Raw genomic sequence first — 142294 nt, 5'->3', positions numbered from 1 at the left:
ATTCATACGCGACTCTCTGAGGCCTCTGGAGAGCCGTAGAGGAGTTAAAGCACTCTATCGAGTCAGGGTTCATGGAGATGGCTGCACAGCAAACTTTGCTGATAGGAAACGCTCGTGCTTACCTTGAGGCCTGGGGGTCACGTTTACTTCGCACTTTAGCTAGGGCAAGCCGTGGGATGAGCTCCTAGCAAGGCACTGGCGACCACCTGGATTCGTAGGAGAAAACTCACTTTCTTCCCTGAGGCATTCCTGGCAGTGACTAGAAGACGGGTAACAGCACTATCTTTCAGTCAGCCTTGAGGCTGCCACTATGTACCTTTCAAATGGGGGAAAATACTGCCTTTTTCCAGGCTTCTCAATTATACACCGGATCACCCAGCACATATACATCTCTTCTCTGACAAGACAGAGGAGGCCCTTGGAACACAATTCAGCCTTCTGCGATGAACCTTTGGGATGCAGTGTATTCTGCGTGTGCTGAATGGCATAATCCTCTAAATGCCCTCAGGAGGCCTAGGTGACTTTGCATGTTCCAAATGCCTAGCAAGGCTCACGGTCAATCTCTACTTTATTTCGGGCTGGACCTAAAGTCTACTTTCTGCCTCACTTAGAGAGACGTCGAGCAGGAGACTCCAAAGTGGATTGGAGCCCCGGTGGTTTCTTTCAGGGCAGCTTAGGTGTCCTCAACGTGGCAGACCCGCATGGAAAGAAAGCCGGCCCAAGAACCGTGCTCCTGGGGCTGTTTCAAAGCTGTGGAACGCTAGCCATAGAGAACAGATTAGTTGCCGGCCCTTTCACCTGCATAGTGAGGGATGGTCCCAGAGCCGTGTATCCCTTGATTGTGCTCAGAAGGCTTCTGGTACACGGTGCACTTCCTTGGAAAGAAATGCCCCCGTGAGAGGCTTGAGCGCTGTGAGGCACACTAAAGCTAAAGCCGTCCATTGACTAAGCCTTCCTGGAAACTGGTGCACCCCTGCCTCGGGTAAAGGGAAAATGTGCACCTTACCTCGAGACTAGAGGTCACATTTAGTTGGCACTTTAGCTACAGTATGCTCTGGGCTGAGCTCCCAGGAAGGAAGGGCAAGCGTTTGGTTTCTTTGGCAAAAGCTCACTGCTCCTCAGAGGCATCTGTGGAGTGAACAGTGTCCTGGTGGTATGGTGTTTAGGCAGCTTGGAAGCTGCATCGAAGTTGCTTTCCAAAGGGGGAGAGTCGGGCTTCTCTCACATGCTCCAGTTTCCAACTTGACCCCACAGCGCCTTTACCAGTACTCACTGACTGTCTACTGGAGACTTTGGGCCACACGGGGCCTTTCTATGATCACACTTCGTTGCAGGCGGGGACTTTTGCATGCCGTGCATAGCATTACCTGCTTAATGACTTAGTCAGGGCTAGGTGACTTTGGATCGTCCAAAAGTCTCACAAGTTGACCGGTTTTTCTGTTCTTTCTGTCAGGCTGGACCTACAGTGGACCTTGCGTCACAATAGAGAGATGACAGGTAAGAGTTGCCAGGGGGCTCTGTAGGCTCAGGGATTCTTTCAGTGCAGTTCAGAGGGCCTCCACAGAGGGAGAGCCACGTTGAATGTAATACTGGCAAAAACGTTGTCCTGGGGCTGCTTTACAGTGGTAGAAATCAAGCTATGCAAGCGAGGATCAGTTCATTGCCCTTCCCTCTGCAAAGAAAGGGTTGACCCCAACAGCCTGTTCTGCGCTGTGTTGCTAGGAAAACAAAAGGGGACTCACGGCACCCACGCTCACCCTCAGAAGGGAATTCATACGCGACTCTCTGAGGCCTCTGGAGAGCCGTAGAGGAGTTAAAGCACTCTATCGAGTCAGGGTTCATGGAGATGGCTGCACAGCAAACTTTGCTGATAGGAAACGCTCGTGCTTACCTTGAGGCCTGGGGGTCACGTTTACTTCGCACTTTAGCTAGGGCAAGCCGTGGGATGAGCTCCTAGCAAGGCACTGGCGACCACCTGGATTCGTAGGAGAAAACTCACTTTCTTCCCTGAGGCATTCCTGGCAGTGACTAGAAGACGGGTAACAGCACTATCTTTCAGTCAGCCTTGAGGCTGCCACTATGTACCTTTCAAATGGGGGAAAATACAGCCTTTTTCCAGGCTTCTCAATTATACACTGGATCACCCAGCACATATACCTCTCTTCTCTGACAAGACAGAGGAGGCCCTTGGAACACAATTCGGCCTTCTGCGATGAACCTTTGGGATGCAGTGTATTCTGCGTGTGCTGAATGGCATAATCCTCTAAATGCCCTCAGGAGGCCTAGGTGTCTTTGCATGTTCCAAATGCCTAGCAAGGCTCACGGTCAATCTCTACTTTATTTCGGGCTGGACCTAAAGTCTACTTTCTGCCTCACTTAGAGAGACGTCGAGCAGGAGACTCCAAAGTGGATTGGAGCCCCGGTGGTTTCTTTCAGGGCAGCTTAGGTGTCCTCAACGTGGCAGACCCGCATGGAAAGAAAGCCGGCCCAAGAACCGTGCTCCTGGGGCTGTTTCAAAGCTGTGGAACGCTAGCCATAGAGAACAGATTAGTTGCCGGCCCTTTCACCTGCATAGTGAGGGATGGTCCCAGAGCCGTGTATCCCTTGATTGTGCTCAGAAGGCTTCTGGTACACGGTGCACTTCCTTGGAAAGAAATGCCCCCGTGAGAGGCTTGAGCGCTGTGAGGCACACTAAAGCTAAAGCCGTCCATTGACTAAGCCTTCCTGGAAACTGGTGCACCCCTGCCTCTGGTAAAGGGAAAATGTGCACCTTACCTCGAGACTAGAGGTCACATTTAGTTGGCACTTTAGCTACATTATGCTCTGGGCTGAGCTCCCAGGAAGGAAGCACAAGCGTTTGGTTTCTTTTGCAAAAGCTCACTGCTCCTCAGAGGCATCTGTGGAGTGAACAGTGTCCTGGTGGTGTGGTGTTCAGGCAGCTTGGAAGCTGCATCGAAGTTGCTTTCCAAAGGGGGAGAGTCGGGCTTCTCTCACATGCTCCAGTTTCCAACTTGACCCCACAGCGCCTTTACCAGCACTCACTGACTGTCTACTGGAGACTTTGGGCCACACGGGGCCTTTCTATGATCACACTTCGTTGCAGGCGGGGACTTTTGCATGCCGTGCATAGCATTACCTGCTTAATGACTTAGTCAGGGCTAGGTGACTTTGGATCGTCCAAAAGTCTCACAAGTTGACCGGTTTTTCTGTTCTTTCTGTCAGGCTGGACCTACAGTGGACCTTGCGTCACACTAGAGAGATGACAGGTAAGAGTTGCCACGGGGCTCTGTAGGCTCAGGGATTCTTTCAGTGCAGTTCAGAGGGCCTCCACAGAGGGAGAGCCACGTTGAATGTAATACTGGCAAAAACGTTGTCCTGGGGCTGCTTTACAGCGGTAGAAATCAAGCTATGCAAGCGAGGATCAGTTCATTGCCCTTCCCTCTGCAAAGAAAGGGTTGACCCCAACAGCCTGTTCTGCGCTGTGTTGCTCGGAAAACAAAAGGGGACTCACGGCACCCACGCTCACCCTCAGAAGGGAATTCATACGCGACTCTCTGAGGCCTCTGGAGAGCCGTAGAGGAGTTAAAGCACTCTATCGAGTCAGGGTTCATGGAGATGGCTGCACAGCAAACTTTGCTGATAGGAAACGCTCGTGCTTACCTTGAGGCCTGGGGGTCACGTTTACTTCGCACTTTAGCTAGGGCAAGCCGTGGGATGAGCTCCTAGCAAGGCACTGGCGACCACCTGGATTCGTAGGAGAAAACTCACTTTCTTCCTGAGGCATTCCTAGCAGTGACTAGAAGACGGGTAACAGCACTATCTTTCAGTCAGCCTTGAGGCTGCCACTATGTACCTTTCAAATGGGGGAAAATACAGCCTTTTTCCAGGTTTCTCAATTATACACTGGATCACCCAGCACATATACCTCTCTTCTCTGACAAGACAGAGGAGGCCCTTGGAACACAATTCGGCCTTCTGCGATGAACCTTTGGGATGCAGTGTATTCTGCGTGTGCTGAATGGCATAATCCTCTAAATGCCCTCAGGAGGCCTAGGTGACTTTGCATGTTCCAAATGCCTAGCAAGGCTCACGGTCAATCTCTACTTTATTTCGGGCTGGACCTAAAGTCTACTTTCTGCCTCACTTAGAGAGACGTCGAGCAGGAGACCCCAAAGTGGATTGGAGCCCCGGTGGTTTCTTTCAGGGCAGCTTAGGTGTCCTCAACGTGGCAGACCCGCATGGAAAGAAAGCCGGCCCAAGAACCGTGCTCCTGGGGCTGTTTCAAAGCTGTGGAACGCTAGCCATAGAGAACAGATTAGTTGCCGGCCCTTTCACCTGCATAGTGAGGGATGGTCCCAGAGCCGTGTATCCCTTGATTGTGCTCAGAAGGCTTCTGGTACTCGGTGCACTTCCTTGGAAAGAAATGCCCCTGTGAGAGGCTTGAGCGCTGTGAGGCACACTAAAGCTAAAGCCGTCCATTGACTAAGCCTTCCTGGAAACTGGTGCACCCCTGCCTCGGGTAAAGGGAAAATGTGCACCTTACCTCGAGACTAGAGGTCACATTTAGTTGGCACTTTAGCTACAGTATGCTCTGGGCTGAGCTCCCAGGAAGGAAGCACAAGCGTTTGGTTTCTTTGGCAAAAGCTCACTGCTCCTCAGAGGCATCTGTGGAGTGAACAGTGTCCTGGTGGTGTGGTGTTCAGGCAGCTTGGAAGCTGCATCGAAGTTGCTTTCCAAAGGGGGAGAGTCGGGCTTCTCTCACATGCTCCAGTTTCCAACTTGACCCCACAGCGCCTTTACCAGCACTCACTGACTGTCTACTGGAGACTTTGGGCCACACGGGGCCTTTCTATGATCACACTTCGTTGCAGGCGGGGACTTTTGCATGCCGTGCATAGCATTACCTGCTTAATGACTTAGTCAGGCCTAGGTGACTTTGGATCGTCCAAAAGTCTCACAAGTTGACCGGTTTTTCTGTTCTTTCTGTCAGGCTGGACCTACAGTGGACCTTGCGTCACAATAGAGAGATGACAGGTAAGAGTTGCCAGGGGGCTCTGTAGGCTCAGGGATTCTTTCAGTGCAGTTCAGATGGCCTCCACAGAGGGAGAGCCACGTTGAATGTAATACTGGCAAAAACGTTGTCCTGGGGCTGCTTTACAGCGGTAGAAATCAAGCTATGCAAGCGAGGATCAGTTCATTGCCCTTCCCTCTGCAAAGAAATGGTTGACCCCAACAGCCTGTTCTGCGCTGTGTTGCTCGGAAAACAAAAGGGGACTCACGGCACCCACGCTCACCCTCAGAAGGGAATTCATACGCGACTCTCTGAGGCCTCTGGAGAGCCGTAGAGGAGTTAAAGCACTCTATCGAGTCAGGGTTCATGGAGATGGCTGCACAGCAAACTTTGCTGATAGGCAACGCTCGTGCTTACCTTGAGGCCTGGGGGTCACGTTTACTTCGCACTTTAGCTAGGGCAAGCCGTGGGATGAGCTCCTAGCAAGGCACTGGCGACCACCTGGATTCGTAGGAGAAAACTCACTTTCTTCCCTGAGGCATTCTTGGCAGTGACTAGAAGACGGGTAACAGCACTATCTTTCAGTCAGCCTTGAGGCTGCCACTATGTACCTTTCAAATGCGGGAAAATACTGCCTTTTTCCAGGCTTCTCTATTATACACCGGATCACCCAGCACATATACATCTCTTCTCTGACAAGACAGAGGAGGCCCTTGGAACACAATTCAGCCTTCTGCGATGAACCTTTGGGATGCAGTGTATTCTGCGTGTGCTGAATGGCATAATCCTCTAAATGCCCTCAGGAGGCCTAGGTGACTTTGCATGTTCCAAATGCCTAGCAAGGCTCACGGTCAATCTCTACTTTATTTCGGGCTGGACCTAAAGTCTACTTTCTGCCTCACTTAGAGAGACGTCGAGCAGGAGACCCCAAAGTGGATTGGAGCCCCGGTGGTTTCTTTCAGGGCAGCTTAGGTGTCCTCAACGTGGCAGACCCGCATGGAAAGAAAGCCGGCCCAAGAACCGTGCTCCTGGGGCTGTTTCAAAGCTGTGGAACGCTAGCCATAGAGAACAGATTAGTTGCCGGCCCTTTCACCTGCATAGTGAGGGATGGTCCCAGAGCCGTGTATCCCTTGATTGTGCTCAGAAGGCTTCTGGTACACGGTGCACTTCCTTGGAAAGAAATGCCCCCGTGAGAGGCTTGAGCGCTGTGAGGCACACTAAAGCTAAAGCCGTCCATTGACTAAGCCTTCCTGGAAACTGGTGCACCCCTGCCTCGGGTAAAGGGAAAATGTGCACCTTACCTCGAGACTAGAGGTCACATTTAGTTGGCACTTTAGCTACAGTATGCTCTGGGCTGAGCTCCCAGGAAGGAAGGGCAAGCGTTTGGTTTCTTTGGCAAAAGCTCACTGCTCCTCAGAGGCATCTGTGGAGTGAACAGTGTCCTGGTGGTGTGGTGTTCAGGCAGCTTGGAAGCTGCATCGAAGTTGCTTTCCAAAGGGGGAGAGTCGGGCTTCTCTCACATGCTCCAGTTTCCAACTTGACCCCACAGCGCCTTTACCAGCACTCACTGACTGTCTACTGGAGACTTTGGGCCACACGGGGCCTTTCTATGATCACACTTCGTTGCAGGCGGGGACTTTTGCATGCCGTGCATAGCATTACCTGCTTAATGACTTAGTCAGGCCTAGGTGACTTTGGATCGTCCAAAATTCTCACAAGTTGACCAGTTTTTCTGTTCTTTCTGTCAGGCTGGACCTACAGTGGACCTTGCGTCACACTAGAGAGATGACAGGTAAGAGTTGCCAGGGGGCTCTGTAGGCTCAGGGATTCTTTCAGTGCAGTTCAGAGGGCCTCCACAGAGGGAGAGCCACGTTGAATGTAATACTGGCAAAAACGTTGTCCTGGGGCTGCTTTACAGCGGTAGAAATCAAGCTATGCAAGCGAGGATCAGTTCATTGCCCTTCCCTCTGCAAAGAAAGGGTTGACCCCAACAGCCTGTTCTGCGCTGTGTTGCTCGGAAAACAAAAGGGGACTCACGGCACCCACGCTCACCCTCAGAAGGGAATTCATACGCGTCTCTCTGAGGCCTCCGGAGAGCCGTAGAGGATTTAAAGCACTCTATCGAGTCAGGGTTCATGGAGATGGCTGCACAGCAAACTTTGCTGATAGGAAACGCTCGTGCTTACCTTGAGGCCAGGGGGTCACGTTTACTTCGCACTTTAGCTAGGGCAAGCCGTGGGATGAGCTCCTAGCAAGGCACTGGCGACCACCTGGATTCGTAGGAGAAAACTCACTTTCTTCCCTGAGGCATTCCTGGCAGTGACTAGAAGACGGGTAACAGCACTATCTTTCAGTCAGCCTTGAGGCTGCCACTATGTACCTTTCAAATGGGGGAAAATACTGCCTTTATCCAGGTTTCTCAATTATACACCGGATCACCCAGCACATATACCTCTCTTCTCTGACAAGACAGAGGAGGCCCTTGGAACACAATTCAGCCTTCTGCGATGAACCTTTGGGATGCAGTGTATTCTGCGTGTGCTGAATGGCATAATCCTCTAAATGCCCTCAGGAGGCCTAGGTGACTTTGCATGTTCCAAATGCCTAGCAAGGCTCACGGTCAATCTCTACTTTATTTCGGGCTGGACCTAAAGTCTACTTTCTGCCTCACTTAGAGAGACGTCGAGCAGGAGACTCCAAAGTGGATTGGAGCCCCGGTGGTTTCTTTCAGGGCAGCTTAGGTGTCCTCAACGTGGCAGACCCGCATGGAAAGAAAGCCGGCCCAAGAACCGTGCTCCTGGGGCTGTTTCAAAGCTGTGGAACGCTAGCCATAGAGAACAGATTAGTTGCCGGCCCTTTCACCTGCATAGTGAGGGATGGTCCCAGAGCCGTGTATCCCTTGATTGTGCTCAGAAGGCTTCTGGTACACGGTGCACTTCCTTGGAAAGAAATGCCCCCGTGAGAGGCTTGAGCGCTGTGAGGCACACTAAAGCTAAAGCCGTCCATTGACTAAGCCTTCCTGGAAACTGGTGCACCCCTGCCTCGGGTAAAGGGAAAATGTGCACCTTACCTCGAGACTAGAGGTCACATTTAGTTGGCACTTTAGCTACAGTATGCTCTGGGCTGAGCTCCCAGGAAGGAAGCACAAGCGTTTGGTTTCTTTGGCAAAAGCTCACTGCTCCTCAGAGGCATCTGTGGAGTGAACAGTGTCCTGGTGGTGTGGTGTTCAGGCAGCTTGGAAGCTGCATCGAAGTTGCTTTCCAAAGGGGGAGAGTCGGGCTTCTCTCACATGCTCCAGTTTCCAACTTGACCCCACAGCGCCTTTAGCAGCACTCACTGACTGTCTACTGGAGACTTTGGGCCACACGGGGCCTTTCTATGATCACACTTCGTTGCAGGCGGGGACTTTTGCATGCCGTGCATAGCATTACCTGCTTAATGACTTAGTCAGGCCTAGGTGACTTTGGATCGTCCAAAATTCTCACAAGTTGACCAGTTTTTCTGTTCTTTCTGTCAGGCTGGACCTACAGTGGACCTTGCGTCACACTAGAGAGATGACAGGTAAGAGTTGCCAGGGGGCTCTGTAGGCTCAGGGATTCTTTCAGTGCAGTTCAGAGGGCCTCCACAGAGGGAGAGCCACGTTGAATGTAATACTGGCAAAAACGTTGTCCTGGGGCTGCTTTACAGCGGTAGAAATCAAGCTATGCAAGCGAGGATCAGTTCATTGCCCTTCCCTCTGCAAAGAAAGGGTTGACCCCAACAGCCTGTTCTGCGCTGTGTTGCTCGGAAAACAAAAGGGGACTCACGGCACCCACGCTCACCCTCAGAAGGGAATTCATACGCGTCTCTCTGAGGCCTCCGGAGAGCCGTAGAGGAGTTAAAGCACTCTATCGAGTCAGGGTTCATGGAGATGGCTGCACAGCAAACTTTGCTGATAGGAGACGCTCGTGCTTACCTTGAGGCCAGGGGTTCACGTTTACTTCGCAGTTTAGCTAGGGCAAGCCGTGGGGTGAACTCCTAGCAAAGCACAGGCGACCACCTGGATTCATAGGAGAAAACTCACTTTCTTCCCTGAGGCATTCCTAGCAGTGACTAGAAGACGGGTAACAGCTCTATCTTTCAGTCAGCCTTGAGGCTGCCACTATGTACCTCTCAAATGGGGGAAAATACAGCCGTTTTCCAGGCTTCTCAATTACACACCGGATCACCCAGCACATATACCTCTCTTCTCTGACAAGCCAAAGGAGGCCCTTGGAACACAATTCGGCCTTCTGCGATGAACCTTTGGGATGCAGTGTATTCTGCGTGTGCTGAATTGCATAATCCTCTAAATGCCCTCAGGAGGCCTAGGTGTCTTTGCATGTTCCAAATGCCTAGCAAGTCTCACGGTCAATCTCTACTTTATTTCGGGCTGGACCTAAAGTCTACTTTCTGCCTCACTTAGAGAGACGTCGAGCAGGAGACCCCAAAGTGGATTGGAGCCCCGGTGGTTTCTTTCAGGGCAGCTTAGGTGTCCTCAACGTGGCAGACCCGCATGGAAAGAAAGCCGGCCCAAGAACCGTGCTCCTGGGGCTGTTTCAAAGCTGTGGAACGCTAGCCATAGAGAACAGATTAGTTGCCGGCCCTTTCACCTGCATAGTGAGGGATGGTCCCAGAGCCGTGTATCCCTTGATTGTGCTCAGAAGGCTTCTGGTACACGGTGCACTTCCTTGGAAAGAAATGCCCCCGTGAGAGGCTTGAGCGCTGTGAGGCACACTAAAGCTAAAGCCGTCCATTGACTAAGCCTTCCTGGAAACTGGTGCACCCCTGCCTCGGGTAAAGGGAAAATGTGCACCTTACCTCGAGACTAGAGGTCACATTTAGTTGGCACTTTAGCTACAGTATGCTCTGGGCTGAGCTCCCAGGAAGGAAGGGCAAGCGTTTGGTTTCTTTGGCAAAAGCTCACTGCTCCTCAGAGGCATCTGTGGAGTGAACAGTGTCCTGGTGGTGTGGTGTTCAGGCAGCTTGGAAGCTGCATCGAAGTTGCTTTCCAAAGGGGGAGAGTCGGGCTTCTCTCACATGCTCCAGTTTCCAACTTGACCCCACAGCGCCTTTACCAGCACTCACTGACTGTCTACTGGAGACTTTGGGCCACACGGGGCCTTTCTATGATCACACTTCGTTGCAGGCGGGGACTTTTGCATGCCGTGCATAGCATTACCTGCTTAATGACTTAGTCAGGCCTAGGTGACTTTGGATCGTCCAAAAGTCTCACAAGTTGACCGGTTTTTCTGTTCTTTCTGTCAGGCTGGACCTACAGTGGACCTTGCGTCACACTAGAGAGATGACAGGTAAGAGTTGCCACGGGGCTCTGTAGGCTCAGGGATTCTTTCAGTGCAGTTCAGAGGGCCTCCACAGAGGGAGAGCCACGTTGAATGTAATACTGGCAAAAACGTTGTCCTGGGGCTGCTTTACAGCGGTAGAAATCAAGCTATGCAAGCGAGGATCAGTTCATTGCCCTTCCCTCTGCAAAGAAAGGGTTGACCCCAACAGCCTGTTCTGCGCTGTGTTGCTCGGAAAACAAAAGGGGACTCACGGCACCCACGCTCACCCTCAGAAGGGAATTCATACGCGACTCTCTGAGGCCTCTGGAGAGCCGTAGAGGAGTTAAAGCACTCTATCGAGTCAGGGTTCATGGAGATGGCTTCACAGCAAACTTTGCTGATAGGAAACGCTCGTGCTTACCTTGAGGCCTGGGGGTCACGTTTACTTCGCACTTTAGCTAGGGCAAGCCGTGGGATGCGCTCCTAGCAAAGCACAGGCGACCCCCTGGATTCATAGGAGAAAACTCACTTTCTTCCCTGATGCATTCCTGGCAGTGACTAGAAGACAGGTAACAGCACTGTCTTTCAGTCAGCCTTGAGTCCGCCACTATCTACCTTTCAAATGGGGGAAAATACTGCCTTTTTCCAGGCTTCTCAATTATACACCGGATCACCCAGCACATATACCTCTCTTCTCTGACAAGACAGAGGAGGCCCTTGGAACACAATTCAGCCTTCTGCGATGAACCTTTGGGATGCAGTGTATTCTGCGTGTGCTGAATGGCATAATCCTCTAAATGCCCTCAGGAGGCCTAGGTGACTTTGCATGTTCCAAATGCCTAGCAAGGCTCACGGTCAATCTCTACTTTATTTCGGGCTGGACCTAAAGTCTACTTTCTGCCTCACTTAGAGAGACGTCGAGCAGGAGACTCCAAAGTGGATTGGAGCCCCGGTGGTTTCTTTCAGGGCAGCTTAGGTGTCCTCAACGTGGCAGACCCGCATGGAAAGAAAGCCGGCCCAAGAACCGTGCTCCTGGGGCTGTTTCAAAGCTGTGGAACGCTAGCCATAGAGAACAGATTAGTTGCCGGCCCTTTCACCTGCATAGTGAGGGATGGTCCCAGAGCCGTGTATCCCTTGATTGTGCTCAGAAGGCTTCTGGTACACGGTGCACTTCCTTGGAAAGAAATGCCCCCGTGAGAGGCTTGAGCGCTGTGAGGCACACAAAAGCTAAAGCCGTCCATTGACTAAGCCTTCCTGGAAACTGGTGCACCCCTGCCTCGGGTAAAGGGAAAATGTGCACCTTACCTCGAGACTAGAGGTCACATTTAGTTGGCACTTTAGCTACAGTATGCTCTGGGCTGAGCTCCCAGGAAGGAAGCGCAAGCGTTCGGTTTCTTTTGCAAAAGCACACTGCTCCTCAGAGGCATCTGTGGAGTGAACAGTGTCCTGGTGGTGTGGTGTTCAGGCAGCTTGGAAGCTGCATCGAAGTTGCTTTCCAAAGGGGGAGAGTCGGGCTTCTCCCACATGCTCCAGTTTCCAACTTGACCCCACAGCGCCTTTACCAGCACTCTCTGACTGTCTAATGGAGACTTTCGCCCACACGGGGCCTTTCTATGATCACACTTCGTTGCAGGCGGGGACTTTTGCATGCCGTGCATAGCCTTACCTGCTTAATGACTTAGTCAGGCCTAGGTGACTTTGGATCGTCCAAAAGTCTCACAAGTTGACCGGTTTTTCTGTTCTTTCTGGCAGGCTGGACCTACAGTGGACCTTGCGTCACAATAGAGAGATGACAGGTAAGAGTTGCCAGGGGGCTCTGTAGGCTCAGGGATTCTTTCAGTGCAGTTCAGAGGGCCTCCACAGAGGGAGAGCCACGTTGAATGTAATACTGGCAAAAACGTTGTCCTGGGGCTGCTTTACAGCGGTAGAAATCAAGCTATGCAAGCGAGGATCAGTTCATTGCCCTTCCCTCTGCAAAGAAATGGTTGACCCCAACAGCCTGTTCTGCGCTGTGTTGCTCGGAAAACAAAAGGGGACTCACGGCACCCACGCTCACCCTCAGAAGGGAATTCATACGCGACTCTCTGAGGCCTCTGGAGAGCCGTAGAGGAGTTAAAGCACTCTATCGAGTCAGGGTTCATGGAGATGGCTGCACAGCAAACTTTGCTGATAGGCAACGCTCGTGCTTACCTTGAGGCCTGGGGGTCACGTTTACTTCGCACTTTAGCTAGGGCAAGCCGTGGGATGAGCTCCTAGCAAGGCACTGGCGACCACCTGGATTCGTAGGAGAAAACTCACTTTCTTCCCTGAGGCATTCTTGGCAGTGACTAGAAGACGGGTAACAGCACTATCTTTCAGTCAGCCTTGAGGCTGCCACTATGTACCTTTCAAATGCGGGAAAATACTGCCTTTTTCCAGGCTTCTCTATTATACACCGGATCACCCAGCACATATACATCTCTTCTCTGACAAGACAGAGGAGGCCCTTGGAACACAATTCAGCCTTCTGCGATGAACCTTTGGGATGCAGTGTATTCTGCGTGTGCTGAATGGCATAATCCTCTAAATGCCCTCAGGAGGCCTAGGTGACTTTGCATGTTCCAAATGCCTAGCAAGGCTCACGGTCAATCTCTACTTTATTTCGGGCTGGACCTAAAGTCTACTTTCTGCCTCACTTAGAGAGACGTCGAGCAGGAGACCCCAAAGTGGATTGGAGCCCCGGTGGTTTCTTTCAGGGCAGCTTAGGTGTCCTCAACGTGGCAGACCCGCATGGAAAGAAAGCCGGCCCAAGAACCGTGCTCCTGGGGCTGTTTCAAAGCTGTGGAACGCTAGCCATAGAGAACAGATTAGTTGCCGGCCCTTTCACCTGCATAGTGAGGGATGGTCCCAGAGCCGTGTATCCCTTGATTGTGCTCAGAAGGCTTCTGGTACACGGTGCACTTCCTTGGAAAGAAATGCCCCCGTGAGAGGCTTGAGCGCTGTGAGGCACACTAAAGCTAAAGCCGTCCATTGACTAAGCCTTCCTGGAAACTGGTGCACCCCTGCCTCGGGTAAAGGGAAAATGTGCACCTTACCTCGAGACTAGAGGTCACATTTAGTTGGCACTTTAGCTACAGTATGCTCTGGGCTGAGCTCCCAGGAAGGAAGGGCAAGCGTTTGGTTTCTTTGGCAAAAGCTCACTGCTCCTCAGAGGCATCTGTGGAGTGAACAGTGTCCTGGTGGTGTGGTGTTCAGGCAGCTTGGAAGCTGCATCGAAGTTGCTTTCCAAAGGGGGAGAGTCGGGCTTCTCTCACATGCTCCAGTTTCCAACTTGACCCCACAGCGCCTTTACCAGCACTCACTGACTGTCTACTGGAGACTTTGGGCCACACGGGGCCTTTCTATGATCACACTTCGTTGCAGGCGGGGACTTTTGCATGCCGTGCATAGCATTACCTGCTTAATGACTTAGTCAGGCCTAGGTGACTTTGGATCGTCCAAAATTCTCACAAGTTGACCAGTTTTTCTGTTCTTTCTGTCAGGCTGGACCTACAGTGGACCTTGCGTCACACTAGAGAGATGACAGGTAAGAGTTGCCAGGGGGCTCTGTAGGCTCAGGGATTCTTTCAGTGCAGTTCAGAGGGCCTCCACAGAGGGAGAGCCACGTTGAATGTAATACTGGCAAAAACGTTGTCCTGGGGCTGCTTTACAGCGGTAGAAATCAAGCTATGCAAGCGAGGATCAGTTCATTGCCCTTCCCTCTGCAAAGAAAGGGTTGACCCCAACAGCCTGTTCTGCGCTGTGTTGCTCGGAAAACAAAAGGGGACTCACGGCACCCACGCTCACCCTCAGAAGGGAATTCATACGCGTCTCTCTGAGGCCTCCGGAGAGCCGTAGAGGATTTAAAGCACTCTATCGAGTCAGGGTTCATGGAGATGGCTGCACAGCAAACTTTGCTGATAGGAAACGCTCGTGCTTACCTTGAGGCCAGGGGGTCACGTTTACTTCGCACTTTAGCTAGGGCAAGCCGTGGGATGAGCTCCTAGCAAGGCACTGGCGACCACCTGGATTCGTAGGAGAAAACTCACTTTCTTCCCTGAGGCATTCCTGGCAGTGACTAGAAGACGGGTAACAGCACTATCTTTCAGTCAGCCTTGAGGCTGCCACTATGTACCTTTCAAATGGGGGAAAATACTGCCTTTTTCCAGGTTTCTCAATTATACACCGGATCACCCAGCACATATACCTCTCTTCTCTGACAAGACAGAGGAGGCCCTTGGAACACAATTCAGCCTTCTGCGATGAACCTTTGGGATGCAGTGTATTCTGCGTGTGCTGAATGGCATAATCCTCTAAATGCCCTCAGGAGGCCTAGGTGACTTTGCATGTTCCAAATGCCTAGCAAGGCTCACGGTCAATCTCTACTTTATTTCGGGCTGGACCTAAAGTCTACTTTCTGCCTCACTTAGAGAGACGTCGAGCAGGAGACTCCAAAGTGGATTGGAGCCCCGGTGGTTTCTTTCAGGGCAGCTTAGGTGTCCTCAACGTGGCAGACCCGCATGGAAAGAAAGCCGGCCCAAGAACCGTGCTCCTGGGGCTGTTTCAAAGCTGTGGAACGCTAGCCATAGAGAACAGATTAGTTGCCGGCCCTTTCACCTGCATAGTGAGGGATGGTCCCAGAGCCGTGTATCCCTTGATTGTGCTCAGAAGGCTTCTGGTACACGGTGCACTTCCTTGGAAAGAAATGCCCCCGTGAGAGGCTTGAGCGCTGTGAGGCACACTAAAGCTAAAGCCGTCCATTGACTAAGCCTTCCTGGAAACTGGTGCACCCCTGCCTCGGGTAAAGGGAAAATGTGCACCTTACCTCGAGACTAGAGGTCACATTTAGTTGGCACTTTAGCTACAGTATGCTCTGGGCTGAGCTCCCAGGAAGGAAGCACAAGCGTTTGGTTTCTTTGGCAAAAGCTCACTGCTCCTCAGAGGCATCTGTGGAGTGAACAGTGTCCTGGTGGTGTGGTGTTCAGGCAGCTTGGAAGCTGCATCGAAGTTGCTTTCCAAAGGGGGAGAGTCGGGCTTCTCTCACATGCTCCAGTTTCCAACTTGACCCCACAGCGCCTTTAGCAGCACTCACTGACTGTCTACTGGAGACTTTGGGCCACACGGGGCCTTTCTATGATCACACTTCGTTGCAGGCGGGGACTTTTGCATGCCGTGCATAGCATTACCTGCTTAATGACTTAGTCAGGCCTAGGTGACTTTGGATCGTCCAAAATTCTCACAAGTTGACCAGTTTTTCTGTTCTTTCTGTCAGGCTGGACCTACAGTGGACCTTGCGTCACACTAGAGAGATGACAGGTAAGAGTTGCCAGGGGGCTCTGTAGGCTCAGGGATTCTTTCAGTGCAGTTCAGAGGGCCTCCACAGAGGGAGAGCCACGTTGAATGTAATACTGGCAAAAACGTTGTCCTGGGGCTGCTTTACAGCGGTAGAAATCAAGCTATGCAAGCGAGGATCAGTTCATTGCCCTTCCCTCTGCAAAGAAAGGGTTGACCCCAACAGCCTGTTCTGCGCTGTGTTGCTCGGAAAACAAAAGGGGACTCACGGCACCCACGCTCACCCTCAGAAGGGAATTCATACGCGTCTCTCTGAGGCCTCCGGAGAGCCGTAGAGGAGTTAAAGCACTCTATCGAGTCAGGGTTCATGGAGATGGCTGCACAGCAAACTTTGCTGATAGGAGACGCTCGTGCTTACCTTGAGGCCAGGGGGTCACGTTTACTTCGCAGTTTAGCTAGGGCAAGCCGTGGGGTGAACTCCTAGCAAAGCACAGGCGACCACCTGGATTCATAGGAGAAAACTCACTTTCTTCCCTGAGGCATTCCTAGCAGTGACTAGAAGACGGGTAACAGCACTATCTTTCAGTCAGCCTTGAGGCTGCCACTATGTACCTCTCAAATGGGGGAAAATACAGCCGTTTTCCAGGCTTCTCAATTACACACCGGATCACCCAGCACATATACCTCTCTTCTCTGACAAGCCAAAGGAGGCCCTTGGAACACAATTCGGCCTTCTGCGATGAACCTTTGGGATGCAGTGTATTCTGCGTGTGCTGAATTGCATAATCCTCTAAATGCCCTCAGGAGGCCTAGGTGTCTTTGCATGTTCCAAATGCCTAGCAAGTCTCACGGTCAATCTCTACTTTATTTCGGGCTGGACCTAAAGTCTACTTTCTGCCTCACTTAGAGAGACGTCGAGCAGGAGACCCCAAAGTGGATTGGAGCCCCGGTGGTTTCTTTCAGGGCAGCTTAGGTGTCCTCAACGTGGCAGACCCGCATGGAAAGAAAGCCGGCCCAAGAACCGTGCTCCTGGGGCTGTTTCAAAGCTGTGGAACGCTAGCCATAGAGAACAGATTAGTTGCCGGCCCTTTCACCTGCATAGTGAGGGATGGTCCCAGAGCCGTGTATCCCTTGATTGTGCTCAGAAGGCTTCTGGTACACGGTGCACTTCCTTGGAAAGAAATGCCCCCGTGAGAGGCTTGAGCGCTGTGAGGCACACTAAAGCTAAAGCCGTCCATTGACTAAGCCTTCCTGGAAACTGGTGCACCCCTGCCTCTGGTAAAGGGAAAATGTGCACCTTACCTCGAGACTAGAGGTCCCATTTAGTTGGCTCTTTAGCTACAGTATGCTCTGGGCTGAGCTCCCAGGAAGGAAGGGCAAGCGTTTGGTTTCTTTGGCAAAAGCTCACTGCTCCTCAGAGGCATCTGTGGAGTGAACAGTGTCCTGGTGGTGTGGTGTTCAGGCAGCTTGGAAGCTGCATCGAAGTTGCTTTCCAAAGGGGGAGAGTCGGGCTTCTCTCACATGCTCCAGTTTCCAACTTGACCCCACAGCGCCTTTACCAGCACTCACTGACTGTCTACTGGAGACTTTGGGCCACACGGGGCCTTTCTATGATCACACTTCGTTGCAGGCGGGGACTTTTGCATGCCGTGCATAGCATTACCTGCTTAATGACTTAGTCAGGCCTAGGTGACTTTGGATCGTCCAAAAGTCTCACAAGTTGACCGGTTTTTCTGTTCTTTCTGTCAGGCTGGACCTACAGTGGACCTTGCGTCACACTAGAGAGATGACAGGTAAGAGTTGCCACGGGGCTCTGTAGGCTCAGGGATTCTTTCAGTGCAGTTCAGAGGGCCTCCACAGAGGGAGAGCCACGTTGAATGTAATACTGGCAAAAACGTTGTCCTGGGGCTGCTTTACAGCGGTAGAAATCAAGCTATGCAAGCGAGGATCAGTTCATTGCCCTTCCCTCTGCAAAGAAAGGGTTGACCCCAACAGCCTGTTCTGCGCTGTGTTGCTCGGAAAACAAAAGGGGACTCACGGCACCCACGCTCACCCTCAGAAGGGAATTCATACGCGACTCTCTGAGGCCTCTGGAGAGCCGTAGAGGAGTTAAAGCACTCTATCGAGTCAGGGTTCATGGAGATGGCTGCACAGCAAACTTTGCTGATAGGAAACGCTCGTGCTTACCTTGAGGCCTGGGGGTCACGTTTACTTCGCACTTTAGCTAGGGCAAGCGGTGGGGTGAACTCCTAGCAAAGCACAGGCGACCACCTGGATTCATAGGAGAAAACTCACTTTCTTCCCTGAGGCATTCCTAGCAGTGACTAGAAGACGGGTAACAGCACTATCTTTCAGTCAGCCTTGAGGCTGCCACTATGTACCTCTCAAATGGGGGAAAATACAGCCGTTTTCCAGGCTTCTCAATTACACACCGGATCACCAAGCACATATACCTCTCTTCTCTGACAAGCCAAAGGAGGCCCTTGGAACACAATTCGGCCTTCTGCGATGAACCTTTGGGTTGCAGTGTATTCTGCGTGTGCTGAATTGCATAATCCTCTAAATGCCCTCAGGAGGCCTAGGTGTCTTTGCATGTTCCAAATGCCTAGCAAGGCTCACGGTCAATCTCTACTTTATTTCGGGCTGGACCTAAAGTCTACTTTCTGCCTCACTTAGAGAGACGTCGAGCAGGAGACCCCAAAGTGGATTGGAGCCCCGGTGGTTTCTTTCAGGGCAGCTTAGGTGTCCTCAACGTGGCAGACCCGCATGGAAAGAAAGCCGGCCCAAGAACCGTGCTCCTGGGGCTGTTTCAAAGCTGTGGAACGCTAGCCATAGAGAACAGATTAGTTGCCGGCCCTTTCACCTGCATAGTGAGGGATGGTCCCAGAGCCGTGTATCCCTTGATTGTGCTCAGAAGGCTTCTGGTACACGGTGCACTTCCTTGGAAAGAAATGCCCCCGTGAGAGGCTTGAGCGCTGTGAGGCACACTAAAGCTAAAGCCGTCCATTGACTAAGCCTTCCTGGAAACTGGTGCACCCCTGCCTCTGGTAAAGGGAAAATGTGCACCTTACCTCGAGACTAGAGGTCACATTTAGTTGGCACTTTAGCTACAGTATGCTCTGGGCTGAGCTCCCAGGAAGGAAGCACAAGCGTTCGGTTTCTTTTGCAAAAGCTCACTGCTCTACAGAGGCATCTGTGGAGTGAACAGTGTCCTGGTGGTGTGGTGTTCAGGCAGCTTGGAAGCTGCATCGAAGTTGCTTTCCAAAGGGGGAGAGTCGGGCTTCAATCACATGCTCCAGTTTCCAACTTGACCCCACAGCGCCTTTACCAGCACTCACTGACTGTCTACTGGAGGCTTTGGGCCACACGGGGCCTTTCTATGATCACACTTCGTTGCAGGCGGGGACTTTTGCATGCCGTGCATAGCATTACCTGCTTAATGACTTAGTCAGGCCTAGGTGACTTTGGATCGTCCAAAAGTCTCACAAGTTGACCGGTTTTTCTGTTCTTTCTGTCAGGCTGGACCTACAGTGGACCTTGCGTCACAATAGAGAGATGACAGGTAAGAGTTGCCAGGGGGCTCTGTAGGCTCAGGGATTCTTTCAGTGCAGTTCAGAGGGCCTCCACAGAGGGAGAGCCACGTTGAATGTAATACTGGCAAAAACGTTGTCCTGGGGCTGCTTTACAGCGGTAGAAATCAAGCTATGCAAGCGAGGATCAGTTCATTGCCCTTCCCTCTGCAAAGAAAGGGTTGACCCCAACAGCCTGTTCTGCGCTGTGTTGCTCGGAAAACAAAAGGGGACTCACGGCACCCACGCTCACCCTCAGAAGGGAATTCATACGCGTCTCTCTGAGGCCTCCGGAGAGCCGTAGAGGATTTAAAGCACTCTATCGAGTCAGGGTTCATGGAGATGGCTGCACAGCAAACTTTGCTGATAGGAAACGCTCGTGCTTACCTTGAGGCCAGGGGGTCACGTTTACTTCGCACTTTAGCTAGGGCAAGCGGTGGGGTGAACTCCTAGCAAAGCACAGGCGACCACCTGGATTCATAGGAGAAAACTCACTTTCTTCCCTGAGGCATTCCTAGCAGTGACTAGAAGACGGGTAACAGCACTGTCTTTCAGTCAGCCTTGAGTCCGCCACTATCTACCTTTCAAATGGGGGAAAATACTGCCTTTTTCCAGGCTTCTCAATTATACACCGGATCACCCAGCACGTATACCTCTCTTCTCTGACAAGCCAAAGGAGGCCCTTGGAACACAATTCGGCCTTCTGCGAGGAAACTTTGGGATGCAGTGTGTTCTGCATGTGCTGAATGGCATAATCCTCTAAATGCCCTCAGGAGGCCTAGGTGACTTTGCATGTTCCAAATGCCTAGCAAGGCTCACGGTCAATCTCTACTTTATTTCGGGGTGGACCTAAAGTCTACTTTCTGCCTCACTTAGAGAGACGTCGAGCAGGAGACCCCAAAGTGGATTGGAGCCCCGGTGGTTTCTTTCAGGGCAGCTTAGGTGTCCTCAACGTGGCAGACCCGCATGGAAAGAAAGCCGGCCCAAGAACCGTGCTCCTGGGGCTGTTTCAAAGCTGTGGAACGCTAGCCATAGAGAACAGATTAGTTGCCGGCCCTTTCACCTGCATAGTGAGGGATGGTCCCAGAGCCGTGTATCCCTTGATTGTGCTCAGAAGGCTTCTGGTACACGGTGCACTTCCTTGGAAAGAAATGCCCCCGTGAGAGGCTTGAGCGCTGTGAGGCACACTAAAGCTAAAGCCGTCCATTGACTAAGCCTTCCTGGAAACTGGTGCACCCCTGCCTCTGGTAAAGGGAAAATGTGCACCTTACCTCGAGACTAGAGGTCACATTTAGTTGGCACTTTAGCTACAGTATGCTCTGGGCTGAGCTCCCAGGAAGGAAGGGCAAGCGTTCGGTTTCTTTGGCAAAAGCTCACTGCTCCTCAGAGGCATCTGTGGAGTGAACAGTGTCCTGGTGGTGTGGTGTTCAGGCAGCTTGGAAGCTGCATCGAAGTTGCTTTCCAAAGGGGGAGAGTCGGGCTTCTCTCACATGCTCCAGTTTCCAACTTGACCCCACAGCGCCTTTACCAGCACTCACTGACTGTCTACTGGAGACTTTGGGCCACACGGGGCCTTTCTATGATCACACTTCGTTGCAGGCGGGGACTTTTGCATGCCGTGCATAGCATTACCTGCTTAATGACTTAGTCAGGCCTAGGTGACTTTGGATCGTCCAAAAGTCTCACAAGTTGACCGGTTTTTCTGTTCTTTCTGTCAGGCTGGACCTACAGTGGACCTTGCGTCACAATAGAGAGATGACAGGTAAGAGTTGCCAGGGGGCTCTGTAGGCTCAGGGATTCTTTCAGTGCAGTTCAGAGGGCCTCCACAGAGGGAGAGCCACGTTGAATGTAATACTGGCAAAAACGTTGTCCTGGGGCTGCTTTACAGCGGTAGAAATCAAGCTATGCAAGCGAGGATCAGTTCATTGCCTTTCCCTCTGCAAAGAAATGGTTGACCCCAACAGCCTGTTCTGCGCTGTGTTGCTCGGAAAACAAAAGGGGACTCACGGCACCCACGCTCACCCTCAGAAGGGAATTCATACGCGACTCTCTGAGGCCTCTGGAGAGCCGTAGAGGAGTTAAAGCACTCTATCGAGTCAGGGTTCATGGAGATGGCTGCACAGCAAACTTTGCTGATAGGAAACGCTCGTGCTTACCTTGAGGCCTGGGGGTCACGTTTACTTCGCACTTTAGCTAGGGCAAGCCGTGGGATGAGCTCCTAGCAAGGCACTGGCGACCACCTGGATTCGTAGGAGAAAACTCACTTTCTTCCCTGAGGCATTCCTGGCAGTGACTTGAAGACGGGTAACAGCACTATCTTTCAGTCAGCCTTGAGGCTGCCACTATGTACCTTTCAAATGGGGGAAAATACTGCCTTTTTCCAGGCTTCTCAATTATACACCGGATCACCCAGCACATATACCTCTCTTCTCTGACAAGACAGAGGAGGCCCTTGGAACACAATTCAGCCTTCTGCGATGAACCTTTGGGATGCAGTGTATTCTGCGTGTGCTGAATGGCATAATCCTCTAAATGCCCTCAGGAGGCCTAGGTGACTTTGCATGTTCCAAATGCCTAGCAAGGCTCACGGTCAATCTCTACTTTATTTCGGGCTGGACCTAAAGTCTACTTTCTGCCTCACTTAGAGAGACGTCGAGCAGGAGACTCCAAAGTGGATTGGAGCCCCGCTGGTTTCTTTCAGGGCAGCTTAGGTGTCCTCAACGTGGCAGACCCGCATGGAAAGAAAGCCGGCCCAAGAACCGTGCTCCTGGGGCTGTTTCAAAGCTGTGGAACGCTAGCCATAGAGAACAGATTAGTTGCCGGCCCTTTCACCTGCATAGTGAGGGATGGTCCCAGAGCCGTGTATCCCTTGATTGTGCTCAGAAGGCTTCTGGTACACGGTGCACTTCCTTGGAAAGAAATGCCCCCGTGAGAGGCTTGAGCGCTGGGAGGCACACTAAAGCTAAAGCCGTCCATTGACTAAGCCTTCCTGGAAACTGGTGCACCCCTGCCTCGGGTAAAGGGAAAATGTGCACCTTACCTCGAGACTAGAGGTCACATTTAGTTGGCACTTTAGCTACAGTATGCTCTGGGCTGAGCTCCCAGGAAGGAAGCACAAGCGTTCGGTTTCTTTGGCAAAAGCTCACTGCTCCTCAGAGGCATCTGTGGAGTGAACAGTGTCCTGGTGGTGTGGTGTTCAGGCAGCTTGGAAGCTGCATCGAAGTTGCTTTCCAAAGGGGGAGAGTCGGGCTTCTCTCACATGCTCCAGTTTCCAACTTGACCCCACAGCGCCTTTAGCAGCACTCACTGACTGTCTACTGGAGACTTTGGGCCACACGGGGCCTTTCTATGATCACACTTCGTTGCAGGCGGGGACTTTTGCATGCCGTGCATAGCATTACCTGCTTAATGACTTAGTCAGGCCTAGGTGACTTTGGATCGTCCAAAATTCTCACAAGTTGACCAGTTTTTCTGTTCTTTCTGTCAGGCTGGACCTACAGTGGACCTTGCGTCACACTAGAGAGATGACAGGTAAGAGTTGCCAGGGGGCTCTGTAGGCTCAGGGATTCTTTCAGTGCAGTTCAGAGGGCCTCCACAGAGGGAGAGCCACGTTGAATGTAATACTGGCAAAAACGTTGTCCTGGGGCTGCTTTACAGCGGTAGAAATCAAGCTATGCAAGCGAGGATCAGTTCATTGCCCTTCCCTCTGCAAAGAAAGGGTTGACCCCAACAGCCTGTTCTGCGCTGTGTTGCTCGGAAAACAAAAGGGGACTCACGGCACCCACGCTCACCCTCAGAAGGGAATTCATACGCGTCTCTCTGAGGCCTCCGGAGAGCCGTAGAGGAGTTAAAGCACTCTATCGAGTCAGGGTTCATGGAGATGGCTGCACAGCAAACTTTGCTGATAGGAGACGCTCGTGCTTACCTTGAGGCCAGGGGGTCACGTTTACTTCGCAGTTTAGCTAGGGCAAGCCGTGGGGTGAACTCCTAGCAAAGCACAGGCGACCACCTGGATTCATAGGAGAAAACTCACTTTCTTCCCTGAGGCATTCCTAGCAGTGACTAGAAGACGGGTAACAGCACTATCTTTCAGTCAGCCTTGAGGCTGCCACTATGTACCTCTCAAATGGGGGAAAATACAGCCGTTTTCCAGGCTTCTCAATTACACACCGGATCACCCAGCACATATACCTCTCTTCTCTGACAAGCCAAAGGAGGCCCTTGGAACACAATTCGGCCTTCTGCGATGAACCTTTGGGATGCAGTGTATTCTGCGTGTGCTGAATTGCATAATCCTCTAAATGCCCTCAGGAGGCCTAGGTGTCTTTGCATGTTCCAAATGCCTAGCAAGTCTCACGGTCAATCTCTACTTTATTTCGGGCTGGACCTAAAGTCTACTTTCTGCCTCACTTAGAGAGACGTCGAGCAGGAGACCCCAAAGTGGATTGGAGCCCCGGTGGTTTCTTTCAGGGCAGCTTAGGTGTCCTCAACGTGGCAGACCCGCATGGAAAGAAAGCCGGCCCAAGAACCGTGCTCCTGGGGCTGTTTCAAAGCTGTGGAACGCTAGCCATAGAGAACAGATTAGTTGCCGGCCCTTTCACCTGCATAGTGAGGGATGGTCCCAGAGCCGTGTATCCCTTGATTGTGCTCAGAAGGCTTCTGGTACACGGTGCACTTCCTTGGAAAGAAATGCCCCCGTGAGAGGCTTGAGCGCTGTGAGGCACACTAAAGCTAAAGCCGTCCATTGACTAAGCCTTCCTGGAAACTGGTGCACCCCTGCCTCTGGTAAAGGGAAAATGTGCACCTTACCTCGAGACTAGAGGTCCCATTTAGTTGGCTCTTTAGCTACAGTATGCTCTGGGCTGAGCTCCCAGGAAGGAAGGGCAAGCGTTTGGTTTCTTTGGCAAAAGCTCACTGCTCCTCAGAGGCATCTGTGGAGTGAACAGTGTCCTGGTGGTGTGGTGTTCAGGCAGCTTGGAAGCTGCATCGAAGTTGCTTTCCAAAGGGGGAGAGTCGGGCTTCTCTCACATGCTCCAGTTTCCAACTTGACCCCACAGCGCCTTTACCAGCACTCACTGACTGTCTACTGGAGACTTTGGGCCACACGGGGCCTTTCTATGATCACACTTCGTTGCAGGCGGGGACTTTTGCATGCCGTGCATAGCATTACCTGCTTAATGACTTAGTCAGGCCTAGGTGACTTTGGATCGTCCAAAAGTCTCACAAGTTGACCGGTTTTTCTGTTCTTTCTGTCAGGCTGGACCTACAGTGGACCTTGCGTCACACTAGAGAGATGACAGGTAAGAGTTGCCACGGGGCTCTGTAGGCTCAGGGATTCTTTCAGTGCAGTTCAGAGGGCCTCCACAGAGGGAGAGCCACGTTGAATGTAATACTGGCAAAAACGTTGTCCTGGGGCTGCTTTACAGCGGTAGAAATCAAGCTATGCAAGCGAGGATCAGTTCATTGCCCTTCCCTCTGCAAAGAAAGGGTTGACCCCAACAGCCTGTTCTGCGCTGTGTTGCTCGGAAAACAAAAGGGGACTCACGGCACCCACGCTCACCCTCAGAAGGGAATTCATACGCGACTCTCTGAGGCCTCTGGAGAGCCGTAGAGGAGTTAAAGCACTCTATCGAGTCAGGGTTCATGGAGATGGCTGCACAGCAAACTTTGCTGATAGGAAACGCTCGTGCTTACCTTGAGGCCTGGGGGTCACGTTTACTTCGCACTTTAGCTAGGGCAAGCGGTGGGGTGAACTCCTAGCAAAGCACAGGCGACCACCTGGATTCATAGGAGAAAACTCACTTTCTTCCCTGAGGCATTCCTAGCAGTGACTAGAAGACGGGTAACAGCACTATCTTTCAGTCAGCCTTGAGGCTGCCACTATGTACCTCTCAAATGGGGGAAAATACAGCCGTTTTCCAGGCTTCTCAATTACACACCGGATCACCAAGCACATATACCTCTCTTCTCTGACAAGCCAAAGGAGGCCCTTGGAACACAATTCGGCCTTCTGCGATGAACCTTTGGGTTGCAGTGTATTCTGCGTGTGCTGAATTGCATAATCCTCTAAATGCCCTCAGGAGGCCTAGGTGTCTTTGCATGTTCCAAATGCCTAGCAAGGCTCACGGTCAATCTCTACTTTATTTCGGGCTGGACCTAAAGTCTACTTTCTGCCTCACTTAGAGAGACGTCGAGCAGGAGACCCCAAAGTGGATTGGAGCCCCGGTGGTTTCTTTCAGGGCAGCTTAGGTGTCCTCAACGTGGCAGACCCGCATGGAAAGAAAGCCGGCCCAAGAACCGTGCTCCTGGGGCTGTTTCAAAGCTGTGGAACGCTAGCCATAGAGAACAGATTAGTTGCCGGCCCTTTCACCTGCATAGTGAGGGATGGTCCCAGAGCCGTGTATCCCTTGATTGTGCTCAGAAGGCTTCTGGTACACGGTGCACTTCCTTGGAAAGAAATGCCCCCGTGAGAGGCTTGAGCGCTGTGAGGCACACTAAAGCTAAAGCCGTCCATTGACTAAGCCTTCCTGGAAACTGGTGCACCCCTGCCTCTGGTAAAGGGAAAATGTGCACCTTACCTCGAGACTAGAGGTCACATTTAGTTGGCACTTTAGCTACAGTATGCTCTGGGCTGAGCTCCCAGGAAGGAAGCACAAGCGTTCGGTTTCTTTTGCAAAAGCTCACTGCTCTACAGAGGCATCTGTGGAGTGAACAGTGTCCTGGTGGTGTGGTGTTCAGGCAGCTTGGAAGCTGCATCGAAGTTGCTTTCCAAAGGGGGAGAGTCGGGCTTCAATCACATGCTCCAGTTTCCAACTTGACCCCACAGCGCCTTTACCAGCACTCACTGACTGTCTACTGGAGGCTTTGGGCCACACGGGGCCTTTCTATGATCACACTTCGTTGCAGGCGGGGACTTTTGCATGCCGTGCATAGCATTACCTGCTTAATGACTTAGTCAGGCCTAGGTGACTTTGGATCGTCCAAAAGTCTCACAAGTTGACCGGTTTTTCTGTTCTTTCTGTCAGGCTGGACCTACAGTGGACCTTGCGTCACAATAGAGAGATGACAGGTAAGAGTTGCCAGGGGGCTCTGTAGGCTCAGGGATTCTTTCAGTGCAGTTCAGAGGGCCTCCACAGAGGGAGAGCCACGTTGAATGTAATACTGGCAAAAACGTTGTCCTGGGGCTGCTTTACAGCGGTAGAAATCAAGCTATGCAAGCGAGGATCAGTTCATTGCCCTTCCCTCTGCAAAGAAAGGGTTGACCCCAACAGCCTGTTCTGCGCTGTGTTGCTCGGAAAACAAAAGGGGACTCACGGCACCCACGCTCACCCTCAGAAGGGAATTCATACGCGTCTCTCTGAGGCCTCCGGAGAGCCGTAGAGGATTTAAAGCACTCTATCGAGTCAGGGTTCATGGAGATGGCTGCACAGCAAACTTTGCTGATAGGAAACGCTCGTGCTTACCTTGAGGCCAGGGGGTCACGTTTACTTCGCACTTTAGCTAGGGCAAGCGGTGGGGTGAACTCCTAGCAAAGCACAGGCGACCACCTGGATTCATAGGAGAAAACTCACTTTCTTCCCTGAGGCATTCCTAGCAGTGACTAGAAGACGGGTAACAGCACTATCTTTCAGTCAGCCTTGAGGCTGCCACTATGTACCTCTCAAATGGGGGAAAATACTGCCGTTTTCCAGGCTTCTCAATTACACACCGGATCACCCAGCACATATACCTCTCTTCTCTGACAAGCCAAAGGAGGCCCTTGGAACACAATTCGGCCTTCTGCGAGGAAACTTTGGGATGCAGTGTGTTCTGCATGTGCTGAATGGCATAATCCTCTAAATGCCCTCAGGAGGCCTAGGTGACTTTGCATGTTCCAAATGCCTAGCAAGGCTCACGGTCAATCTCTACTTTATTTCGGGGTGGACCTAAAGTCTACTTTCTGCCTCACTTAGAGAGACGTCGAGCAGGAGACCCCAAAGTGGATTGGAGCCCCGGTGGTTTCTTTCAGGGCAGCTTAGGTGTCCTCAACGTGGCAGACCCGCATGGAAAGAAAGCCGGCCCAAGAACCGTGCTCCTGGGGCTGTTTCAAAGCTGTGGAACGCTAGCCATAGAGAACAGATTAGTTGCCGGCCCTTTCACCTGCATAGTGAGGGATGGTCCCAGAGCCGTGTATCCCTTGATTGTGCTCAGAAGGCTTCTGGTACACGGTGCACTTCCTTGGAAAGAAATGCCCCCGTGAGAGGCTTGAGCGCTGTGAGGCACACTAAAGCTAAAGCCGTCCATTGACTAAGCCTTCCTGGAAACTGGTGCACCCCTGCCTCTGGTAAAGGGAAAATGTGCACCTTACCTCGAGACTAGAGGTCACATTTAGTTGGCACTTTAGCTACAGTATGCTCTGGGCTGAGCTCCCAGGAAGGAAGGGCAAGCGTTCGGTTTCTTTGGCAAAAGCTCACTGCTCCTCAGAGGCATCTGTGGAGTGAACAGTGTCCTGGTGGTGTGGTGTTCAGGCAGCTTGGAAGCTGCATCGAAGTTGCTTTCCAAAGGGGGAGAGTCGGGCTTCTCTCACATGCTCCAGTTTCCAACTTGACCCCACAGCGCCTTTACCAGCACTCACTGACTGTCTACTGGAGACTTTGGGCCACACGGGGCCTTTCTATGATCACACTTCGTTGCAGGCGGGGACTTTTGCATGCCGTGCATAGCATTACCTGCTTAATGACTTAGTCAGGCCTAGGTGACTTTGGATCGTCCAAAAGTCTCACAAGTTGACCGGTTTTTCTGTTCTTTCTGTCAGGCTGGACCTACAGTGGACCTTGCGTCACAATAGAGAGATGACAGGTAAGAGTTGCCAGGGGGCTCTGTAGGCTCAGGGATTCTTTCAGTGCAGTTCAGAGGGCCTCCACAGAGGGAGAGCCACGTTGAATGTAATACTGGCAAAAACGTTGTCCTGGGGCTGCTTTACAGCGGTAGAAATCAAGCTATGCAAGCGAGGATCAGTTCATTGCCTTTCCCTCTGCAAAGAAATGGTTGACCCCAACAGCCTGTTCTGCGCTGTGTTGCTCGGAAAACAAAAGGGGACTCACGGCACCCACGCTCACCCTCAGAAGGGAATTCATACGCGACTCTCTGAGGCCTCTGGAGAGCCGTAGAGGAGTTAAAGCACTCTATCGAGTCAGGGTTCATGGAGATGGCTGCACAGCAAACTTTGCTGATAGGAAACGCTCGTGCTTACCTTGAGGCCTGGGGGTCACGTTTACTTCGCACTTTAGCTAGGGCAAGCCGTGGGATGAGCTCCTAGCAAGGCACTGGCGACCACCTGGATTCGTAGGAGAAAACTCACTTTCTTCCCTGAGGCATTCCTGGCAGTGACTTGAAGACGGGTAACAGCACTATCTTTCAGTCAGCCTTGAGGCTGCCACTATGTACCTTTCAAATGGGGGAAAATACTGCCTTTTTCCAGGCTTCTCAATTATACACCGGATCACCCAGCACATATACCTCTCTTCTCTGACAAGACAGAGGAGGCCCTTGGAACACAATTCAGCCTTCTGCGATGAACCTTTGGGATGCAGTGTATTCTGCGTGTGCTGAATGGCATAATCCTCTAAATGCCCTCAGGAGGCCTAGGTGACTTTGCATGTTCCAAATGCCTAGCAAGGCTCACGGTCAATCTCTACTTTATTTCGGGCTGGACCTAAAGTCTACTTTCTGCCTCACTTAGAGAGACGTCGAGCAGGAGACTCCAAAGTGGATTGGAGCCCCGCTGGTTTCTTTCAGGGCAGCTTAGGTGTCCTCAACGTGGCAGACCCGCATGGAAAGAAAGCCGGCCCAAGAACCGTGCTCCTGGGGCTGTTTCAAAGCTGTGGAACGCTAGCCATAGAGAACAGATTAGTTGCCGGCCCTTTCACCTGCATAGTGAGGGATGGTCCCAGAGCCGTGTATCCCTTGATTGTGCTCAGAAGGCTTCTGGTACACGGTGCACTTCCTTGGAAAGAAATGCCCCCGTGAGAGGCTTGAGCGCTGGGAGGCACACTAAAGCTAAAGCCGTCCATTGACTAAGCCTTCCTGGAAACTGGTGCACCCCTGCCTCGGGTAAAGGGAAAATGTGCACCTTACCTCGAGACTAGAGGTCACATTTAGTTGGCACTTTAGCTACAGTATGCTCTGGGCTGAGCTCCCAGGAAGGAAGCGCAAGCGTTCGGTTTCTTTTGCAAAAGCTCACTGCTCCTCAGAGGCATCTGTGGAGTGAACAGTGTCCTGGTGGTGTGGTGTTCAGGCAGCTTGGAAGCTGCATCGAAGTTGCTTTCCAAAGGGGGAGAGTCGGGCTTCTCCCACATGCTCCAGTTTCCAACTTGACCCCACAGCGCCTTTACCAGCACTCTCTGACTGTCTAATGGAGACTTTGGGCCACACGGGGCCTTTCTATGATCACACTTCGTTGCAGGCGGGGACTTTTGCATGCCGTGCATAGCATTACCTGCTTAATGACTTAGTCAGGCCTAGGTGACTTTGGATCGTCCAAAAGTCTCACAAGTTGACCGGTTTTTCTGTTCTTTCTGTCAGGCTGGACCTACAGTGGACCTTGCGTCACAATAGAGAGATTACAGGTAAGAGTTGCCAGGGGGCACTGTAGGCTCAGGGATTCTTTCAGTTCAGTTCAGAGGGCCTCCACAGAGGGAGAGCCACGTTGAATGTAATACTGGCAAAAACGTTGTCCTGGGGCTGCTTTACAGCGGTAGAAATCAAGCTATGCAAGCGAGGATCAGTTCATTGCCCTTCCCTCTGCATAGAAAGGGTTGACCCCAACAGCCTGTTCTGCGCTGTGTTGCTCGGAAAACAAAAAGGGGACTCACGGCACCCACGCTCTCCCTCAGAAGGGAATTCATACGCGTCTCTCTGAGGCCTCCGGAGAGCCGTAGAGGATTTAAAGCACTCTATCGAGTCAGGGTTCATGGAGATGGCTGCACAGCAAACTTTGCTGATAGGAAACGTTCGTGCTTACCTTGAGGCCTGGGGGTCACGTTTACTTCGCAGTTTAGCTAGGGCAAGCGGTTGGGTGAACTCCTAGCAAAGCACAGGCGACCACCTGGATTCATAGGAGAAAACTCACTTTCTTCCCTGAGGCATTCCTAGCAGTGACTAGAAGACGGGTAACAGCACTATCTTTCAGTCAGCCTTGAGGCTGCCACTATGTACCTCTCAAATGGGGGAAAATACTGCCGTTTTCCAGGCTTCTCAATTACACACCGGATCACCCAGCACATATACCTCTCTTCTCTGACAAGCCAAAGGAGGCCCTTGGAACACAATTCGGCCTTCTGCGATGAACCTTTGGGATGCAGTGTATTCTGCGTGTGCTGAATGGCATAATCCTCTAAATGCCCTCAGGAGGCCTAGGTGACTTTGCATGTTCCAAATGCCTAGCAAGGCTCACGGTCAATCTCTACTTTATTTCGGGGTGGACCTAAAGTCTACTTTCTGCCTCGCTTAGAGAGACGTCGAGCAGGAGACCCCAAAGTGGATTGGAGCCCCGGTGGTTTCTTTCAGGGCAGCTTAGGTGTCCTCAACGTGGCAGACCCGCATGGAAAGAAAGCCGGCCCAAGAACCGTGCTCCTGGGGCTGTTTCAAAGCTGTGGAACGCTAGCCATAGAGAACAGATTAGTTGCCGGCCCTTTCACCTGCATAGTGAGGGATGGTCCCAGAGCCGTGTATCCCTTGATTGTGCTCAGAAGGCTTCTGGTACACGGTGCACTTCCTTGGAAAGAAATGCCCCCGTGAGAGGCTTGAGCGTTGTGAGGCACACTAAAGCTAAAGCCGTCCATTGACTAAGCCTTCCTGGAAACTGGTGCACCCCTGCCTCTGGTAAAGGGAAAATGTGCACCTTACCTCGAGACTAGAGGTCACATTTAGTTGGCACTTTAGCTACAGTATGCTCTGGGCTGAGCTCCCAGGAAGGAAGCACAAGCGTTCGGTTTCTTTTGCAAAAGCTCACTGCTCTACAGAGGCATCTGTGGAGTGAACAGTGTCCTGGTGGTGTGGTGTTCAGGCAGCTTGGAAGCTGCATCGAAGTTGCTTTCCAAAGGGGGAGAGTCGGGCTTCTCTCACATGCTCCAGTTTCCAACTTGACCCCACAGCGCCTTTACCAGCACTCACTGACTCTCTACTGGAGGCTTTGGGCCACACGGGGCCTTTCTATGATCACACTTCGTTGCAGGCGGGGACTTTTGCATGCCGTGCATAGCATTACCTGCTTAATGACTTAGTCAGGCCTAGGTGACTTTGGATCGTCCAAAAGTCTCACAAGTTGACCGGTTTTTCTGTTCTTTCTGTCAGGCTGGACCTACAGTGGACCTTGCGTCACAATAGAGAGATGACAGGTAAGAGTTGCCAGGGGGCTCCGTAGGCTCAGGGATTCTTTCAGTGCAGTTCAGAGGGCCTCCACAGAGGGAGAGCCACGTTGAATGTAATACTGGCAAAAACGTTGTCCTGGGGCTGCTTTACAGCGGTAGAAATCAAGCTATGCAAGCGAGGATCAGTTCATTGCCCTTCCCTCTGCAAAGAAAGGGTTGACCCCAACAGCCTGTTCTGCGCTGTGTTGCTCGGAAAACAAAAGGGGACTCACGGCACCCACGCTCACCCTCAGAAGGGAATTCATACGCGTCTCTCTGAGGCCTCCGGAGAGCCGTAGAGGATTTAAAGCACTCTATCGAGTCAGGGTTCATGGAGATGGCTGCACAGCAAACTTTGCTGATAGGAAACGCTCGTGCTTACCTTGAGGCCTGGGGGTCACGTTTACTTCGCACTTTAGCTAGGGCAAGCGGTGGGGTGAACTCCTAGCAAAGCACAGGCGACCACCTGGATTCATAGGAGAAAACTCACTTTCTTCCCTGAGGCATTCCTAGCAGTGACTAGAAGACGGGTAACAGCACTGTCTTTCAGTCAGCCTTGAGTCCGCCACTATCTACCTTTCAAATGGGGGAAAATACTGCCTTTTTCCAGGCTTCTCAATTATACACCGGATCACCCAGCACGTATACCTCTCTTCTCTGACAAGCCAAAGGAGGCCCTTGGAACACAATTCGGCCTTCTGCGAGGAAACTTTGGGATGCAGTGTGTTCTGCATGTGCTGAATGGCATAATCCTCTAAATGCCCTCAGGAGGCCTAGGTGACTTTGCATGTTCCAAATGCCTAGCAAGGCTCACGGTCAATCTCTACTTTATTTCGGGCTGGACCTAAAGTCTACTTTCTGCCTCACTTAGAGAGACGTCGAGCAGGAGACCCCAAAGTGGATTGGAGCCCCGGTGGTTTCTTTCAGGGCAGCTTAGGTGTCCTCAACGTGGCAGACCCGCATGGAAAGAAAGCCGGCCCAAGAACCGTGCTCCTGGGGCTGTTTCAAAGCTGTGGAACGCTAGCCATAGAGAACAGATTAGTTGCCGGCCCTTTCACCTGCATAGTGAGGGATGGTCCCAGAGCCGTGTATCCCTTGATTGTGCTCAGAAGGCTTCTGGTACACGGTGCACTTCCTTGGAAAGAAATGCCCCCGTGAGAGGCTTGAGCGCTGTGAGGCACACTAAAGCTAAAGCCGTCCATTGACTAAGCCTTCCTGGAAACTGGTGCACCCCTGCCTCTGGTAAAGGGAAAATGTGCACCTTACCTCGAGACTAGAGGTCACATTTAGTTGGCACTTTAGCTACAGTATGCTCTGGGCTGAGCTCCCAGGAAGGAAGGGCAAGCGTTCGGTTTCTTTGGCAAAAGCTCACTGCTCCTCAGAGGCATCTGTGGAGTGAACAGTGTCCTGGTGGTGTGGTGTTCAGGCAGCTTGGAAGCTGCATCGAAGTTGCTTTCCAAAGGGGGAGAGTCGGGCTTCTCTCACATGCTCCAGTTTCCAACTTGACCCCACAGCGCCTTTACCAGCACTCACTGACTGTCTACTGGAGACTTTGGGCCACACGGGGCCTTTCTATGATCACACTTCGTTGCAGGCGGGGACTTTTGCATGCCGTGCATAGCATTACCTGCTTAATGACTTAGTCAGGCCTAGGTGACTTTGGATCGTCCAAAAGTCTCACAAGTTGACCGGTTTTTCTGTTCTTTCTGTCAGGCTGGACCTACAGTGGACCTTGCGTCACAATAGAGAGATGACAGGTAAGAGTTGCCAGGGGGCTCTGTAGGCTCAGGGATTCTTTCAGTGCAGTTCAGAGGGCCTCCACAGAGGGAGAGCCACGTTGAATGTAATACTGGCAAAAACGTTGTCCTGGGGCTGCTTTACAGCGGTAGAAATCAAGCTATGCAAGCGAGGATCAGTTCATTGCCTTTCCCTCTGCAAAGAAATGGTTGACCCCAACAGCCTGTTCTGCGCTGTGTTGCTCGGAAAACAAAAGGGGACTCACGGCACCCACGCTCACCCTCAGAAGGGAATTCATACGCGACTCTCTGAGGCCTCTGGAGAGCCGTAGAGGAGTTAAAGCACTCTATCGAGTCAGGGTTCATGGAGATGGCTGCACAGCAAACTTTGCTGATAGGAAACGCTCGTGCTTACCTTGAGGCCTGGGGGTCACGTTTACTTCGCACTTTAGCTAGGGCAAGCCGTGGGATGAGCTCCTAGCAAGGCACTGGCGACCACCTGGATTCGTAGGAGAAAACTCACTTTCTTCCCTGAGGCATTCCTGGCAGTGACTTGAAGACGGGTAACAGCACTATCTTTCAGTCAGCCTTGAGGCTGCCACTATGTACCTTTCAAATGGGGGAAAATACTGCCTTTTTCCAGGCTTCTCAATTATACACCGGATCACCCAGCACATATACCTCTCTTCTCTGACAAGACAGAGGAGGCCCTTGGAACACAATTCAGCCTTCTGCGATGAACCTTTGGGATGCAGTGTATTCTGCGTGTGCTGAATGGCATAATCCTCTAAATGCCCTCAGGAGGCCTAGGTGACTTTGCATGTTCCAAATGCCTAGCAAGGCTCACGGTCAATCTCTACTTTATTTCGGGCTGGACCTAAAGTCTACTTTCTGCCTCACTTAGAGAGACGTCGAGCAGGAGACTCCAAAGTGGATTGGAGCCCCGCTGGTTTCTTTCAGGGCAGCTTAGGTGTCCTCAACGTGGCAGACCCGCATGGAAAGAAAGCCGGCCCAAGAACCGTGCTCCTGGGGCTGTTTCAAAGCTGTGGAACGCTAGCCATAGAGAACAGATTAGTTGCCGGCCCTTTCACCTGCATAGTGAGGGATGGTCCCAGAGCCGTGTATCCCTTGATTGTGCTCAGAAGGCTTCTGGTACACGGTGCACTTCCTTGGAAAGAAATGCCCCCGTGAGAGGCTTGAGCGCTGGGAGGCACACTAAAGCTAAAGCCGTCCATTGACTAAGCCTTCCTGGAAACTGGTGCACCCCTGCCTCGGGTAAAGGGAAAATGTGCACCTTACCTCGAGACTAGAGGTCACATTTAGTTGGCACTTTAGCTACAGTATGCTCTGGGCTGAGCTCCCAGGAAGGAAGCGCAAGCGTTCGGTTTCTTTTGCAAAAGCTCACTGCTCCTCAGAGGCATCTGTGGAGTGAACAGTGTCCTGGTGGTGTGGTGTTCAGGCAGCTTGGAAGCTGCATCGAAGTTGCTTTCCAAAGGGGGAGAGTCGGGCTTCTCCCACATGCTCCAGTTTCCAACTTGACCCCACAGCGCCTTTACCAGCACTCTCTGACTGTCTAATGGAGACTTTGGGCCACACGGGGCCTTTCTATGATCACACTTCGTTGCAGGCGGGGACTTTTGCATGCCGTGCATAGCATTACCTGCTTAATGACTTAGTCAGGCCTAGGTGACTTTGGATCGTCCAAAAGTCTCACAAGTTGACCGGTTTTTCTGTTCTTTCTGTCAGGCTGGACCTACAGTGGACCTTGCGTCACAATAGAGAGATTACAGGTAAGAGTTGCCAGGGGGCACTGTAGGCTCAGGGATTCTTTCAGTTCAGTTCAGAGGGCCTCCACAGAGGGAGAGCCACGTTGAATGTAATACTGGCAAAAACGTTGTCCTGGGGCTGCTTTACAGCGGTAGAAATCAAGCTATGCAAGCGAGGATCAGTTCATTGCCCTTCCCTCTGCATAGAAAGGGTTGACCCCAACAGCCTGTTCTGCGCTGTGTTGCTCGGAAAACAAAAAGGGGACTCACGGCACCCACGCTCTCCCTCAGAAGGGAATTCATACGCGTCTCTCTGAGGCCTCCGGAGAGCCGTAGAGGATTTAAAGCACTCTATCGAGTCAGGGTTCATGGAGATGGCTGCACAGCAAACTTTGCTGATAGGAAACGTTCGTGCTTACCTTGAGGCCTGGGGGTCACGTTTACTTCGCAGTTTAGCTAGGGCAAGCGGTTGGGTGAACTCCTAGCAAAGCACAGGCGACCACCTGGATTCATAGGAGAAAACTCACTTTCTTCCCTGAGGCATTCCTAGCAGTGACTAGAAGACGGGTAACAGCACTATCTTTCAGTCAGCCTTGAGGCTGCCACTATGTACCTCTCAAATGGGGGAAAATACTGCCGTTTTCCAGGCTTCTCAATTACACACCGGATCACCCAGCACATATACCTCTCTTCTCTGACAAGCCAAAGGAGGCCCTTGGAACACAATTCGGCCTTCTGCGATGAACCTTTGGGATGCAGTGTATTCTGCGTGTGCTGAATGGCATAATCCTCTAAATGCCCTCAGGAGGCCTAGGTGACTTTGCATGTTCCAAATGCCTAGCAAGGCTCACGGTCAATCTCTACTTTATTTCGGGGTGGACCTAAAGTCTACTTTCTGCCTCGCTTAGAGAGACGTCGAGCAGGAGACCCCAAAGTGGATTGGAGCCCCGGTGGTTTCTTTCAGGGCAGCTTAGGTGTCCTCAACGTGGCAGACCCGCATGGAAAGAAAGCCGGCCCAAGAACCGTGCTCCTGGGGCTGTTTCAAAGCTGTGGAACGCTAGCCATAGAGAACAGATTAGTTGCCGGCCCTTTCACCTGCATAGTGAGGGATGGTCCCAGAGCCGTGTATCCCTTGATTGTGCTCAGAAGGCTTCTGGTACACGGTGCACTTCCTTGGAAAGAAATGCCCCCGTGAGAGGCTTGAGCGTTGTGAGGCACACTAAAGCTAAAGCCGTCCATTGACTAAGCCTTCCTGGAAACTGGTGCACCCCTGCCTCTGGTAAAGGGAAAATGTGCACCTTACCTCGAGACTAGAGGTCACATTTAGTTGGCACTTTAGCTACAGTATGCTCTGGGCTGAGCTCCCAGGAAGGAAGCACAAGCGTTCGGTTTCTTTTGCAAAAGCTCACTGCTCTACAGAGGCATCTGTGGAGTGAACAGTGTCCTGGTGGTGTGGTGTTCAGGCAGCTTGGAAGCTGCATCGAAGTTGCTTTCCAAAGGGGGAGAGTCGGGCTTCTCTCACATGCTCCAGTTTCCAACTTGACCCCACAGCGCCTTTACCAGCACTCACTGACTCTCTACTGGAGGCTTTGGGCCACACGGGGCCTTTCTATGATCACACTTCGTTGCAGGCGGGGACTTTTGCATGCCGTGCATAGCATTACCTGCTTAATGACTTAGTCAGGCCTAGGTGACTTTGGATCGTCCAAAAGTCTCACAAGTTGACCGGTTTTTCTGTTCTTTCTGTCAGGCTGGACCTACAGTGGACCTTGCGTCACAATAGAGAGATGACAGGTAAGAGTTGCCAGGGGGCTCCGTAGGCTCAGGGATTCTTTCAGTGCAGTTCAGAGGGCCTCCACAGAGGGAGAGCCACGTTGAATGTAATACTGGCAAAAACGTTGTCCTGGGGCTGCTTTACAGCGGTAGAAATCAAGCTATGCAAGCGAGGATCAGTTCATTGCCCTTCCCTCTGCAAAGAAAGGGTTGACCCCAACAGCCTGTTCTGCGCTGTGTTGCTCGGAAAACAAAAGGGGACTCACGGCACCCACGCTCACCCTCAGAAGGGAATTCATACGCGTCTCTCTGAGGCCTCCGGAGAGCCGTAGAGGATTTAAAGCACTCTATCGAGTCAGGGTTCATGGAGATGGCTGCACAGCAAACTTTGCTGATAGGAAACGCTCGTGCTTACCTTGAGGCCTGGGGGTCACGTTTACTTCGCACTTTAGCTAGGGCAAGCGGTGGGGTGAACTCCTAGCAAAGCACAGGCGACCACCTGGATTCATAGGAGAAAACTCACTTTCTTCCCTGAGGCATTCCTAGCAGTGACTAGAAGACGGGTAACAGCACTGTCTTTCAGTCAGCCTTGAGTCCGCCACTATCTACCTTTCAAATGGGGGAAAATACTGCCTTTTTCCAGGCTTCTCAATTATACACCGGATCACCCAGCACGTATACCTCTCTTCTCTGACAAGCCAAAGGAGGCCCTTGGAACACAATTCGGCCTTCTGCGAGGAAACTTTGGGATGCAGTGTGTTCTGCATGTGCTGAATGGCATAATCCTCTAAATGCCCTCAGGAGGCCTAGGTGACTTTGCATGTTCCAAATGCCTAGCAAGGCTCACGGTCAATCTCTACTTTATTTCGGGCTGGACCTAAAGTCTACTTTCTGCCTCACTTAGAGAGACGTCGAGCAGGAGACCCCAAAGTGGATTGGAGCCCCGGTGGTTTCTTTCAGGGCAGCTTAGGTGTCCTCAACGTGGCAGACCCGCATGGAAAGAAAGCCGGCCCAAGAACCGTGCTCCTGGGGCTGTTTCAAAGCTGTGGAACGCTAGCCATAGAGAACAGATTAGTTGCCGGCCCTTTCACCTGCATAGTGAGGGATGGTCCCAGAGCCGTGTATCCCTTGATTGTGCTCAGAAGGCTTCTGGTACACGGTGCACTTCCTTGGAAAGAAATGCCCCCGTGAGAGGCTTGAGCGCTGTGAGGCACACTAAAGCTAAAGCCGTCCATTGACTAAGCCTTCCTGGAAACTGGTGCACCCCTGCCTCTGGTAAAGGGAAAATGTGCACCTTACCTCGAGACTAGAGGTCACATTTAGTTGGCACTTTAGCTACAGTATGCTCTGGGCTGAGCTCCCAGGAAGGAAGGGCAAGCGTTCGGTTTCTTTGGCAAAAGCTCACTGCTCCTCAGAGGCATCTGTGGAGTGAACAGTGTCCTGGTGGTGTGGTGTTCAGGCAGCTTGGAAGCTGCATCGAAGTTGCTTTCCAAAGGGGGAGAGTCGGGCTTCTCTCACATGCTCCAGTTTCCAACTTGACCCCACAGCGCCTTTACCAGCACTCACTGACTGTCTACTGGAGACTTTGGGCCACACGGGGCCTTTCTATGATCACACTTCGTTGCAGGCGGGGACTTTTGCATGCCGTGCATAGCATTACCTGCTTAATGACTTAGTCAGGCCTAGGTGACTTTGGATCGTCCAAAAGTCTCACAAGTTGACCGGTTTTTCTGTTCTTTCTGTCAGGCTGGACCTACAGTGGACCTTGCGTCACAATAGAGAGATGACAGGTAAGAGTTGCCAGGGGGCTCTGTAGGCTCAGGGATTCTTTCAGTGCAGTTCAGAGGGCCTCCACAGAGGGAGAGCCACGTTGAATGTAATACTGGCAAAAACGTTGTCCTGGGGCTGCTTTACAGCGGTAGAAATCAAGCTATGCAAGCGAGGATCAGTTCATTGCCTTTCCCTCTGCAAAGAAATGGTTGACCCCAACAGCCTGTTCTGCGCTGTGTTGCTCGGAAAACAAAAGGGGACTCACGGCACCCACGCTCACCCTCAGAAGGGAATTCATACGCGACTCTCTGAGGCCTCTGGAGAGCCGTAGAGGAGTTAAAGCACTCTATCGAGTCAGGGTTCATGGAGATGGCTGCACAGCAAACTTTGCTGATAGGAAACGCTCGTGCTTACCTTGAGGCCTGGGGGTCACGTTTACTTCGCACTTTAGCTAGGGCAAGCCGTGGGATGAGCTCCTAGCAAGGCACTGGCGACCACCTGGATTCGTAGGAGAAAACTCACTTTCTTCCCTGAGGCATTCCTGGCAGTGACTTGAAGACGGGTAACAGCACTATCTTTCAGTCAGCCTTGAGGCTGCCACTATGTACCTTTCAAATGGGGGAAAATACTGCCTTTTTCCAGGCTTCTCAATTATACACCGGATCACCCAGCACATATACCTCTCTTCTCTGACAAGACAGAGGAGGCCCTTGGAACACAATTCAGCCTTCTGCGATGAACCTTTGGGATGCAGTGTATTCTGCGTGTGCTGAATGGCATAATCCTCTAAATGCCCTCAGGAGGCCTAGGTGACTTTGCATGTTCCAAATGCCTAGCAAGGCTCACGGTCAATCTCTACTTTATTTCGGGCTGGACCTAAAGTCTACTTTCTGCCTCACTTAGAGAGACGTCGAGCAGGAGACTCCAAAGTGGATTGGAGCCCCGCTGGTTTCTTTCAGGGCAGCTTAGGTGTCCTCAACGTGGCAGACCCGCATGGAAAGAAAGCCGGCCCAAGAACCGTGCTCCTGGGGCTGTTTCAAAGCTGTGGAACGCTAGCCATAGAGAACAGATTAGTTGCCGGCCCTTTCACCTGCATAGTGAGGGATGGTCCCAGAGCCGTGTATCCCTTGATTGTGCTCAGAAGGCTTCTGGTACACGGTGCACTTCCTTGGAAAGAAATGCCCCCGTGAGAGGCTTGAGCGCTGGGAGGCACACTAAAGCTAAAGCCGTCCATTGACTAAGCCTTCCTGGAAACTGGTGCACCCCTGCCTCGGGTAAAGGGAAAATGTGCACCTTACCTCGAGACTAGAGGTCACATTTAGTTGGCACTTTAGCTACAGTATGCTCTGGGCTGAGCTCCCAGGAAGGAAGCGCAAGCGTTCGGTTTCTTTTGCAAAAGCTCACTGCTCCTCAGAGGCATCTGTGGAGTGAACAGTGTCCTGGTGGTGTGGTGTTCAGGCAGCTTGGAAGCTGCATCGAAGTTGCTTTCCAAAGGGGGAGAGTCGGGCTTCTCCCACATGCTCCAGTTTCCAACTTGACCCCACAGCGCCTTTACCAGCACTCTCTGACTGTCTAATGGAGACTTTGGGCCACACGGGGCCTTTCTATGATCACACTTCGTTGCAGGCGGGGACTTTTGCATGCCGTGCATAGCATTACCTGCTTAATGACTTAGTCAGGCCTAGGTGACTTTGGATCGTCCAAAAGTCTCACAAGTTGACCGGTTTTTCTGTTCTTTCTGTCAGGCTGGACCTACAGTGGACCTTGCGTCACAATAGAGAGATGACAGGTAAGAGTTGCCAGGGGGCACTGTAGGCTCAGGGATTCTTTCAGTTCAGTTCAGAGGGCCTCCACAGAGGGAGAGCCACGTTGAATGTAATACTGGCAAAAACGTTGTCCTGGGGCTGCTTTACAGCGGTAGAAATCAAGCTATGCAAGCGAGGATCAGTTCATTGCCCTTCCCTCTGCATAGAAAGGGTTGACCCCAACAGCCTGTTCTGCGCTGTGTTGCTCGGAAAACAAAAAGGGGACTCACGGCACCCACGCTCTCCCTCAGAAGGGAATTCATACGCGTCTCTCTGAGGCCTCCGGAGAGCCGTAGAGGATTTAAAGCACTCTATCGAGTCAGGGTTCATGGAGATGGCTGCACAGCAAACTTTGCTGATAGGAAACGTTCGTGCTTACCTTGAGGCCTGGGGGTCACGTTTACTTCGCAGTTTAGCTAGGGCAAGCGGTTGGGTGAACTCCTAGCAAAGCACAGGCGACCACCTGGATTCATAGGAGAAAACTCACTTTCTTCCCTGAGGCATTCCTAGCAGTGACTAGAAGACGGGTAACAGCACTATCTTTCAGTCAGCCTTGAGGCTGCCACTATGTACCTCTCAAATGGGGGAAAATACTGCCGTTTTCCAGGCTTCTCAATTACACACCGGATCACCCAGCACATATACCTCTCTTCTCTGACAAGCCAAAGGAGGCCCTTGGAACACAATTCGGCCTTCTGCGATGAACCTTTGGGATGCAGTGTATTCTGCGTGTGCTGAATGGCATAATCCTCTAAATGCCCTCAGGAGGCCTAGGTGACTTTGCATGTTCCAAATGCCTAGCAAGGCTCACGGTCAATCTCTACTTTATTTCGGGGTGGACCTAAAGTCTACTTTCTGCCTCGCTTAGAGAGACGTCGAGCAGGAGACCCCAAAGTGGATTGGAGCCCCGGTGGTTTCTTTCAGGGCAGCTTAGGTGTCCTCAACGTGGCAGACCCGCATGGAAAGAAAGCCGGCCCAAGAACCGTGCTCCTGGGGCTGTTTCAAAGCTGTGGAACGCTAGCCATAGAGAACAGATTAGTTGCCGGCCCTTTCACCTGCATAGTGAGGGATGGTCCCAGAGCCGTGTATCCCTTGATTGTGCTCAGAAGGCTTCTGGTACACGGTGCACTTCCTTGGAAAGAAATGCCCCCGTGAGAGGCTTGAGCGTTGTGAGGCACACTAAAGCTAAAGCCGTCCATTGACTAAGCCTTCCTGGAAACTGGTGCACCCCTGCCTCTGGTAAAGGGAAAATGTGCACCTTACCTCGAGACTAGAGGTCACATTTAGTTGGCACTTTAGCTACAGTATGCTCTGGGCTGAGCTCCCAGGAAGGAAGCACAAGCGTTCGGTTTCTTTTGCAAAAGCTCACTGCTCTACAGAGGCATCTGTGGAGTGAACAGTGTCCTGGTGGTGTGGTGTTCAGGCAGCTTGGAAGCTGCATCGAAGTTGCTTTCCAAAGGGGGAGAGTCGGGCTTCTCTCACATGCTCCAGTTTCCAACTTGACCCCACAGCGCCTTTACCAGCACTCACTGACTCTCTACTGGAGGCTTTGGGCCACACGGGGCCTTTCTATGATCACACTTCGTTGCAGGCGGGGACTTTTGCATGCCGTGCATAGCATTACCTGCTTAATGACTTAGTCAGGCCTAGGTGACTTTGGATCGTCCAAAAGTCTCACAAGTTGACCGGTTTTTCTGTTCTTTCTGTCAGGCTGGACCTACAGTGGACCTTGCGTCACAATAGAGAGATGACAGGTAAGAGTTGCCAGGGGGCTCCGTAGGCTCAGGGATTCTTTCAGTGCAGTTCAGAGGGCCTCCACAGAGGGAGAGCCACGTTGAATGTAATACTGGCAAAAACGTTGTCCTGGGGCTGCTTTACAGCGGTAGAAATCAAGCTATGCAAGCGAGGATCAGTTCATTGCCCTTCCCTCTGCAAAGAAAGGGTTGACCCCAACAGCCTGTTCTGCGCTGTGTTGCTCGGAAAACAAAAGGGGACTCACGGCACCCACGCTCACCCTCAGAAGGGAATTCATACGCGTCTCTCTGAGGCCTCCGGAGAGCCGTAGAGGATTTAAAGCACTCTATCGAGTCAGGGTTCATGGAGATGGCTGCACAGCAAACTTTGCTGATAGGAAACGCTCGTGCTTACCTTGAGGCCTGGGGGTCACGTTTACTTCGCACTTTAGCTAGGGCAAGCGGTGGGGTGAACTCCTAGCAAAGCACAGGCGACCACCTGGATTCATAGGAGAAAACTCACTTTCTTCCCTGAGGCATTCCTAGCAGTGACTAGAAGACGGGTAACAGCACTGTCTTTCAGTCAGCCTTGAGTCCGCCACTATCTACCTTTCAAATGGGGGAAAATACTGCCTTTTTCCAGGCTTCTCAATTATACACCGGATCACCCAGCACGTATACCTCTCTTCTCTGACAAGCCAAAGGAGGCCCTTGGAACACAATTCGGCCTTCTGCGAGGAAACTTTGGGATGCAGTGTGTTCTGCATGTGCTGAATGGCATAATCCTCTAAATGCCCTCAGGAGGCCTAGGTGACTTTGCATGTTCCAAATGCCTAGCAAGGCTCACGGTCAATCTCTACTTTATTTCGGGCTGGACCTAAAGTCTACTTTCTGCCTCACTTAGAGAGACGTCGAGCAGGAGACCCCAAAGTGGATTGGAGCCCCGGTGGTTTCTTTCAGGGCAGCTTAGGTGTCCTCAACGTGGCAGACCCGCATGGAAAGAAAGCCGGCCCAAGAACCGTGCTCCTGGGGCTGTTTCAAAGCTGTGGAACGCTAGCCATAGAGAACAGATTAGTTGCCGGCCCTTTCACCTGCATAGTGAGGGATGGTCCCAGAGCCGTGTATCCCTTGATTGTGCTCAGAAGGCTTCTGGTACACGGTGCACTTCCTTGGAAAGAAATGCCCCCGTGAGAGGCTTGAGCGCTGTGAGGCACACTAAAGCTAAAGCCGTCCATTGACTAAGCCTTCCTGGAAACTGGTGCACCCCTGCCTCGGGTAAAGGGAAAATGTGCACCTTACCTCGAGACTAGAGGTCACATTTAGTTGGCACTTTAGCTACAGTATGCTCTGGGCTGAGCTCCCAGGAAGGAAGGGCAAGCGTTTGGTTTCTTTGGCAAAAGCTCACTGCTCCTCAGAGGCATCTGTGGAGTGAACAGTGTCCTGGTGGTGTGGTGTTCAGGCAGCTTGGAAGCTGCATCGAAGTTGCTTTCCAAAGGGGGAGAGTCGGGCTTCTCTCACATGCTCCAGTTTCCAACTTGACCCCACAGCGCCTTTAGCAGCACTCACTGACTGTCTACTGGAGACTTTGGGCCACACGGGGCCTTTCTATGATCACACTTCGTTGCAGGCGGGGACTTTTGCATGCCGTGCATAGCATTACCTGCTTAATGACTTAGTCAGGCCTAGGTGACTTTGGATCGTCCAAAAGTCTCACAAGTTGACCGGTTTTTCTGTTCTTTCTGTCAGGCTGGACCTACAGTGGACCTTGCGTCACACTAGAGAGATGACAGGTAAGAGTTGCCAGGGGGCTCTGTAGGCTCAGGGATTCTTTCAGTGCAGTTCAAGGGCCTCCACAGAGGGAGAGCCACGTTGAATGTAATACTGGCAAAAACGTTGTCCTGGGGCTGCTTTACAGCGGTAGAAATCAAGCTATGCAAGCGAGGATCAGTTCATTGCCCTTCCCTCTGCAAAGAAAGGGTTGACCCCAACAGCCTGTTCTGCGCTGTGTTGCTCGGAAAACAAAAGGGGACTCACGGCACCCACGCTCACCCTCAGAAGGGAATTCATACGCGTCTCTCTGAGGCCTCCGGAGAGCCTAGAGGATTTAAAGCACTCTATCGAGTCAGGGTTCATGGAGATGGCTGCACAGCAAACTTTGCTGATAGGAGACGCTCGTGCTTACCTTGAGGCCAGGGGGTCACGTTTACTTCGCACTTTAGCTAGGGCAAGCCGTGGGGTGAACTCCTAGCAAAGCACAGGCGACCACATGGATTCATAGGAGAAAACTCACTTTCTTCCCTGAGGCATTCCTAGCAGTGACTAGAAGACGGGTAACAGCACTATCTTTCAGTCAGCCTTGAGGCTGACACTATGTACCTCTCAAATGGGGGAAAATACTGCCGTTTTCCAGGCTTCTCAATTACACACCGGATCACCCAGCACATATACCTCTCTTCTCTGACAAGCCAAAGGAGGCCCTTGGAACACAATTCGGCCTTCTGCGATGAACCTTTGGGATGCAGTGTATTCTGCGTGTGCTGAATTGCATAATCCTCTAAATGCCCTCAGGAGGCCTAGGTGTCTTTGCATGTTCCAAATGCCTAGCAAGGCTCACGGTCAATCTCTACTTTATTTCGGGGTGGACCTAAAGTCTACTTTCTGCCTCACTTAGAGAGACGTCGAGCAGGAGACCCCAAAGTGGATTGGAGCCCCGGTGGTTTCTTTCAGGGCAGCTTAGGTGTCCTCAACGTGGCAGACCCGCATGGAAAGAAAGCCGGCCCAAGAACCGTGCTCCTGGGGCTGTTTCAAAGCTGTGGAACGCTAGCCATAGAGAACAGATTAGTTGCCGGCCCTTTCACCTGCATAGTGAGGGATGGTCCCAGAGCCGTGTATCCCTTGATTGTGCTCAGAAGGCTTCTGGTACACGGTGCACTTCCTTGGAAAGAAATGCCCCCGTGAGAGGCTTGAGCGCTGTGAGGCACACTAAAGCTAAAGCCGTCCATTGACTAAGCCTTCCTGGAAACTGGTGCACCCCTGCCTCTGGTAAAGGGAAAATGTGCACCTTACCTCGAGACTAGAGGTCACATTTAGTTGGCACTTTAGCTACAGTATGCTCTGGGCTGAGCTCCCAGGAAGGAAGCACAAGCGTTTGGTTTCTTTGGCAAAAGCTCACTCCTCCTCAGAGGCATCTGTGGAGTGAACAGTGTCCTGGTGGTGTGGTGTTCAGGCAGCTTGGAAGCTGCATCGAAGTTGCTTTCCAAAGGGGGAGAGTCGGGCTTCTCTCACATGCTCCAGTTTCCAACTTGACCCCACAGCGCCTTTACCAGCACTCACTGACTGTCTACTGGAGACTTTGGGCCACACGGGGCCTTTCTATGATCACACTTCGTTGCAGGCGGGGACTTTTGCATGCCGTGCATAGCATTACCTGCTTAATGACTTAGTCAGGCCTAGGTGACTTTGGATCGTCCAAAAGTCTCACAAGTTGACCGGTTTTTCTGTTCTTTCTGTCAGGCTGGACCTACAGTGGACCTTGCGTCACACTAGAGAGATGACAGGTAAGAGTTGCCAGGGGGCTCTGTAGGCTCAGGGATTCTTTCAGTGCAGTTCAGAGGGCCTCCACAGAGGGAGAGCCACGTTGAATGTAATACTGGCAAAAACGTTGTCCTGGGGCTGCTTTACAGCGGTAGAAATCAAGCTATGCAAGCGAGGATCAGTTCATTGCCCTTCCCTCTGCAAAGAAAGGGTTGACCCCAACAGCCTGTTCTGCGCTGTGTTGCTCGGAAAACAAAAGGGGACTCACGGCACCCACGCTCACCCTCAGAAGGGAATTCATACGCGACTCTCTGAGGCCTCTGGAGAGCCGTAGAGGAGTTAAAGCACTCTATCGAGTCAGGGTTCATGGAGATGGCTGCACAGCAAACTTTGCTGATAGGAAACGCTCGTGCTTACCTTGAGGCCTGGGGGTCACGTTTACTTCGCACTTTAGCTAGGGCAAGCCGTGGGATGAGCTCCTAGCAAGGCACTGGCGACCACCTGGATTCGTAGGAGAAAACTCACTTTCTTCCCTGAGGCATTCCTGGCAGTGACTAGAAGACGGGTAACAGCACTATCTTTCAGTCAGCCTTGAGGCTGCCACTATGTACCTTTCAAATGGGGGAAAATACTGCCTTTTTCCAGGCTTCTCAATTATACACCGGATCACCCAGCACATATACATCTCTTCTCTGACAAGACAGAGGAGGCCCTTGGAACACAATTCAGTCTTCTGCGATGAACCTTTGGGATGCAGTGTATTCTGCGTGTGCTGAATGGCATAATCCTCTAAATGCCCTCAGGAGGCCTAGGTGACTTTGCATGTTCCAAATGCCTAGCAAGGCTCACGGTCAATCTCTACTTTATTTCGGGCTGGACCTAAAGTCTACATTCCGCCTCACTTAGAGAGACGTCGAGCAGGAGACTCCAAAGTGGATTGGAGCCCCGGTGGTTTCTTTCAGGGCAGCTTAGGTGTCCTCAACGTGGCAGACCCGCATGGAAAGAAAGCCGGCCCAAGAACCGTGCTCCTGGGGCTGTTTCAAAGCTGTGGAACGCTAGCCATAGAGAACAGATTAGTTGCCGGCCCTTTCACCTGCATAGTGAGGGATGGTCCCAGAGCCGTGTATCCCTTGATTGTGCTCAGAAGGCTTCTGGTACACGGTGCACTTCCTTGGAAAGAAATGCCCCCGTGAGAGGCTTGAGCGCTGTGAGGCACACTAAAGCTAAAGCCGTCCATTGACTAAGCCTTCTGGAAACTGGTGCACCCCTGCCTCTGGTAAAGGGAAAATGTGCACCTTACCTCGAGACTAGAGGTCACATTTAGTTGGCACTTTAGCTACAGTATGCTCTGGGCTGAGCTCCCAGGAAGGAAGCGCAAGCGTTCGGTTTCTTTTGCAAAAGCTCACTGCTCCTCAGAGGCATCTGTGGAGTGAACAGTGTCCTGGTGGTGTGGTGTTCAGGCAGCTTGGAAGCTGCATCGAAGTTGCTTTCCAAAGGGGGAGAGTCGGGCTTCTCCCACATGCTCCAGTTTCCAACTTGACCCCACAGCGCCTTTACCAGCACTCTCTGACTGTCTAATGGAGACTTTGGGCCACACGGGGCCTTTCTATGATCACACTTCGTTGCAGGCGGGGACTTTTGCATGCCGTGCATAGCATTACCTGCTTAATGACTTAGTCAGGCCTAGGTGACTTTGGATCGTCCAAAAGTCTCACAAGTTGACCGGTTTTTCTGTTCTTTCTGTCAGGCTGGACCTACAGTGGACCTTGCGTCACAATAGAGAGATTACAGGTAAGAGTTGCCAGGGGGCACTGTAGGCTCAGGGATTCTTTCAGTTCAGTTCAGAGGGCCTCCACAGAGGGAGAGCCACGTTGAATGTAATACTGGCAAAAACGTTGTCCTGGGGCTGCTTTACAGCGGTAGAAATCAAGCTATGCAAGCGAGGATCAGTTCATTGCCCTTCCCTCTGCATAGAAAGGGTTGACCCCAACAGCCTGTTCTGCGCTGTGTTGCTCGGAAAACAAAAAGGGGACTCACGGCACCCACGCTCTCCCTCAGAAGGGAATTCATACGCGTCTCTCTGAGGCCTCCGGAGAGCCGTAGAGGATTTAAAGCACTCTATCGAGTCAGGGTTCATGGAGATGGCTGCACAGCAAACTTTGCTGATAGGAAACGTTCGTGCTTACCTTGAGGCCTGGGGGTCACGTTTACTTCGCAGTTTAGCTAGGGCAAGCGGTTGGGTGAACTCCTAGCAAAGCACAGGCGACCACCTGGATTCATAGGAGAAAACTCACTTTCTTCCCTGAGGCATTCCTAGCAGTGACTAGAAGACGGGTAACAGCACTATCTTTCAGTCAGCCTTGAGGCTGCCACTATGTACCTCTCAAATGGGGGAAAATACTGCCGTTTTCCAGGCTTCTCAATTACACACCGGATCACCCAGCACATATACCTCTCTTCTCTGACAAGCCAAAGGAGGCCCTTGGAACACAATTCGGCCTTCTGCGATGAACCTTTGGGATGCAGTGTATTCTGCGTGTGCTGAATGGCATAATCCTCTAAATGCCCTCAGGAGGCCTAGGTGACTTTGCATGTTCCAAATGCCTAGCAAGGCTCACGGTCAATCTCTACTTTATTTCGGGGTGGACCTAAAGTCTACTTTCTGCCTCGCTTAGAGAGACGTCGAGCAGGAGACCCCAAAGTGGATTGGAGCCCCGGTGGTTTCTTTCAGGGCAGCTTAGGTGTCCTCAACGTGGCAGACCCGCATGGAAAGAAAGCCGGCCCAAGAACCGTGCTCCTGGGGCTGTTTCAAAGCTGTGGAACGCTAGCCATAGAGAACAGATTAGTTGCCGGCCCTTTCACCTGCATAGTGAGGGATGGTCCCAGAGCCGTGTATCCCTTGATTGTGCTCAGAAGGCTTCTGGTACACGGTGCACTTCCTTGGAAAGAAATGCCCCCGTGAGAGGCTTGAGCGTTGTGAGGCACACTAAAGCTAAAGCCGTCCATTGACTAAGCCTTCCTGGAAACTGGTGCACCCCTGCCTCTGGTAAAGGGAAAATGTGCACCTTACCTCGAGACTAGAGGTCACATTTAGTTGGCACTTTAGCTACAGTATGCTCTGGGCTGAGCTCCCAGGAAGGAAGCACAAGCGTTCGGTTTCTTTTGCAAAAGCTCACTGCTCTACAGAGGCATCTGTGGAGTGAACAGTGTCCTGGTGGTGTGGTGTTCAGGCAGCTTGGAAGCTGCATCGAAGTTGCTTTCCAAAGGGGGAGAGTCGGGCTTCTCTCACATGCTCCAGTTTCCAACTTGACCCCACAGCGCCTTTACCAGCACTCACTGACTCTCTACTGGAGGCTTTGGGCCACACGGGGCCTTTCTATGATCACACTTCGTTGCAGGCGGGGACTTTTGCATGCCGTGCATAGCATTACCTGCTTAATGACTTAGTCAGGCCTAGGTGACTTTGGATCGTCCAAAAGTCTCACAAGTTGACCGGTTTTTCTGTTCTTTCTGTCAGGCTGGACCTACAGTGGACCTTGCGTCACAATAGAGAGATGACAGGTAAGAGTTGCCAGGGGGCTCCGTAGGCTCAGGGATTCTTTCAGTGCAGTTCAGAGGGCCTCCACAGAGGGAGAGCCACGTTGAATGTAATACTGGCAAAAACGTTGTCCTGGGGCTGCTTTACAGCGGTAGAAATCAAGCTATGCAAGCGAGGATCAGTTCATTGCCCTTCCCTCTGCAAAGAAAGGGTTGACCCCAACAGCCTGTTCTGCGCTGTGTTGCTCGGAAAACAAAAGGGGACTCACGGCACCCACGCTCACCCTCAGAAGGGAATTCATACGCGTCTCTCTGAGGCCTCCGGAGAGCCGTAGAGGATTTAAAGCACTCTATCGAGTCAGGGTTCATGGAGATGGCTGCACAGCAAACTTTGCTGATAGGAAACGCTCGTGCTTACCTTGAGGCCTGGGGGTCACGTTTACTTCGCACTTTAGCTAGGGCAAGCGGTGGGGTGAACTCCTAGCAAAGCACAGGCGACCACCTGGATTCATAGGAGAAAACTCACTTTCTTCCCTGAGGCATTCCTAGCAGTGACTAGAAGACGGGTAACAGCACTGTCTTTCAGTCAGCCTTGAGTCCGCCACTATCTACCTTTCAAATGGGGGAAAATACTGCCTTTTTCCAGGCTTCTCAATTATACACCGGATCACCCAGCACGTATACCTCTCTTCTCTGACAAGCCAAAGGAGGCCCTTGGAACACAATTCGGCCTTCTGCGAGGAAACTTTGGGATGCAGTGTGTTCTGCATGTGCTGAATGGCATAATCCTCTAAATGCCCTCAGGAGGCCTAGGTGACTTTGCATGTTCCAAATGCCTAGCAAGGCTCACGGTCAATCTCTACTTTATTTCGGGGTGGACCTAAAGTCTACTTTCTGCCTCACTTAGAGAGACGTCGAGCAGGAGACCCCAAAGTGGATTGGAGCCCCGGTGGTTTCTTTCAGGGCAGCTTAGGTGTCCTCAACGTGGCAGACCCGCATGGAAAGAAAGCCGGCCCAAGAACCGTGCTCCTGGGGCTGTTTCAAAGCTGTGGAACGCTAGCCATAGAGAACAGATTAGTTGCCGGCCCTTTCACCTGCATAGTGAGGGATGGTCCCAGAGCCGTGTATCCCTTGATTGTGCTCAGAAGGCTTCTGGTACACGGTGCACTTCCTTGGAAAGAAATGCCCCCGTGAGAGGCTTGAGCGCTGTGAGGCACACTAAAGCTAAAGCCGTCCATTGACTAAGCCTTCCTGGAAACTGGTGCACCCCTGCCTCGGGTAAAGGGAAAATGTGCACCTTACCTCGAGACTAGAGGTCACATTTAGTTGGCACTTTAGCTACAGTATGCTCTGGGCTGAGCTCCCAGGAAGGAAGGGCAAGCGTTTGGTTTCTTTGGCAAAAGCTCACTGCTCCTCAGAGGCATCTGTGGAGTGAACAGTGTCCTGGTGGTGTGGTGTTCAGGCAGCTTGGAAGCTGCATCGAAGTTGCTTTCCAAAGGGGGAGAGTCGGGCTTCTCTCACATGCTCCAGTTTCCAACTTGACCCCACAGCGCCTTTAGCAGCACTCACTGACTGTCTACTGGAGACTTTGGGCCACACGGGGCCTTTCTATGATCACACTTCGTTGCAGGCGGGGACTTTTGCATGCCGTGCATAGCATTACCTGCTTAATGACTTAGTCAGGCCTAGGTGACTTTGGATCGTCCAAAAGTCTCACAAGTTGACCGGTTTTTCTGTTCTTTCTGTCAGGCTGGACCTACAGTGGACCTTGCGTCACACTAGAGAGATGACAGGTAAGAGTTGCCAGGGGGCTCTGTAGGCTCAGGGATTCTTTCAGTGCAGTTCAAGGGCCTCCACAGAGGGAGAGCCACGTTGAATGTAATACTGGCAAAAACGTTGTCCTGGGGCTGCTTTACAGCGGTAGAAATCAAGCTATGCAAGCGAGGATCAGTTCATTGCCCTTCCCTCTGCAAAGAAAGGGTTGACCCCAACAGCCTGTTCTGCGCTGTGTTGCTCGGAAAACAAAAGGGGACTCACGGCACCCACGCTCACCCTCAGAAGGGAATTCATACGCGTCTCTCTGAGGCCTCCGGAGAGCCTAGAGGATTTAAAGCACTCTATCGAGTCAGGGTTCATGGAGATGGCTGCACAGCAAACTTTGCTGATAGGAGACGCTCGTGCTTACCTTGAGGCCAGGGGGTCACGTTTACTTCGCACTTTAGCTAGGGCAAGCCGTGGGGTGAACTCCTAGCAAAGCACAGGCGACCACATGGATTCATAGGAGAAAACTCACTTTCTTCCCTGAGGCATTCCTAGCAGTGACTAGAAGACGGGTAACAGCACTATCTTTCAGTCAGCCTTGAGGCTGACACTATGTACCTCTCAAATGGGGGAAAATACTGCCGTTTTCCAGGCTTCTCAATTACACACCGGATCACCCAGCACATATACCTCTCTTCTCTGACAAGACAGAGGAGGCCCTTGGAACACAATTCGGCCTTCTGCGATGAACCTTTGGGATGCAGTGTATTCTGCGTGTGCTGAATGGCATAATCCTCTAAATGCCCTCAGGAGGCCTAGGTGTCTTTGCATGTTCCAAATGCCTAGCAAGGCTCACGGTCAATCTCTACTTTATTTCGGGCTGGACCTAAAGTCTACTTTCTGCCTCACTTAGAGAGACGTCGAGCAGGAGACCCCAAAGTGGATTGGAGCCCCGGTGGTTTCTTTCAGGGCAGCTTAGGTGTCCTCAACGTGGCAGACCCGCATGGAAAGAAAGCCGGCCCAAGAACCGTGCTCCTGGGGCTGTTTCAAAGCTGTGGAACGCTAGCCATAGAGAACAGATTAGTTGCCGGCCCTTTCACCTGCATAGTGAGGGATGGTCCCAGAGCCGTGTATCCCTTGATTGTGCTCAGAAGGCTTCTGGTACACGGTGCACTTCCTTGGAAAGAAATGCCCCCGTGAGAGGCTTGAGCGCTGTGAGGCACACTAAAGCTAAAGCCGTCCATTGACTAAGCCTTCCTGGAAACTGGTGCACCCCTGCCTCTGGTAAAGGGAAAATGTGCACCTTACCTCGAGACTAGAGGTCACATTTAGTTGGCACTTTAGCTACAGTATGCTCTGGGCTGAGCTCCCAGGAAGGAAGCACAAGCGTTTGGTTTCTTTGGCAAAAGCTCACTGCTCCTCAGAGGCATCTGTGGAGTGAACAGTGTCCTGGTGGTGTGGTGTTCAGGCAGCTTGGAAGCTGCATCGAAGTTGCTTTCCAAAGGGGGAGAGTCGGGCTTCTCTCACATGCTCCAGTTTCCAACTTGACCCCACAGCGCCTTTACCAGCACTCACTGACTGTCTACTGGAGACTTTGGGCCACACGGGGCCTTTCTATGATCACACTTCGTTGCAGGCGGGGACTTTTGCATGCCGTGCATAGCATTACCTGCTTAATGACTTAGTCAGGCCTAGGTGACTTTGGATCGTCCAAAAGTCTCACAAGTTGACCGGTTTTTCTGTTCTTTCTGTCAGGCTGGACCTACAGTGGACCTTGCGTCACACTAGAGAGATGACAGGTAAGAGTTGCCAGGGGGCTCTGTAGGCTCAGGGATTCTTTCAGTGCAGTTCAGAGGGCCTCCACAGAGGGAGAGCCACGTTGAATGTAATACTGGCAAAAACGTTGTCCTGGGGCTGCTTTACAGCGGTAGAAATCAAGCTATGCAAGCGAGGATCACTTCATTGCCCTTCCCTCTGCAAAGAAAGGGTTGACCCCAACAGCCTGTTCTGCGCTGTGTTGCTCGGAAAACAAAAGGGGACTCACGGCACCCACGCTCACCCTCAGAAGGGAATTCATACGCGACTCTCTGAGGCCTCTGGAGAGCCGTAGAGGAGTTAAAGCACTCTATCGAGTCAGGGTTCATGGAGATGGCTGCACAGCAAACTTTGCTGATAGGAAACGCTCGTGCTTACCTTGAGGCCTGGGGGTCACGTTTACTTCGCACTTTAGCTAGGGCAAGCCGTGGGATGAGCTCCTAGCAAGGCACTGGCGACCACCTGGATTCGTAGGAGAAAACTCACTTTCTTCCCTGAGGCATTCCTGGCAGTGACTAGAAGACGGGTAACAGCACTATCTTTCAGTCAGCCTTGAGGCTGCCACTATGTACCTTTCAAATGGGGGAAAATACTGCCTTTTTCCAGGCTTCTCAATTATACACCGGATCACCCAGCACATATACATCTCTTCTCTGACAAGACAGAGGAGGCCCTTGGAACACAATTCAGTCTTCTGCGATGAACCTTTGGGATGCAGTGTATTCTGCGTGTGCTGAATGGCATAATCCTCTAAATGCCCTCAGGAGGCCTAGGTGACTTTGCATGTTCCAAATGCCTAGCAAGGCTCACGGTCAATCTCTACTTTATTTCGGGCTGGACCTAAAGTCTACATTCCGCCTCACTTAGAGAGACGTCGAGCAGGAGACTCCAAAGTGGATTGGAGCCCCGGTGGTTTCTTTCAGGGCAGCTTAGGTGTCCTCAACGTGGCAGACCCGCATGGAAAGAAAGCCGGCCCAAGAACCGTGCTCCTGGGGCTGTTTCAAAGCTGTGGAACGCTAGCCATAGAGAACAGATTAGTTGCCGGCCCTTTCACCTGCATAGTGAGGGATGGTCCCAGAGCCGTGTATCCCTTGATTGTGCTCAGAAGGCTTCTGGTACACGGTGCACTTCCTTGGAAAGAAATGCCCCCGTGAGAGGCTTGAGCGCTGTGAGGCACACTAAAGCTAAAGCCGTCCATTGACTAAGCCTTCCTGGAAACTGGTGCACCCCTGCCTCGGGTAAAGGGAAAATGTGCACCTTACCTCGAGACTAGAGGTCACATTTAGTTGGCACTTTAGCTACAGTATGCTCTGGGCTGAGCTCCCAGGAAGGAAGCGCAAGCGTTCGGTTTCTTTTGCAAAAGCTCACTGCTCCTCAGAGGCATCTGTGGAGTGAACAGTGTCCTGGTGGTGTGGTGTTCAGGCAGCTTGGAAGCTGCATCGAAGTTGCTTTCCAAAGGGGGAGAGTCGGGCTTCTCCCACATGCTCCAGTTTCCAACTTGACCCCACAGCGCCTTTACCAGCACTCTCTGACTGTCTAATGGAGACTTTCGGCCACACGGGGCCTTTCTATGATCACACTTCGTTGCAGGCGGGGACTTTTGCATGCCGTGCATAGCATTACCTGCTTAATGACTTAGTCAGGCCTAGGTGACTTTGGATCGTCCAAAAGTCTCACAAGTTGACCGGTTTTTCTGTTCTTTCTGTCAGGCTGGACCTACAGTGGACCTTGCGTCACAATAGAGAGATTACAGGTAAGAGTTGCCAGGGGGCACTGTAGGCTCAGGGATTCTTTCAGTTCAGTTCAGAGGGCCTCCACAGAGGGAGAGCCACGTTGAATGTAATACTGGCAAAAACGTTGTCCTGGGGCTGCTTTACAGCGGTAGAAATCAAGCTATGCAAGCGAGGATCAGTTCATTGCCCTTCCCTCTGCATAGAAAGGGTTGACCCCAACAGCCTGTTCTGCGCTGTGTTGCTCGGAAAACAAAAAGGGGACTCACGGCACCCACGCTCTCCCTCAGAAGGGAATTCATACGCGTCTCTCTGAGGCCTCCGGAGAGCCGTAGAGGATTTAAAGCACTCTATCGAGTCAGGGTTCATGGAGATGGCTGCACAGCAAACTTTGCTGATAGGAAACGTTCGTGCTTACCTTGAGGCCTGGGGGTCACGTTTACTTCGCAGTTTAGCTAGGGCAAGCGGTTGGGTGAACTCCTAGCAAAGCACAGGCGACCACCTGGATTCATAGGAGAAAACTCACTTTCTTCCCTGAGGCATTCCTAGCAGTGACTAGAAGACGGGTAACAGCACTATCTTTCAGTCAGCCTTGAGGCTGCCACTATGTACCTCTCAAATGGGGGAAAATACTGCCGTTTTCCAGGCTTCTCAATTACACACCGGATCACCCAGCACATATACCTCTCTTCTCTGACAAGCCAAAGGAGGCCCTTGGAACACAATTCGGCCTTCTGCGATGAACCTTTGGGATGCAGTGTATTCTGCGTGTGCTGAATGGCATAATCCTCTAAATGCCCTCAGGAGGCCTAGGTGACTTTGCATGTTCCAAATGCCTAGCAAGGCTCACGGTCAATCTCTACTTTATTTCGGGCTGGACCTAAAGTCTACTTTCTGCCTCGCTTAGAGAGACGTCGAGCAGGAGACCCCAAAGTGGATTGGAGCCCCGGTGGTTTCTTTCAGGGCAGCTTAGGTGTCCTCAACGTGGCAGACCCGCATGGAAAGAAAGCCGGCCCAAGAACCGTGCTCCTGGGGCTGTTTCAAAGCTGTGGAACGCTAGCCATAGAGAACAGATTAGTTGCCGGCCCTTTCACCTGCATAGTGAGGGATGGTCCCAGAGCCGTGTATCCCTTGATTGTGCTCAGAAGGCTTCTGGTACACGGTGCACTTCCTTGGAAAGAAATGCCCCCGTGAGAGGCTTGAGCGTTGTGAGGCACACTAAAGCTAAAGCCGTCCATTGACTAAGCCTTCCTGGAAACTGGTGCACCCCTGCCTCTGGTAAAGGGAAAATGTGCACCTTACCTCGAGACTAGAGGTCACATTTAGTTGGCACTTTAGCTACAGTATGCTCTGGGCTGAGCTCCCAGGAAGGAAGCACAAGCGTTCGGTTTCTTTTGCAAAAGCTCACTGCTCTACAGAGGCATCTGTGGAGTGAACAGTGTCCTGGTGGTGTGGTGTTCAGGCAGCTTGGAAGCTGCATCGAAGTTGCTTTCCAAAGGGGGAGAGTCGGGCTTCTCTCACATGCTCCAGTTTCCAACTTGACCCCACAGCGCCTTTACCAGCACTCACTGACTCTCTACTGGAGGCTTTGGGCCACACGGGGCCTTTCTATGATCACACTTCGTTGCAGGCGGGGACTTTTGCATGCCGTGCATAGCATTACCTGCTTAATGACTTAGTCAGGCCTAGGTGACTTTGGATCGTCCAAAAGTCTCACAAGTTGACCGGTTTTTCTGTTCTTTCTGTCAGGCTGGACCTACAGTGGACCTTGCGTCACAATAGAGAGATGACAGGTAAGAGTTGCCAGGGGGCTCCGTAGGCTCAGGGATTCTTTCAGTGCAGTTCAGAGGGCCTCCACAGAGGGAGAGCCACGTTGAATGTAATACTGGCAAAAACGTTGTCCTGGGGCTGCTTTACAGCGGTAGAAATCAAGCTATGCAAGCGAGGATCAGTTCATTGCCCTTCCCTCTGCAAAGAAAGGGTTGACCCCAACAGCCTGTTCTGCGCTGTGTTGCTCGGAAAACAAAAGGGGACTCACGGCACCCACGCTCACCCTCAGAAGGGAATTCATACGCGTCTCTCTGAGGCCTCCGGAGAGCCGTAGAGGATTTAAAGCACTCTATCGAGTCAGGGTTCATGGAGATGGCTGCACAGCAAACTTTGCTGATAGGAAACGCTCGTGCTTACCTTGAGGCCTGGGGGTCACGTTTACTTCGCACTTTAGCTAGGGCAAGCGGTGGGGTGAACTCCTAGCAAAGCACAGGCGACCACCTGGATTCATAGGAGAAAACTCACTTTCTTCCCTGAGGCATTCCTAGCAGTGACTAGAAGACGGGTAACAGCACTGTCTTTCAGTCAGCCTTGAGTCCGCCACTATCTACCTTTCAAATGGGGGAAAATACTGCCTTTTTCCAGGCTTCTCAATTATACACCGGATCACCCAGCACGTATACCTCTCTTCTCTGACAAGCCAAAGGAGGCCCTTGGAACACAATTCGGCCTTCTGCGAGGAAACTTTGGGATGCAGTGTGTTCTGCATGTGCTGAATGGCATAATCCTCTAAATGCCCTCAGGAGGCCTAGGTGACTTTGCATGTTCCAAATGCCTAGCAAGGCTCACGGTCAATCTCTACTTTATTTCGGGGTGGACCTAAAGTCTACTTTCTGCCTCACTTAGAGAGACGTCGAGCAGGAGACCCCAAAGTGGATTGGAGCCCCGGTGGTTTCTTTCAGGGCAGCTTAGGTGTCCTCAACGTGGCAGACCCGCATGGAAAGAAAGCCGGCCCAAGAACCGTGCTCCTGGGGCTGTTTCAAAGCTGTGGAACGCTAGCCATAGAGAACAGATTAGTTGCCGGCCCTTTCACCTGCATAGTGAGGGATGGTCCCAGAGCCGTGTATCCCTTGATTGTGCTCAGAAGGCTTCTGGTACACGGTGCACTTCCTTGGAAAGAAATGCCCCCGTGAGAGGCTTGAGCGCTGTGAGGCACACTAAAGCTAAAGCCGTCCATTGACTAAGCCTTCCTGGAAACTGGTGCACCCCTGCCTCGGGTAAAGGGAAAATGTGCACCTTACCTCGAGACTAGAGGTCACATTTAGTTGGCACTTTAGCTACAGTATGCTCTGGGCTGAGCTCCCAGGAAGGAAGGGCAAGCGTTTGGTTTCTTTGGCAAAAGCTCACTGCTCCTCAGAGGCATCTGTGGAGTGAACAGTGTCCTGGTGGTGTGGTGTTCAGGCAGCTTGGAAGCTGCATCGAAGTTGCTTTCCAAAGGGGGAGAGTCGGGCTTCTCTCACATGCTCCAGTTTCCAACTTGACCCCACAGCGCCTTTAGCAGCACTCACTGACTGTCTACTGGAGACTTTGGGCCACACGGGGCCTTTCTATGATCACACTTCGTTGCAGGCGGGGACTTTTGCATGCCGTGCATAGCATTACCTGCTTAATGACTTAGTCAGGCCTAGGTGACTTTGGATCGTCCAAAAGTCTCACAAGTTGACCGGTTTTTCTGTTCTTTCTGTCAGGCTGGACCTACAGTGGACCTTGCGTCACACTAGAGAGATGACAGGTAAGAGTTGCCAGGGGGCTCTGTAGGCTCAGGGATTCTTTCAGTGCAGTTCAAGGGCCTCCACAGAGGGAGAGCCACGTTGAATGTAATACTGGCAAAAACGTTGTCCTGGGGCTGCTTTACAGCGGTAGAAATCAAGCTATGCAAGCGAGGATCAGTTCATTGCCCTTCCCTCTGCAAAGAAAGGGTTGACCCCAACAGCCTGTTCTGCGCTGTGTTGCTCGGAAAACAAAAGGGGACTCACGGCACCCACGCTCACCCTCAGAAGGGAATTCATACGCGTCTCTCTGAGGCCTCCGGAGAGCCTAGAGGATTTAAAGCACTCTATCGAGTCAGGGTTCATGGAGATGGCTGCACAGCAAACTTTGCTGATAGGAGACGCTCGTGCTTACCTTGAGGCCAGGGGGTCACGTTTACTTCGCAGTTTAGCTAGGGCAAGCCGTGGGGTGAACTCCTAGCAAAGCACAGGCGACCACATGGATTCATAGGAGAAAACTCACTTTCTTCCCTGAGGCATTCCTAGCAGTGACTAGAAGACGGGTAACAGCACTATCTTTCAGTCAGCCTTGAGGCTGACACTATGTACCTCTCAAATGGGGGAAAATACTGCCGTTTTCCAGGCTTCTCAATTACACACCGGATCACCCAGCACATATACCTCTCTTCTCTGACAAGCCAAAGGAGGCCCTTGGAACACAATTCGGCCTTCTGCGATGAACCTTTGGGATGCAGTGTATTCTGCGTGTGCTGAATTGCATAATCCTCTAAATGCCCTCAGGAGGCCTAGGTGTCTTTGCATGTTCCAAATGCCTAGCAAGGCTCACGGTCAATCTCTACTTTATTTCGGGCTGGACCTAAAGTCTACTTTCTGCCTCACTTAGAGAGACGTCGAGCAGGAGACCCCAAAGTGGATTGGAGCCCCGGTGGTTTCTTTCAGGGCAGCTTAGGTGTCCTCAACGTGGCAGACCCGCATGGAAAGAAAGCCGGCCCAAGAACCGTGCTCCTGGGGCTGTTTCAAAGCTGTGGAACGCTAGCCATAGAGAACAGATTAGTTGCCGGCCCTTTCACCTGCATAGTGAGGGATGGTCCCAGAGCCGTGTATCCCTTGATTGTGCTCAGAAGGCTTCTGGTACACGGTGCACTTCCTTGGAAAGAAATGCCCCCGTGAGAGGCTTGAGCGCTGTGAGGCACACTAAAGCTAAAGCCGTCCATTGACTAAGCCTTCCTGGAAACTGGTGCACCCCTGCCTCTGGTAAAGGGAAAATGTGCACCTTACCTCGAGACTAGAGGTCACATTTAGTTGGCACTTTAGCTACAGTATGCTCTGGGCTGAGCTCCCAGGAAGGAAGCACAAGCGTTTGGTTTCTTTGGCAAAAGCTCACTGCTCCTCAGAGGCATCTGTGGAGTGAACAGTGTCCTGGTGGTGTGGTGTTCAGGCAGCTTGGAAGCTGCATCGAAGTTGCTTTCCAAAGGGGGAGAGTCGGGCTTCTCTCACATGCTCCAGTTTCCAACTTGACCCCACAGCGCCTTTACCAGCACTCACTGACTGTCTACTGGAGACTTTGGGCCACACGGGGCCTTTCTATGATCACACTTCGTTGCAGGCGGGGACTTTTGCATGCCGTGCATAGCATTACCTGCTTAATGACTTAGTCAGGCCTAGGTGACTTTGGATCGTCCAAAAGTCTCACAAGTTGACCGGTTTTTCTGTTCTTTCTGTCAGGCTGGACCTACAGTGGACCTTGCGTCACACTAGAGAGATGACAGGTAAGAGTTGCCAGGGGGCTCTGTAGGCTCAGGGATTCTTTCAGTGCAGTTCAGAGGGCCTCCACAGAGGGAGAGCCACGTTGAATGTAATACTGGCAAAAACGTTGTCCTGGGGCTGCTTTACAGCGGTAGAAATCAAGCTATGCAAGCGAGGATCACTTCATTGCCCTTCCCTCTGCAAAGAAAGGGTTGACCCCAACAGCCTGTTCTGCGCTGTGTTGCTCGGAAAACAAAAGGGGACTCACGGCACCCACGCTCACCCTCAGAAGGGAATTCATACGCGACTCTCTGAGGCCTCTGGAGAGCCGTAGAGGAGTTAAAGCACTCTATCGAGTCAGGGTTCATGGAGATGGCTGCACAGCAAACTTTGCTGATAGGAAACGCTCGTGCTTACCTTGAGGCCTGGGGGTCACGTTTACTTCGCACTTTAGCTAGGGCAAGCCGTGGGATGAGCTCCTAGCAAGGCACTGGCGACCACCTGGATTCGTAGGAGAAAACTCACTTTCTTCCCTGAGGCATTCCTGGCAGTGACTAGAAGACGGGTAACAGCACTATCTTTCAGTCAGCCTTGAGGCTGCCACTATGTACCTTTCAAATGGGGGAAAATACTGCCTTTTTCCAGGCTTCTCAATTATACACCGGATCACCCAGCACATATACATCTCTTCTCTGACAAGACAGAGGAGGCCCTTGGAACACAATTCAGTCTTCTGCGATGAACCTTTGGGATGCAGTGTATTCTGCGTGTGCTGAATGGCATAATCCTCTAAATGCCCTCAGGAGGCCTAGGTGACTTTGCATGTTCCAAATGCCTAGCAAGGCTCACGGTCAATCTCTACTTTATTTCGGGCTGGACCTAAAGTCTACATTCCGCCTCACTTAGAGAGACGTCGAGCAGGAGACTCCAAAGTGGATTGGAGCCCCGGTGGTTTCTTTCAGGGCAGCTTAGGTGTCCTCAACGTGGCAGACCCGCATGGAAAGAAAGCCGGCCCAAGAACCGTGCTCCTGGGGCTGTTTCAAAGCTGTGGAACGCTAGCCATAGAGAACAGATTAGTTGCCGGCCCTTTCACCTGCATAGTGAGGGATGGTCCCAGAGCCGTGTATCCCTTGATTGTGCTCAGAAGGCTTCTGGTACACGGTGCACTTCCTTGGAAAGAAATGCCCCCGTGAGAGGCTTGAGCGCTGTGAGGCACACTAAAGCTAAAGCCGTCCATTGACTAAGCCTTCCTGGAAACTGGTGCACCCCTGCCTCGGGTAAAGGGAAAATGTGCACCTTACCTCGAGACTAGAGGTCACATTTAGTTGGCACTTTAGCTACAGTATGCTCTGGGCTGAGCTCCCAGGAAGGAAGCGCAAGCGTTCGGTTTCTTTTGCAAAAGCTCACTGCTCCTCAGAGGCATCTGTGGAGTGAACAGTGTCCTGGTGGTGTGGTGTTCAGGCAGCTTGGAAGCTGCATCGAAGTTGCTTTCCAAAGGGGGAGAGTCGGGCTTCTCCCACATGCTCCAGTTTCCAACTTGACCCCACAGCGCCTTTACCAGCACTCTCTGACTGTCTAATGGAGACTTTCGGCCACACGGGGCCTTTCTATGATCACACTTCGTTGCAGGCGGGGACTTTTGCATGCCGTGCATAGCATTACCTGCTTAATGACTTAGTCAGGCCTAGGTGACTTTGGATCGTCCAAAAGTCTCACAAGTTGACCGGTTTTTCTGTTCTTTCTGTCAGGCTGGACCTACAGTGGACCTTGCGTCACAATAGAGAGATTACAGGTAAGAGTTGCCAGGGGGCACTGTAGGCTCAGGGATTCTTTCAGTTCAGTTCAGAGGGCCTCCACAGAGGGAGAGCCACGTTGAATGTAATACTGGCAAAAACGTTGTCCTGGGGCTGCTTTACAGCGGTAGAAATCAAGCTATGCAAGCGAGGATCAGTTCATTGCCCTTCCCTCTGCATAGAAAGGGTTGACCCCAACAGCCTGTTCTGCGCTGTGTTGCTCGGAAAACAAAAAGGGGACTCACGGCACCCACGCTCTCCCTCAGAAGGGAATTCATACGCGTCACTCTGAGGCCTCCGGAGAGCCGTAGAGGATTTAAAGCACTCTATCGAGTCAGGGTTCATGGAGATGGCTGCACAGCAAACTTTGCTGATAGGAAACGTTCGTGCTTACCTTGAGGCCTGGGGGTCACGTTTACTTCGCAGTTTAGCTAGGGCAAGCGGTTGGGTGAACTCCTAGCAAAGCACAGGCGACCACCTGGATTCATAGGAGAAAACTCACTTTCTTCCCTGAGGCATTCCTAGCAGTGACTAGAAGACGGGTAACAGCACTATCTTTCAGTCAGCCTTGAGGCTGCCACTATGTACCTCTCAAATGGGGGAAAATACTGCCGTTTTCCAGGCTTCTCAATTACACACCGGATCACCCAGCACATATACCTCTCTTCTCTGACAAGCCAAAGGAGGCCCTTGGAACACAATTCGGCCTTCTGCGATGAACCTTTGGGATGCAGTGTATTCTGCGTGTGCTGAATGGCATAATCCTCTAAATGCCCTCAGGAGGCCTAGGTGACTTTGCATGTTCCAAATGCCTAGCAAGGCTCACGGTCAATCTCTACTTTATTTCGGGCTGGACCTAAAGTCTACTTTCTGCCTCGCTTAGAGAGACGTCGAGCAGGAGACCCCAAAGTGGATTGGAGCCCCGGTGGTTTCTTTCAGGGCAGCTTAGGTGTCCTCAACGTGGCAGACCCGCATGGAAAGAAAGCCGGCCCAAGAACCGTGCTCCTGGGGCTGTTTCAAAGCTGTGGAACGCTAGCCATAGAGAACAGATTAGTTGCCGGCCCTTTCACCTGCATAGTGAGGGATGGTCCCAGAGCCGTGTATCCCTTGATTGTGCTCAGAAGGCTTCTGGTACACGGTGCACTTCCTTGGAAAGAAATGCCCCCGTGAGAGGCTTGAGCGTTGTGAGGCACACTAAAGCTAAAGCCGTCCATTGACTAAGCCTTCCTGGAAACTGGTGCACCCCTGCCTCTGGTAAAGGGAAAATGTGCACCTTACCTCGAGACTAGAGGTCACATTTAGTTGGCACTTTAGCTACAGTATGCTCTGGGCTGAGCTCCCAGGAAGGAAGCACAAGCGTTCGGTTTCTTTTGCAAAAGCTCACTGCTCTACAGAGGCATCTGTGGAGTGAACAGTGTCCTGGTGGTGTGGTGTTCAGGCAGCTTGGAAGCTGCATCGAAGTTGCTTTCCAAAGGGGGAGAGTCGGGCTTCTCTCACATGCTCCAGTTTCCAACTTGACCCCACAGCGCCTTTACCAGCACTCACTGACTCTCTACTGGAGGCTTTGGGCCACACGGGGCCTTTCTATGATCACACTTCGTTGCAGGCGGGGACTTTTGCATGCCGTGCATAGCATTACCTGCTTAATGACTTAGTCAGGCCTAGGTGACTTTGGATCGTCCAAAAGTCTCACAAGTTGACCGGTTTTTCTGTTCTTTCTGTCAGGCTGGACCTACAGTGGACCTTGCGTCACAATAGAGAGATGACAGGTAAGAGTTGCCAGGGGGCTCCGTAGGCTCAGGGATTCTTTCAGTGCAGTTCAGAGGGCCTCCACAGAGGGAGAGCCACGTTGAATGTAATACTGGCAAAAACGTTGTCCTGGGGCTGCTTTACAGCGGTAGAAATCAAGCTATGCAAGCGAGGATCAGTTCATTGCCCTTCCCTCTGCAAAGAAAGGGTTGACCCCAACAGCCTGTTCTGCGCTGTGTTGCTCGGAAAACAAAAGGGGACTCACGGCACCCACGCTCACCCTCAGAAGGGAATTCATACGCGTCTCTCTGAGGCCTCCGGAGAGCCGTAGAGGATTTAAAGCACTCTATCGAGTCAGGGTTCATGGAGATGGCTGCACAGCAAACTTTGCTGATAGGAAACGCTCGTGCTTACCTTGAGGCCTGGGGGTCACGTTTACTTCGCACTTTAGCTAGGGCAAGCGGTGGGGTGAACTCCTAGCAAAGCACAGGCGACCACCTGGATTCATAGGAGAAAACTCACTTTCTTCCCTGAGGCATTCCTAGCAGTGACTAGAAGACGGGTAACAGCACTGTCTTTCAGTCAGCCTTGAGTCCGCCACTATCTACCTTTCAAATGGGGGAAAATACTGCCTTTTTCCAGGCTTCTCAATTATACACCGGATCACCCAGCACGTATACCTCTCTTCTCTGACAAGCCAAAGGAGGCCCTTGGAACACAATTCGGCCTTCTGCGAGGAAACTTTGGGATGCAGTGTGTTCTGCATGTGCTGAATGGCATAATCCTCTAAATGCCCTCAGGAGGCCTAGGTGACTTTGCATGTTCCAAATGCCTAGCAAGGCTCACGGTCAATCTCTACTTTATTTCGGGGTGGACCTAAAGTCTACTTTCTGCCTCACTTAGAGAGACGTCGAGCAGGAGACCCCAAAGTGGATTGGAGCCCCGGTGGTTTCTTTCAGGGCAGCTTAGGTGTCCTCAACGTGGCAGACCCGCATGGAAAGAAAGCCGGCCCAAGAACCGTGCTCCTGGGGCTGTTTCAAAGCTGTGGAACGCTAGCCATAGAGAACAGATTAGTTGCCGGCCCTTTCACCTGCATAGTGAGGGATGGTCCCAGAGCCGTGTATCCCTTGATTGTGCTCAGAAGGCTTCTGGTACACGGTGCACTTCCTTGGAAAGAAATGCCCCCGTGAGAGGCTTGAGCGCTGTGAGGCACACTAAAGCTAAAGCCGTCCATTGACTAAGCCTTCCTGGAAACTGGTGCACCCCTGCCTCGGGTAAAGGGAAAATGTGCACCTTACCTCGAGACTAGAGGTCACATTTAGTTGGCACTTTAGCTACAGTATGCTCTGGGCTGAGCTCCCAGGAAGGAAGGGCAAGCGTTTGGTTTCTTTGGCAAAAGCTCACTGCTCCTCAGAGGCATCTGTGGAGTGAACAGTGTCCTGGTGGTGTGGTGTTCAGGCAGCTTGGAAGCTGCATCGAAGTTGCTTTCCAAAGGGGGAGAGTCGGGCTTCTCTCACATGCTCCAGTTTCCAACTTGACCCCACAGCGCCTTTAGCAGCACTCACTGACTGTCTACTGGAGACTTTGGGCCACACGGGGCCTTTCTATGATCACACTTCGTTGCAGGCGGGGACTTTTGCATGCCGTGCATAGCATTACCTGCTTAATGACTTAGTCAGGCCTAGGTGACTTTGGATCGTCCAAAAGTCTCACAAGTTGACCGGTTTTTCTGTTCTTTCTGTCAGGCTGGACCTACAGTGGACCTTGCGTCACACTAGAGAGATGACAGGTAAGAGTTGCCAGGGGGCTCTGTAGGCTCAGGGATTCTTTCAGTGCAGTTCAAGGGCCTCCACAGAGGGAGAGCCACGTTGAATGTAATACTGGCAAAAACGTTGTCCTGGGGCTGCTTTACAGCGGTAGAAATCAAGCTATGCAAGCGAGGATCAGTTCATTGCCCTTCCCTCTGCAAAGAAAGGGTTGACCCCAACAGCCTGTTCTGCGCTGTGTTGCTCGGAAAACAAAAGGGGACTCACGGCACCCACGCTCACCCTCAGAAGGGAATTCATACACGTCTCTCTGAGGCCTCCGGAGAGCCTAGAGGATTTAAAGCACTCTATCGAGTCAGGGTTCATGGAGATGGCTGCACAGCAAACTTTGCTGATAGGAGACGCTCGTGCTTACCTTGAGGCCAGGGGGTCACGTTTACTTCGCAGTTTAGCTAGGGCAAGCCGTGGGGTGAACTCCTAGCAAAGCACAGGCGACCACATGGATTCATAGGAGAAAACTCACTTTCTTCCCTGAGGCATTCCTAGCAGTGACTAGAAGACGGGTAACAGCACTATCTTTCAGTCAGCCTTGAGGCTGACACTATGTACCTCTCAAATGGGGGAAAATACTGCCGTTTTCCAGGCTTCTCAATTACACACCGGATCACCCAGCACATATACCTCTCTTCTCTGACAAGCCAAAGGAGGCCCTTGGAACACAATTCGGCCTTCTGCGATGAACCTTTGGGATGCAGTGTATTCTGCGTGTGCTGAATTGCATAATCCTCTAAATGCCCTCAGGAGGCCTAGGTGTCTTTGCATGTTCCAAATGCCTAGCAAGGCTCACGGTCAATCTCTACTTTATTTCGGGCTGGACCTAAAGTCTACTTTCTGCCTCACTTAGAGAGACGTCGAGCAGGAGACTCCAAAGTGGATTGGAGCCCCGGTGGTTTCTTTCAGGGCAGCTTAGGTGTCCTCAACGTGGCAGACCCGCATGGAAAGAAAGCCGGCCCAAGAACCGTGCTCCTGGGGCTGTTTCAAAGCTGTGGAACGCTAGCCATAGAGAACAGATTAGTTGCCGGCCCTTTCACCTGCATAGTGAGGGATGGTCCCAGAGCCGTGTATCCCTTGATTGTGCTCAGAAGGCTTCTGGTACACGGTGCACTTCCTTGGAAAGAAATGCCCCCGTGAGAGGCTTGAGCGCTGTGAGGCACACTAAAGCTAAAGCCGTCCATTGACTAAGCCTTCCTGGAAACTGGTGCACCCCTGCCTCGGGTAAAGGGAAAATGTGCACCTTACCTCGAGACTAGAGGTCACATTTAGTTGGCACTTTAGCTACAGTATGCTCTGGGCTGAGCTCCCAGGAAGGAAGGGCAAGCGTTTGGTTTCTTTGGCAAAAGCTCACTGCTCCTCAGAGGCATCTGTGGAGTGAACAGTGTCCTGGTGGTGTGGTGTTCAGGCAGCTTGGAAGCTGCATCGAAGTTGCTTTCCAAAGGGGGAGAGTCGGGCTTCTCTCACATGCTCCAGTTTCCAACTTGACCCCACAGCGCCTTTAGCAGCACTCACTGACTGTCTACTGGAGACTTTGGGCCACACGGGGCCTTTCTATGATCACACTTCGTTGCAGGCGGGGACTTTTGCATGCCGTGCATAGCATTACCTGCTTAATGACTTAGTCAGGCCTAGGTGACTTTGGATCGTCCAAAAGTCTCACAAGTTGACCGGTTTTTCTGTTCTTTCTGTCAGGCTGGACCTACAGTGGACCTTGCGTCACACTAGACAGATGACAGGTAAGAGTTGCCAGGGGGCTCTGTAGGCTCAGGGATTCTTTCAGTGCAGTTCAAGGGCCTCCACAGAGGGAGAGCCACGTTGAATGTAATACTGGCAAAAACGTTGTCCTGGGGCTGCTTTACAGCGGTAGAAATCAAGCTATGCAAGCGAGGATCAGTTCATTGCCCTTCCCTCTGCAAAGAAAGGGTTGACCCCAACAGCCTGTTCTGCGCTGTGTTGCTCGGAAAACAAAAGGGGACTCACGGCACCCACGCTCACCCTCAGAAGGGAATTCATACGCGTCTCTCTGAGGCCTCCGGAGAGCCTAGAGGATTTAAAGCACTCTATCGAGTCAGGGTTCATGGAGATGGCTGCACAGCAAACTTTGCTGATAGGAGACGCTCGTGCTTACCTTGAGGCCAGGGGGTCACGTTTACTTCGCAGTTTAGCTAGGGCAAGCCGTGGGGTGAACTCCTAGCAAAGCACAGGCGACCACATGGATTCATAGGAGAAAACTCACTTTCTTCCCTGAGGCATTCCTAGCAGTGACTAGAAGACGGGTAACAGCACTATCTTTCAGTCAGCCTTGAGGCTGCCACTATGTACCTCTCAAATGGGGGAAAATACTGCCGTTTTCCAGGCTTCTCAATTACACACCGGATCACCCAGCACATATACCTCTCTTCTCTGACAAGCCAAAGGAGGCCCTTGGAACACAATTCGGCCTTCTGCGATGAACCTTTGGGATGCAGTGTATTCTGCGTGTGCTGAATTGCATAATCCTCTAAATGCCCTCAGGAGGCCTAGGTGTCTTTGCATGTTCCAAATGCCTAGCAAGGCTCACGGTCAATCTCTACTTTATTTCGGGGTGGACCTAAAGTCTACTTTCTGCCTCACTTAGAGAGACGTCGAGCAGGAGACCCCAAAGTGGATTGGAGCCCCGGTGGTTTCTTTCAGGGCAGCTTAGGTGTCCTCAACGTGGCAGACCCGCATGGAAAGAAAGCCGGCCCAAGAACCGTGCTCCTGGGGCTGTTTCAAAGCTGTGGAACGCTAGCCATAGAGAACAGATTAGTTGCCGGCCCTTTCACCTGCATAGTGAGGGATGGTCCCAGAGCCGTGTATCCCTTGATTGTGCTCAGAAGGCTTCTGGTACACGGTGCACTTCCTTGGAAAGAAATGCCCCCGTGAGAGGCTTGAGCGCTGTGAGGCACACTAAAGCTAAAGCCGTCCATTGACTAAGCCTTCCTGGAAACTGGTGCACCCCTGCCTCGGGTAAAGGGAAAATGTGCACCTTACCTCGAGACTAGAGGTCACATTTAGTTGGCACTTTAGCTACAGTATGCTCTGTGCTGAGCTCCCAGGAAGGAAGCACAAGCGTTTGGTTTCTTTTGCAAAAGCTCACTGCTCCTCAGAGGCATCTGTGGAGTGAACAGTGTCCTGGTGGTGTGGTGTTCAGGCAGCTTGGAAGCTGCATCGAAGTTGCTTTCCAAAGGGGGAGAGTCGGGCTTCTCTCACATGCTCCAGTTTCCAACTTGACCCCACAGCGCCTTTACCAGCACTCACTGACTGTCTACTGGAGACTTTGGGCCACACGGGGCCTTTCTATGATCACACTTCGTTGCAGGCGGGGACTTTTGCATGCCGTGCATAGCATTACCTGCTTAATGACTTAGTCAGGCCTAGGTGACTTTGGATCGTCCAAAAGTCTCACAAGTTGACCGGTTTTTCTGTTCTTTCTGTCAGGCTGGACCTACAGTGGACCTTGCGTCACACTAGAGAGATGACAGGTAAGAGTTGCCAGGGGGCTCTGTAGGCTCAGGGATTCTTTCAGTGCAGTTCAGAGGGCCTCCACAGAGGGAGAGCCACGTTGAATGTAATACTGGCAAAAACGTTGTCCTGGGGCTGCTTTACAGCGGTAGAAATCAAGCTATGCAAGCGAGGATCACTTCATTGCCCTTCCCTCTGCAAAGAAAGGGTTGACCCCAACAGCCTGTTCTGCGCTGTGTTGCTCGGAAAACAAAAGGGGACTCACGGCACCCACGCTCACCCTCAGAAGGGAATTCATACGCGACTCTCTGAGGCCTCTGGAGAGCCGTAGAGGAGTTAAAGCACTCTATCGAGTCAGGGTTCATGGAGATGGCTGCACAGCAAACTTTGCTGATAGGAAACGCTCGTGCTTACCTTGAGGCCTGGGGGTCACGTTTACTTCGCACTTTAGCTAGGGCAAGCCGTGGGATGAGCTCCTAGCAAGGCACTGGCGACCACCTGGATTCGTAGGAGAAAACTCACTTTCTTCCCTGAGGCATTCCTGGCAGTGACTAGAAGACGGGTAACAGCACTATCTTTCAGTCAGCCTTGAGGCTGCCACTATGTACCTTTCAAATGGGGGAAAATACTGCCTTTTTCCAGGCTTCTCAATTATACACCGGATCACCCAGCACATATACATCTCTTCTCTGACAAGACAGAGGAGGCCCTTGGAACACAATTCAGTCTTCTGCGATGAACCTTTGGGATGCAGTGTATTCTGCGTGTGCTGAATGGCATAATCCTCTAAATGCCCTCAGGAGGCCTAGGTGACTTTGCATGTTCCAAATGCCTAGCAAGGCTCACGGTCAATCTCTACTTTATTTCGGGCTGGACCTAAAGTCTACATTCCGCCTCACTTAGAGAGACGTCGAGCAGGAGACTCCAAAGTGGATTGGAGCCCCGGTGGTTTCTTTCAGGGCAGCTTAGGTGTCCTCAACGTGGCAGACCCGCATGGAAAGAAAGCCGGCCCAAGAACCGTGCTCCTGGGGCTGTTTCAAAGCTGTGGAACGCTAGCCATAGAGAACAGATTAGTTGCCGGCCCTTTCACCTGCATAGTGAGGGATGGTCCCAGAGCCGTGTATCCCTTGATTGTGCTCAGAAGGCTTCTGGTACACGGTGCACTTCCTTGGAAAGAAATGCCCCCGTGAGAGGCTTGAGCGCTGTGAGGCACACTAAAGCTAAAGCCGTCCATTGACTAAGCCTTCCTGGAAACTGGTGCACCCCTGCCTCGGGTAAAGGGAAAATGTGCACCTTACCTCGAGACTAGAGGTCACATTTAGTTGGCACTTTAGCTACAGTATGCTCTGGGCTGAGCTCCCAGGAAGGAAGCGCAAGCGTTCGGTTTCTTTTGCAAAAGCTCACTGCTCCTCAGAGGCATCTGTGGAGTGAACAGTGTCCTGGTGGTGTGGTGTTCAGGCAGCTTGGAAGCTGCATCGAAGTTGCTTTCCAAAGGGGGAGAGTCGGGCTTCTCCCACATGCTCCAGTTTCCAACTTGACCCCACAGCGCCTTTACCAGCACTCTCTGACTGTCTAATGGAGACTTTCGGCCACACGGGGCCTTTCTATGATCACACTTCGTTGCAGGCGGGGACTTTTGCATGCCGTGCATAGCATTACCTGCTTAATGACTTAGTCAGGCCTAGGTGACTTTGGATCGTCCAAAAGTCTCACAAGTTGACCGGTTTTTCTGTTCTTTCTGTCAGGCTGGACCTACAGTGGACCTTGCGTCACAATAGAGAGATTACAGGTAAGAGTTGCCAGGGGGCACTGTAGGCTCAGGGATTCTTTCAGTTCAGTTCAGAGGGCCTCCACAGAGGGAGAGCCACGTTGAATGTAATACTGGCAAAAACGTTGTCCTGGGGCTGCTTTACAGCGGTAGAAATCAAGCTATGCAAGCGAGGATCAGTTCATTGCCCTTCCCTCTGCATAGAAAGGGTTGACCCCAACAGCCTGTTCTGCGCTGTGTTGCTCGGAAAACAAAAAGGGGACTCACGGCACCCACGCTCTCCCTCAGAAGGGAATTCATACGCGTCTCTCTGAGGCCTCCGGAGAGCCGTAGAGGATTTAAAGCACTCTATCGAGTCAGGGTTCATGGAGATGGCTGCACAGCAAACTTTGCTGATAGGAAACGTTCGTGCTTACCTTGAGGCCTGGGGGTCACGTTTACTTCGCAGTTTAGCTAGGGCAAGCGGTTGGGTGAACTCCTAGCAAAGCACAGGCGACCACCTGGATTCATAGGAGAAAACTCACTTTCTTCCCTGAGGCATTCCTAGCAGTGACTAGAAGACGGGTAACAGCACTATCTTTCAGTCAGCCTTGAGGCTGCCACTATGTACCTCTCAAATGGGGGAAAATACTGCCGTTTTCCAGGCTTCTCAATTACACACCGGATCACCCAGCACATATACCTCTCTTCTCTGACAAGCCAAAGGAGGCCCTTGGAACACAATTCGGCCTTCTGCGATGAACCTTTGGGATGCAGTGTATTCTGCGTGTGCTGAATGGCATAATCCTCTAAATGCCCTCAGGAGGCCTAGGTGACTTTGCATGTTCCAAATGCCTAGCAAGGCTCACGGTCAATCTCTACTTTATTTCGGGCTGGACCTAAAGTCTACTTTCTGCCTCGCTTAGAGAGACGTCGAGCAGGAGACCCCAAAGTGGATTGGAGCCCCGGTGGTTTCTTTCAGGGCAGCTTAGGTGTCCTCAACGTGGCAGACCCGCATGGAAAGAAAGCCGGCCCAAGAACCGTGCTCCTGGGGCTGTTTCAAAGCTGTGGAACGCTAGCCATAGAGAACAGATTAGTTGCCGGCCCTTTCACCTGCATAGTGAGGGATGGTCCCAGAGCCGTGTATCCCTTGATTGTGCTCAGAAGGCTTCTGGTACACGGTGCACTTCCTTGGAAAGAAATGCCCCCGTGAGAGGCTTGAGCGTTGTGAGGCACACTAAAGCTAAAGCCGTCCATTGACTAAGCCTTCCTGGAAACTGGTGCACCCCTGCCTCTGGTAAAGGGAAAATGTGCACCTTACCTCGAGACTAGAGGTCACATTTAGTTGGCACTTTAGCTACAGTATGCTCTGGGCTGAGCTCCCAGGAAGGAAGCACAAGCGTTCGGTTTCTTTTGCAAAAGCTCACTGCTCTACAGAGGCATCTGTGGAGTGAACAGTGTCCTGGTGGTGTGGTGTTCAGGCAGCTTGGAAGCTGCATCGAAGTTGCTTTCCAAAGGGGGAGAGTCGGGCTTCTCTCACATGCTCCAGTTTCCAACTTGACCCCACAGCGCCTTTACCAGCACTCACTGACTCTCTACTGGAGGCTTTGGGCCACACGGGGCCTTTCTATGATCACACTTCGTTGCAGGCGGGGACTTTTGCATGCCGTGCATAGCATTACCTGCTTAATGACTTAGTCAGGCCTAGGTGACTTTGGATCGTCCAAAAGTCTCACAAGTTGACCGGTTTTTCTGTTCTTTCTGTCAGGCTGGACCTACAGTGGACCTTGCGTCACAATAGAGAGATGACAGGTAAGAGTTGCCAGGGGGCTCCGTAGGCTCAGGGATTCTTTCAGTGCAGTTCAGAGGGCCTCCACAGAGGGAGAGCCACGTTGAATGTAATACTGGCAAAAACGTTGTCCTGGGGCTGCTTTACAGCGGTAGAAATCAAGCTATGCAAGCGAGGATCAGTTCATTGCCCTTCCCTCTGCAAAGAAAGGGTTGACCCCAACAGCCTGTTCTGCGCTGTGTTGCTCGGAAAACAAAAGGGGACTCACGGCACCCACGCTCACCCTCAGAAGGGAATTCATACGCGTCTCTCTGAGGCCTCCGGAGAGCCGTAGAGGATTTAAAGCACTCTATCGAGTCAGGGTTCATGGAGATGGCTGCACAGCAAACTTTGCTGATAGGAAACGCTCGTGCTTACCTTGAGGCCTGGGGGTCACGTTTACTTCGCACTTTAGCTAGGGCAAGCGGTGGGGTGAACTCCTAGCAAAGCACAGGCGACCACCTGGATTCATAGGAGAAAACTCACTTTCTTCCCTGAGGCATTCCTAGCAGTGACTAGAAGACGGGTAACAGCACTGTCTTTCAGTCAGCCTTGAGTCCGCCACTATCTACCTTTCAAATGGGGGAAAATACTGCCTTTTTCCAGGCTTCTCAATTATACACCGGATCACCCAGCACGTATACCTCTCTTCTCTGACAAGCCAAAGGAGGCCCTTGGAACACAATTCGGCCTTCTGCGAGGAAACTTTGGGATGCAGTGTGTTCTGCATGTGCTGAATGGCATAATCCTCTAAATGCCCTCAGGAGGCCTAGGTGACTTTGCATGTTCCAAATGCCTAGCAAGGCTCACGGTCAATCTCTACTTTATTTCGGGGTGGACCTAAAGTCTACTTTCTGCCTCACTTAGAGAGACGTCGAGCAGGAGACCCCAAAGTGGATTGGAGCCCCGGTGGTTTCTTTCAGGGCAGCTTAGGTGTCCTCAACGTGGCAGACCCGCATGGAAAGAAAGCCGGCCCAAGAACCGTGCTCCTGGGGCTGTTTCAAAGCTGTGGAACGCTAGCCATAGAGAACAGATTAGTTGCCGGCCCTTTCACCTGCATAGTGAGGGATGGTCCCAGAGCCGTGTATCCCTTGATTGTGCTCAGAAGGCTTCTGGTACACGGTGCACTTCCTTGGAAAGAAATGCCCCCGTGAGAGGCTTGAGCGCTGTGAGGCACACTAAAGCTAAAGCCGTCCATTGACTAAGCCTTCCTGGAAACTGGTGCACCCCTGCCTCGGGTAAAGGGAAAATGTGCACCTTACCTCGAGACTAGAGGTCACATTTAGTTGGCACTTTAGCTACAGTATGCTCTGGGCTGAGCTCCCAGGAAGGAAGGGCAAGCGTTTGGTTTCTTTGGCAAAAGCTCACTGCTCCTCAGAGGCATCTGTGGAGTGAACAGTGTCCTGGTGGTGTGGTGTTCAGGCAGCTTGGAAGCTGCATCGAAGTTGCTTTCCAAAGGGGGAGAGTCGGGCTTCTCTCACATGCTCCAGTTTCCAACTTGACCCCACAGCGCCTTTAGCAGCACTCACTGACTGTCTACTGGAGACTTTGGGCCACACGGGGCCTTTCTATGATCACACTTCGTTGCAGGCGGGGACTTTTGCATGCCGTGCATAGCATTACCTGCTTAATGACTTAGTCAGGCCTAGGTGACTTTGGATCGTCCAAAAGTCTCACAAGTTGACCGGTTTTTCTGTTCTTTCTGTCAGGCTGGACCTACAGTGGACCTTGCGTCACACTAGAGAGATGACAGGTAAGAGTTGCCAGGGGGCTCTGTAGGCTCAGGGATTCTTTCAGTGCAGTTCAAGGGCCTCCACAGAGGGAGAGCCACGTTGAATGTAATACTGGCAAAAACGTTGTCCTGGGGCTGCTTTACAGCGGTAGAAATCAAGCTATGCAAGCGAGGATCAGTTCATTGCCCTTCCCTCTGCAAAGAAAGGGTTGACCCCAACAGCCTGTTCTGCGCTGTGTTGCTCGGAAAACAAAAGGGGACTCACGGCACCCACGCTCACCCTCAGAAGGGAATTCATACACGTCTCTCTGAGGCCTCCGGAGAGCCTAGAGGATTTAAAGCACTCTATCGAGTCAGGGTTCATGGAGATGGCTGCACAGCAAACTTTGCTGATAGGAGACGCTCGTGCTTACCTTGAGGCCAGGGGGTCACGTTTACTTCGCAGTTTAGCTAGGGCAAGCCGTGGGGTGAACTCCTAGCAAAGCACAGGCGACCACATGGATTCATAGGAGAAAACTCACTTTCTTCCCTGAGGCATTCCTAGCAGTGACTAGAAGACGGGTAACAGCACTATCTTTCAGTCAGCCTTGAGGCTGACACTATGTACCTCTCAAATGGGGGAAAATACTGCCGTTTTCCAGGCTTCTCAATTACACACCGGATCACCCAGCACATATACCTCTCTTCTCTGACAAGCCAAAGGAGGCCCTTGGAACACAATTCGGCCTTCTGCGATGAACCTTTGGGATGCAGTGTATTCTGCGTGTGCTGAATTGCATAATCCTCTAAATGCCCTCAGGAGGCCTAGGTGTCTTTGCATGTTCCAAATGCCTAGCAAGGCTCACGGTCAATCTCTACTTTATTTCGGGCTGGACCTAAAGTCTACTTTCTGCCTCACTTAGAGAGACGTCGAGCAGGAGACCCCAAAGTGGATTGGAGCCCCGGTGGTTTCTTTCAGGGCAGCTTAGGTGTCCTCAACGTGGCAGACCCGCATGGAAAGAAAGCCGGCCCAAGAACCGTGCTCCTGGGGCTGTTTCAAAGCTGTGGAACGCTAGCCATAGAGAACAGATTAGTTGCCGGCCCTTTCACCTGCATAGTGAGGGATGGTCCCAGAGCCGTGTATCCCTTGATTGTGCTCAGAAGGCTTCTGGTACACGGTGCACTTCCTTGGAAAGAAATGCCCCCGTGAGAGGCTTGAGCGCTGTGAGGCACACTAAAGCTAAAGCCGTCCATTGACTAAGCCTTCCTGGAAACTGGTGCACCCCTGCCTCTGGTAAAGGGAAAATGTGCACCTTACCTCGAGACTAGAGGTCACATTTAGTTGGCACTTTAGCTACAGTATGCTCTGGGCTGAGCTCCCAGGAAGGAAGCACAAGCGTTTGGTTTCTTTGGCAAAAGCTCACTGCTCCTCAGAGGCATCTGTGGAGTGAACAGTGTCCTGGTGGTGTGGTGTTCAGGCAGCTTGGAAGCTGCATCGAAGTTGCTTTCCAAAGGGGGAGAGTCGGGCTTCTCTCACATGCTCCAGTTTCCAACTTGACCCCACAGCGCCTTTACCAGCACTCACTGACTGTCTACTGGAGACTTTGGGCCACACGGGGCCTTTCTATGATCACACTTCGTTGCAGGCGGGGACTTTTGCATGCCGTGCATAGCATTACCTGCTTAATGACTTAGTCAGGCCTAGGTGACTTTGGATCGTCCAAAAGTCTCACAAGTTGACCGGTTTTTCTGTTCTTTCTGTCAGGCTGGACCTACAGTGGACCTTGCGTCACACTAGAGAGATGACAGGTAAGAGTTGCCAGGGGGCTCTGTAGGCTCAGGGATTCTTTCAGTGCAGTTCAGAGGGCCTCCACAGAGGGAGAGCCACGTTGAATGTAATACTGGCAAAAACGTTGTCCTGGGGCTGCTTTACAGCGGTAGAAATCAAGCTATGCAAGCGAGGATCACTTCATTGCCCTTCCCTCTGCAAAGAAAGGGTTGACCCCAACAGCCTGTTCTGCGCTGTGTTGCTCGGAAAACAAAAGGGGACTCACGGCACCCACGCTCACCCTCAGAAGGGAATTCATACGCGACTCTCTGAGGCCTCTGGAGAGCCGTAGAGGAGTTAAAGCACTCTATCGAGTCAGGGTTCATGGAGATGGCTGCACAGCAAACTTTGCTGATAGGAAACGCTCGTGCTTACCTTGAGGCCTGGGGGTCACGTTTACTTCGCACTTTAGCTAGGGCAAGCCGTGGGATGAGCTCCTAGCAAGGCACTGGCGACCACCTGGATTCGTAGGAGAAAACTCACTTTCTTCCCTGAGGCATTCCTGGCAGTGACTAGAAGACGGGTAACAGCACTATCTTTCAGTCAGCCTTGAGGCTGCCACTATGTACCTTTCAAATGGGGGAAAATACTGCCTTTTTCCAGGCTTCTCAATTATACACTGGATCACCCAGCACATATACATCTCTTCTCTGACAAGACAGAGGAGGCCCTTGGAACACAATTCGGCCTTCTGCGATGAACCTTTGGGATGCAGTGTATTCTGCGTGTGCTGAATGGCATAATCCTCTAAATGCCCTCAGGAGGCCTAGGTGACTTTGCATGTTCCAAATGCCTAGCAAGGCTCACGGTCAATCTCTACTTTATTTCGGGCTGGACCTAAAGTCTACTTTCTGCCTCACTTAGAGAGACGTCGAGCAGGAGACTCCAAAGTGGATTGGAGCCCCGGTGGTTTCTTTCAGGGCAGCTTAGGTGTCCTCAACGTGGCAGACCCGCATGGAAAGAAAGCCGGCCCAAGAACCGTGCTCCTGGGGCTGTTTCAAAGCTGTGGAACGCTAGCCATAGAGAACAGATTAGTTGCCGGCCCTTTCACCTGCATAGTGAGGGATGGTCCCAGAGCCGTGTATCCCTTGATTGTGCTCAGAAGGCTTCTGGTACACGGTGCACTTCCTTGGAAAGAAATGCCCCCGTGAGAGGCTTGAGCGCTGTGAGGCACACTAAAGCTAAAGCCGTCCATTGACTAAGCCTTCCTGGAAACTGGTGCACCCCTGCCTCGGGTAAAGGGAAAATGTGCACCTTACCTCGAGACTAGAGGTCACATTTAGTTGGCACTTTAGCTACAGTATGCTCTGGGCTGAGCTCCCAGGAAGGAAGCACAAGCGTTTGGTTTCTTTTGCAAAAGCTCACTGCTCCTCAGAGGCATCTGTGGAGTGAACAGTGTCCTGGTGGTGTGGTGTTCAGGCAGCTTGGAAGCTGCATCGAAGTTGCTTTCCAAAGGGGGAGAGTCGGGCTTCTCTCACATGCTCCAGTTTCCAACTTGACCCCACAGCGCCTTTACCAGCACTCACTGACTGTCTACTGGAGACTTTGGGCCACACGGGGCCTTTCTATGATCACACTTCGTTGCAGGCGGGGACTTTTGCATGCCGTGCATAGCATTACCTGCTTAATGACTTAGTCAGGGCTAGGTGACTTTGGATCGTCCAAAAGTCTCACAAGTTGACCGGTTTTTCTGTTCTTTCTGTCAGGCTGGACCTACAGTGGACCTTGCGTCACAATAGAGAGATGACAGGTAAGAGTTGCCAGGGGGCTCTGTAGGCTCAGGGATTCTTTCAGTGCAGTTCAGAGGGCCTCCACAGAGGGAGAGCCACGTTGAATGTAATACTGGCAAAAACGTTGTCCTGGGGCTGCTTTACAGCGGTAGAAATCAAGCTATGCAAGCGAGGATCAGTTCATTGCCCTTCCCTCTGCAAAGAAAGGGTTGACCCCAACAGCCTGTTCTGCGCTGTGTTGCTCGGAAAACAAAAGGGGACTCACGGCACCCACGCTCACCCTCAGAAGGGAATTCATACGCGACTCTCTGAGGCCTCTGGAGAGCCGTAGAGGAGTTAAAGCACTCTATCGAGTCAGGGTTCATGGAGATGGCTGCACAGCAAACTTTGCTGATAGGAAACGCTCGTGCTTACCTTGAGGCCTGGGGGTCACGTTTACTTCGCACTTTAGCTAGGGCAAGCCGTGGGATGAGCTCCTAGCAAGGCACTGGCGACCACCTGGATTCGTAGGAGAAAACTCACTTTCTTCCCTGAGGCATTCCTAGCAGTGACTAGAAGACGGGTAACAGCACTGTCTTTCAGTCAGCCTTGAGTCCGCCACTATCTACCTTTCAAATGGGGGAAAATACTGCCTTTTTCCAGGCTTCTCAATTATACACCGGATCACCCAGCACATATACCTCTCTTCTCTGACAAGCCAAAGGAGGCCCTTGGAACACAATTCGGCCTTCTGCGAGGAAACTTTGGGATGCAGTGTGTTCTGCATGTGCTGAATGGCATAATCCTCTAAATGCCCTCAGGAGGCCTAGGTGACTTTGCATGTTCCAAATGCCTAGCAAGGCTCACGGTCAATCTCTACTTTATTTCGGGGTGGACCTAAAGTCTACTTTCTGCCTCACTTAGAGAGACGTCGAGCAGGAGACCCCAAAGTGGATTGGAGCCCCGGTGGTTTCTTTCAGGGCAGCTTAGGTGTCCTCAACGTGGCAGACCCGCATGGAAAGAAAGCCGGCCCAAGAACCGTGCTCCTGGGGCTGTTTCAAAGCTGTGGAACGCTAGCCATAGAGAACAGATTAGTTGCCGGCCCTTTCACCTGCATAGTGAGGGATGGTCCCAGAGCCGTGTATCCCTTGATTGTGCTCAGAAGGCTTCTGGTACACGGTGCACTTCCTTGGAAAGAAATGCCCCCGTGAGAGGCTTGAGCGCTGTGAGGCACACTAAAGCTAAAGCCGTCCATTGACTAAGCCTTCCTGGAAACTGGTGCACCCCTGCCTCTGGTAAAGGGAAAATGTGCACCTTACCTCGAGACTAGAGGTCACATTTAGTTGGCACTTTAGCTACAGTATGCTCTGGGCTGAGCTCCCAGGAAGGAAGGGCAAGCGTTTGGTTTCTTTGGCAAAAGCTCACTGCTCCTCAGAGGCATCTGTGGAGTGAACAGTGTCCTGGTGGTGTGGTGTTCAGGCAGCTTGGAAGCTGCATCGAAGTTGCTTTCCAAAGGGGGAGAGTCGGGCTTCTCTCACATGCTCCAGTTTCCAACTTGACCCCACAGCGCCTTTAGCAGCACTCACTGACTGTCTACTGGAGACTTTGGGCCACACGGGGCCTTTCTATGATCACACTTCGTTGCAGGCGGGGACTTTTGCATGCCGTGCATAGCATTACCTGCTTAATGACTTAGTCAGGCCTAGGTGACTTTGGATCGTCCAAAAGTCTCACAAGTTGACCGGTTTTTCTGTTCTTTCTGTCAGGCTGGACCTACAGTGGACCTTGCGTCACACTAGAGAGATGACAGGTAAGAGTTGCCACGGGGCTCTGTAGGCTCAGGGATTCTTTCAGTGCAGTTCAGAGGGCCTCCACAGAGGGAGAGCCACGTTGAATGTAATACTGGCAAAAACGTTGTCCTGGGGCTGCTTTACAGCGGTAGAAATCAAGCTATGCAAGCGAGGATCAGTTCATTGCCCTTCCCTCTGCAAAGAAAGGGTTGACCCCAACAGCCTGTTCTGCGCTGTGTTGCTCGGAAAACAAAAGGGGACTCACGGCACCCACGCTCACCCTCAGAAGGGAATTCATACGCGACTCTCTGAGGCCTCTGGAGAGCCGTAGAGGAGTTAAAGCACTCTATCGAGTCAGGGTTCATGGAGATGGCTGCACAGCAAACTTTGCTGATAGGAAACGCTCGTGCTTACCTTGAGGCCTGGGGGTCACGTTTACTTCGCACTTTAGCTAGGGCAAGCCGTGGGATGCGCTCCTAGCAAAGCACAGGCGACCACCTGGATTCATAGGAGAAAACTCACTTTCTTCCCTGAGGCATTCCTAGCAGTGACTAGAAGACGGGTAACAGCACTGTCTTTCAGTCAGCCTTGAGTCCGCCACTATCTACCTTTCAAATGGGGGAAAATACAGCCTTTTTCAAGGCTTCTCAATTATACACCGGATCACCCAGCACATATACATCTCTTCTCTGACAAGCCAAAGGAGGCCCTTGGAACACAATTCGGCCTTCTGCGAGGAAACTTTGGGATGCAGTGTATTCTGCGTGTGCTGAATTGCATAATCCTCTAAATGCCCTCAGGAGGCCTAGGTGTCTTTGCATGTTCCAAATGCCTAGCAAGGCTCACGGTCAATCTCTACTTTATTTCGGGCTGGACCTAAAGTCTACTTTCTGCCTCACTTAGAGAGACGTCGAGCAGGAGACCCCAAAGTGGATTGGAGCCCCGGTGGTTTCTTTCAGGGCAGCTTAGGTGTCCTCAACGTGGCAGACCCGCATGGAAAGAAAGCCGGCCCAAGAACCGTGCTCCTGGGGCTGTTTCAAAGCTGTGGAACGCTAGCCATAGAGAACAGATTAGTTGCCGGCCCTTTCACCTGCATAGTGAGGGATGGTCCCAGAGCCGTGTATCCCTTGATTGTGCTCAGAAGGCTTCTGGTACACGGTGCACTTCCTTGGAAAGAAATGCCCCCGTGAGAGGCTTGAGCGCTGTGAGGCACACTAAAGCTAAAGCCGTCCATTGACTAAGCCTTCCTGGAAACTGGTGCACCCCTGCCTCTGGTAAAGGGAAAATGTGCACCTTACCTCGAGACTAGAGGTCACATTTAGTTGGCACTTTAGCTACAGTATGCTCTGGGCTGAGCTCCCAGGAAGGAAGGGCAAGCGTTTGGTTTCTTTGGCAAAAGCTCACTGCTCCTCAGAGGCATCTGTGGAGTGAACAGTGTCCTGGTGGTGTGGTGTTCAGGCAGCTTGGAAGCTGCATCGAAGTTGCTTTCCAAAGGGGGAGAGTCGGGCTTCTCTCACATGCTCCAGTTTCCAACTTGACCCCACAGCGCCTTTAGCAGCACTCACTGACTGTCTACTGGAGACTTTGGGCCACACGGGGCCTTTCTATGATCACACTTCGTTGCAGGCGGGGACTTTTGCATGCCGTGCATAGCATTACCTGCTTAATGACTTAGTCAGGCCTAGGTGACTTTGGATCGTCCAAAAGTCTCACAAGTTGACCGGTTTTTCTGTTCTTTCTGTCAGGCTGGACCTACAGTGGACCTTGCGTCACACTAGAGAGATGACAGGTAAGAGTTGCCAGGGGGCTCTGTAGGCTCAGGGATTCTTTCAGTGCAGTTCAAGGGCCTCCACAGAGGGAGAGCCACGTTGAATGTAATACTGGCAAAAACGTTGTCCTGGGGCTGCTTTACAGCGGTAGAAATCAAGCTATGCAAGCGAGGATCAGTTCATTGCCCTTCCCTCTGCAAAGAAAGGGTTGACCCCAACAGCCTGTTCTGCGCTGTGTTGCTCGGAAAACAAAAGGGGACTCACGGCACCCACGCTCACCCTCAGAAGGGAATTCATACGCGTCTCTCTGAGGCCTCCGGAGAGCCTAGAGGATTTAAAGCACTCTATCGAGTCAGGGTTCATGGAGATGGCTGCACAGCAAACTTTGCTGATAGGAGACACTCGTGCTTACCTTGAGGCCAGGGGGTCACGTTTACTTCGCAGTTTAGCTAGGGCAAGCCGTGGGGTGAACTCCTAGCAAAGCACAGGCGACCACATGGATTCATAGGAGAAAACTCACTTTCTTCCCTGAGGCATTCCTAGCAGTGACTAGAAGACGGGTAACAGCACTATCTTTCAGTCAGCCTTGAGGCTGACACTATGTACCTCTCAAATGGGGGAAAATACTGCCGTTTTCCAGGCTTCTCAATTACACACCGGATCACCCAGCACATATACCTCTCTTCTCTGACAAGCCAAAGGAGGCCCTTGGAACACAATTCGGCCTTCTGCGATGAACCTTTGGGATGCAGTGTATTCTGCGTGTGCTGAATTGCATAATCCTCTAAATGCCCTCAGGAGGCCTAGGTGTCTTTGCATGTTCCAAATGCCTAGCAAGGCTCACGGTCAATCTCTACTTTATTTCGGGCTGGACCTAAAGTCTACTTTCTGCCTCACTTAGAGAGACGTCGAGCAGGAGACCCCAAAGTGGATTGGAGCCCCGGTGGTTTCTTTCAGGGCAGCTTAGGTGTCCTCAACGTGGCAGACCCGCATGGAAAGAAAGCCGGCCCAAGAACCGTGCTCCTGGGGCTGTTTCAAAGCTGTGGAACGCTAGCCATAGAGAACAGATTAGTTGCCGGCCCTTTCACCTGCATAGTGAGGGATGGTCCCAGAGCCGTGTATCCCTTGATTGTGCTCAGAAGGCTTCTGGTACACGGTGCACTTCCTTGGAAAGAAATGCCCCCGTGAGAGGCTTGAGCGCTGTGAGGCACACTAAAGCTAAAGCCGTCCATTGACTAAGCCTTCCTGGAAACTGGTGCACCCCTGCCTCTGGTAAAGGGAAAATGTGCACCTTACCTCGAGACTAGAGGTCACATTTAGTTGGCACTTTAGCTACAGTATGCTCTGGGCTGAGCTCCCAGGAAGGAAGCACAAGCGTTTGGTTTCTTTGGCAAAAGCTCACTGCTCCTCAGAGGCATCTGTGGAGTGAACAGTGTCCTGGTGGTGTGGTGTTCAGGCAGCTTGGAAGCTGCATCGAAGTTGCTTTCCAAAGGGGGAGAGTCGGGCTTCTCTCACATGCTCCAGTTTCCAACTTGACCCCACAGCGCCTTTACCAGCACTCACTGACTGTCTACTGGAGACTTTGGGCCACACGGGGCCTTTCTATGATCACACTTCGTTGCAGGCGGGGACTTTTGCATGCCGTGCATAGCATTACCTGCTTAATGACTTAGTCAGGCCTAGGTGACTTTGGATCGTCCAAAAGTCTCACAAGTTGACCGGTTTTTCTGTTCTTTCTGTCAGGCTGGACCTACAGTGGACCTTGCGTCACACTAGAGAGATGACAGGTAAGAGTTGCCAGGGGGCTCTGTAGGCTCAGGGATTCTTTCAGTGCAGTTCAGAGGGCCTCCACAGAGGGAGAGCCACGTTGAATGTAATACTGGCAAAAACGTTGTCCTGGGGCTGCTTTACAGCGGTAGAAATCAAGCTATGCAAGCGAGGATCAGTTCATTGCCCTTCCCTCTGCAAAGAAATGGTTGACCCCAACAGCCTGTTCTGCGCTGTGTTGCTCGGAAAACAAAAGGGGACTCACGGCACCCACGCTCACCCTCAGAAGGGAATTCATACGCGACTCTCTGAGGCCTCTGGAGAGCCGTAGAGGAGTTAAAGCACTCTATCGAGTCAGGGTTCATGGAGATGGCTGCACAGCAAACTTTGCTGATAGGAAACGCTCGTGCTTACCTTGAGGCCTGGGGGTCACGTTTACTTCGCACTTTAGCTAGGGCAAGCCGTGGGATGAGCTCCTAGCAAGGCACTGGCGACCACCTGGATTCGTAGGAGAAAACTCACTTTCTTCCCTGAGGCATTCCTGGCAGTGACTAGAAGACGGGTAACAGCACTATCTTTCAGTCAGCCTTGAGGCTGCCACTATGTACCTTTCAAATGGGGGAAAATACTGCCTTTTTCCAGGCTTCTCAATTATACACCGGATCACCCAGCACATATACCTCTCTTCTCTGACAAGACAGAGGAGGCCCTTGGAACACAATTCAGCCTTCTGCGATGAACCTTTGGGATGCAGTGTATTCTGCGTGTGCTGAATGGCATAATCCTCTAAATGCCCTCAGGAGGCCTAGGTGACTTTGCATGTTCCAAATGCCTAGCAAGGCTCACGGTCAATCTCTACTTTATTTCGGGCTGGACCTAAAGTCTACATTCCGCCTCACTTAGAGAGACGTCGAGCAGGAGACTCCAAAGTGGATTGGAGCCCCGGTGGTTTCTTTCAGGGCAGCTTAGGTGTCCTCAACGTGGCAGACCCGCATGGAAAGAAAGCCGGCCCAAGAACCGTGCTCCTGGGGCTGTTTCAAAGCTGTGGAACGCTAGCCATAGAGAACAGATTAGTTGCCGGCCCTTTCACCTGCATAGTGAGGGATGGTCCCAGAGCCGTGTATCCCTTGATTGTGCTCAGAAGGCTTCTGGTACACGGTGCACTTCCTTGGAAAGAAATGCCCCCGTGAGAGGCTTGAGCGCTGTGAGGCACACTAAAGCTAAAGCCGTCCATTGACTAAGCCTTCCTGGAAACTGGTGCACCCCTGCCTCTGGTAAAGGGAAAATGTGCACCTTACCTCGAGACTAGAGGTCACATTTAGTTGGCACTTTAGCTACAGTATGCTCTGGGCTGAGCTCCCAGGAAGGAAGGGCAAGCGTTTGGTTTCTTTGGCAAAAGCTCACTGCTCCTCAGAGGCATCTGTGGAGTGAACAGTGTCCTGGTGGTGTGGTGTTTAGGCAGCTTGGAAGCTGCATCGAAGTTGCTTTCCAAAGGGGGAGAGTCGGGCTTCTCTCACATGCTCCAGTTTCCAACTTGACCCCACAGCGCCTTTACCAGTACTCACTGACTGTCTACTGGAGACTTTGGGCCACACGGGGCCTTTCTATGATCACACTTCGTTGCAGGCGGGGACTTTTGCATGCCGTGCATAGCATTACCTGCTTAATGACTTAGTCAGGGCTAGGTGACTTTGGATCGTCCAAAAGTCTCACAAGTTGACCGGTTTTTCTGTTCTTTCTGTCAGGCTGGACCTACAGTGGACCTTGCGTCACAATAGAGAGATGACAGGTAAGAGTTGCCAGGGGGCTCTGTAGGCTCAGGGATTCTTTCAGTGCAGTTCAGAGGGCCTCCACAGAGGGAGAGCCACGTTGAATGTAATACTGGCAAAAACGTTGTCCTGGGGCTGCTTTACAGCGGTAGAAATCAAGCTATGCAAGCGAGGATCAGTTCATTGCCCTTCCCTCTGCAAAGAAAGGGTTGACCCCAACAGCCTGTTCTGCGCTGTGTTGCTAGGAAAACAAAAGGGGACTCACGGCACCCACGCTCACCCTCAGAAGGGAATTCATACGCAACTCTCTGAGGCCTCTGGAGAGCCGTAGAGGAGTTAAAGCACTCTATCGAGTCAGGGTTCATGGAGATGGCTGCACAGCAAACTTTGCTGATAGGAAACGCTCGTGCTTACCTTGAGGCCTGGGGGTCACGTTTACTTCGCACTTTAGCTAGGGCAAGCCGTGGGATGAGCTCCTAGCAAGGCACTGGCGACCACCTGGATTCGTAGGAGACAACTCACTTTCTTCCCTGAGGCATTCCTAGCAGTGACTAGAAGACGGGTAACAGCACTGTCTTTCAGTCAGCCTTGAGGCTGCCACTATGTACCTTTCAAATGGGGGAAAATTCTGCCTTTTTCCAGGCTTCTCAATTATACACTGGATCACCCAGCACATATACCTCTCTTCTCTGACAAGACAGAGGAGGCCCTTGGAACACAATTCGGCCTTCTGCGATGAACCTTTGGGATGCAGTGTATTCTGCGTGTGCTGAATGGCATAATCCTCTAAATGCCCTCAGGAGGCCTAGGTGACTTTGCATGTTCCAAATGCCTAGCAAGGCTCACGGTCAATCTCTACTTTATTTCGGGCTGGACCTAAAGTCTACTTTCTGCCTCACTTAGAGAGACGTCGAGCAGGAGACTCCAAAGTGGATTGGAGCCCCGGTGGTTTCTTTCAGGGCAGCTTAGGTGTCCTCAACGTGGCAGACCCGCATGGAAAGAAAGCCGGCCCAAGAACCGTGCTCCTGGGGCTGTTTCAAAGCTGTGGAACGCTAGCCATAGAGAACAGATTAGTTGCCGGCCCTTTCACCTGCATAGTGAGGGATGGTCCCAGAGCCGTGTATCCCTTGATTGTGCTCAGAAGGCTTCTGGTACACGGTGCACTTCCTTGGAAAGAAATGCCCCCGTGAGAGGCTTGAGCGCTGTGAGGCACACTAAAGCTAAAGCCGTCCATTGACTAAGCCTTCCTGGAAACTGGTGCACCCCTGCCTCTGGTAAAGGGAAAATGTGCACCTTACCTCGAGACTAGAGGTCACATTTAGTTGGCACTTTAGCTACAGTATGCTCTGGGCTGAGCTCCCAGGAAGGAAGCACAAGCGTTTGGTTTCTTTGGCAAAAGCTCACTGCTCCTCAGAGGCATCTGTGGAGTGAACAGTGTCCTGGTGGTGTGGTGTTCAGGCAGCTTGGAAGCTGCATCGAAGTTGCTTTCCAAAGGGGGAGAGTCGGGCTTCTCTCACATGCTCCAGTTTCCAACTTGACCCCACAGCGCCTTTACCAGCACTCACTGACTGTCTACTGGAGACTTTGGGCCACACGGGGCCTTTCTATGATCACACTTCGTTGCAGGCGGGGACTTTTGCATGCCGTGCATAGCATTACCTGCTTAATGACTTAGTCAGGGCTAGGTGACTTTGGATCGTCCAAAAGTCTCACAAGTTGACCGGTTTTTCTGTTCTTTCTGTCAGGCTGGACCTACAGTGGACCTTGCGTCACAATAGAGAGATGACAGGTAAGAGTTGCCAGGGGGCTCTGTAGGCTCAGGGATTCTTTCAGTGCAGTTCAGAGGGCCTCCACAGAGGGAGAGCCACGTTGAATGTAATACTGGCAAAAACGTTGTCCTGGGGCTGCTTTACAGCGGTAGAAATCAAGCTATGCAAGCGAGGATCAGTTCATTGCCCTTCCCTCTGCAAAGAAAGGGTTGACCCCAACAGCCTGTTCTGCGCTGTGTTGCTCGGAAAACAAAAGGGGACTCACGGCACCCACGCTCACCCTCAGAAGGGAATTCATACGCGACTCTCTGAGGCCTCTGGAGAGCCGTAGAGGAGTTAAAGCACTCTATCGAGTCAGGGTTCACGGAGATGGCTTCACAGCAAACTTTGCTGATAGGAAACGCTCGTGCTTACCTTGAGGCCTGGGGGTCACGTTTACTTCGCACTTTAGCTAGGGCAAGCCGTGGGATGAGCTCCTAGCAAGGCACTGGCGACCACCTGGATTCGTAGGAGAAAACTCACTTTCTTCCCTGAGGCATTCCTAGCAGTGACTAGAAGACGGGTAACAGCACTATCTTTCAGTCAGCCTTGAGGCTGCCACTATGTATCTTTCAAATGGGGGAAAATACAGCCTTTTTCCAAGTTTCTCAATTATACACTGGATCACCCAGCACATATACCTCTCTTCTCTGACAAGACAGAGGAGGCCCTTGGAACACAATTCGGCCTTCTGCGATGAACCTTTGGGATGCAGTGTATTCTGCGTGTGCTGAATGGCATAATCCTCTAAATGCCCTCAGGAGGCCTAGGTGACTTTGCATGTTCCAAATGCCTAGCAAGGCTCACGGTCAATCTCTACTTTATTTCGGGCTGGACCTAAAGTCTACTTTCTGCCTCACTTAGAGAGACGTCGAGCAGGAGACTCCAAAGTGGATTGGAGCCCCGGTGGTTTCTTTCAGGGCAGCTTAGGTGTCCTCAACGTGGCAGACCCGCATGGAAAGAAAGCCGGCCCAAGAACCGTGCTCCTGGGGCTGTTTCAAAGCTGTGGAACGCTAGCCATAGAGAACAGATTAGTTGCCGGCCCTTTCACCTGCATAGTGAGGGATGGTCCCAGAGCCGTGTATCCCTTGATTGTGCTCAGAAGGCTTCTGGTACACGGTGCACTTCCTTGGAAAGAAATGCCCCCGTGAGAGGCTTGAGCGCTGTGAGGCACACTAAAGCTAAAGCCGTCCATTGACTAAGCCTTCCTGGAAACTGGTGCACCCCTGCCTCGGGTAAAGGGAAAATGTGCACCTTACCTCGAGACTAGAGGTCACATTTAGTTGGCACTTTAGCTACAGTATGCTCTGGGCTGAGCTCCCAGGAAGGAAGCACAAGCGTTTGGTTTCTTTTGCAAAAGCTCACTGCTCCTCAGAGGCATCTGTGCAGTGAACAGTGTCCTGGTGGTGTGGTGTTCAGGCAGCTTGGAAGCTGCATCGAAGTTGCTTTCCAAAGGGGGAGAGTCGGGCTTCTCTCACATGCTCCAGTTTCCAACTTGACCCCACAGCGCCTTTAGCAGCACTCACTGACTGTCTACTGGAGACTTTGGGCCACACGGGGCCTTTCTATGATCACACTTCGTTGCAGGCGGGGACTTTTGCATGCCGTGCATAGCATTACCTGCTTAATGACTTAGTCAGGCCTAGGTGACTTTGGATCGTCCAAAAGTCTCACAAGTTGACCGGTTTTTCTGTTCTTTCTGTCAGGCTGGACCTACAGTGGACCTTGCGTCACAATAGAGAGATGACAGGTAAGAGTTGCCAGGGGGCTCTGTAGGCTCAGGGATTCTTTCAGTGCAGTTCAGAGGGCCTCCACAGAGGGAGAGCCACGTTGAATGTAATACTGGCAAAAACGTTGTCCTGGGGCTGCTTTACAGCGGTAGAAATCAAGCTATGCAAGCGAGGATCAGTTCATTGCCTTTCCCTCTGCAAAGAAATGGTTGACCCCAACAGCCTGTTCTGCGCTGTGTTGCTCGGAAAACAAAAGGGGACTCACGGCACCCTCGCTCACCCTCAGAAGGGAATTCATACGCGACTCTCTGAGGCCTCTGGAGAGCCGTAGAGGAGTTAAAGCACTCTATCGAGTCAGGGTTCATGGAGATGGCTGCACAGCAAACTTTGCTGATAGGAAACGCTCGTGCTTACCTTGAGGCCTGGGGGTCACGTTTACTTCGCACTTTAGCTAGGGCAAGCCGTGGGATGAGCTTCTAGCAAGGCACTGGCGACCACCTGGATTCGTAGGAGAAAACTCACTTTCTTCCCTGAGGCATTCCTGGCAGTGACTTGAAGACGGGTAACAGCACTATCTTTCAGTCAGCCTTGAGGCTGCCACTATGTACCTTTCAAATGGGGGAAAATACTGCCTTTTTCCAGGCTTCTCAATTATACACCGGATCACCCAGCACATATACCTCTCTTCTCTGACAAGACAGAGGAGGCCCTTGGAACACAATTCAGCCTTCTGCGATGAACCTTTGGGATGCAGTGTATACTGCGTGTGCTGAATGGCATAATCCTCTAAATGCCCTCAGGAGGCCTAGGTGACTTTGCATGTTCCAAATGCCTAGCAAGGCTCACGGTCAATCTCTACTTTATTTCGGGCTGGACCTAAAGTCTACTTTCTGCCTCACTTAGAGAGACGTCGAGCAGGAGACTCCAAAGTGGATTGGAGCCCCGCTGGTTTCTTTCAGGGCAGCTTAGGTGTCCTCAACGTGGCAGACCCGCATGGAAAGAAAGCCGGCCCAAGAACCGTGCTCCTGGGGCTGTTTCAAAGCTGTGGAACGCTAGCCATAGAGAACAGATTAGTTGCCGGCCCTTTCACCTGCATAGTGAGGGATGGTCCCAGAGCCGTGTATCCCTTGATTGTGCTCAGAAGGCTTCTGGTACACGGTGCACTTCCTTGGAAAGAAATGCCCCCGTGAGAGGCTTGAGCGCTGGGAGGCACACTAAAGCTAAAGCCGTCCATTGACTAAGCCTTCCTGGAAACTGGTGCACCCCTGCCTCGGGTAAAGGGAAAATGTGCACCTTACCTCGAGACTAGAGGTCACATTTAGTTGGCACTTTAGCTACAGTATGCTCTGGGCTGAGCTCCCAGGAAGGAAGCGCAAGCGTTCGGTTTCTTTTGCAAAAGCTCACTGCTCCTCAGAGGCATCTGTGGAGTGAACAGTGTCCTGGTGGTGTGGTGTTCAGGCAGCTTGGAAGCTGCATCGAAGTTGCTTTCCAAAGGGGGAGAGTCGGGCTTCTCCCACATGCTCCAGTTTCCAACTTGACCCCACAGCGCCTTTACCAGCACTCTCTGACTGTCTAATGGAGACTTTCGGCCACACGGGGCCTTTCTATGATCACACTTCGTTGCAGGCGGGGACTTTTGCATGCCGTGCATAGCATTACCTGCTTAATGACTTAGTCAGGCCTAGGTGACTTTGGATCGTCCAAAAGTCTCACAAGTTGACCGGTTTTTCTGTTCTTTCTGTCAGGCTGGACCTACAGTGGACCTTGCGTCACAATAGAGAGATTACAGGTAAGAGTTGCCAGGGGGCACTGTAGGCTCAGGGATTCTTTCAGTGCAGTTCAGAGGGCCTCCACAGAGGGAGAGCCACGTTGAATGTAATACTGGCAAAAACGTTGTCCTGGGGCTGCTTTACAGCGGTAGAAATCAAGCTATGCAAGCGAGGATCAGTTCATTGCCCTTCCCTCTGCATAGAAAGGGTTGACCCCAACAGCCTGTTCTGCGCTGTGTTGCTCGGAAAACAAAAAGGGGACTCACGGCACCCACGCTCTCCCTCAGAAGGGAATTCATACGCGTCTCTCTGAGGCCTCCGGAGAGCCGTAGAGGATTTAAAGCACTCTATCGAGTCAGGGTTCATGGAGATGGCTGCACAGCAAACTTTGCTGATAGGAAACGTTCGTGCTTACCTTGAGGCCTGGGGGTCACGTTTACTTCGCAGTTTAGCTAGGGCAAGCGGTGGGGTGAACTCCTAGCAAAGCACAGGCGACCACCTGGATTCATAGGAGAAAACTCACTTTCTTCCCTGAGGCATTCCTAGCAGTGACTAGAAGACGGGTAACAGCACTATCTTTCAGTCAGCCTTGAGGCTGCCACTATGTACCTCTCAAATGGGGGAAAATACTGCCGTTTTCCAGGCTTCTCAATTACACACTGGATCACCCAGCACATATACCTCTCTTCTCTGACAAGCCAAAGGAGGCCCTTGGAACACAATTCGGCCTTCTGCGATGAACCTTTGGGATGCAGTGTATTCTGCGTGTGCTGAATGGCATAATCCTCTAAATGCCCTCAGGAGGCCTAGGTGACTTTGCATGTTCCAAATGCCTAGCAAGGCTCACGGTCAATCTCTACTTTATTTCGGGCTGGACCTAAAGTCTACTTTCTGCCTCGCTTAGAGAGACGTCGAGCAGGAGACCCCAAAGTGGATTGGAGCCCCGGTGGTTTCTTTCAGGGCAGCTTAGGTGTCCTCAACGTGGCAGACCCGCATGGAAAGAAAGCCGGCCCAAGAACCGTGCTCCTGGGGCTGTTTCAAAGCTGTGGAACGCTAGCCATAGAGAACAGATTAGTTGCCGGCCCTTTCACCTGCATAGTGAGGGATGGTCCCAGAGCCGTGTATCCCTTGATTGTGCTCAGAAGGCTTCTGGTACACGGTGCACTTCCTTGGAAAGAAATGCCCCCGTGAGAGGCTTGAGCGTTGTGAGGCACACTAAAGCTAAAGCCGTCCATTGACTAAGCCTTCCTGGAAACTGGTGCACCCCTGCCTCTGGTAAAGGGAAAATGTGCACCTTACCTCGAGACTAGAGGTCACATTTAGTTGGCACTTTAGCTACAGTATGCTCTGGGCTGAGCTCCCAGGAAGGAAGCACAAGCGTTCGGTTTCTTTTGCAAAAGCTCACTGCTCTACAGAGGCATCTGTGGAGTGAACAGTGTCCTGGTGGTGTGGTGTTCAGGCAGCTTGGAAGCTGCATCGAAGTTGCTTTCCAAAGGGGGAGAGTCGGGCTTCTCTCACATGCTCCAGTTTCCAACTTGACCCCACAGCGCCTTTACCAGCACTCACTGACTCTCTACTGGAGGCTTTGGGCCACACGGGGCCTTTCTATGATCACACTTCGTTGCAGGCGGGGACTTTTGCATGCCGTGCATAGCATTACCTGCTTAATGACTTAGTCAGGCCTAGGTGACTTTGGATCGTCCAAAAGTCTCACAAGTTGACCGGTTTTTCTGTTCTTTCTGTCAGGCTGGACCTACAGTGGACCTTGCGTCACAATAGAGAGATGACAGGTAAGAGTTGCCAGGGGGCTCCGTAGGCTCAGGGATTCTTTCAGTGCAGTTCAGAGGGCCTCCACAGAGGGAGAGCCACGTTGAATGTAATACTGGCAAAAACGTTGTCCTGGGGCTGCTTTACAGCGGTAGAAATCAAGCTATGCAAGCGAGGATCAGTTCATTGCCCTTCCCTCTGCAAAGAAAGGGTTGACCCCAACAGCCTGTTCTGCGCTGTGTTGCTCGGAAAACAAAAGGGGACTCACGGCACCCACGCTCACCCTCAGAAGGGAATTCATACGCGTCTCTCTGAGGCCTCCGGAGAGCCGTAGAGGATTTAAAGCACTCTATCGAGTCAGGGTTCATGGAGATGGCTGCACAGCAAACTTTGCTGATAGGAAACGCTCGTGCTTTCCTTGAGGCCTGGGGGTCACGTTTACTTCGCACTTTAGCTAGGGCAAGCGGTGGGGTGAACTCCTAGCAAAGCACAGGCGACCACCTGGATTCATAGGAGAAAACTCACTTTCTTCCCTGAGGCATTCCTAGCAGTGACTAGAAGACGGGTAACAGCACTGTCTTTCAGTCACCCTTGAGTCCGCCACTATCTACCTTTCAAATGGGGGAAAATACTGCCTTTTTCCAGGCTTCTCAATTATACACCGGATCACCCAGCACGTATACCTCTCTTCTCTGACAAGCCAAAGGAGGCCCTTGGAACACAATTCGGCCTTCTGCGAGGAAACTTTGGGATGCAGTGTGTTCTGCATGTGCTGAATGGCATAATCCTCTAAATGCCCTCAGGAGGCCTAGGTGACTTTGCATGTTCCAAATGCCTAGCAAGGCTCACGGTCAATCTCTACTTTATTTCGGGGTGGACCTAAAGTCTACTTTCTGCCTCACTTAGAGAGACGTCGAGCAGGAGACCCCAAAGTGGATTGGAGCCCCGGTGGTTTCTTTCAAGGCAGCTTAGGTGTCCTCAATGTGGCAGACCCGCATGGAAAGAAAGCCGGCCCAAGAACCGTGCTCCTGGGGCTGTTTCAAAGCTGTGGAACGCTAGCCATAGAGAACAGATTAGTTGCCGGCCCTTTCACCTGCATAGTGAGGGATGGTCCCAGAGCCGTGTATCCCTTGATTGTGCTCAGAAGGCTTCTGGTACACGGTGCACTTCCTTGGAAAGAAATGCCCCCGTGAGAGGCTTGAGCGCTGTGAGGCACACTAAAGCTAAAGCCGTCCATTGACTAAGCCTTCCTGGAAACTGGTGCACCCCTGCCTCGGGTAAAGGGAAAATGTGCACCTTACCTCGAGACTAGAGGTCACATTTAGTTGGCACTTTAGCTACAGTATGCTCTGGGCTGAGCTCCCAGGAAGGAAGGGCAAGCGTTTGGTTTCTTTGGCAAAAGCTCACTGCTCCTCAGAGGCATCTGTGGAGTGAACAGTGTCCTGGTGGTGTGGTGTTCAGGCAGCTTGGAAGCTGCATCGAAGTTGCTTTCCAAAGGGGGAGAGTCGAGCTTCTCTCACATGCTCCACTTTCCAACTTGACCCCACAGCGCCTTTACCAGCACTCACTGACTGTCTACTGGAGACTTTGGGCCACACGGGGCCTTTCTATGATCACACTTCGTTGCAGGCGGGGACTTTTGCATGCCGTGCATAGCATTACCTGCTTAATGACTTAGTCAGGCCTAGGTGACTTTGGATCGTCCAAAAGTCTCACAAGTTGACCGGTTTTTCTGTTCTTTCTGTCAGGCTGGACCTACAGTGGACCTTGCGTCACACTAGAGAGATGACAGGTAAGAGTTGCCACGGGGCTCTGTAGGCTCAGGGATTCTTTCAGTGCAGTTCAGAGGGCCTCCACAGAGGGAGAGCCACGTTGAATGTAATACTGGCAAAAACGTTGTCCTGGGGCTGCTTTACAGCGGTAGAAATCAAGCTATGCAAGCGAGGATCAGTTCATTGCCCTTCCCTCTGCAAAGAAAGGGTTGACCCCAACAGCCTGTTCTGCGCTGTGTTGCTCGGAAAACAAAAGGGGACTCACGGCACCCAAGCTCACCCTCAGAAGGGAATTCATACGCGACTCTCTGAGGCCTCTGGAGAGCCGTAGAGGAGTTAAAGCACTCTATCGAGTCAGGGTTCATGGAGATGGCTGCACAGCAAACTTTGCTGATAGGAAACGCTCGTGCTTACCTTGAGGCCTGGGGGTCACGTTTACTTCGCACTTTAGCTAGGGCAAGCCGTGGGATGCGCTCCTAGCAAAGCACAGGCGACCACCTGGATTCATAGGAGAAAACTCACTTTCTTCCCTGAGGCATTCCTAGCAGTGACTAGAAGACGGGTAACAGCACTGTCTTTCAGTCAGCCTTGAGTCCGCCACTATCTACCTTTCAAATGGGGGAAAATACTGCCTTTTTCCAGGCTTCTCAATTATACACCGGATCACCCAGCACATATACATCTCTTCTCTGACAAGCCAAAGGAGGCCCTTGGAACACAATTCGGCCTTCTGCGAGGAAACTTTGGGATGCAGTGTGTTCTGCATGTGCTGAATGGCATAATCCTCTAAATGCCCTCAGGAGGCCTAGGTGACTTTGCATGTTCCAAATGCCTAGCAAGGCTCACGGTCAATCTCTACTTTATTTCGGGGTGGACCTAAAGTCTACTTTCTGCCTCACTTAGAGAGACGTCGAGCAGGAGACCCCAAAGTGGATTGGAGCCCCGGTGGTTTCTTTCAGGGCAGCTTAGGTGTCCTCAACGTGGCAGACCCGCATGGAAAGAAAGCCGGCCCAAGAACCGTGCTCCTGGGGCTGTTTCAAAGCTGTGGAACGCTAGCCATAGAGAACAGATTAGTTGCCGGACCTTTCACCTGCATAGTGAGGGATGGTCCCAGAGCCGTGTATCCCTTGATTGTGCTCAGAAGGCTTCTGGTACACGGTGCACTTCCTTGGAAAGAAATGCCCCCGTGAGAGGCTTGAGCGCTGTGAGGCACACTAAAGCTAAAGCCGTCCATTGACTAAGCCTTCCTGGAAACTGGTGCACCCCTGCCTCTGGTAAAGGGAAAATGTGCACCTTACCTCGAGACTAGAGGTCACATTTAGTTGGCACTTTAGCTACAGTATGCTCTGGGCTGAGCTCCCAGGAAGGAAGGGCAAGCGTTTGGTTTCTTTGGCAAAAGCTCACTGCTCCTCAGAGGCATCTGTGGAGTGAACAGTGTCCTGGTGGTGTGGTGTTCAGGCAGCTTGGAAGCTGCATCGAAGTTGCTTTCCAAAGGGGGAGAGTCGGGCTTCTCTCACATGCTCCAGTTTCCAACTTGACCCCACAGCGCCTTTAGCAGCACTCACTGACTGTCTACTGGAGACTTTGGGCCACACGGGGCCTTTCTATGATCACACTTCGTTGCAGGCGGGGACTTTTGCATGCCGTGCATAGCATTACCTGCTTAATGACTTAGTCAGGCCTAGGTGACTTTGGATCGTCCAAAAGTCTCACAAGTTGACCGGTTTTTCTGTTCTTTCTGTCAGGCTGGACCTACAGTGGACCTTGCGTCACACTAGAGAGATGACAGGTAAGAGTTGCCAGGGGGCTCTGTAGGCTCAGGGATTCTTTCAGTGCAGTTCAAGGGCCTCCACAGAGGGAGAGCCACGTTGAATGTAATACTGGCAAAAACGTTGTCCTGGGGCTGCTTTACAGCGGTAGAAATCAAGCTATGCAAGCGAGGATCAGTTCATTGCCCTTCCCTCTGCAAAGAAAGGGTTGACCCCAACAGCCTGTTCTGCGCTGTGTTGCTCGGAAAACAAAAGGGGACTCACGGCACAAACGCTCACCCTCAGAAGGGAATTCATACGCGTCTCTCTGAGGCCTCCGGAGAGCCGTAGAGGAGTTAAAGCACTCTATCGAGTCAGGGTTCATGGAGATGGCTGCACAGCAAACTTTGCTGATAGGAAACGCTCGTGCTTACCTTGAGGCCTGGGGGTCACGTTTACTTCGCACTTTAGCTAGGGCAAGCCGTGGGATGCGCTCCTAGCAAAGCACAGGCGACCACCTGGATTCATAGGAGAAAACTCACTTTCTTCCCTGAGGCATTCCTAGCAGTGACTAGAAGACGGGTAACAGCACTGTCTTTCAGTCAGCCTTGAGTCCGCCACTATCTACCTTTCAAATGGGGGAAAATACTGCCTTTTTCCAGGCTTCTCAATTATACACCGGATCACCCAGCACATATACATCTCTTCTCTGACAAGCCAAAGGAGGCCCTTGGAACACAATTCGGCCTTCTGCGAGGAAACTTTGGGATGCAGTGTGTTCTGCATGTGCTGAATGGCATAATCCTCTAAATGCCCTCAGGAGGCCTAGGTGACTTTGCATGTTCCAAATGCCTAGCAAGGCTCACGGTCAATCTCTACTTTATTTCGGGGTGGACCTAAAGTCTACTTTCTGCCTCACTTAGAGAGACGTCGAGCAGGAGACCCCAAAGTGGATTGGAGCCCCGGTGGTTTCTTTCAGGGCAGCTTAGGTGTCCTCAACGTGGCAGACCCGCATGGAAAGAAAGCCGGCCCAAGAACCGTGCTCCTGGGGCTGTTTCAAAGCTGTGGAACGCTAGCCATAGAGAACAGATTAGTTGCCGGCCCTTTCACCTGCATAGTGAGGGATGGTCCCAGAGCCGTGTATCCCTTGATTGTGCTCAGAAGGCTTCTGGTACACGGTGCACTTCCTTGGAAAGAAATGCCCCCGTGAGAGGCTTGAGCGCTGTGAGGCACACTAAAGCTAAAGCCGTCCATTGACTAAGCCTTCCTGGAAACTGGTGCACCCCTGCCTCTGGTAAAGGGAAAATGTGCACCTTACCTCGAGACTAGAGGTCACATTTAGTTGGCACTTTAGCTACAGTATGCTCTGGGCTGAGCTCCCAGGAAGGAAGGGCAAGCGTTTGGTTTCTTTGGCAAAAGCTCACTGCTCCTCAGAGGCATCTGTGGAGTGAACAGTGTCCTGGTGGTGTGGTGTTCAGGCAGCTTGGAAGCTGCATCGAAGTTGCTTTCCAAAGGGGGAGAGTCGGGCTTCTCTCACATGCTCCAGTTTCCAACTTGACCCCACAGCGCCTTTAGCAGCACTCACTGACTGTCTACTGGAGACTTTGGGCCACACGGGGCCTTTCTATGATCACACTTCGTTGCAGGCGGGGACTTTTGCATGCCGTGCATAGCATTACCTGCTTAATGACTTAGTCAGGCCTAGGTGACTTTGGATCGTCCAAAAGTCTCACAAGTTGACCGGTTTTTCTGTTCTTTCTGTCAGGCTGGACCTACAGTGGACCTTGCGTCACACTAGAGAGATGACAGGTAAGAGTTGCCAGGGGGCTCTGTAGGCTCAGGGATTCTTTCAGTGCAGTTCAAGGGCCTCCACAGAGGGAGAGCCACGTTGAATGTAATACTGGCAAAAACGTTGTCCTGGGGCTGCTTTACAGCGGTAGAAATCAAGCTATGCAAGCGAGGATCAGTTCATTGCCCTTCCCTCTGCAAAGAAAGGGTTGACCCCAACAGCCTGTTCTGCGCTGTGTTGCTCGGAAAACAAAAGGGGACTCACGGCACCCACGCTCACCCTCAGAAGGGAATTCATACGCGTCTCTCTGAGGCCTCCGGAGAGCCGTAGAGGAGTTAAAGCACTCTATCGAGTCAGGGTTCATGGAGATGGCTGCACAGCAAACTTTGCTGATAGGAGACGCTCGTGCTTACCTTGAGGCCAGGGGGTCACGTTTACTTCGCAGTTTAGCTAGGGCAAGCCGTGGGGTGAACTCCTAGCAAAGCACAGGCGACCACCTGGATTCATAGGAGAAAACTCACTTTCTTCCCTGAGGCATTCCTAGCAGTGACTAGAAGACGGGTAACAGCACTATCTTTCAGTCAGCCTTGAGGCTGCCACTATGTACCTCTCAAATGGGGGAAAATACAGCCGTTTTCCAGGCTTCTCAATTACACACCGGATCACCCAGCACATATACCTCTCTTCTCTGACAAGCCAAAGGAGGCCCTTGGAACACAATTCGGCCTTCTGCGATGAACCTTTGGGATGCAGTGTATTCTGCGTGTGCTGAATTGCATAATCCTCTAAATGCCCTCAGGAGGCCTAGGTGTCTTTGCATGTTCCAAATGCCTAGCAAGGCTCACGGTCAATCTCTACTTTATTTCGGGCTGGACCTAAAGTCTACTTTCTGCCTCACTTAGAGAGACGTCGAGCAGGAGACCCCAAAGTGGATTGGAGCCCCGGTGGTTTCTTTCAGGGCAGCTTAGGTGTCCTCAACGTGGCAGACCCGCATGGAAAGAAAGCCGGCCCAAGAACCGTGCTCCTGGGGCTGTTTCAAAGCTGTGGAACGCTAGCCATAGAGAACAGATTAGTTGCCGGCCCTTTCACCTGCATAGTGAGGGATGGTCCCAGAGCCGTGTATCCCTTGATTGTGCTCAGAAGGCTTCTGGTACACGGTGCACTTCCTTGGAAAGAAATGCCCCCGTGAGAGGCTTGAGCGCTGTGAGGCACACTAAAGCTAAAGCCGTCCATTGACTAAGCCTTCCTGGAAACTGGTGCACCCCTGCCTCTGGTAAAGGGAAAATGTGCACCTTACCTCGAGAATAGAGGTCACATTTAGTTGGCACTTTAGCTACAGTATGCTCTGGGCTGAGCTCCCAGGAAGGAAGCACAAGCGTTTGGTTTCTTTGGCAAAAGCTCACTGCTCCTCAGAGGCATCTGTGGAGTGAACAGTGTCCTGGTGGTGTGGTGTTCAGGCAGCTTGGAAGCTGCATCGAAGTTGCTTTCCAAAGGGGGAGAGTCGGGCTTCTCTCACATGCTCCAGTTTCCAACTTGACCCCACAGCGCCTTTACCAGCACTCACTGACTGTCTACTGGAGACTTTGGGCCACACGGGGCCTTTCTATGATCACACTTCGTTGCAGGCGGGGACTTTTGCATGCCGTGCATAGCATTACCTGCTTAATGACTTAGTCAGGCCTAGGTGACTTTGGATCGTCCAAAAGTCTCACAAGTTGACCGGTTTTTCTGTTCTTTCTGTCAGGCTGGACCTACAGTGGACCTTGCGTCACACTAGAGAGATGACAGGTAAGAGTTGCCAGGGGGCTCTGTAGGCTCAGGGATTCTTTCAGTGCAGTTCAGAGGGCCTCCACAGAGGGAGAGCCACGTTGAATGTAATACTGGCAAAAACGTTGTCCTGGGGCTGCTTTACAGCGGTAGAAATCAAGCTATGCAAGCGAGGATCACTTCATTGCCCTTCCCTCTGCAAAGAAAGGGTTGACCCCAACAGCCTGTTCTGCGCTGTGTTGCTCGGAAAACAAAAGGGGACTCACGGCACCCACGCTCACCCTCAGAAGGGAATTCATACGCGACTCTCTGAGGCCTCTGGAGAGCCGTAGAGGAGTTAAAGCACTCTATCGAGTCAGGGTTCATGGAGATGGCTGCACAGCAAACTTTGCTGATAGGAAACGCTCGTGCTTACCTTGAGGCCTGGGGGTCACGTTTACTTCGCACTTTAGCTAGGGCAAGCCGTGGGATGAGCTCCTAGCAAGGCACTGGCGACCACCTGGATTCGTAGGAGAAAACTCACTTTCTTCCCTGAGGCATTCCTGGCAGTGACTAGAAGACGGGTAACAGCACTATCTTTCAGTCAGCCTTGAGGCTGCCACTATGTACCTTTCAAATGGGGGAAAATACTGCCTTTTTCCAGGCTTCTCAATTATACACCGGATCACCCAGCACATATACATCTCTTCTCTGACAAGACAGAGGAGGCCCTTGGAACACAATTCAGTCTTCTGCGATGAACCTTTGGGATGCAGTGTATTCTGCGTGTGCTGAATGGCATAATCCTCTAAATGCCCTCAGGAGGCCTAGGTGACTTTGCATGTTCCAAATGCCTAGCAAGGCTCACGGTCAATCTCTACTTTATTTCGGGCTGGACCTAAAGTCTACATTCCGCCTCACTTAGAGAGACGTCGAGCAGGAGACTCCAAAGTGGATTGGAGCCCCGGTGGTTTCTTTCAGGGCAGCTTAGGTGTCCTCAACGTGGCAGACCCGCATGGAAAGAAAGCCGGCCCAAGAACCGTGCTCCTGGGGCTGTTTCAAAGCTGTGGAACGCTAGCCATAGAGAACAGATTAGTTGCCGGCCCTTTCACCTGCATAGTGAGGGATGGTCCCAGAGCCGTGTATCCCTTGATTGTGCTCAGAAGGCTTCTGGTACACGGTGCACTTCCTTGGAAAGAAATGCCCCCGTGAGAGGCTTGAGCGCTGTGAGGCACACTAAAGCTAAAGCCGTCCATTGACTAAGCCTTCCTGGAAACTGGTGCACCCCTGCCTCTGGTAAAGGGAAAATGTGCACCTTACCTCGAGACTAGAGGTCACATTTAGTTGGCACTTTAGCTACAGTATGCTCTGGGCTGAGCTCCCAGGAAGGAAGGGCAAGCGTTTGGTTTCTTTGGCAAAAGCTCACTGCTCCTCAGAGGCATCTGTGGAGTGAACAGTGTCCTGGTGGTGTGGTGTTCAGGCAGCTTGGAAGCTGCATCGAAGTTGCTTTCCAAAGGGGGAGAGTCGGGCTTCTCTCACATGCTCCAGTTTCCAACTTGACCCCACAGCGCCTTTAGCAGCACTCACTGACTGTCTACTGGAGACTTTGGGCCACACGGGGCCTTTCTATGATCACACTTCGTTGCAGGCGGGGACTTTTGCATGCCGTGCATAGCATTACCTGCTTAATGACTTAGTCAGGCCTAGGTGACTTTGGATCGTCCAAAAGTCTCACAAGTTGACCGGTTTTTCTGTTCTTTCTGTCAGGCTGGACCTACAGTGGACCTTGCGTCACACTAGAGAGATGACAGGTAAGAGTTGCCACGGGGCTCTGTAGGCTCAGGGATTCTTTCAGTGCAGTTCAGAGGGCCTCCACAGAGGGAGAGCCACGTTGAATGTAATACTGGCAAAAACGTTGTCCTGGGGCTGCTTTACAGCGGTAGAAATCAAGCTATGCAAGCGAGGATCAGTTCATTGCCCTTCCCTCTGCAAAGAAAGGGTTGACCCCAACAGCCTGTTCTGCGCTGTGTTGCTCGGAAAACAAAAGGGGACTCACGGCACCCACGCTCACCCTCAGAAGGGAATTCATACGCGACTCTCTGAGGCCTCTGGAGAGCCGTAGAGGAGTTAAAGCACTCTATCGAGTCAGGGTTCATGGAGATGGCTGCACAGCAAACTTTGCTGATAGGAAACGCTCGTGCTTACCTTGAGGCCTGGGGGTCACGTTTACTTCGCACTTTAGCTAGGGCAAGCCGTGGGATGCGCTCCTAGCAAAGCACAGGCGACCACCTGGATTCATAGGAGAAAACTCACTTTCTTCCCTGAGGCATTCCTAGCAGTGACTAGAAGACGGGTAACAGCACTGTCTTTCAGTCAGCCTTGAGTCCGCCACTATCTACCTTTCAAATGGGGGAAAATACAGCCTTTTTCCAGGCTTCTCAATTATACACCGGATCACCCAGCACATATACATCTCTTCTCTGACAAGCCAAAGGAGGCCCTTGGAACACAATTCGGCCTTCTGCGAGGAAACTTTGGGATGCAGTGTGTTCTGCATGTGCTGAATGGCATAATCCTCTAAATGCCCTCAGGAGGCCTAGGTGACTTTGCATGTTCCAAATGCCTAGCAAGGCTCACGGTCAATCTCTACTTTATTTCGGGCTGGACCTAAAGTCTACTTTCTGCCTCACTTAGAGAGACGTCGAGCAGGAGACCCCAAAGTGGATTGGAGCCCCGGTGGTTTCTTTCAGGGCAGCTTAGGTGTCCTCAACGTGGCAGACCCGCATGGAAAGAAAGCCGGCCCAAGAACCGTGCTCCTGGGGCTGTTTCAAAGCTGTGGAACGCTAGCCATAGAGAACAGATTAGTTGCCGGCCCTTTCACCTGCATAGTGAGGGATGGTCCCAGAGCCGTGTATCCCTTGATTGTGCTCAGAAGGCTTCTGGTACACGGTGCACTTCCTTGGAAAGAAATGCCCCCGTGAGAGGCTTGAGCGCTGTGAGGCACACTAAAGCTAAAGCCGTCCATTGACTAAGCCTTCCTGGAAACTGGTGCACCCCTGCCTCTGGTAAAGGGAAAATGTGCACCTTACCTCGAGACTAGAGGTCACATTTAGTTGGCACTTTAGCTACAGTATGCTCTGGGCTGAGCTCCCAGGAAGGAAGGGCAAGCGTTTGGTTTCTTTGGCAAAAGCTCACTGCTCCTCAGAGGCATCTGTGGAGTGAACAGTGTCCTGGTGGTGTGGTGTTCAGGCAGCTTGGAAGCTGCATCGAAGTTGCTTTCCAAAGGGGGAGAGTCGGGCTTCTCTCACATGCTCCAGTTTCCAACTTGACCCCACAGCGCCTTTAGCAGCACTCACTGACTGTCTACTGGAGACTTTGGGCCACACGGGGCCTTTCTATGATCACACTTCGTTGCAGGCGGGGACTTTTGCATGCCGTGCATAGCATTACCTGCTTAATGACTTAGTCAGGCCTAGGTGACTTTGGATCGTCCAAAAGTCTCACAAGTTGACCGGTTTTTCTGTTCTTTCTGTCAGGCTGGACCTACAGTGGACCTTGCGTCACACTAGAGAGATGACAGGTAAGAGTTGCCAGGGGGCTCTGTAGGCTCAGGGATTCTTTCAGTGCAGTTCAAGGGCCTCCACAGAGGGAGAGCCACGTTGAATGTAATACTGGCAAAAACGTTGTCCTGGGGCTGCTTTACAGCGGTAGAAATCAAGCTATGCAAGCGAGGATCAGTTCATTGCCCTTCCCTCTGCAAAGAAAGGGTTGACCCCAACAGCCTGTTCTGCGCTGTGTTGCTCGGAAAACAAAAGGGGACTCACGGCACCCACGCTCACCCTCAGAAGGGAATTCATACGCGTCTCTCTGAGGCCTCCGGAGAGCCTAGAGGATTTAAAGCACTCTATCGAGTCAGGGTTCATGGAGATGGCTGCACAGCAAACTTTGCTGATAGGAGACACTCGTGCTTACCTTGAGGCCAGGGGGTCACGTTTACTTCGCAGTTTAGCTAGGGCAAGCCGTGGGGTGAACTCCTAGCAAAGCACAGGCGACCACATGGATTCATAGGAGAAAACTCACTTTCTTCCCTGAGGCATTCCTAGCAGTGACTAGAAGACGGGTAACAGCACTATCTTTCAGTCAGCCTTGAGGCTGCCACTATGTACCTCTCAAATGGGGGAAAATACTGCCGTTTTCCAGGCTTCTCAATTACACACCGGATCACCCAGCACATATACCTCTCTTCTCTGACAAGCCAAAGGAGGCCCTTGGAACACAATTCGGCCTTCTGCGATGAACCTTTGGGATGCAGTGTATTCTGCGTGTGCTGAATTGCATAATCCTCTAAATGCCCTCAGGAGGCCTAGGTGTCTTTGCATGTTCCAAATGCCTAGCAAGGCTCACGGTCAATCTCTACTTTATTTCGGGCTGGACCTAAAGTCTACTTTCTGCCTCACTTAGAGAGACGTCGAGCAGGAGACCCCAAAGTGGATTGGAGCCCCGGTGGTTTCTTTCAGGGCAGCTTAGGTGTCCTCAACGTGGCAGACCCGCATGGAAAGAAAGCCGGCCCAAGAACCGTGCTCCTGGGGCTGTTTCAAAGCTGTGGAACGCTAGCCATAGAGAACAGATTAGTTGCCGGCCCTTTCACCTGCATAGTGAGGGATGGTCCCAGAGCCGTGTATCCCTTGATTGTGCTCAGAAGGCTTCTGGTACACGGTGCACTTCCTTGGAAAGAAATGCCCCCGTGAGAGGCTTGAGCGCTGTGAGGCACACTAAAGCTAAAGCCGTCCATTGACTAAGCCTTCCTGGAAACTGGTGCACCCCTGCCTCTGGTAAAGGGAAAATGTGCACCTTACCTCGAGACTAGAGGTCACATTTAGTTGGCACTTTAGCTACAGTATGCTCTGGGCTGAGCTCCCAGGAAGGAAGCACAAGCGTTTGGTTTCTTTGGCAAAAGCTCACTGCTCCTCAGAGGCATCTGTGGAGTGAACAGTGTCCTGGTGGTGTGGTGTTCAGGCAGCTTGGAAGCTGCATCGAAGTTGCTTTCCAAAGGGGGAGAGTCGGGCTTCTCTCACATGCTCCAGTTTCCAACTTGACCCCACAGCGCCTTTACCAGCACTCACTGACTGTCTACTGGAGACTTTGGGCCACACGGGGCCTTTCTATGATCACACTTCGTTGCAGGCGGGGACTTTTGCATGCCGTGCATAGCATTACCTGCTTAATGACTTAGTCAGGCCTAGGTGACTTTGGATCGTCCAAAAGTCTCACAAGTTGACCGGTTTTTCTGTTCTTTCTGTCAGGCTGGACCTACAGTGGACCTTGCGTCACACTAGAGAGATGACAGGTAAGAGTTGCCAGGGGGCTCTGTAGGCTCAGGGATTCTTTCAGTGCAGTTCAGAGGGCCTCCACAGAGGGAGAGCCACGTTGAATGTAATACTGGCAAAAACGTTGTCCTGGGGCTGCTTTACAGCGGTAGAAATCAAGCTATGCAAGCGAGGATCAGTTCATTGCCCTTCCCTCTGCAAAGAAAGGGTTGACCCCAACAGCCTGTTCTGCGCTGTGTTGCTCGGAAAACAAAAGGGGACTCACGGCACCCACGCTCACCCTCAGAAGGGAATTCATACGCGACTCTCTGAGGCCTCTGGAGAGCCGTAGAGGAGTTAAAGCACTCTATCGAGTCAGGGTTCATGGAGATGGCTGCACAGCAAACTTTGCTGATAGGAAACGCTCGTGCTTACCTTGAGGCCTGGGGGTCACGTTTACTTCGCACTTTAGCTAGGGCAAGCCGTGGGATGAGCTCCTAGCAAGGCACTGGCGACCACCTGGATTCGTAGGAGAAAACTCACTTTCTTCCCTGAGGCATTCCTGGCAGTGACTAGAAGACGGGTAACAGCACTATCTTTCAGTCAGCCTTGAGGCTGCCACTATGTACCTTTCAAATGGGGGAAAATACTGCCTTTTTCCAGGCTTCTCAATTATACACCGGATCACCCAGCACATATACATCTCTTCTCTGACAAGACAGAGGAGGCCCTTGGAACACAATTCAGTCTTCTGCGATGAACCTTTGGGATGCAGTGTATTCTGCGTGTGCTGAATGGCATAATCCTCTAAATGCCCTCAGGAGGCCTAGGTGACTTTGCATGTTCCAAATGCCTAGCAAGGCTCACGGTCAATCTCTACTTTATTTCGGGCTGGACCTAAAGTCTACATTCCGCCTCACTTAGAGAGACGTCGAGCAGGAGACTCCAAAGTGGATTGGAGCCCCGGTGGTTTCTTTCAGGGCAGCTTAGGTGTCCTCAACGTGCCAGACCCGCATGGAAAGAAAGCCGGCCCAAGAACCGTGCTCCTGGGGCTGTTTCAAAGCTGTGGAACGCTAGCCATAGAGAACAGATTAGTTGCCGGCCCTTTCACCTGCATAGTGAGGGATGGTCCCAGAGCCGTGTATCCCTTGATTGTGCTCAGAAGGCTTCTGGTACACGGTGCACTTCCTTAGAAAGAAATGCCCCCGTGAGAGGCTTGAGCGCTGTGAGGCACACTAAAGCTAAAGCCGTCCATTGACTAAGCCTTCCTGGAAACTGGTGCACCCCTGCCTCTGGTAAAGGGAAAATGTGCACCTTACCTCGAGACTAGAGGTCACATTTAGTTGGCACTTTAGCTACAGTATGCTCTGGGCTGAGCTCCCAGGAAGGAAGGGCAAGCGTTTGGTTTCTTTGGCAAAAGCTCACTGCTCCTCAGAGGCATCTGTGGAGTGAACAGTGTCCTGGTGGTGTGGTGTTTAGGCAGCTTGGAAGCTGCATCGAAGTTGCTTTCAAAGGGGGAGAGTCGGGCTTCTCTCACATGCTCCAGTTTCCAACTTGACCCCACAGCGCCTTTACCAGTACTCACTGACTGTCTACTGGAGACTTTGGGCCACACGGGGCCTTTCTATGATCACACTTCGTTGCAGGCGGGGACTTTTGCATGCCGTGCATAGCATTACCTGCTTAATGACTTAGTCAGGGCTAGGTGACTTTGGATCGTCCAAAAGTCTCACAAGTTGACCGGTTTTTCTGTTCTTTCTGTCAGGCTGGACCTACAGTGGACCTTGCGTCACAATAGAGAGATGACAGGTAAGAGTTGCCAGGGGGCTCTGTAGGCTCAGGGATTCTTTCAGTGCAGTTCAGAGGGCCTCCACAGAGGGAGAGCCACGTTGAATGTAATACTGGCAAAAACGTTGTCCTGGGGCTGCTTTACAGCGGTAGAAATCAAGCTATGCAAGCGAGGATCAGTTCATTGCCCTTCCCTCTGCAAAGAAAGGGTTGACCCCAACAGCCTGTTCTGCGCTGTGTTGCTAGGAAAACAAAAGGGGACTCACGGCACCCACGCTCACCCTCAGAAGGGAATTCATACGCAACTCTCTGAGGCCTCTGGAGAGCCGTAGAGGAGTTAAAGCACTCTATCGAGTCAGGGTTCATGGAGATGGCTGCACAGCAAACTTTGCTGATAGGAAACGCTCGTGCTTACCTTGAGGCCTGGGGGTCACGTTTACTTCGCACTTTAGCTAGGGCAAGCCGTGGGATGAGCTCCTAGCAAGGCACTGGCGACCACCTGGATTCGTAGGAGACAACTCACTTTCTTCCCTGAGGCATTCCTAGCAGTGACTAGAAGACGGGTAACAGCACTATCTTTCAGTCAGCCTTGAGGCTGCCACTATGTACCTTTCAAATGGGGGAAAATACTGCCTTTTTCCAGGCTTCTCAATTATACACTGGATCACCCAGCACATATACCTCTCTTCTCTGACAAGACAGAGGAGGCCCTTGGAACACAATTCGGCCTTCTGCGATGAACCTTTGGGATGCAGTGTATTCTGCGTGTGCTGAATGGCATAATCCTCTAAATGCCCTCAGGAGGCCTAGGTGACTTTGCATGTTCCAAATGCCTAGCAAGGCTCACGGTCAATCTCTACTTTATTTCGGGCTGGACCTAAAGTCTACTTTCTGCCTCACTTAGAGAGACGTCGAGCAGGAGACTCCAAAGTGGATTGGAGCCCCGGTGGTTTCTTTCAGGGCAGCTTAGGTGTCCTCAACGTGGCAGACCCGCATGGAAAGAAAGCCGGCCCAAGAACCGTGCTCCTGGGGCTGTTTCAAAGCTGTGGAACGCTAGCCATAGAGAACAGATTAGTTGCCGGCCCTTTCACCTGCATAGTGAGGGATGGTCCCAGAGCCGTGTATCCCTTGATTGTGCTCAGAAGGCTTCTGGTACACGGTGCACTTCCTTGGAAAGAAATGCCCCCGTGAGAGGCTTGAGCGCTGTGTGGCACACTAAAGCTAAAGCCGTCCATTGACTAAGCCTTCCTGGAAACTGGTGCACCCCTGCCTCTGGTAAAGGGAAAATGTGCACCTTACCTCGAGACTAGAGGTCACATTTAGTTGGCACTTTAGCTACAGTATGCTCTGGGCTGAGCTCCCAGGAAGGAAGCACAAGCGTTTGGTTTCTTTGGCAAAAGCTCACTGCTCCTCAGAGGCATCTGTGGAGTGAACAGTGTCCTGGTGGTGTGGTGTTCAGGCAGCTTGGAAGCTGCATCGAAGTTGCTTTCCAAAGGGGGAGAGTCGGGCTTCTCTCACATGCTCCAGTTTCCAACTTGACCCCACAGCGCCTTTACCAGCACTCACTGACTGTCTACTGGAGACTTTGGGCCACACGGGGCCTTTCTATGATCACACTTCGTTGCAGGCGGGGACTTTTGCATGCCGTGCATAGCATTACCTGCTTAATGACTTAGTCAGGGCTAGGTGACTTTGGATCGTCCAAAAGTCTCACAAGTTGACCGGTTTTTCTGTTCTTTCTGTCAGGCTGGACCTACAGTGGACCTTGCGTCACAATAGAGAGATGACAGGTAAGAGTTGCCAGGGGGCTCTGTAGGCTCAGGGATTCTTTCAGTGCAGTTCAGAGGGCCTCCACAGAGGGAGAGCCACGTTGAATGTAATACTGGCAAAAACGTTGTCCTGGGGCTGCTTTACAGCGGTAGAAATCAAGCTATGCAAGCGAGGATCAGTTCATTGCCCTTCCCTCTGCAAAGAAAGGGTTGACCCCAACAGCCTGTTCTGCGCTGTGTTGCTAGGAAAACAAAAGGGGACTCACGGCACCCACGCTCACCCTCAGAAGGGAATTCATACGCGACTCTCTGAGGCCTCTGGAGAGCCGTAGAGGAGTTAAAGCACTCTATCGAGTCAGGGTTCATGGAGATGGCTGCACAGCAAACTTTGCTGATAGGAAACGCTCGTGCTTACCTTGAGGCCTGGGGGTCACGTTTACTTCGCACTTTAGCTAGGGCAAGCCGTGGGATGAGCTCCTAGCAAGGCACTGGCGACCACCTGGATTCGTAGGAGAAAACTCACTTTCTTCCCTGAGGCATTCCTAGCAGTGACTAGAAGACGGGTAACAGCACTATCTTTCAGTCAGCCTTGAGGCTGCCACTATGTACCTTTCAAATGGGGGAAAATACAGCCTTTTTCCAAGTTTCTCAATTATACACTGGATCACCCAGCACATATACCTCTCTTCTCTGACAAGACAGAGGAGGCCCTTGGAACACAATTCGGCCTTCTGCGATGAACCTTTGGGATGCAGTGTATTCTGCGTGTGCTGAATGGCATAATCCTCTAAATGCCCTCAGGAGGCCTAGGTGACTTTGCATGTTCCAAATGCCTAGCAAGGCTCACGGTCAATCTCTACTTTATTTCGGGCTGGACCTAAAGTCTACTTTCTGCCTCACTTAGAGAGACGTCGAGCAGGAGACTCCAAAGTGGATTGGAGCCCCGGTGGTTTCTTTCAGGGCAGCTTAGGTGTCCTCAACGTGGCAGACCCGCATGGAAAGAAAGCCGGCCCAAGAACCGTGCTCCTGGGGCTGTTTCAAAGCTGTGGAACGCTAGCCATAGAGAACAGATTAGTTGCCGGCCCTTTCACCTGCATAGTGAGGGATGGTCCCAGAGCCGTGTATCCCTTGATTGTGCTCAGAAGGCTTCTGGTACACGGTGCACTTCCTTGGAAAGAAATGCCCCCGTGAGAGGCTTGAGCGCTGTGAGGCACACTAAAGCTAAAGCCGTCCATTGACTAAGCCTTCCTGGAAACTGGTGCACCCCTGCCTCGGGTAAAGGGAAAATGTGCACCTTACCTCGAGACTAGAGGTCACATTTAGTTGGCACTTTAGCTACAGTATGCTCTGGGCTGAGCTCCCAGGAAGGAAGCACAAGCGTTTGGTTTCTTTTGCAAAAGCTCACTGCTCCTCAGAGGCATCTGTGCAGTGAACAGTGTCCTGGTGGTGTGGTGTTCAGGCAGCTTGGAAGCTGCATCGAAGTTGCTTTCCAAAGGGGGAGAGTCGGGCTTCTCTCACATGCTCCAGTTTCCAACTTGACCCCACAGCGCCTTTACCAGCACTCACTGACTGTCTACTGGAGACTTTGGGCCACACGGGGCCTTTCTATGATCACACTTCGTTGCAGGCGGGGACTTTTGCATGCCGTGCATAGCATTACCTGCTTAATGACTTAGTCAGGCCTAGGTGACTTTGGATCGTCCAAAAGTCTCACAAGTTGACCGGTTTTTCTGTTCTTTCTGTCAGGCTGGACCTACAGTGGACCTTGCGTCACACTAGAGAGATGACAGGTAAGAGTTGCCAGGGGGCTCTGTAGGCTCAGGGATTCTTTCAGTGCAGTTCAGAGGGCCTCCACAGAGGGAGAGCCACGTTGAATGTAATACTGGCAAAAACGTTGTCCTGGGGCTGCTTTACAGCGGTAGAAATCAAGCTATGCAAGCGAGGATCAGTTCATTGCCCTTCCCTCTGCATAGAAAGGGTTGACCCCAACAGCCTGTTCTGCGCTGTGTTGCTCGGAAAACAAAAGGGGACTCACGGCACCCACGCTCACCCTCAGAAGGGAATTCATACGCGTCTCTCTGAAGCCTCCAGAGAGCCGTAGAGGATTTAAAGCACTCTATCGAGTCAGGGTTCATGGAGATGGCTGCACAGCAAACTTTGCTGATAGGAAACGCTCGTGCTTACCTTGAGGCCTGGGGGTCACGTTTACTTCGCACATTAGCTAGGGCAAGCGGTGGGGTGAACTCCTAGCAAAGCACAGGCGACCACCTGGATTCATAGGAGAAAACTCACTTTCTTCCCTGAGGCATTCCTAGCAGTGACTAGAAGACGGGTAACAGCACTGTCTTTCAGTCAGCCTTGAGTCCGCCACTATCTACCTTTCAAATGGGGGAAAATACTGCCTTTTTCCAGGCTTCTCAATTATACACCGGATCACCCAGCACATATACATCTCTTCTCTGACAAGCCAAAGGAGGCCCTTGGAACACAATTCGGCCTTCTGCGAGGAAACTTTGGGATGCAGTGTGTTCTGCATGTGCTGAATGGCATAATCCTCTAAATGCCCTCAGGAGGCCTAGGTGACTTTGCATGTTCCAAATGCCTAGCAAGGCTCACGGTCAATCTCTACTTTATTTCGGGGTGGACCTAAAGTCTACTTTCTGCCTCACTTAGAGAGACGTCGAGCAGGAGACCCCAAAGTGGATTGGAGCCCCGGTGGTTTCTTTCAGGGCAGCTTAGGTGTCCTCAACGTGGCAGACCCGCATGGAAAGAAAGCCGGCCCAAGAACCGTGCTCCTGGGGCTGTTTCAAAGCTGTGGAACGCTAGCCATAGAGAACAGATTAGTTGCCGGCCCTTTCACCTGCATAGTGAGGGATGGTCCCAGAGCCGTGTATCCCTTGATTGTGCTCAGAAGGCTTCTGGTACACGGTGCACTTCCTTGGAAAGAAATGCCCCCGTGAGAGGCTTGAGCGCTGTGAGGCACACTAAAGCTAAAGCCGTCCATTGACTAAGCCTTCCTGGAAACTGGTGCACCCCTGCCTCTGGTAAAGGGAAAATGTGCACCTTACCTCGAGACTAGAGGTCACATTTAGTTGGCACTTTAGCTACAGTATGCTCTGGGCTGAGCTCCCAGGAAGGAAGGGCAAGCGTTTGGTTTCTTTGGCAAAAGCTCACTGCTCTTCAGAGGCATCTGTGGAGTGAACAGTGTCCTGGTGGTGTGGTGTTCAGGCAGCTTGGAAGCTGCATCGAAGTTGCTTTCCAAAGGGGGAGAGTCGGGCTTCTCTCACATGCTCCAGTTTCCAACTTGACCCCACAGCGCCTTTAGCAGCACTCACTGACTGTCTACTGGAGACTTTGGGCCACACGGGGCCTTTCTATGATCACACTTCGTTGCAGGCGGGGACTTTTGCATGCCGTGCATAGCATTACCTGCTTAATGACTTAGTCAGGCCTAGGTGACTTTGGATCGTCCAAAAGTCTCACAAGTTGACCGGTTTTTCTGTTCTTTCTGTCAGGCTGGACCTACAGTGGACCTTGCGTCACAATAGAGAGATTACAGGTAAGAGTTGCCAGGGGGCACTGTAGGCTCAGGGATTCTTTCAGTTCAGTTCAGAGGGCCTCCACAGAGGGAGAGCCACGTTGAATGTAATACTGGCAAAAACGTTGTCCTGGGGCTGCTTTACAGCGGTAGAAATCAAGCTATGCAAGCGAGGATCAGTTCATTGCCCTTCCCTCTGCAAAGAAAGGGTTGACCCCAACAGCCTGTTCTGCGCTGTGTTGCTCGGAAAACAAAAGGGGACTCACGGCACCCACGCTCACCCTCAGAAGGGAATTCATACGCGACTCTCTGAGGCGTCTGGAGAGCCGTAGAGGAGTTAAAGCACTCTATCGAGTCAGGGTTCATGGAGATGGCTGCACAGCAAACTTTGCTGATAGGAAACGCTCGTGCTTACCTTGAGGCCTGGGGGTCACGTTTACTTCGCACTTTAGCTAGGGCAAGCCGTGGGATGCGCTCCTAGCAAAGCACAGGCGACCACCTGGATTCATAGGAGAAAACTCACTTTCTTCCCTGAGGCATTCCTAGCAGTGACTAGAAGACGGGTAACAGCACTGTCTTTCAGTCAGCCTTGAGTCCGCCACTATCTACCTTTCAAATGGGGGAAAATACAGCCTTTTTCCAGGCTTCTCAATTATACACCGGATCACCCAGCACATATACATCTCTTCTCTGACAAGCCAAAGGAGGCCCTTGGAACACAATTCGGCCTTCTGCGAGGAAACTTTGGGATGCAGTGTGTTCTGCATGTGCTGAATGGCATAATCCTCTAAATGCCCTCAGGAGGCCTAGGTGACTTTGCATGTTCCAAATGCCTAGCAAGGCTCACGGTCAATCTCTACTTTATTTCGGGCTGGACCTAAAGTCTACTTTCTGCCTCACTTAGAGAGACGTCGAGCAGGAGACCCCAAAGTGGATTGGAGCCCCGGTGGTTTCTTTCAGGGCAGCTTAGGTGTCCTCAACGTGGCAGACCCGCATGGAAAGAAAGCCGGCCCAAGAACCGTGCTCCTGGGGCTGTTTCAAAGCTGTGGAACGCTAGCCATAGAGAACAGATAAGTTGCCGGCCCTTTCACCTGCATAGTGAGGGATGGTCCCAGAGCCGTGTATCCCTTGATTGTGCTCAGAAGGCTTCTGGTACACGGTGCACTTCCTTGGAAAGAAATGCCCCCGTGAGAGGCTTGAGCGCTGTGAGGCACACTAAAGCTAAAGCCGTCCATTGACTAAGCCTTCCTGGAAACTGGTGCACCCCTGCCTCTGGTAAAGGGAAAATGTGCACCTTACCTCGAGACTAGAGGTCACATTTAGTTGGCACTTTAGCTACAGTATGCTCTGGGCTGAGCTCCCAGGAAGGAAGGGCAAGCGTTTGGTTTCTTTGGCAAAAGCTCACTGCTCCTCAGAGGCATCTGTGGAGTGAACAGTGTCCTGGTGGTGTGGTGTTCAGGCAGCTTGGAAGCTGCATCGAAGTTGCTTTCCAAAGGGGGAGAGTCGGGCTTCTCTCACATGCTCCAGTTTCCAACTTGACCCCACAGCGCCTTTAGCAGCACTCACTGACTGTCTACTGGAGACTTTGGGCCACACGGGGCCTTTCTATGATCACACTTCGTTGCAGGCGGGGACTTTTGCATGCCGTGCATAGCATTACCTGCTTAATGACTTAGTCAGGCCTAGGTGACTTTGGATCGTCCAAAAGTCTCACAAGTTGACCGGTTTTTCTGTTCTTTCTGTCAGGCTGGACCTACAGTGGACCTTGCGTCACACTAGAGAGATGACAGGTAAGAGTTGCCAGGGGGCTCTGTAGGCTCAGGGATTCTTTCAGTGCAGTTCAAGGGCCTCCACAGAGGGAGAGCCACGTTGAATGTAATACTGGCAAAAACGTTGTCCTGGGGCTGCTTTACAGCGGTAGAAATCAAGCTATGCAAGCGAGGATCAGTTCATTGCCCTTCCCTCTGCAAAGAAAGGGTTGACCCCAACAGCCTGTTCTGCGCTGTGTTGCTCGGAAAACAAAAGGGGACTCACGGCACCCACGCTCACCCTCAGAAGGGAATTCATACGCGTCTCTCTGAGGCCTCCGGAGAGCCTAGAGGATTTAAAGCACTCTATCGAGTCAGGGTTCATGGAGATGGCTGCACAGCAAACTTTGCTGATAGGAGACGCTCGTGCTTACCTTGAGGCCAGGGGGTCACGTTTACTTCGCAGTTTAGCTAGGGCAAGCCGTGGGGTGAACTCCTAGCAAAGCACAGGGGACCACATGGATTCATAGGAGAAAACTCACTTTCTTCCATGAGGCATTCCTAGCAGTGACTAGAAGACGGGTAACAGCACTATCTTTCAGTCAGCCTTGAGGCTGACACTATGTACCTCTCAAATGGGGGAAAATACTGCCGTTTTCCAGGCTTCTCAATTACACACCGGATCACCCAGCACATATACCTCTCTTCTCTGACAAGCCAAAGGAGGCCCTTGGAACACAATTCGGCCTTCTGCGATGAACCTTTGGGATGCAGTGTATTCTGCGTGTGCTGAATTGCATAATCCTCTAAATGCCCTCAGGAGGCCTAGGTGTCTTTGCATGTTCCAAATGCCTAGCAAGGCTCACGGTCAATCTCTACTTTATTTCGGGCTGGACCTAAAGTCTACTTTCTGCCTCACTTAGAGAGACGTCGAGCAGGAGACCCCAAAGTGGATTGGAGCCCCGGTGGTTTCTTTCAGGGCAGCTTAGGTGTCCTCAACGTGGCAGACCCGCATGGAAAGAAAGCCGGCCCAAGAACCGTGCTCCTGGGGCTGTTTCAAAGCTGTGGAACGCTAGCCATAGAGAACAGATTAGTTGCCGGCCCTTTCACCTGCATAGTGAGGGATGGTCCCAGAGCCGTGTATCCCTTGATTGTGCTCAGAAGGCTTCTGGTACACGGTGCACTTCCTTGGAAAGAAATGCCCCCGTGAGAGGCTTGAGCGCTGTGAGGCACACTAAAGCTAAAGCCGTCCATTGACTAAGCCTTCCTGGAAACTGGTGCACCCCTGCCTCTGGTAAAGGGAAAATGTGCACCTTACCTCGAGACTAGAGGTCACATTTAGTTGGCACTTTAGCTACAGTATGCTCTGGGCTGAGCTCCCAGGAAGGAAGGGCAAGCGTTTGGTTTCTTTGGCAAAAGCTCACTGCTCCTCAGAGGCATCTGTGGAGTGAACAGTGTCCTGGTGGTGTGGTGTTCAGGCAGCTTGGAAGCTGCATCGAAGTTGCTTTCCAAAGGGGGAGAGTCGGGCTTCTCTCACATGCTCCAGTTTCCAACTTGACCCCACAGCGCCTTTACCAGCACTCACTGACTGTCTACTGGAGACTTTGGGCCACACGGGGCCTTTCTATGATCACACTTCGTTGCAGGCGGGGACTTTTGCATGCCGTGCATAGCATTACCTGCTTAATGACTTAGTCAGGCCTAGGTGACTTTGGATCGTCCAAAAGTCTCACAAGTTGACCGGTTTTTCTGTTCTTTCTGTCAGGCTGGACCTACAGTGGACCTTGCGTCACACTAGAGAGATGACAGGTAAGAGTTGCCAGGGGGCTCTGTAGGCTCAGGGATTCTTTCAGTGCAGTTCAGAGGGCCTCCACAGAGGGAGAGCCACGTTGAATGTAATACTGGCAAAAACGTTGTCCTGGGGCTGCTTTACAGCGGTAGAAATCAAGCTATGCAAGCGAGGATCAGTTCATTGCCCTTCCCTCTGCAAAGAAAGGGTTGACCCCAACAGCCTGTTCTGCGCTGTGTTGCTCGGAAAACAAAAGGGGACTCACGGCACCCACGCTCACCCTCAGAAGGGAATTCATACGCGACTCTCTGAGGCCTCTGGAGAGCCGTAGAGGAGTTAAAGCACTCTATCGAGTCAGGGTTCATGGAGATGGCTGCACAGCAAACTTTGCTGATAGGAAACGCTCGTGCTTACCTTGAGGCCTGGGGGTCACGTTTACTTCGCACTTTAGCTAGGGCAAGCCGTGGGATGAGCTCCTAGCAAGGCACTGGCGACCACCTGGATTCGTAGGAGAAAACTCACTTTCTTCCCTGAGGCATTCCTGGCAGTGACTAGAAGACGGGTAACAGCACTATCTTTCAGTCAGCCTTGAGGCTGCCACTATGTACCTTTCAAATGGGGGAAAATACTGCCTTTTTCCAGGCTTCTCAATTATACACCGGATCACCCAGCACATATACCTCTCTTCTCTGACAAGACAGAGGAGGCCCTTGGAACACAATTCGGCCTTCTGCGATGAACCTTTGGGATGCAGTGTATTCTGCGTGTGCTGAATGGCATAATCCTCTATATGCCCTCAGGAGGCCTAGGTGACTTTGCATGTTCCAAATGCCTAGCAAGGCTCACGGTCAATCTCTACTTTATTTCGGGCTGGACCTAAAGTCTACTTTCTGCCTCACTTAGAGAGACGTCGAGCAGGAGACTCCAAAGTGGATTGGAGCCCCGGTGGTTTCTTTCAGGGCAGCTTAGGTGTCCTCAACGTGGCAGACCCGCATGGAAAGAAAGCCGGCCCAAGAACCGTGCTCCTGGGGCTGTTTCAAAGCTGTGGAACGCTAGCCATAGAGAACAGATTAGTTGCCGGCCCTTTCACCTGCATAGTGAGGGATGGTCCCAGAGCCGTGTATCCCTTGATTGTGCTCAGAAGGCTTCTGGTACACGGTGCACTTCCTTGGAAAGAAATGCCCCCGTGAGAGGCTTGAGCGCTGTGAGGCACACTAAAGCTAAAGCCGTCCATTGACTAAGCCTTCCTGGAAACTGGTGCACCCCTGCCTCGGGTAAAGGGAAAATGTGCACCTTACCTCGAGACTAGAGGTCACATTTAGTTGGCACTTTAGCTACAGTATGCTCTGGGCTGAGCTCCCAGGAAGGAAGCACAAGCGTTTGGTTTCTTTGGCAAAAGCTCACTGCTCCTCAGAGGCATCTGTGCAGTGAACAGTGTCCTGGTGGTGTGGTGTTCAGGCAGCTTGGAAGCTGCATCGAAGTTGCTTTCCAAAGGGGGAGAGTCGGGCTTCTCTCACATGCTCCAGTTTCCAACTTGACCCCACAGCGCCTTTACCAGCACTCACTGACTGTCTACTGGAGACTTTGGGCCACACGGGGCCTTTCTATGATCACACTTCGTTGCAGGCGGGGACTTTTGCATGCCGTGCATAGCATTACCTGCTTAATGACTTAGTCAGGCCTAGGTGACTTTGGATCGTCCAAAAGTCTCACAAGTTGACCGGTTTTTCTGTTCTTTCTGTCAGGCTGGACCTACAGTGGACCTTGCGTCACACTAGAGAGATGACAGGTAAGAGTTGCCAGGGGGCTCTGTAGGCTCAGGGATTCTTTCAGTGCAGTTCAGAGGGCCTCCACAGAGGGAGAGCCACGTTGAATGTAATACTGGCAAAAACGTTGTCCTGGGGCTGCTTTACAGCGGTAGAAATCAAGCTATGCAAGCGAGGATCAGTTCATTGCCCTTCCCTCTGCAAAGAAAGGGTTGACCCCAACAGCCTGTTCTGCGCTGCGTTGCTCGGAAAACAAAAGGGGACTCACGGCACCCACGCTCTCCCTCAGAAGGGAATTCATACGCGTCTCTCTGAGGCCTCCGGAGAGCCGTAGAGGATTTAAAGCACTCTATCGAGTCAGGGTTCATGGAGATGGCTGCACAGCAAACTTTGCTGATAGGAAACGCTCGTGCTTACCTTGAGGCCAGGGGGTCACGTTTACTTCGCTGTTTAGCTAGGGGAAGCCGTGGGGTGAACTCCTAGCAAAGCACAGGCGACCACCTGGATTCATAGGAGAAAACTCACTTTCTTCCCTGAGGCATTCCTAGCAGTGACTAGAAGACGGGTAACAGCACTGTCTTTCAGTCAGCCTTGAGGCTGCCACTATGTACCTCTCAAATGGGGGAAAATACTGCCGTTTTCCAGGCTTCTCAATTACACACCGGATCACCCAGCACATATACCTCTCTTCTCTGACAAGCCAAAGGAGGCCCTTGGAACACAATTCGGCCTTCTGCGATGAACCTTTGGGATGCAGTGTATTCTGCGTGTGCTGAATTGCATAACCCTCTAAATGCCCTCAGGAGGCCTAGGTGACTTTGCATGTTCCAAATCCCTAGCAAGGCTCACGGTCAATCTCTACTTTATTTCGGGCTGGACCTAAAGTCTACTTTCTGCCTCACTTAGAGAGACGTCGAGCAGGAGACCCCAAAGTGGATTGGAGCCCCGGTGGTTTCTTTCAGGGCAGCTTAGGTGTCCTCAACGTGGCAGACCCGCATGGAAAGAAAGCCGGCCCAAGAACCGTGCTCCTGGGGCTGTTTCAAAGCTGTGGAACGCTAGCCATAGAGAACAGATTAGTTGCCGGCCCTTTCACCTGCATAGTGAGGGATGGTCCCAGAGCCGTGTATCCCTTGATTGTGCTCAGAAGGCTTCTGGTACACGGTGCACTTCCTTGGAAAGAAATGCCCCCGTGAGAGGCTTGAGCGCTGTGAGGCACACTAAAGCTAAAGCCGTCCATTGACTAAGCCTTCCTGGAAACTGGTGCACCCCTGCCTCTGGTAAAGGGAAAATGTGCACCTTACCTCGAGACTAGAGGTCACATTTAGTTGGCACTTTAGCTACAGTATGCTCTGGGCTGAGCTCCCAGGAAGGAAGGGCAAGCGTTTGGTTTCTTTGGCAAAAGCTCACTGCTCCTCAGAGGCATCTGTGGAGTGAACAGTGTCCTGGTGGTGTGGTGTTCAGGCAGCTTGGAATCTGCATCGAAGTTGCTTTCCAAAGGGGGAGAGTCGGGCTTCTCTCACATGCTCCAGTTTCCAACTTGACCCCACAGCGCCTTTACCAGCACTCACTGACTGTCTACTGGAGACTTTGGGCCACACGGGGCCTTTCTATGATCACACTTCGTTGCAGGCGGGGACTTTTGCATGCCGTGCATAGCATTACCTGCTTAATGACTTAGTCAGGCCTAGGTGACTTTGGATCGTCCAAAAGTCTCACAAGTTGACCGGTTTTTCTGTTCTTTCTGTCAGGCTGGACCTACAGTGGACCTTGCGTCACACTAGAGAGATGACAGGTAAGAGTTGCCAGGGGGCTCTGTAGGCTCAGGGATTCTTTCAGTGCAGTTCAGAGGGCCTCCACAGAGGGAGAGCCACGTTGAATGTAATACTGGCAAAAACGTTGTCCTGGGGCTGCTTTACAGCGGTAGAAATCAAGCTATGCAAGCGAGGATCAGTTCATTGCCCTTCCCTCTGCAAAGAAAGGGTTGACCCCAACAGCCTGTTCTGCGCTGTGTTGCTCGGAAAACAAAAGGGGACTCACGGCACCCACGCTCACCCTCAGAAGGGAATTCATACGCGACTCTCTGAGGCCTCTGGAGAGCCGTAGAGGAGTTAAAGCACTCTATCGAGTCAGGGTTCATGGAGATGGCTGCACAGCAAACTTTGCTGATAGGAAACGCTCGTGCTTACCTTGAGACCTGGGGGTCACGTTTACTTCGCACTTTAGCTAGGGCAAGCCGTGGGATGAGCTCCTAGCAAGGCACTGGCGACCACCTGGATTCGTAGGAGAAAACTCACTTTCTTCCCTGAGGCATTCCTGTCAGTGACTAGAAGACGGGTAACAGCACTATCTTTCAGTCAGCCTTGAGGCTGCCACTATGTACCTTTCAAATGGGGGAAAATACTGCCTTTTTCCAGGCTTCTCAATTATACTCCGGATCACCCAGCACATATACCTCTCTTCTCTGACAAGACAGAGGAGGCCCTTGGAACACAATTCAGCCTTTTGCGATGAACCTTTGGGATGCAGTGTATTCTGCGTGTGCTGAATGGCATAATCCTCTAAATGCCCTCAGGAGGCCTAGGTGACTTTGCATGTTCCAAATGCCTAGCAAGGCTCACGGTCAATCTCTACTTTATTTCGGGCTGGACCTAAAGTCTACTTTCTGCCTCACTTAGAGAGACGTCGAGCAGGAGACTCCAAAGTGGATTGGAGCCCCGGTGGTTTCTTTCAGGGCAGCTTAGGTGTCCTCAACGTGGCAGACCCGCATGGAAAGAAAGCCGGCCCAAGAACCGTGCTCCTGGGGCTGTTTCAAAGCTGTGGAACGCTAGCCATAGAGAACAGATTAGTTGCCGGCCCTTTCACCTGCATAGTGAGGGATGGTCCCAGAGCCGTGTATCCCTTGATTGTGCTCAGAAGGCTTCTGGTACACGGTGCACTTCCTTGGAAAGAAATGCCCCCGTGAGAGGCTTGAGCGCTGTGAGGCACACTAAAGCTAAAGCCGTCCATTGACTAAGCCTTCCTGGAAACTGGTGCACCCCTGCCTCTGGTAAAGGGAAAATGTGCACCTTACCTCGAGACTAGAGGTCACATTTATTTGGCACTTTAGCTACAGTATGCTCTGGGCTGAGCTCCCAGGAAGGAAGGGCAAGCGTTTGGTTTATTTGGCAAAAGCTCACTGCTCCTCAGAGGCATCTGTGCAGTGAACAGTGTCCTGGTGGTGTGGTGTTCAGGCAGCTTGGAAGCTGCATCGAAGTTGCTTTCCAAAGGGGGAGAGTCGGGCTTCTCTCACATGCTCCAGTTTCCAACTTGACCCCACAGCGCCTTTACCAGCACTCACTGACTGTCTACTGGAGACTTTGGGCCACACGGGGCCTTTCTATGATCACACTTCGTTGCAGGCGGGGACTTTTGTATGCCGTGCATAGCATTACCTGCTTAATGACTTAGTCAGGCCTAGGTGACTTTGGATCGTCCAAAAGTCTCACAAGTTGACCGGTTTTTCTGTTCTTTCTGTCAGGCTGGACCTACAGTGGACCTTGCGTCACACTAGAGAGATGACAGGTAAGAGTTGCCACGGGGCTCTGTAGGCTCAGGGATTCTTTCAGTGCAGTTCAGAGGGCCTCCACAGAGGGAGAGCCACGTTGAATGTAATACTGGCAAAAACGTTGTCCTGGGGCTGCTTTACAGCGGTAGAAATCAAGCTATGCAAGCGAGGATCAGTTCATTGCCCTTCCCTCTGCAAAGAAAGGGTTGACCCCAACAGCCTGTTCTGCGCTGTGTTGCTCGGAAAACAAAAGGGGACTCACGGCACCCACGCTCACCCTCAGAAGGGAATTCATACGCGACTCTCTGAGGCGTCTGGAGAGCCGTAGAGGAGTTAAAGCACTCTATCGAGTCAGGGTTCATGGAGATGGCTGCACAGCAAACTTTGCTGATAGGAAACGCTCGTGCTTACCTTGAGGCCTGGGGGTCACGTTTACTTCGCACTTTAGCTAGGGCAAGCCGTGGGATGAGCTCCTAGCAAGGCACTGGCGACCACCTGGATTCGTAGGAGAAAACTCACTTTCTTCCCTGAGGCATTCCTGGCAGTGACTAGAAGACGGGTAACAGCACTATCTTTCAGTCAGCCTTGAGGCTGCCACTATGTACCTTTCAAATGGGGGAAAATACTGCCTTTTTCCAGGCTTCTCAATTATACACCGGATCACCCAGCACATATACCTCTCTTCTCTGACAAGACAGAGGAGGCCCTTGGAACACAATTCGGCCTTCTGCGATGAACCTTTGGGATGCAGTGTATTCTGCGTGTGCTGAATGGCATAATCCTCTATATGCCCTCAGGAGGCCTAGGTGACTTTGCATGTTCCAAATGCCTAGCAAGGCTCACGGTCAATCTCTACTTTATTTCGGGCTGGACCTAAAGTCTACTTTCTGCCTCACTTAGAGAGACGTCGAGCAGGAGACTCCAAAGTGGATTGGAGCCCCGGTGGTTTCTTTCAGGGCAGCTTAGGTGTCCTCAACGTGGCAGACCCGCATGGAAAGAAAGCCGGCCCAAGAACCGTGCTCCTGGGGCTGTTTCAAAGCTGTGGAACGCTAGCCATAGAGAACAGATTAGTTGCCGGCCCTTTCACCTGCATAGTGAGGGATGGTCCCAGAGCCGTGTATCCCTTGATTGTGCTCAGAAGGCTTCTGGTACACGGTGCACTTCCTTGGAAAGAAATGCCCCCGTGAGAGGCTTGAGCGCTGTGAGGCACACTAAAGCTAAAGCCGTCCATTGATTAAGCCTTCCTGGAAACTGGTGCACCCCTGCCTCGGGTAAAGGGAAAATGTGCACCTTACCTCGAGACTAGAGGTCACATTTAGTTGGCACTTTAGCTACAGTATGCTCTGGGCTGAGCTCCCAGGAAGGAAGCACAAGCGTTTGGTTTCTTTGGCAAAAGCTCACTGCTCCTCAGAGGCATCTGTGGAGTGAACAGTGTCCTGGTGGTGTGGTGTTCAGGCAGCTTGGAAGCTGCATCGAAGTTGCTTTCCAAAGGGGGAGAGTCGGGCTTCTCTCACATGCTCCAGTTTCCAACTTGACCCCACAGCGCCTTTACCAGCACTCACTGACTGTCTACTGGAGACTTTGGGCCACACGGGGCCTTTCTATGATCACACTTCGTTGCAGGCGGGGACTTTTGCATGCCGTGCATAGCATTACCTGCTTAATGACTTAGTCAGGCCTAGGTGACTTTGGATCGTCCAAAAGTCTCACAAGTTGACCGGTTTTTCTGTTCTTTCTGTCAGGCTGGACCTACAGTGGACCTTGCGTCACACTAGAGAGATGACAGGTAAGAGTTGCCACGGGGCTCTGTAGGCTCAGGGATTCTTTCAGTGCAGTTCAGAGGGCCTCCACAGAGGGAGAGCCACGTTGAATGTAATACTGGCAAAAACGTTGTCCTGGGGCTGCTTTACAGCGGTAGAAATCAAGCTATGCAAGCGAGGATCAGTTCATTGCCCTTCCCTCTGCAAAGAAAGGGTTGACCCCAACAGCCTGTTCTGCGCTGTGTTGCTCGGAAAACAAAAGGGGACTCACGGCACCCACGCTCACCCTCAGAAGGGAATTCATACGCGACTCTCTGAGGCGTCTGGAGAGCCGTAGAGGAGTTAAAGCACTCTATCGAGTCAGGGTTCATGGAGATGGCTGCACAGCAAACTTTGCTGATAGGAAACTCTCGTGCTTACCTTGAGGCCTGGGGGTCACGTTTACTTCGCACTTTAGCTAGGGCAAGCCGTGGGATGAGCTCCTAGCAAGGCACTGGCGACCACCTGGATTCGTAGGAGAAAACTCACTTTCTTCCCTGAGGCATTCCTGGCAGTGACTAGAAGACGGGTAACAGCACTATCTTTCAGTCAGCCTTGAGGCTGCCACTATGTACCTTTCAAATGGGGGAAAATACTGCCTTTTTCCAGGCTTCTCAATTATACACCGGATCACCCAGCACATATACCTCTCTTCTCTGACAAGACAGAGGAGGCCCTTGGAACACAATTCGGCCTTCTGCGATGAACCTTTGGGATGCAGTGTATTCTGCGTGTGCTGAATGGCATAATCCTCTAAATGCCCTCAGGAGGCCTAGGTGACTTTGCATGTTCCAAATGCCTAGCAAGGCTCACGGTCAATCTCTACTTTATTTCGGGCTGGACCTAAAGTCTACTTTCTGCCTCACTTAGAGAGACGTCGAGCAGGAGACTCCAAAGTGGATTGGAGCCCCGGTGGTTTCTTTCAGGGCAGCTTAGGTGTCCTCAACGTGGCAGACCCGCATGGAAAGAAAGCCGGCCCAAGAACCGTGCTCCTGGGGCTGTTTCAAAGCTGTGGAACGCTAGCCATAGAGAACAGATTAGTTGCCGGCCCTTTCACCTGTATAGTGAGTGTTGGTCCCACAGCCGTGTATCCCTTGATTGTGCTCAGAAGGCTTCTGGTACACGGTGCAATTCCCTGGAAAGAAATTCCCCCGTGAGACGCTTGAGCGCTGTGAGGCACACTAAAGCTAAAGCCGTCCATTGACTAAGCCTTCCTGGAAACTGGTGCACCCCTGCCTCTGGTAAAGGGAAAATGTGCACCTTACCTCGAGACTAGAGGTCACATTTAGTTGGCACTTTAGCTACAGTATGCTCTGGGCTGAGCTCCCAGGAAGGAAGCGCAAGCGTTCGGTTTCTTTTGCAAAAGCTCACTGCTCCTCAGAGGCATCTGTGGAGTGAACAGTGTCCTGGTGGTGTGGTGTTCAGGCAGCTTGGAAGCTGCATCGAAGTTGCTTTCCAAAGGGGGAGAGTCGGGCTTCTCCCACATGCTCCAGTTTCCAACTTGACCCCACAGCGCCTTTACCAGCACTCTCTGACTGTCTAATGGAGACTTTCGGCCACACGGGGCCTTTCTATGATCACACTTCGTTGCAGGCGGGGACTTTTGCATGCCGTGCATAGCATTACCTGCTTAATGACTTAGTCAGGCCTAGGTGACTTTGGATCGTCCAAAAGTCTCACAAGTTGACCGGTTTTTCTGTTCTTTCTGTCAGGCTGGACCTACAGTGGACCTTGCGTCACACTAGAGAGATGACAGGTAAGAGTTGCCACGGGGCTCTGTAGGCTCAGGGATTCTTTCAGTGCAGTTCAGAGGGCCTCCACAGAGGGAGAGCCACGTTGAATGTAATACTGGCAAAAACGTTGTCCTGGGGCTGCTTTACAGCGGTAGAAATCAAGCTATGCAAGTGAGGATCAGTTCATTGCCCTTCCCTCTGCATAGAAAGGGTTGACCCCAACAGCCTGTTCTGCGCTGTGTTGCTCGGAAGACAAAAAGGGGACTCACGGCACCCACGCTCTCCCTCAGAAGGGAATTCATACGCGTCTCCCTGAGGCCTCCGGAGAGCCGTAGAGGATTTAAAGCACTCTATCGAGTCAGGGTTCATGGAGATGGCTGCACAGCAAACTTTGCTGATAGGAAACGCTCGTGCTTACCTTGAGGCCAGGGGGTCACGTTTACTTCGCAGTTTAGCTAGGGCAAGCGGTGGGGTGACCTCCTAGCAAAGCACAGGCGACCACCTGGATTCATAGGAGAAAACTCACTTTCTTCCCTGAGGCATTCCTAGCAGTGACTAGAAGACGGGTAACAGCACTGTCTTTCAGTCAGCCTTGAGGCTGCCACTATGTACCTCTCAAATGGGGGAAAATACTGCCGTTTTCCAGGCTTCTCAATTACACACCGGATCACCCAGCACATATACCTCTCTTCTCTGACAAGCCAAAGGAGGCCCTTGGAACACAATTCGGCCTTCTGCGATGAACCTTTGGGATGCAGTGTATTCTGCGTGTGCTGAATGGCATAATCCTCTAAATGCCCTCAGGAGGCCTAGGTGACTTTGCATGTTCCAAATGCCTAGCAAGGCTCACGGTCAATCTCTACTTTATTTCGGGCTGGACCTAAAGTCTACTTTCTGCCTCACTTAGAGAGACGTCGAGCAGGAGACTCCAAAGTGGATTGGAGCCCCGGTGGTTTCTTTCAGGGCAGCTTAGGTGTCCTCAACGTGGCAGACCCGCATGGAAAGAAAGCCGGCCCAAGAACCGTGCTCCTGGGGCTGTTTCAAAGCTGTGGAACGCTAGCCATAGAGAACAGATTAGTTGCCGGCCCTTTCACCTGCATAGTGAGGGATGGTCCCAGAGCCGTGTATCCCTTGATTGTGCTCAGAAGGCTTCTGGTACACGGTGCACTTCCTTGGAAAGAAATGCCCCCGTGAGAGGCTTGAGCGCTGTGAGGCACACTAAAGCTAAAGCCGTCCATTGACTAAGCCTTCCTGGAAACTGGTGCACCCCTGCCTCGGGTAAAGGGAAAATGTGCACCTTACCTCGAGACTAGAGGTCACATTTAGTTGGCACTTTAGCTACAGTATGCTCTGGGCTGAGCTCCCAGGAAGGAAGCGCAAGCGTTCGGTTTCTTTTGCAAAAGCTCACTGCTCCTCAGAGGCATCTGTGGAGTGAACAGTGTCCTGGTGGTGTGGTGTTCAGGCAGCTTGGAAGCTGCATCGAAGTTGCTTTCCAAAGGGGGAGAGTCGGGCTTCTCCCACATGCTCCAGTTTCCAACTTGACCCCACAGCGCCTTTACCAGCACTCTCTGACTGTCTAATGGAGACTTTCGGCCACACGGGGCCTTTCTATGATCACACTTCGTTGCAGGCGGGGACTTTTGCATGCCGTGCATAGCATTACCTGCTTAATGACTTAGTCAGGCCTAGGTGACTTTGGATCGTCCAAAAGTCTCACAAGTTGACCGGTTTTTCTGTTCTTTCTGTCAGGCTGGACCTACAGTGGACCTTGCGTCACACTAGAGAGATGACAGGTAAGAGTTGCCACGGGGCTCTGTAGGCTCAGGGATTCTTTCAGTGCAGTTCAGAGGGCCTCCACAGAGGGAGAGCCACGTTGAATGTAATACTGGCAAAAACGTTGTCCTGGGGCTGCTTTACAGCGGTAGAAATCAAGCTATGCAAGCGAGGATCAGTTCATTGCCCTTCCCTCTGCAAAGAAAGGGTTGACCCCAACAGCCTGTTCTGCGCTGTGTTGCTCGGAAAACAAAAGGGGACTCACGGCACCCACGCTCACCCTCAGAAGGGAATTCATACGCGACTCTCTGAGGCGTCTGGAGAGCCGTAGAGGAGTTAAAGCACTCTATCGAGTCAGGGTTCATGGAGATGGCTGCACAGCAAACTTTGCTGATAGGAAACGCTCGTGCTTACCTTGAGGCCTGGGGGTCACGTTTACTTCGCACTTTAGCTAGGGCAAGCCGTGGGATGAGCTCCTAGCAAGGCACTGGCGACCACCTGGATTCGTAGGAGAAAACTCACTTTCTTCCCTGAGGCATTCCTGGCAGTGACTAGAAGACGGGTAACAGCACTATCTTTCAGTCAGCCTTGAGGCTGCCACTATGTACCTTTCAAATGGGGGAAAATACTGCCTTTTTCCAGGCTTCTCAATTATACACCGGATCACCCAGCACATATACCTCTCTTCTCTGACAAGACAGAGGAGGCCCTTGGAACACAATTCGGCCTTCTGCGATGAACCTTTGGGATGCAGTGTATTCTGCGTGTGCTGAATGGCATAATCCTCTATATGCCCTCAGGAGGCCTAGGTGACTTTGCATGTTCCAAATGCCTAGCAAGGCTCACGGTCAATCTCTACTTTATTTCGGGCTGGACCTAAAGTCTACTTTCTGCCTCACTTAGAGAGACGTCGAGCAGGAGACTCCAAAGTGGATTGGAGCCCCGGTGGTTTCTTTCAGGGCAGCTTAGGTGTCCTCAACGTGGCAGACCCGCATGGAAAGAAAGCCGGCCCAAGAACCGTGCTCCTGGGGCTGTTTCAAAGCTGTGGAACGCTAGCCATAGAGAACAGATTAGTTGCCGGCCCTTTCACCTGCATAGTGAGGGATGGTCCCAGAGCCGTGTATCCCTTGATTGTGCTCAGAAGGCTTCTGGTACACGGTGCACTTCCTTGGAAAGAAATGCCCCCGTGAGAGGCTTGAGCGCTGTGAGGCACACTAAAGCTAAAGCCGTCCATTGATTAAGCCTTCCTGGAAACTGGTGCACCCCTGCCTCGGGTAAAGGGAAAATGTGCACCTTACCTCGAGACTAGAGGTCACATTTAGTTGGCACTTTAGCTACAGTATGCTCTGGGCTGAGCTCCCAGGAAGGAAGCACAAGCGTTTGGTTTCTTTGGCAAAAGCTCACTGCTCCTCAGAGGCATCTGTGGAGTGAACAGTGTCCTGGTGGTGTGGTGTTCAGGCAGCTTGGAAGCTGCATCGAAGTTGCTTTCCAAAGGGGGAGAGTCGGGCTTCTCTCACATGCTCCAGTTTCCAACTTGACCCCACAGCGCCTTTACCAGCACTCACTGACTGTCTACTGGAGACTTTGGGCCACACGGGGCCTTTCTATGATCACACTTCGTTGCAGGCGGGGACTTTTGCATGCCGTGCATAGCATTACCTGCTTAATGACTTAGTCAGGCCTAGGTGACTTTGGATCGTCCAAAAGTCTCACAAGTTGACCGGTTTTTCTGTTCTTTCTGTCAGGCTGGACCTACAGTGGACCTTGCGTCACACTAGAGAGATGACAGGTAAGAGTTGCCACGGGGCTCTGTAGGCTCAGGGATTCTTTCAGTGCAGTTCAGAGGGCCTCCACAGAGGGAGAGCCACGTTGAATGTAATACTGGCAAAAACGTTGTCCTGGGGCTGCTTTACAGCGGTAGAAATCAAGCTATGCAAGCGAGGATCAGTTCATTGCCCTTCCCTCTGCAAAGAAAGGGTTGACCCCAACAGCCTGTTCTGCGCTGTGTTGCTCGGAAAACAAAAGGGGACTCACGGCACCCACGCTCACCCTCAGAAGGGAATTCATACGCGACTCTCTGAGGCGTCTGGAGAGCCGTAGAGGAGTTAAAGCACTCTATCGAGTCAGGGTTCATGGAGATGGCTGCACAGCAAACTTTGCTGATAGGAAACTCTCGTGCTTACCTTGAGGCCTGGGGGTCACGTTTACTTCGCACTTTAGCTAGGGCAAGCCGTGGGATGAGCTCCTAGCAAGGCACTGGCGACCACCTGGATTCGTAGGAGAAAACTCACTTTCTTCCCTGAGGCATTCCTGGCAGTGACTAGAAGACGGGTAACAGCACTATCTTTCAGTCAGCCTTGAGGCTGCCACTATGTACCTTTCAAATGGGGGAAAATACTGCCTTTTTCCAGGCTTCTCAATTATACACCGGATCACCCAGCACATATACCTCTCTTCTCTGACAAGACAGAGGAGGCCCTTGGAACACAATTCGGCCTTCTGCGATGAACCTTTGGGATGCAGTGTATTCTGCGTGTGCTGAATGGCATAATCCTCTAAATGCCCTCAGGAGGCCTAGGTGACTTTGCATGTTCCAAATGCCTAGCAAGGCTCACGGTCAATCTCTACTTTATTTCGGGCTGGACCTAAAGTCTACTTTCTGCCTCACTTAGAGAGACGTCGAGCAGGAGACTCCAAAGTGGATTGGAGCCCCGGTGGTTTCTTTCAGGGCAGCTTAGGTGTCCTCAACGTGGCAGACCCGCATGGAAAGAAAGCCGGCCCAAGAACCGTGCTCCTGGGGCTGTTTCAAAGCTGTGGAACGCTAGCCATAGAGAACAGATTAGTTGCCGGCCCTTTCACCTGTATAGTGAGTGTTGGTCCCACAGCCGTGTATCCCTTGATTGTGCTCAGAAGGCTTCTGGTACACGGTGCAATTCCCTGGAAAGAAATTCCCCCGTGAGACGCTTGAGCGCTGTGAGGCACACTAAAGCTAAAGCCGTCCATTGACTAAGCCTTCCTGGAAACTGGTGCACCCCTGCCTCTGGTAAAGGGAAAATGTGCACCTTACCTCGAGACTAGAGGTCACATTTAGTTGGCACTTTAGCTACAGTATGCTCTGGGCTGAGCTCCCAGGAAGGAAGCGCAAGCGTTCGGTTTCTTTTGCAAAAGCTCACTGCTCCTCAGAGGCATCTGTGGAGTGAACAGTGTCCTGGTGGTGTGGTGTTCAGGCAGCTTGGAAGCTGCATCGAAGTTGCTTTCCAAAGGGGGAGAGTCGGGCTTCTCCCACATGCTCCAGTTTCCAACTTGACCCCACAGCGCCTTTACCAGCACTCTCTGACTGTCTAATGGAGACTTTCGGCCACACGGGGCCTTTCTATGATCACACTTCGTTGCAGGCGGGGACTTTTGCATGCCGTGCATAGCATTACCTGCTTAATGACTTAGTCAGGCCTAGGTGACTTTGGATCGTCCAAAAGTCTCACAAGTTGACCGGTTTTTCTGTTCTTTCTGTCAGGCTGGACCTACAGTGGACCTTGCGTCACACTAGAGAGATGACAGGTAAGAGTTGCCACGGGGCTCTGTAGGCTCAGGGATTCTTTCAGTGCAGTTCAGAGGGCCTCCACAGAGGGAGAGCCACGTTGAATGTAATACTGGCAAAAACGTTGTCCTGGGGCTGCTTTACAGCGGTAGAAATCAAGCTATGCAAGTGAGGATCAGTTCATTGCCCTTCCCTCTGCATAGAAAGGGTTGACCCCAACAGCCTGTTCTGCGCTGTGTTGCTCGGAAGACAAAAAGGGGACTCACGGCACCCACGCTCTCCCTCAGAAGGGAATTCATACGCGTCTCCCTGAGGCCTCCGGAGAGCCGTAGAGGATTTAAAGCACTCTATCGAGTCAGGGTTCATGGAGATGGCTGCACAGCAAACTTTGCTGATAGGAAACGCTCGTGCTTACCTTGAGGCCAGGGGGTCACGTTTACTTCGCAGTTTAGCTAGGGCAAGCGGTGGGGTGACCTCCTAGCAAAGCACAGGCGACCACCTGGATTCATAGGAGAAAACTCACTTTCTTCCCTGAGGCATTCCTAGCAGTGACTAGAAGACGGGTAACAGCACTGTCTTTCAGTCAGCCTTGAGGCTGCCACTATGTACCTCTCAAATGGGGGAAAATACTGCCGTTTTCCAGGCTTCTCAATTACACACCGGATCACCCAGCACATATACCTCTCTTCTCTGACAAGCCAAAGGAGGCCCTTGGAACACAATTCGGCCTTCTGCGATGAACCTTTGGGATGCAGTGTATTCTGCGTGTGCTGAATGGCATAATCCTCTAAATGCCCTCAGGAGGCCTAGGTGACTTTGCATGTTCCAAATGCCTAGCAAGGCTCACGGTCAATCTCTACTTTATTTCGGGCTGGACCTAAAGTCTACTTTCTGCCTCACTTAGAGAGACGTCGAGCAGGAGACTCCAAAGTGGATTGGAGCCCCGGTGGTTTCTTTCAGGGCAGCTTAGGTGTCCTCAACGTGGCAGACCCGCATGGAAAGAAAGCCGGCCCAAGAACCGTGCTCCTGGGGCTGTTTCAAAGCTGTGGAACGCTAGCCATAGAGAACAGATTAGTTGCCGGCCCTTTCACCTGCATAGTGAGGGATGGTCCCAGAGCCGTGTATCCCTTGATTGTGCTCAGAAGGCTTCTGGTACACGGTGCACTTCCTTGGAAAGAAATGCCCCCGTGAGAGGCTTGAGCGCTGTGAGGCACACTAAAGCTAAAGCCGTCCATTGACTAAGCCTTCCTGGAAACTGGTGCACCCCTGCCTCGGGTAAAGGGAAAATGTGCACCTTACCTCGAGACTAGAGGTCACATTTAGTTGGCACTTTAGCTACAGTATGCTCTGGGCTGAGCTCCCAGGAAGGAAGCGCAAGCGTTCGGTTTCTTTTGCAAAAGCTCACTGCTCCTCAGAGGCATCTGTGGAGTGAACAGTGTCCTGGTGGTGTGGTGTTCAGGCAGCTTGGAAGCTGCATCGAAGTTGCTTTCCAAAGGGGGAGAGTCGGGCTTCTCCCACATGCTCCAGTTTCCAACTTGACCCCACAGCGCCTTTACCAGCACTCTCTGACTGTCTAATGGAGACTTTCGGCCACACGGGGCCTTTCTATGATCACACTTCGTTGCAGGCGGGGACTTTTGCATGCCGTGCATAGCATTACCTGCTTAATGACTTAGTCAGGCCTAGGTGACTTTGGATCGTCCAAAAGTCTCACAAGTTGACCGGTTTTTCTGTTCTTTCTGTCAGGCTGGACCTACAGTGGACCTTGCGTCACACTAGAGAGATGACAGGTAAGAGTTGCCACGGGGCTCTGTAGGCTCAGGGATTCTTTCAGTGCAGTTCAGAGGGCCTCCACAGAGGGAGAGCCACGTTGAATGTAATACTGGCAAAAACGTTGTCCTGGGGCTGCTTTACAGCGGTAGAAATCAAGCTATGCAAGCGAGGATCAGTTCATTGCCCTTCCCTCTGCAAAGAAAGGGTTGACCCCAACAGCCTGTTCTGCGCTGTGTTGCTCGGAAAACAAAAGGGGACTCACGGCACCCACGCTCACCCTCAGAAGGGAATTCATACGCGACTCTCTGAGGCCTCTGGAGAGCCGTAGAGGAGTTAAAGCACTCTATCGAGTCAGGGTTCATGGAGATGGCTGCACAGCAAACTTTGCTGATAGGAAACGCTCGTGCTTACCTTGAGGCCTGGGGGTCACGTTTACTTCGCACTTTAGCTAGGGCAAGCCGTGGGATGAGCTCCTAGCAAGGCACTGGCGACCACCTGGATTCGTAGGAGAAAACTCACTTTCTTCCCTGAGGCATTCCTGGCAGTGACTAGAAGACGGGTAACAGCACTATCTTTCAGTCAGCCTTGAGGCTGCCACTATGTACCTTTCAAATGGGGGAAAATACTGCCTTTTTCCAGGCTTCTCAATTATACACCGGATCACCCAGCACATATACCTCTCTTCTCTGACAAGACAGAGGAGGCCCTTGGAACACAATTCGGCCTTCTGCGATGAACCTTTGGGATGCAGTGTATTCTGCGTGTGCTGAATGGCATAATCCTCTAAATGCCCTCAGGAGGCCTAGGTGACTTTGCATGTTCCAAATGCCTAGCAAGGCTCACGGTCAATCTCTACTTTATTTCGGGCTGGACCTAAAGTCTACTTTCTGCCTCACTTAGAGAGACGTCGAGCAGGAGACTCCAAAGTGGATTGGAGCCCCGGTGGTTTCTTTCAGGGCAGCTTAGGTGTCCTCAACGTGGCAGACCCGCATGGAAAGAAAGCCGGCCCAAGAACCGTGCTCCTGGGGCTGTTTCAAAGCTGTGGAACGCTAGCCATAGAGAACAGATTAGTTGCCGGCCCTTTCACCTGTATAGTGAGTGTTGGTCCCAGAGCCGTGTATCCCTTGATTGTGCTCAGAAGGCTTCTGGTACACGGTGCAATTCCCTGGAAAGAAATGCCCCCGTGAGATGCTTGAGCGCTGTGAGGCACACTAAAGCTAAAGCCGTCCATTGACTAAGCCTTCCTGGAAACTGGTGCACCCCTGCCTCTGGTAAAGGGAAAATGTGCACCTTACCTCGAGACTAGAGGTCACATTTAGTTGGCACTTTAGCTACAGTATGCTCTGGGCTGAGCTCCCAGGAAGGAAGCACAAGCGTTTGGTTTCTTTGGCAAAAGCTCACTGCTCCTCAGAGGCATCTGTGGAGTGAACAGTGTCCTGGTGGTGTGGTGTTCAGGCAGCTTGGAAGCTGCATCGAAGTTGCTTTCCAAAGGGGGAGAGTCGGGCTTCTCTCACATGCTCCAGTTTCCAACTTGACCCCACAGCGCCTTTACCAGCACTCACTGACTGTCTACTGGAGACTTTGGGCCACATGGGGCCTTTCTATGATCACACTTCGTTGCAGGCGGGGACTTTTGCATGCCGTGCATAGCATTACCTGCTTAATGACTTAGTCAGGCCTAGGTGACTTTGGATCGTCCAAAAGTCTCACAAGTTGACCGGTTTTTCTGTTCTTTCTGTCAGGCTGGACCTACAGTGGACCTTGCGTCACACTAGAGAGATGACAGGTAAGAGTTGCCAGGGGGCTCTGTAGGCTCAGGGATTCTTTCAGTGCAGTTCAGAGGGCCTCCAAGAGGGAGAGCCACGTTGAATGTAATACTGGCAAAAACGTTGTCCTGGGGCTGCTTTACAGCGGTAGAAATCAAGCTATGCAAGCGAGGATCAGTTCATTGCCCTTCCCTCTGCATAGAAAGGGTTGACCCCAACAGCCTGTTCTGCGCTGTGTTGCTCGGAAGACAAAAAGGGGACTCACGGCACCCACGCTCTCCCTCAGAAGGGAATTCATACGCGTCTCCCTGAGGCCTCCGGAGAGCCGTAGAGGATTTAAAGCACTCTATCGAGTCAGGGTTCATGGAGATGGCTGCACAGCAAACTTTGCTGATAGGAAACGCTCGTGCTTACCTTGAGGCCAGGGGGTCACGTTTACTTCGCAGTTTAGCTAGGGCAAGCGGTGGGGTGAACTCCTAGCAAAGCACAGGCGACCACCTGGATTCATAGGAGAAAACTCACTTTCTTCCCTGAGGCATTCCTAGCAGTGACTAGAAGACGGGTAACAGCACTGTCTGTCAGTCAGCCTTGAGGCTGCCACTATGTACCTCTCAAATGGGGGAAAATACTGCCGTTTTCCAGGCTTCTCAATTACACACCGGATCACCCAGCACATATACCTCTCTTCTCTGACAAGCCAAAGGAGGCCCTTGGAACACAATTCGGCCTTCTGCGATGAACCTTTGGGATGCAGTGTATTCTGCGTGTGCTGAATGGCATAATCCTCTAAATGCCCTCAGGAGGCCTAGGTGACTTTGCATGTTCCAAATGCCTAGCAAGGCTCACGGTCAATCTCTACTTTATTTCGGGCTGGACCTAAAGTCTACTTTCTGCCTCACTTAGAGAGACGTCGAGCAGGAGACTCCAAAGTGGATTGGAGCCCCGGTGGTTTCTTTCAGGGCAGCTTAGGTGTCCTCAACGTGGCAGACCCGCATGGAAAGAAAGCCGGCCCAAGAACCGTGCTCCTGGGGCTGTTTCAAAGCTGTGGAACGCTAGCCATAGAGAACAGATTAGTTGCCGGCCCTTTCACCTGCATAGTGAGGGATGGTCCCAGAGCCGTGTATCCCTTGATTGTGCTCAGAAGGCTTCTGGTACACGGTGCACTTCCTTGGAAAGAAATGCCCCCGTGAGAGGCTTGAGCGCTGTGAGGCACACTAAAGCTAAAGCCGTCCATTGACTAAGCCTTCCTGGAAACTGGTGCACCCCTGCCTCGGGTAAAGGGAAAATGTGCACCTTACCTCGAGACTAGAGGTCACATTTAGTTGGCACTTTAGCTACAGTATGCTCTGGGCTGAGCTCCCAGGAAGGAAGCACAAGCGTTTGGTTTCTTTGGCAAAAGCTCACTGCTCCTCAGAGGCATCTGTGCAGTGAACAGTGTCCTGGTGGTGTGGTGTTCAGGCAGCTTGGAAGCTGCATCGAAGTTGCTTTCCAAAGGGGGAGAGTCGGGCTTCTCTCACATGCTCCAGTTTCCAACTTGACCCCACAGCGCCTTTACCAGCACTCACTGACTGTCTACTGGAGACTTTGGGCCACACGGGGCCTTTCTATGATCACACTTCGTTGCAGGCGGGGACTTTTGCATGCCGTGCATAGCATTACCTGCTTAATGACTTAGTCAGGCCTAGGTGACTTTGGATCGTCCAAAAGTCTCACAAGTTGACCGGTTTTTCTGTTCTTTCTGTCAGGCTGGACCTACAGTGGACCTTGCGTCACACTAGAGAGATGACAGGTAAGAGTTGCCACGGGGCTCTGTAGGCTCAGGGATTCTTTCAGTGCAGTTCAGAGGGCCTCCACAGAGGGAGAGCCACGTTGAATGTAATACTGGCAAAAACGTTGTCCTGGGGCTGCTTTACAGCGGTAGAAATCAAGCTATGCAAGCGAGGATCAGTTCATTGCCCTTCCCTCTGCAAAGAAAGGGTTGACCCCAACAGCCTGTTCTGCGCTGTGTTGCTCGGAAAACAAAAGGGGACTCACGGCACCCACGCTCACCCTCAGAAGGGAATTCATACGCGACTCTCTGAGGCGTCTGGAGAGCCGTAGAGGAGTTAAAGCACTCTATCGAGTCAGGGTTCATGGAGATGGCTGCACAGCAAACTTTGCTGATAGGAAACGCTCGTGCTTACCTTGAGGCCTGGGGGTCACGTTTACTTCGCACTTTAGCTAGGGCAAGCCGTGGGATGAGCTCCTAGCAAGGCACTGGCGACCACCTGGATTCGTAGGAGAAAACTCACTTTCTTCCCTGAGGCATTCCTGGCAGTGACTAGAAGACGGGTAACAGCACTATCTTTCAGTCAGCCTTGAGGCTGCCACTATGTACCTTTCAAATGGGGGAAAATACTGCCTTTTTCCAGGCTTCTCAATTATACACCGGATCACCCAGCACATATACCTCTCTTCTCTGACAAGACAGAGGAGGCCCTTGGAACACAATTCGGCCTTCTGCGATGAACCTTTGGGATGCAGTGTATTCTGCGTGTGCTGAATGGCATAATCCTCTAAATGCCCTCAGGAGGCCTAGGTGACTTTGCATGTTCCAAATGCCTAGCAAGGCTCACGGTCAATCTCTACTTTATTTCGGGCTGGACCTAAAGTCTACTTTCTGCCTCACTTAGAGAGACGTCGAGCAGGAGACTCCAAAGTGGATTGGAGCCCCGGTGGTTTCTTTCAGGGCAGCTTAGGTGTCCTCAACGTGGCAGACCCGCATGGAAAGAAAGCCGGCCCAAGAACCGTGCTCCTGGGGCTGTTTCAAAGCTGTGGAACCCTAGCCATAGAGAACAGATTAGTTGCCGGCCCTTTCACCTGTATAGTGAGTGTTGGTCCCAGAGCCGTGTATCCCTTGATTGTGCTCAGAAGGCTTCTGGTACACGGTGCAATTCCCTGGAAAGAAATGCCCCCGTGAGATGCTTGAGCGCTGTGAGGCACACTAAAGCTAAAGCCGTCCATTGACTAAGCCTTCCTGGAAACTGGTGCACCCCTGCCTCTGGTAAAGGGAAAATGTGCACCTTACCTCGAGACTAGAGGTCACATTTAGTTGGCACTTTAGCTACAGTATGCTCTGGGCTGAGCTCCCAGGAAGGAAGGGCAAGCGTTTGGTTTCTTTGGCAAAAGCTCACTGCTCCTCAGAGGCATCTGTGGAGTGAACAGTGTCCTGGTGGTGTGGTGTTCAGGCAGCTTGGAAGCTGCATCGAAGTTGCTTTCCAAAGGGGGAGAGTCGGGCTTCTCTCACATGCTCCAGTTTCCAACTTGACCCCACAGCGCCTTTACCAGCACTCACTGACTGTCTACTGGAGACTTTGGGCCACACGGGGCCTTTCTATGATCACACTTCGTTGCAGGCGGGGACTTTTGCATGCCGTGCATAGCATTACCTGCTTAATGACTTAGTCAGGCCTAGGTGACTTTGGATCGTCCAAAAGTCTCACAAGTTGACCGGTTTTTCTGTTCTTTCTGTCAGGCTGGACCTACAGTGGACCTTGCGTCACACTAGAGAGATGACAGGTAAGAGTTGCCAGGGGGCTCTGTAGGCTCAGGGATTCTTTCAGTGCAGTTCAGAGGGCCTCCAAGAGGGAGAGCCACGTTGAATGTAATACTGGCAAAAACGTTGTCCTGGGGCTGCTTTACAGCGGTAGAAATCAAGCTATGCAAGCGAGGATCAGTTCATTGCCCTTCCCTCTGCATAGAAAGGGTTGACCCCAACAGCCTGTTCTGCGCTGTGTTGCTCGGAAGACAAAAAGGGGACTCACGGCACCCACGCTCTCCCTCAGAAGGGAATTCATACGCGTCTCCCTGAGGCCTCCGGAGAGCCGTAGAGGATTTAAAGCACTCTATCGAGTCAGGGTTCATGGAGATGGCTGCACAGCAAACTTTGCTGATAGGAAACGCTCGTGCTTACCTTGAGGCCAGGGGGTCACGTTTACTTCGCAGTTTAGCTAGGGCAAGCGGTGGGGTGAACTCCTAGCAAAGCACAGGCGACCACCTGGATTCATAGGAGAAAACTCACTTTCTTCCCTGAGGCATTCCTAGCAGTGACTAGAAGACGGGTAACAGCACTGTCTGTCAGTCAGCCTTGAGGCTGCCACTATGTACCTCTCAAATGGGGGAAAATACTGCCGTTTTCCAGGCTTCTCAATTACACACCGGATCACCCAGCACATATACCTCTCTTCTCTGACAAGCCAAAGGAGGCCCTTGGAACACAATTCGGCCTTCTGCGATGAACCTTTGGGATGCAGTGTATTCTGCGTGTGCTGAATGGCATAATCCTCTAAATGCCCTCAGGAGGCCTAGGTGACTTTGCATGTTCCAAATGCCTAGCAAGGCTCACGGTCAATCTCTACTTTATTTCGGGCTGGACCTAAAGTCTACTTTCTGCCTCACTTAGAGAGACGTCGAGCAGGAGACTCCAAAGTGGATTGGAGCCCCGGTGGTTTCTTTCAGGGCAGCTTAGGTGTCCTCAACGTGGCAGACCCGCATGGAAAGAAAGCCGGCCCAAGAACCGTGCTCCTGGGGCTGTTTCAAAGCTGTGGAACGCTAGCCATAGAGAACAGATTAGTTGCCGGCCCTTTCACCTGCATAGTGAGGGATGGTCCCAGAGCCGTGTATCCCTTGATTGTGCTCAGAAGGCTTCTGGTACACGGTGCACTTCCTTGGAAAGAAATGCCCCCGTGAGAGGCTTGAGCGCTGTGAGGCACACTAAAGCTAAAGCCGTCCATTGACTAAGCCTTCCTGGAAACTGGTGCACCCCTGCCTCGGGTAAAGGGAAAATGTGCACCTTACCTCGAGACTAGAGGTCACATTTAGTTGGCACTTTAGCTACAGTATGCTCTGGGCTGAGCTCCCAGGAAGGAAGGGCAAGCGTTTGGTTTATTTGGCAAAAGCTCACTGCTCCTCAGAGGCATCTGTGCAGTGAACAGTGTCCTGGTGGTGTGGTGTTCAGGCAGCTTGGAAGCTGCATCGAAGTTGCTTTCCAAAGGGGGAGAGTCGGGCTTCTCTCACATGCTCCAGTTTCCAACTTGACCCCACAGCGCCTTTACCAGCACTCACTGACTGTCTACTGGAGACTTTGGGCCACACGGGGCCTTTCTATGATCACACTTCGTTGCAGGCGGGGACTTTTGCATGCCGTGCATAGCATTACCTGCTTAATGACTTAGTCAGGCCTAGGTGACTTTGGATCGTCCAAAAGTCTCACAAGTTGACCGGTTTTTCTGTTCTTTCTGTCAGGCTGGACCTACAGTGGACCTTGCGTCACACTAGAGAGATGACAGGTAAGAGTTGCCAGGGGGCTCTGTAGGCTCAGGGATTCTTTCAGTGCAGTTCAGAGGGCCTCCACAGAGGGAGAGCCACGTTGAATGTAATACTGGCAAAAACGTTGTCCTGGGGCTGCTTTACAGCGGTAGAAATCAAGCTATGCAAGCGAGGATCAGTTCATTGCCCTTCCCTCTGCAAAGAAAGGGTTGACCCCAACAGCCTGTTCTGCGCTGTGTTGCTCGGAAAACAAAAGGGGACTCACGGCACCCACGCTCACCCTCAGAAGGGAATTCATACGCGACTCTCTGAGGCCTCTGGAGAGCCGTAGAGGAGTTAAAGCACTCTATCGAGTCAGGGTTCATGGAGATGGCTGCACAGCAAACTTTGCTGATAGGAAACGCTCGTGCTTACCTTGAGGCCTGGGGGTCACGTTTACTTCGCACTTTAGCTAGGGCAAGCCGTGGGATGAGCTCCTAGCAAGGCACTGGCGACCACCTGGATTCGTAGGAGAAAACTCACTTTCTTCCCTGAGGCATTCCTAGCAGTGACTAGAAGACGGGTAACAGCACTATCTTTCAGTCAGCCTTGAGGCTGCCACTATGTACCTTTCAAATGCGGGAAAATACTGCCTTTTTCCAGGCTTCTCAATTATACACCGGATCACCCAGCACATATACCTCTCTTCTCTGACAAGACAGAGGAGGCCCTTGGAACACAATTCGGCCTTCTGCGATGAACCTTTGGGATGCAGTGTATTCTGCGTGTGCTGAATGGCATAATCCTCTAAATGCCCTCAGGAGGCCTAGGTGACTTTGCATGTTCCAAATGCCTAGCAAGGCTCACGGTCAATCTCTACTTTATTTCGGGCTGGACCTAAAGTCTACTTTCTGCCTCACTTAGAGAGACGTCGAGCAGGAGACTCCAAAGTGGATTGGAGCCCCGGTGGTTTCTTTCAGGGCAGCTTAGGTGTCCTCAACGTGGCAGACCCGCATGGAAAGAAAGCCGGCCCAAGAACCGTGCTCCTGGGGCTGTTTCAAAGCTGTGGAACGCTAGCCATAGAGAACAGATTAGTTGCCGGCCCTTTCACCTGTATAGTGAGTGTTGGTCCCACAGCCGTGTATCCCTTGATTGTGCTCAGAAGGCTTCTGGTACACGGTGCAATTCCCTGGAAAGAAATTCCCCCGTGAGACGCTTGAGCGCTGTGAGGCACACTAAAGCTAAAGCCGTCCATTGACTAAGCCTTCCTGGAAACTGGTGCACCCCTGCCTCTGGTAAAGGGAAAATGTGCACCTTACCTCGAGACTAGAGGTCACATTTAGTTGGCACTTTAGCTACAGTATGCTCTGGGCTGAGCTCCCAGGAAGGAAGCGCAAGCGTTCGGTTTCTTTTGCAAAAGCTCACTGCTCCTCAGAGGCATCTGTGGAGTGAACAGTGTCCTGGTGGTGTGGTGTTCAGGCAGCTTGGAAGCTGCATCGAAGTTGCTTTCCAAAGGGGGAGAGTCGGGCTTCTCCCACATGCTCCAGTTTCCAACTTGACCCCACAGCGCCTTTACCAGCACTCTCTGACTGTCTAATGGAGACTTTCGGCCACACGGGGCCTTTCTATGATCACACTTCGTTGCAGGCGGGGACTTTTGCATGCCGTGCATAGCATTACCTGCTTAATGACTTAGTCAGGCCTAGGTGACTTTGGATCGTCCAAAAGTCTCACAAGTTGACCGGTTTTTCTGTTCTTTCTGTCAGGCTGGACCTACAGTGGACCTTGCGTCACACTAGAGAGATGACAGGTAAGAGTTGCCACGGGGCTCTGTAGGCTCAGGGATTCTTTCAGTGCAGTTCAGAGGGCCTCCACAGAGGGAGAGCCACGTTGAATGTAATACTGGCAAAAACGTTGTCCTGGGGCTGCTTTACAGCGGTAGAAATCAAGCTATGCAAGCGAGGATCAGTTCATTGCCCTTCCCTCTGCATAGAAAGGGTTGACCCCAACAGCCTGTTCTGCGCTGTGTTGCTCGGAAGACAAAAAGGGGACTCACGGCACCCACGCTCACCCTCAGAAGGGAATTCATACGCGTCTCCCTGAGGCCTCCGGAGAGCCGTAGAGGATTTAAAGCACTCTATCGAGTCAGGGTTCATGGAGATGGCTGCACAGCAAACTTTGCTGATAGGAAACGCTCGTGCTTACCTTGAGGCCAGGGGGTCACGTTTACTTCGCAGTTTAGCTAGGGCAAGCGGTGGGGTGACCTCCTAGCAAAGCACAGGCGACCACCTGGATTCATAGGAGAAAACTCACTTTCTTCCCTGAGGCATTCCTAGCAGTGACTAGAAGACGGGTAACAGCACTGTCTTTCAGTCAGCCTTGAGGCTGCCACTATGTACCTCTCAAATGGGGGAAAATACTGCCATTTTCCAGGCTTCTCAATTACACACCGGATCACCCAGCACATATACCTCTCTTCTCTGACAAGCCAAAGGAGGCCCTTGGAACACAATTCGGCCTTCTGCGATGAACCTTTGGGATGCAGTGTATTCTGCGTGTGCTGAATGGCATAATCCTCTAAATGCCCTCAGGAGGCCTAGGTGACTTTGCATGTTCCAAATGCCTAGCAAGGCTCACGGTCAATCTCTACTTTATTTCGGGCTGGACCTAAAGTCTACTTTCTGCCTCACTTAGAGAGACGTCGAGCAGGAGACTCCAAAGTGGATTGGAGCCCCGGTGGTTTCTTTCAGGGCAGCTTAGGTGTCCTCAACGTGGCAGACCCGCATGGAAAGAAAGCCGGCCCAAGAACCGTGCTCCTGGGGCTGTTTCAAAGCTGTGGAACGATAGCCATAGAGAACAGATTAGTTGCCGGCCCTTTCACCTGCATAGTGAGGGATGGTCCCAGAGCCGTGTATCCCTTGATTGTGCTCAGAAGGCTTCTGGTACACGGTGCACTTCCTTGGAAAGAAATGCCCCCGTGAGAGGCTTGAGCGCTGTGAGGCACACTAAAGCTAAAGCCGTCCATTGATTAAGCCTTCCTGGAAACTGGTGCACCCCTGCCTCGGGTAAAGGGAAAATGTGCACCTTACCTCGAGACTAGAGGTCACATTTAGTTGGCACTTTAGCTACAGTATGCTCTGGGCTGAGCTCCCAGGAAGGAAGCACAAGCGTTTGGTTTCTTTGGCAAAAGCTCACTGCTCCTCAGAGGCATCTGTGCAGTGAACAGTGTCCTGGTGGTGTGGTGTTCAGGCAGCTTGGAAGCTGCATCGAAGTTGCTTTCCAAAGGGGGAGAGTCGGGCTTCTCCCACATGCTCCAGTTTCCAACTTGACCCCACAGCGCCTTTACCAGCACTCTCTGACTGTCTAATGGAGACTTTCGGCCACACGGGGCCTTTCTATGATCACACTTCGTTGCAGGCGGGGACTTTTGCATGCCGTGCATAGCATTACCTGCTTAATGACTTAGTCAGGCCTAGGTGACTTTGGATCGTCCAAAAGTCTCACAAGTTGACCGGTTTTTCTGTTCTTTCTGTCAGGCTGGACCTACAGTGGACCTTGCGTCACACTAGAGAGATGACAGGTAAGAGTTGCCACGGGGCTCTGTAGGCTCAGGGATTCTTTCAGTGCAGTTCAGAGGGCCTCCAAGAGGGAGAGCCACGTTGAATGTAATACTGGCAAAAACGTTGTCCTGGGGCTGCTTTACAGCGGTAGAAATCAAGCTATGCAAGCGAGGATCAGTTCATTGCCCTTCCCTCTGCAAAGAAAGGGTTGACCCCAACAGCCTGTTCTGCGCTGTGTTGCTCGGAAAACAAAAGGGGACTCACGGCACCCACGCTCACCCTCAGAAGGGAATTCATACGCGACTCTCTGAGGCCTCTGGAGAGCCGTAGAGGAGTTAAAGCACTCTATCGAGTCAGGGTTCATGGAGATGGCTGCACAGCAAACTTTGCTGATAGGAAACGCTCGTGCTTACCTTGAGGCCTGGGGGTCACGTTTACTTCGCACTTTAGCTAGGGCAAGCCGTGGGATGAGCTCCTAGCAAGGCACTGGCGACCACCTGGATTCGTAGGAGAAAACTCACTTTCTTCCCTGAGGCATTCCTGGCAGTGACTAGAAGACGGGTAACAGCACTATCTTTCAGTCAGCCTTGAGGCTGCCACTATGTACCTTTCAAATGCGAGAAAATACTGCCTTTTTCCAGGCTTCTCAATTATACACCGGATCACCCAGCACATATACCTCTCTTCTCTGACAAGACAGAGGAGGCCCTTGGAACACAATTCGGCCTTCTGCGATGAACCTTTGGGATGCAGTGTATTCTGCGTGTGCTGAATGGCATAATCCTCTAAATGCCCTCAGGAGGCCTAGGTGACTTTGCATGTTCCAAATGCCTAGCAAGGCTCACGGTCAATCTCTACTTTATTTCGGGCTGGACCTAAAGTCTACTTTCTGCCTCACTTAGAGAGACGTCGAGCAGGAGACTCCAAAGTGGATTGGAGCCCCGGTGGTTTCTTTCAGGGCAGCTTAGGTGTCCTCAACGTGGCAGACCCGCATGGAAAGAAAGCCGGCCCAAGAACCGTGCTCCTGGGGCTGTTTCAAAGCTGTGGAACGCTAGCCATAGAGAACAGATTAGTTGCC

The sequence above is a fragment of the Mesoplodon bidens genome (assembly GCF_964165515.1).
Source record: "Mesoplodon bidens genome assembly, chromosome: 1".
NCBI classification, from domain to species: domain Eukaryota; kingdom Metazoa; phylum Chordata; class Mammalia; order Artiodactyla; family Ziphiidae; genus Mesoplodon; species Mesoplodon bidens.
Note: the sequence above shows the minus strand (reverse complement) of the source record.